Here is a 143086-nt window from a genome sequence, read left to right on the forward strand (position 1 = left end):
ACCCCAAATTACAACCTTCAACGTGAAGAAAGACTGCATCAGCACACGTTAACTGATTTTTTTTTTCTTTCCTCACTGCCTCAAGTCCCTAATTTCCAGATGTCCATTTCTGGTTAACTTCCCTCCATACCTCCTCCTCTTCAGCTATAGGTCACTTGGCAACATCTCACCAAAAGCATCGTGATTTTCATTTTACCCACATGCTTTTGTTGTCTTTGAGTATTGACCTAATGTCATTTCCAAGGTAACTTTTGCTGTCTACTGAGATGGTTTTACAAGAGTTAGGGAGAAAACAGTGAGAGAGTGGGGGGGAAAGGACAAAAATGAGGAAATTTTACATTTGTCAAAGTCAGTGGCTTCTCAACTATTTCACATTAAATTTGTAGAAGAAAGTTGCACACCAAATATGTCTTCCAAACTACAAATGTCGAACCCAACAGCTTCTATGGTTAAGCCCTTCCCAACCCCTTCCACTTGAGAATCACTTGGGTTTCTAAGTTTGAAACAGCAGCCCCACTTCTGCCGCTGTTAAAACATCTATTCCAGAGAACTTTGAGGTTGAAATGCAGTGGACTTTACCTTGGTTTTTTGCTCAATATTGGCTTTGTATTGAAGCAGTAGAGCCACCATCTCCTCATGCCCATTGTACACAGCGTAGTGCAAGGCACTGTTGCCACTGCTGTCGATAACGTTCGGATCAGCACCGTGCTCCAGCAGCAGGGTCGCGCATTTCTGCTTCCAGCACTGGACAGACTGCGGTTTATCACAAGAGACAGATGGTCGGCTGGAGGAATTCAAGATCAACATCCCACATCCCACAAGGCCCGACAGGCGAGCCATATGTAGTGGAGGTAGACTTCTTTCCGTTATAAGCGCTTCAACCACACCTAGCCCATGCCGAAATTCACAGCTGTCACCTACCTTTATGAGAGGTGTGATGTGGTTCTTGTCAAAGGCATCGATCTCACAATTATTGTTCACTAGAACAGTCACTACTGGTAGCCGGCCATAAACACAGGCAAAATGCAAAGCTGTCCTGTGGGGATGAGAGGAACTTTGGTGCCACTGCAGAGCGCTGTCTCAAAACCCACAATTACTTGTGTAAATTTAACATTAAATGCCATGTCATTCTTCTGCCTTCTAAACAAAGCTTCAATGTTCTTCTTGTTAAGGGGGGGACAGATTCACTCTTATTAAAGAAAGGGGATCCTATTGGAATTCCTTTCTCCGTGTGAGCTATGCATAGATAACTAACTTGGTCGCCTTCCAGATAGGGACAAGCTGTGACACTGAGCTGTTCATTTCCATCAGCCCAGAGTGGCTTGTTTGAATAGAAAAAAAGTAGGGCCCAATACAAAAAACCCTCCATGGTATTTCTGTACACTTTCTGTCTCATTGTGCTTTGTTTGCTTCATTTAACCAACGTGTGTGCATGCGTGTATGTGTGTGTGTGTGAGTGAGTGTGTGTGTGTGAGTGAGTGTGTGTGTGTGTGTGTGTGTGTGTGTGTGTGTGTGTGTGTTTTATTGGTCTTTTGCTTCTCCATTCCATTTTGTGTTTTTCTGAGGCTTTTTGTGTGAGTTTCTTAGGGGTTTTTTGGGAGGGTGGTATTGTTTATTTGTTTCTTAACCAGAGAAAGGGTTTGGAGTCAGGTGGGTGGGGATCGGGAGGATCTGAGATGAGTGTCAGGAGGGAAAAGCTTCATCAGAAAATACATGAAATGTTTTCTTTCAACAAAAGAAAGCACCTTCTTTGAATTGAACTTCCCTTAGGTTTCATTCTCCTCCAAGCTAAGTTGCTTAGGACTACCTCTCAGTCTTCCTGTGCCTTGGTTTCCTGGTCCATAAAATTAGAAACAGGATAGATAGATAGATAGATAGATAGATAGATAGATAGATAGATAGATAGATAGATAACTATCTTGAGAAGCCTGCACCCAGTCTTCGGTGGGCCTTCCCCATCTTGGGTATGCAGTGTCCTTTACTAAGTGCCTCCATTAATTCCTGTGTTTTCATCTGTTTACTTTTCTCCCTAAGAAACTCCAACTCTGCTTCAAAAACAGTGTTATGAGAAGCCTGAGGAGGGGAGACGAAAAGGGAAGAAAGAGAAAGAGGGTAAAGGAGGAAGAGGGAAAGGAGGGGAAGAGGACGACACACGGAGAAGAGGGGCACAGAAGTGATGGAGGAGGAGGAGGAGGAGGGAGGGGGAGGGGAGGAGGAGGGGAGGAGGAGGGGAGGGGGAGGGGAGGGGGAGGAGGAGGAGGGGAGGGGGAGGGGAGGAGGAGGGAGGGGGAGGAGGAGGGAGGGGAGGGAGGGGGAGGGGAGGAGGGAGGGGGAGGGGAGGAGGAGGAGGTAAAGGAAAAGAGAGATGGAGGAAAAGGAAAGGGGGAGGAGGAAGAAAAGTGGAACAGGGAAAGAGCAGGAAGAGACAGGGAGGGGGCAAAGAAGTGGGAAGGAGTGGGTCAGAAGCATGCACTTTTTTTCTCAACACCAGTACCGAAGGTCTCCATTTGTATAGTCACTAAAACACAGAGCCAAAGATGAGTGTGAACGCTGTGAATAGAACACGTGCTTCACTTTTCGCCCCCGAAACCCCAATCAATATTAGGTTTCAGTGGAAAGCACAGCTCTCCAGTCACAGGGACCTCAGTACTTTGACAACAACAGACACTTGACAGAGCTAGACTGCCAGCTCTGTTGGGCTAAGCAGGAGACTGGGAAGGAGTTAAAAGTTCCTGTTTGGCGGTTCAGGACCACTCTCGGGTGTGCCGGTCTCAGGTGTGGAGCCTCAGAAGAGCAGGCCGACTCCTGCCCTTGATGGTGGGCGGGAAGACAGCCCTTCTCCCACAGTGGCCTAAAGGGGAAGTAAACAGTTGCCCTCCCTCCTCTATTACCTGTCCTTGCGGTCTCTATCGGACACGCTGCACTGTCCAAGCGTGATGAGAATCTCCATCTGGGCTGCATCACCCTCCGCTGCAACCCGGTGGATATGCCCCAAGGGTCTGTATGTTGTATGATATTTCGGATAGTTTGGATTGTCACCGAAGAAAAACTCAGAGACGGTCATTTGTGGGGCATCGCAGAAACCCAAGGGTGTCTTTTCCTTAGCACCAAAGATCTTCTTCATGGAAAAAGACATTTGGCCTCAAGTCCCTTCCAAACCTTTCATCTTTTCTGGTCCTCGAGCCCAATATTAGGTCTTAGTAAAACCGAGCCCCACTATCCACATTTGCACAGAGGACCTCAGGGCTTAAACGTCTGCCAACCAGGGCCTTACACAGTTGGTAGAGGCGCAGTTGCCAAGCAACGCTTCTAGCACAGTGTGCACGTGCTAGTTTGCACAAGCGTGAAAGGGCGGGCTACTCTTGACACCGGTGGCATCTCTGAGGCTACTGGGTAAAGGTGCTGAGTAGGCATGCGCAAAGCCCTGCCTGGCCAATCTGAGCTGGGAAACCGGCCTGCAATTCAAATATCTATGGGGGGGGGGGGGTGGACAGATATTCACATCATTTCAATCTTGTGACATTGGGAAAAGGTAATCTTTGTACACATTTGGTTGAAAGCAGAGGGCAAAATGAGGCCAAAGATCTGGTCAAAAAAAAAAAAATGGGGGTTGGGGATTTAGCTCAGTGGTAAAACACTTGCCTAGGAAGCGCAAGGCCCTGGGTTCGGTCCCCAGCTCCAAAAAAAAGAACCAAAAAAAAAAAAATGACGATGATCTACATCTCTGTATTCCTCAGTTGAACCCCTTTGCTAATTAACTGGGCCCTGCCAACCTTCACGATCTAACAGCTGCCATTGTCCGAACTTGCATCTCTGTTGCTGTTCTAAAACATTGGCTAAAGCAACATTGGCTAACGGTTTATAGTTCATCGTCAAGGAACCAAGGTTACCCAGAAAGTCTGGGACAAGGGTTAGGGATGGGGTCAATGTTAAAATGTTTGCTACTAAGTGCAAAGCCCTATGTTGCATCCCTAGTGAGGCAAAAAAGAAAGAACACAAAAGTATAGAGTAGTATATGTTCTTGGAGCTAATACATTAGGAAATTGGAGTCTGATGGCTTCACAGAAAAAAAATTGATACAATGTCTTGATTTTCCTTTAATATAGAAACAGTGACACCAATAGGGTTGTTACCCTGGATTGCAAAGTAACATTTGTTAACATGAAACTTTTAAGATAAAAATTATTTTAAGATTTTTATTTCTGTGCATGCAAAATGCATTACCTCAACCTGCCCTTAAAATAACAGAGCAAAATAACTTTGACATAGTTATATAAGATGGGGTGTGTGCTTTTTTTTTTTGAAGTTGGAGGGGATTTTTTGACACAGAAAATGCATGAATGAACATTCTGCAGACTTCCATCCAACTGTCAGTTCGATTTAAACTCAGAACAAGACAACAATCTGTCTATTAAAGATGTACATGAAAAGGGCCTTTAAATATGTATAATTTGTGAGTCCCCTACAGGACAACACAATAAATAATGTATCATATCCTTCTTTAAATCCATACTCCGGTTGAACCTCACCACTTCTCTGTAATAGTTTACCTCAACCATTCTTACCAGTGCATGCAAAAAAAGAAACCAAAAATCAAGTAATGAAAAGGTAATGACTTGGAGTCACGGAAGGAACATTAAGTTGCTAATTTCCAATGATAGAAGGACCTCAAATTGTTCCTGCCTGCACATCTTTTACCCAGTACATCTAAGGAAAGCGGTGAGCCTGTCCCACACAGGGGGTTAAAGCAAAGCGCCATCGCCATGATGAGAATGGTGAGCACTGAGCACTTCCTGTCTGCCGGCCACTAGATCAGTCCTTTTAATTCTCTCTGTTGATCCCCCAGCCATGACTCATAGTGAGGCAAGACTTCATTTTGGAAGTTAGGAAAGAGACAATCCCAGAGGTTAAGGAACTTCCCTAAAGCCCATCAGAGCTGGTAAGAGGCTGAGCTAGAATTCCAGTCTGGATCCACCAGCAACTCAGCACGTGCTTTGAATCCCCTGAAAGGCGTTTAGAGCCATGAAGACTTTATTTTTTTTTTCTGAAAGAGGAAAGGGTTTATTTTAGGTCATAGCTCATAGTCCATCATTAAGGAAAGCCATGGTAGGAGCTCAATGTTCACAAGTTCAGCTACCTTTCTTTCTTTTTTTTTCTCCATCTTTATTAACTTGGGTATTTCTTATTTACATTTCAAATGTTATTCCCTTTCCCAGTTTCCAGGCAAACATGCCCCTAAGCCCCTCTCCCTCCCCTTCTCTATGGGGGTGTTCCCCTCCCCATCCTCCCCCCATTACCGCCCTCCCCCCAACAATCACGTTCACTGGGGTTCAGTCTTGGCAGGACCAAGGGCTTCCTCTTCCATTGGTGCTCTTACTAGGCTATTCATTGCTACCTATGAGGTTGGAGCCCAGGGTCAGTCCATGTATAGTCTTTAGGTAGTGGCTTAGTCCCTGGAAGCTCTGGTTGCTTGGCATTGTTGTTCATATGGGGTCTCGAGCCCCTTCAAGCTCTTCCCCCAGTCCTTTCTCTGATTCCTTCAACGGGGGTCCTGTTCTCAGCTCAGTAGTTTGCTGCTGGCTTTCGCCTATGTATTTGCTGTATTCTGGCTGTGTCTCTCAGGAGAGATCTACATCCGGTTCCTGTCAGCCTGAACTTCTTTGCTTCATCCATCTTATCTAGTTTGGTGGCTGTATATGTATGGGCCACATGTGGGGCAGGCTCTGAATGGGTGTTCCTTCAGCCTCTGTTCTAAACTTTGCCTCCCTATTCCCTCCCAAGGGTATTCTTGTTCCCCTTTTAAAGAAGGAGTGAAGCATCATGAATACTTTATAGACTGAATATGCTTCAGAGTCCTTTCTGAACTGGGTCAATGTCGGCACCACCTCCATTTTCCTTCACCTTGGATCCTCTCCTGTGCTCAGAGCTGTGCAAGGCGGGGCTGGTGAGAAAATGGAGCTGGACTCTATGCTTAATGCCAAGCAAGAAACCTCAGCCAGGGGTGTCTGGTCCCAGACAGGCAGGCTCTGAGCTCTATGAGAACAGTGGGCACAGGCACAGATAAGGCTGTGGTTTTCTCTGTGCACTGCCAGGGATGGAAGCCTAGGGCGCTCTCTCCAGCTGAGCCACACACAGCTTCCAGTGTGTTTGTTAGCACTGCCATGGTCATCCCTCAGCAACTTCCAGTGAAGGACGAACTCAGTGGAAATGAGTCCCGAGACAAGGTTCTGGGAATTCTGGAACTCCCCTCCAGCCTCCTTACTTCTCTCCTTGCAGAGAAAAATTCTGGGGTCTTCAGCCTACAAATAAATATACCTGAATTGTAAGTCTCCTGGTGTAGAAACAATTTTATTACCATTGTACTAGAACCGAGAACTCTGTGAAATAAAATTTAATTCCACCACAGGAGTTCTTGCTTTGTGATTGGAAATGAGAAAGCTTTACCAACTCCTATTTATTTCCTATGGGCCCTATAATAACTTGCCACAAATTTGGTGGACAAATACCACAAAATGCTATTATCCAGAACTCTGAGGCTAATAGCCAAAAATGCAGGTGTTAACAAAGCCAGACTTTACCACAGGCTCTGACAGAAAATCTTCCTTGTCTTTTCCAGCTCTTGATGACTCCAGGGGTGCCTTGGTTTACAGTTTCCTATTTCTGATTTCTGCATCTTTAGCTACAGGGCTTTGTTTGTGCCCCAACACCCATGCCTCTTTCTCCTCTGTCTAGACACTTCCAAGAAAGGTGGAGGTTGAATGTGGAGCACTGTGCTAAGAAATTCTGCTTCTGCAAATCTGGGTTCTGGCTCAGGCTACTGCATCTTTAAAGCTTGGTGGCTGATTCTGATGCCCATGACCAGCTCTGTCTGTCTGGGGAGAATCCTCTTACAGAGAACTAGAAGAAGGCTTACATGTGGCTCAACCACTGTAGGGCTCTGTGATATCATAGACTTGGACATTTCTGGGACATACCTGTCTCTGCCAGTTTGTGTATCCTGAAGCAAAACTGTGAGATAGATGCTGAGATTGTGGTATGTAACATGTGAAACAGTCCACTGAGCACTAAGGTGAATCCTGCAGTGTTCTTGGTTTACTGACAAATGATAACATGTGGTCGCAGAGGGTGCACATTCATTTTTCAAGCCCCCAGTTGAACAGTCATAAAAATTGAGCTTTGGTTATGATTTTTAAAACGTTTTAACAATCTATAAAGACTCAGTATCTCCACTGTCTAGAAACAACCAAATCAAAACTCAGTTCCAGGACCCTGCAAACTTGACCTCCTTAAGATATCAAAGTTCTGTGTTGATCCTCTTCTTCTGAGGGCAGGGAAACAAACCTAATAATGCACAGGCATTCAATGTTCAGGCCTCACTGGAGTGTGCATACAACTGAACATAACGTTAATCCTAGGGTCCTAACTACACCAAGTCTAAGCCAAAGTAGTGATGAATGCAACCTCCTCCCAAACACTCCTTGTCCTACAAGTCTGTCAGTGCCTCAGGCTTCTCTGATGCATTGATAGCATGGTTCCCTTCCCAGTGCCAATGCCACCTTTCAACCTGAGACAACTGAAGAGGACTATGTATGGAGTACAGACACTGATGCAGGTTGAGGACAGAATAAAGAAAATGGTGCAGTGTCTTTAAAGGACAAAGCAGAAAGAGAGTCCACCCACCTAGATTTTTATTCCCAGCAAAACTGCTTTACGAGAAAAGGCAGAGCAATCATTTCCAGTTAGGAGAAAGCAGGATATCCATCATCTCCAGCAAACTTGTGCTATAACCAATGGTGAACAGAGCCATCCAGCCTAGCCAATAGACAAGTAACAGGTAACTAAGACTCTCACTCAAAAATATGGTGAATGAACCTGAAGAAAGACAGATGCTAGAGATTGTTCCCTAGCATTCACATATACCAATGAGCATATGCATATGAATACATGTTACATGCCAGACTGTCAGTCCTGTCTCAGGCACAACTTCTGCAGGAAGCCAGCTTGTCAGCTATGCTGTTCAGATTGACGATGCTCATTCTGCTCCAAGTGTAAGATAGGTTCTGGGCTTTCAGGGAGTTAGATGTCCTTAGGAGATGGTTAACCAGTCTACTCAGACCCGAGGAATGAGACAAATTATTATTCTTAATAATGCTTAATACTTAGGAGATAACACTGTAGACTTCATAGTGTCTATATAAAGAAAGCCACAGTGTGTTATTTCCCATTTGAGGCAGTAAAAGTCATAGACAGCTCTGGAGACAGAAACCTGAAAACATGATTAAAATGCAACATCCACCCCATAAAATAAAAAAAAATAAAAATAAAAATAAAATAACCTTTTGCATTGCTGTTCTGGCAAAGAAGCAAACTCCCGGATGCAAAGGTATAAATTAAATCATGGCAAACACACACATTGAACTAGAAGGTAAGCAGGCAAGGAATATAGCATTGCCATGAAGACACCTGCAGATCCTGACCCCAGTGACATGAGACAAATTGTGAGGATTTGCTCCCTCACAGATAGACAGGACAGAGTGTGGGGTCACTGGGGACCTGTCTGCAGAAAGGACTGTGTCCCTCAGTCTCTCTAGCTTCGGGTCTGACAATGTGATTTCTTACTGACTTGCAGGAGTGCATTCATATGATGCCGTGTCTTTGAGGGTCTTTGCCAGAGCCTAGACAATGTCAGTCATTACCTCTGAGTCCTCCCCGTGATTACCTAAATAAATATCTCATTAATGGGTCACCTTCAGAATTCAAAATTGGGGCTTGGAAATTCCATTCTCCAACCTGATTCAAATAAAAAGAAAACATCTCAGAGGCAGTGGTCATCGTTCTGTAATTCATTTCTCTAGCAATGGTGCCTGTGTTTGAGAGATTAGTCTATTACCCAAACTCAAGGAAACAAGAATGGATTCTATGGCAACGAGGCTGCAAGGGCAAAGAGAAAACAAAGTCTGAAAAAATTTATACAAGAACTAGCCTCCTAGGGGAAGAAATCCACCAAGCCAAACCAGTGTTTACACTGCCTGAACTTGCTGGGCTAGCCTGCCATGACTATTTCTCTGTGTGAAGAGGCATTTTAAAGGCCAGGGAGCTAGAAGATGGGATTAGAGTAGCTTTGAAGCAAAACATTAAGTCAAATCATTTCAAGGCCTTGAAGCTTAAGGTCGTGTTTATATAACAATGGCCAAATTGCAAGGAAGGAAAGGTCAGGCTGATATGTTTACTGGAGCCTGGAGCTACATTCCAAGAATGCTCCGAGAAACCCAGCGGGCGTTCTGCAAGGCACTGAGAGAAATTGTGGTATATTTAATCGAATGATAACTGTGTCTGAAATTAAATTTTTGTGCATAATCATAAGCTTGGATTTAAGACGAGTATTTGGAAAAAGTGAGCTTATCAGACTAAAGCTAAGATAGCATTAGATCCCTAAAATCTCGTCAAGGAAAACATAGACAAGGGCATATTTTCTGCCCCCTCTGAAGGTCAGTTTCAAAAAACATTGTGCTTAAGAAGTCTTGAGATTAGTCATGGCCTTTTTATTCTCTGTTGTAATATGTGAAGAACGATGATTATGCAGTTTCTTCAAAGTTCGATCCTGTCGTTTTTTTTTTTTTGAAGCTTTAAAAACTTGAACTGTAATAATTGTACATACATATATTTAAATATGGTGAGGGTTTTTTTTTTAAACCATATATACAGTATATATCAACCCAACCACAGTAAGTAGCCGTGATGGCATTGTCAACTTGATATGGTCTAAAATCACCTAGAAGGAAAAAATGCCCCAGGGAAACCTGATTTACTGTCCTCTGGGCATAATCGTGATTCTGTTCACTGAGGTGGGAATGCCTACCCTAGAAGAGAACAGTGACCCTTTCGGGGATGCAGCCCTGGCTACATAAAAGGAAGAAGCTAGCTGAGTTATCACATTAATGGTCTCTACTTCCCGTCTGTAGGTGTGAAGTGGCCAGCTACATCATGACCGGTTATACCCTGTGAGCCAAGATAAATCCATGCTGCTCTGGGGAGAACTGTGGAAGGACTTTGGAACTTTGTGCAAGAAAAGCCATTGAGTTTTCAGTGTTTGGTGAATTGTTCTGTAGGAGCTTGGACGATAAGAATGTTGAGAGCAATGCAGAAGATGAAGGCTTGGCTTATGACATTTCAGAGGAACAAACTCTATCAGAGACATTTGTCACTTTGAATTACCAGTCTGTGGTTCTGGTTAGCTGGGGCTGAAGAAGCAGCTGTGATTAAGAAGATACCAGAACTTCTAAAATGAAAGCTTTGGCTTTGCTGGGGAGCTCTATCCTGGTTGGCTGGAGCTGAGAAACGATCCGTAATTAGGACACCAGCATCAGTGAAGTGAGATCTTCTGGGAAGTGTTTCCTAGAAGTCAACACACAGAAACTGTGTCTCAGCTGCAGCAAGGTTGCACCTTGTGCTGGCAGCCAAACTTGGAAGCCTAAGAGTCATTCAGGTGGTACTTGTTTTGAAGGCATTAAGGGTTCACGGAGAGCAGCTGCGATATGGCACTGTGAAAGGCCAGGAGAGGTAGATGGTAAAAATGTAGCCTCAGTGATAGTTGAAGGCCCAGGATTGAAATTTGGGGCTTGCCACAATAAAGAGAGCCCAGGAGAGCCTATTGGTGAAAGTGCAGCCCAGCTTCAGCAGAAGACCAGCAATTGGAGATGCCAGTACCAAGAACTGGAGATAAAGCTAACCAACTCATGTAAGACAGAAGGCAGAGCTGAAGACAAGACCCAAGCCCCTGGGAGGAGCACAGAAGATTATGGGTGAATCCCACGTGATTAGACATTGGTTTATTGACACTGTTGGAATTTGGTTTTTGTTTTGTTCAGATTGTGACCGTGCCCTGGTTCTTTTCTCTTGGAGAAAGAACTTAATTTTTATTTGAGCCCACAGCTGAAAATTTTTGATCTTTTAAAGAGATTTTGGATTTTTAAAGAGATTGAATATTTTAAAGAAACCAAACTTTTATTAACGTGTCTGAATTTGAAAGAACTGCATGACTTTTAAAGACATTTATGTTTTTAAATATGAGATCTTGGGAATGAATGAGAAAGAAAAGGTGTGCCTTTATGGTAATGTGTTTGTCAGACTGACAAGGGATCAGCTGTGCTAGACAGGTTTTGTGTCAACTTGATCCAGGTTAAAGTCATCTGAAAGGAGGGAATCTCAGTTGAGAAAATGCCCCCATAAGGTGGAGCTACAGGCAAACCTGTGGGGTATTTTCTTAATTAGTGACTGATGTGGGGAGGCTCAGGCTATTGTAGGTTGTCCTATCCCTGGGCTGGTGGCCCTGTGGTCCTAAGACAGTAAGCTGAGCAAGACAGGGAGCACACCAGAACTCAGGACTCCTCCGTGGCCTCTGCTTCAGCTCCTGGCTCCTGGCCTCTGGCTCCTGCCCTAACTTTCTTTGATAATGAACTGTGATGCAGAAGTGTAAGCTGAACAAACCCATTTCTCTCCAACTTGCTCTTTGGTCATGGTGTTTCATCACAGAAATAGAAACCCTAACAAAACACGGGTAAAGAAATTCGGTTGAGCGGTGGATGTGGCGGTTTGAATGACAAAGGCCTCCTGTGGGCCTCATATGCTTGAATGTGGAACTATTTTGAGAGGAATATTTTGTTCTGTATATACATTATCAAAACAGTCAATAAAGCTAATTAAAATTTAAAAAAAGAAGGTATGTGGCACTGGGAATAAACTTTGAGGTCTTAAAAGCTTTCCTAAGTCCAGTCTTCTCCCTCCCTCCCTCCCTCTCTCCTTTCTTCCTCCTCCTCTTCCTCCTCCTCTTCCTCTTCCTCCTCCTCTTCCTCCTCCTCCTCTTCTTCCTCCTCCTCTTCCTCTTCCTCCTCTTCCTCCTCCTCTTCCTCTTCCTCCTCTTCCTCCTCCTCCTTCTCTTCCTCCTCCTCTTCCTCTTCCTCCTCTTCCTCCTCCTCCTTCTCTTCCTCCTCCTCTTCCTCTTCCTCCTCCTCCTCTTCCTCCTCCTCTTCCTCTTCCTCCTCTTCCTCCTCCTCCTCTTCCTCCTCCTCCTCTTCTTCCTCCTCCTCTCCTTCCTCCTCCTCTTCCTCCTCCTCTTCCTCTTCCTCCTCCTCTTCCTCCTCCTCTTCCTCCTCCTCCTCTTCCTCCTCCTCCTCCTCCTCCTCTTCTTCCTCTTCCTCCTTCTCCTCCTCCTCTTCTTCCTCCTTCTCCTCTTCCTCCTCCTCCTCTTCCTCCCCCCCTTGCACCTGTGCATCAGGATGTAAAACTCTCGGCTACTTCTTTAGCACCATGCCTGTCTGATTTCTACCATGATGATCATGGACCAACCCTCTACAATTGTAAGCAGGTCCACAAATGCTTTCGTTTATGACTTGCCTTGGATGCTGTCGCTTCACTGCAACAGAACCATAACTAAGATGGGGGAAATCCAGAAGTTAGAGGGAGGAGGTGGTGAATTTGATCAAATCCATGTATAAAATCACCAAAGAGTAAATAAAAGTATTTTTAAGATTGCAACATATGGAAATAAATGTTTGTAGTATTGGTCTTTTTACTACATCTAATTAAATTTAATTGCAAGCAGTAGCCACTAGGTGGCAGGAAAAGCCTGGTTTGAGGCTAAAAAAGAAAAAAGAAAGAAATTCCGTTCCCTAATCCCACGTGATGCCTACATCATCCAAACTTTCTAATCACGCTTCACTTCGTACTGCGTGAGCAACACTATTTTCGTTGCTCGTTCACACTTGGGCTCTAATCTCCAGTATTCACAAGGACACTGCTTTCTTTCTTTCTGCACAGTTTTTAGGAAAACTGACTTTGAGTCTCTTAATGCCACTATCGCAAGAACTTTTCATGACACTAGAATGTGGCTCCACGGTAGATCATAGACCATGCTCACTGTTGTGTGAGCCTCCGGATTTAAGCCCGACAGTGGCACTCCCAAACCCACTCTGAGTTCTCTCTGAAGACTCATCTACCCAGAGTTCATTGCAACATGTTGCCTGTCAGTCTGCTCGCTGGCTGGCGCACAGCAGCCTTCAGCCATACAGTCCCTGTTGCTCCTTCTACTCCCTCCTTCGGTGAACACGGCATTCGCACTTGCCAAGACCTCATTATATACTTGGTTATACAATATGAAGCCATACAGAGTTGCCAGTCAAAAAGTTAAGTCTAAAGTTTACGACTGCATTCCAAGACCAAGGAGTAACTTTGTCAGACAGGTTGAGGCTCGTGGGGTAAACGTGGCCAGCGGGCATATTTTGTGGGGATACAAATACTTGAAATATTGTTTTTAAGTAGTTCAAAATTAAAAATCAAGAGAAATTACATAATGTCAAGGTTCAGGTTCGTGGTGATAGAGGTGTCCCAGCAATATCTGTCCTCATAGTGCAAAGGAACAGGAGAGCCGCTTTCTATGAAAGAGGCTCTCTCTCTCTCTCTCTCTCTCTCTCTCTCTCTCTCTCTCTCTCTCTCTCTCTCTCTCTCTCTCTCTCTCCTCTTTCTCCCACACCTCCTGCTCTACAAACACATTCCCTCTGTGCATGCCAGCTTCATCCTGGGATATCTCTAGTCTCTGACAAGAGTCTCTAAGTAGCCACTCAGTAACTAGCCTTCCCGAGACCCCTGTCATCTCACCTAGACCCCAACCTTGGCATGCAATGGCTTATGTTAAGATCCTACTTATAGCTCTTAAGCTCACATAGCCACATCTCTAAAATGCCTGCCTGGGAAAGCTCGAGATGGTTCAGAGATTTACTGTTTGTCCCAGCCTGTCTGCCTCCCAGTGTCCGCTGTGTGATGGGGTCAGGTAGTAAATCCAGGTGACTCACGAGAGCCAAGTCCCAAAGATACGCTTTCCCAACTCGGCTCACATTCACTGACTTTAATTCCTTCCAATAATTTCTATAAAATCTCTAACCACCTCTGTATACCGTGGCACCATGGACTTTTCCCTATGACAGGCCTGGCAGCCATTAAGTGCTTTCACACCGCTCATTAACATCTGCTCATGCCACCTATACGGAGTCTCGTTGTGTCTGTAGATACGGCCCTTACCTCCTCTAAGGTGGGCTTCCCGTGCAGTGGCTTTTGAAAATAGCCCAGGTTTACGGGTGTAGATATAGGTATTTAAATGTGACAGCTTGACCATTTAGGAAATGAGCAATCTAAGTTCTAATAGCGATCCCGTGACCTTTGCAGCCATGGGCTTTTGACCAGAAACACAAGGCAGCAAATTAAGCAGGCATTAATTTCAATCCGGACGCAGTTGACTACCCCATAGCAGTTATGCCACCATGGGCATATCTTACCTAGCCAATGTTACTATTGTCACATGCTGATAAGGTTTCTCTTCCCCCTACAGTCGACACAGGACCTGTGGAGCTATGAAAACTAGCCAGAAGAAAGGGTTTGAGATTAATATCTCTTATTTCTTATATCCAAAACGTACATCCCTGAGTCCTGACTACCTCACGCTCTATTCCTAGTTCTCCCCCATACTCCACACCTGTAACTGGTGGTACACCCCTCCCTTCTTTCACACTCCATGTATTCTACTAACCCTCCAGTTATGTTGTTTGACTGAGTTGTAGGACAGTAGGCTTACCCTGGGCTTTACGACACCTCCTTTGAGTTAGCCCTCCCCAACCCTCTGGCTTTGCCCACACTCCGGTGCTTTTCACAGCTTAAAACTTTCCACTTTCAGAATTCTACCTCCTCTCTAGTTTGCTCTTACCTACAATCTATTAGCCCCTCTCCTTACCCAAATGCCCTTTCCTGGCTATAAAAGTCCATTCAGCATAAAAGAGTTGAAGGTATGATGCACGAATGAGAGAAAACGTACAGAATTTGTCTTTCTGTCCCTGAGTTACATCACTCAGTACAAGTCTTTCTAGTTCATGCATTTACCTGAAAATTCGTTATTTCATCTTCTCTACAGCTGAGTAAGTCTTTCATTGTGCATGTGTACCACATTTTATCACGTTTCAATTGAAATATAATTTTATATCACTTCTTTCCTTCTTTATTCTCCCTCCAAACCTTCCCATGTCCCCAACTCATGACTTCTCCATTGATAGCCTCTTTATCTTCTATTATCGTTTTTTATATATGCATAAAGACAGAAATACCTGCCGAGACCAGTCAGTGTGGCTTCTGCATAGATCATTTCAGGGATGACCACTTTCTATTAGACGACCAATTAGAAGGCTCATCTCCAGGACGGGGTAGTTTTCCTTCTCTTAGGCTTCACTAGCTGCCCGTAGTTCTTTTTCGAGTTCTTTTGCCTGCAATTTTTTTTCCCGTTCCACAATAGACTATCTACAGGAGTTACAGTTGTTCAGGCCTTGTTTGGGCAGCCATACCGTTGAGGCGCCATGGGCATTAGCTCCTCTGTCATTTCCAGATGACATAGTCTCACAGCAGACATTCTAGTCCTCTAGCTCCTACAATCTTTCTATACATACCCTACCTTCCATGATGCCCCGCCCCCCAAGCCTTAAGTTCAAGAGTCATATCACACTGGGAATGGGCTCCCATAATCCATTGCGCATTCTGATTTTCTGTGATGGTCTCCATTTGCTGTAAAGAGAAGCTTCTTTAATGAGAGGCAAGAGCTACAGTTATGTCGGTGTAAGGATAAGTTTTAGAACGCAGTTAGGGATTATCCCAGCCCAGTAAAGTGATCATAGCGAGTTCTCCTCTAAGATCTATGACCTCATTGCCTTCAGGGAGTCGGCTAGGTTTCTAGTTCCAGGCATAGGTCTCTCCTATTGAGTGACCCTTAAATCCAATTAGACTGCTATTGGTTACTGCCAAGATATGAATACCAGAGGTGCACCTTAGGGACTTTCTTGCCATGGTCGTCATTTTTGTAGTTCATTGGCGTGGTAGCTGGGTGGGGCTATTGATTATCCCACACATACACACATTGGCAGCTTGCATAGTCCTTTCTGAAAGCTAGACTACAAGAAAGGGGCCTCCAGTTCAGATCCATCTTGAATCTTCTGAGTCCTGTCTCCAAAGCTTGTGGTGGCTTCAACAACGCAAACCTTTGAGACGCAGCTAGGGGAAACAGCAGGGACTAGATTGTTTTGGGAGTCACTTGGATCACCCTCTCCAACAACTCAAAAGATCCCCTCATGCCTGCCACCAGGGTTTGTGTTAGATTGATCATGGCTCATGTGAGAAGCATTATTAGCCCAAGTGACATCGCTTCACTTATGTAATGTAATGTAAATGTAATAATTTGTATATGATTTAGATAGATAAAATAATATGATCCCATTAGGCTTTATCGAGCATCTTTAGTGTTATTTGCACTCGTCCAGCCCTCTTTATTTTTTGTGTTCATCTCCCCCCTCCCCCTGCCCTTCCCTTCCCCCATTACAGGCACTCTCATTTTTCCTGTTTTCTCATCATATCATCTGTATCCTTCTATTCAGATCTTTAACCCACCTTTGGTCTTGTGGATTGCTGTCTGTAAGCAGGTGAGGACAGGTAACAGACAAGGCTAGAGCCTGTGATTGGACAGTAGAAAAGGAGTGCGGGCTGAGAGTTTTTGAGAGGCTGAAGAGATAGGAGAGAGAGGAAAAGGAGGAAAGATGGAGGAAAAGAAGAATGGCCCAGATCTGTGTGATTTTAAATAGCCACAGTTAGCTATGAATATCATATAAGGGATGGATTACCACAGGACAATTTGTCCAATCTAAGTGGGCAGCTTATATCAATATCAATTGGCTCTCAGTTTATTTCGTGAAGGTTTTGTGGGGTGAGAATTTACTGATGTAAATCTGACTGACAAAATACAAGCCTCTAGAGTTTTGAGTTTACTGAATTACAGGGATTTGTGGCAGCTAACAGCAAGATGGGTGGTCACTACATGAGGCTAGCCATGGAGGCAGTGAGACCGCTGGGGTCAGAGAGTAGCCAGCGCTAGCGTGGGATGGTGATCCCTTTTTTATTAATTAACATAATAGTCTCTCTTTACTGTCCTGGTTTTGAGGGATAGTCCAGGTTTTACATGTTAAAAGGTGACTATTTGGGGGCTGGGGATTTAGCTCAGTGGTAGAGCGCTTACCTAGGAAGCGCAAGGCCCTGGGTTTGGTCCCCAGCTCTGAAAAAAAGAACCAAAAAAAAAAAAAAGGTGACTATTTGGAGCTAGGAATTACAAATGACAGCGAACATATGGCCCTTGTCTCTTTGAGTCTGGATTTGCCTCACTCAACATAATAATTTCTAGTTCCACTAATTTCCCTGAAATTCCCATCCCTTCCTTTTTCACAGCTGAGTAGTATTCCACCGTGTTCATGTACCTCATTTCCTGCTCACCAGCTGGAGGATGTTGGGTTCTTTCCTCATCTTAGCTATTGTGAACAGAGCATCGGTGAACATGGCTGAGCGGGTATCTGTGGAGTTACTTTTAGCTTTTGGAGGATTTCCCTTACTGTCTTCCAGAGCAGCTGCTCCAGGTCACATTCCCATCAAGAGTGAAGGAGGATCCCCTTTCCCCACATCCTCACCAGCACTGTCATCTGTTGTCTTTCCAATCTTAGCCTTTCTAAGGATAAGATTGTACCCAAGATGGGTGAAGTCTCAAAGGTGTTTTCATATTTATTTCTCTAATTGCCAAGGGTGAACACTATTTGACAGAGTTTTAAACATTTTTATTTCTTCTATGGAGGACCCTATGTATAGATCCATGACCTTTTTTTTTCCCTTTTTTCCTTTTAATTCTTTTTATTTGAAGATACTTTTATATAATCTATTGTGACCCCCTCCATCATCGTCTCCTGGATCCTTCCCGTGTGAGGCATTGGGCCTGCCCTTAAGTGTGGTTAGCATACCCAGTGAGGCTGCATTGGAAAGAATTAACTCTTCATTTGCAAGCAGCTGTCAATTGAAGGTAGCTTCTGGTTTAAGGGTGGGAGCTTGTGTCACTTCCCCTCTCAGCACTAGGACCCGCTCAGGCTTGGACCTGTGGGGTTCTTTTAATATTGTAAATAGTAATCCTGTCAGATGTGTAGCTGGCAAAGATTTTTTTCCCACTCTGGATTTCTTCTTCATCACATTGATTGTTTGCTATACAGATGCATTTAGCTTTAGGTCACAGCATCAAAAAAGTACACACAAGATACACTCCAGATACATTCCAAAGCACAATTTGCTCCTAAAACAAAGAAATACTGAATGTCCTACCTGACGAATTCCCAACGTCTTGGACACTTGTGTTACTGTGGTAAAATACGTGCTAAAAGCAACCCAAAAAAATAAGGATTTACCCACAACCTGCTCAGTCTGTATAAAGTTTCTTGTATGTAAATGTAGTGAGATTCCTTGGGAAAGATGACTTCTGCTCCCAGCATATTTCCATGCCTAAAGTTCTTGTCTACAGGTGAGACCTCCTGAGTTCTCCCTTCCATATTAAAATGTCTGTGGATATCGTCCTTGTTCATATCACAGTTAGGCAGCCATGTTGATGAGACTTCCTCTGAGTCGCTTCTGTCATCCCTACAAGACACAATATTACAACCAAGTTCCTGGTCCTTTGGCTCTTACCATCTCTCTGCCTTCTCTTCCACGGTGATGCCAGAGTCTTGGGTGCAGGAGTTATGCTATAAATGCATGGGCTAGGACTAAGCTCCACAACTCGGCATTTTGATTGGTGGTAGATGGCTGTAATGGTTTCTGTCTGATGCAAAAAGAAGGTTCCTTGATGAAGGGAAGAGACTACACTTACCTGTGGCTAAAGGACACATACTTAGAATGTAGTTAGGAATCATGCTGGTTTATTAAAGTTGCAATTATTGGTTCAGGTCAGATTCAGGTCTGGGCCTCTGGGCGCCGTGTCCAACCTGTATAATGTCTTCAGAAATATGGACTGACTTTTCACCTCTGGGGACAGGGACCAACCGAGGGCAATACAATAACCTTTAAAGTTTTGGGGGTCTCCTGGACAACGTTACCCAACAACTCAAGAGAGCACTGGGAATTTTGTTAGATGGTTTATAGATCTTTATTTAAGCAAGATGTGTCCATTTATAAGCTGACTTTATATGTATTATAGGCATTTTGGTAGAAAGTTAATAATAGGATTCCTCGTGACTTTTCCTAACATCTTTCCTGTTATTTTAGCCCCCATCTTCCATAGTGGTCTCACTCCACCGTCCTATTTTCCCATCATCCTCTTCAGATCATCTTTACCGTGCTATTCCCTCTCTATTGTTCTTCCTGTCACCTCTGCTATGGTCTCTTTTACTTCCCTGGTTTCTGCAGTTGCTCAAGATTATGACTAACATCTGAAAATTTGGCACCAGGAGCTTCCAATGAGAAAGAACGTTCAATGTTTGTCTTTCTGGTTCCAAACCCATAATTCTTGAACAAGACATTTTTGCAGCCAACAAAACTGTAAGAAAATGTGTCCTTCCATATGTTTTCCTTGCTTAGTTTTTAGGGATCTGTTATAACCTTACATATTCTCTATTAACTTTCCTTTCTTCATTTTGCTCTTTCTTCTTCTTGAGCTTCCTTTGGTCTGTGTGTTATATCGTAAGTATTCCAAGCTATTGGGTTAATATCCACTTATCAGTGAGTACATACATTGTGTGTTCTTTTGTGACTGGGTTACCTCACTCAGGATGATATTTTCTAGTTCCATCCATTTGCCTGCGAATTTCATGAAGTCGTTTTTAATAGCAGAGTAGTACTCCATTGCATAAATGTACCAGATTTTCTATATCCATTCCTCTTAGGGACATCTGGGCTCTTTCCAGCTTCTGGCTATTATAAATAAGGCTGCTATGAACATAGTGGAGTATGTGTCCTGGTTATATGTTGGAGCATGTTTTGGGTATATGCCCAGGAGTGGTTTAGCTGAGTCCTTAAATAGTTCTATGTCCAATTTTCTGAGGAACTGCCAGACTAATTTCTAGAGTGGTTATACCAGCTTGCAATCCCACCAGCAATGGAAGAGTATTCCTCTTTCTCTACATCCTCACCAGCATGTGCTGTCACCTTAATTTTTGATCTTAGCCATTCTGACTGGTGTGAGGTAGAATTTCAGGGTTGTTCTGATTTGCATTTCCCTGTTGCTTCAGTCCTACTTAGAAGGGGGACCAAAATAATCATGAGAGGTAGAAGGAGGGAAGGACCTGTGAGAGAGAGAGAGAGAAAGGAGGAGGAGGAAAGGGGAGCAGGATCAGGTGTGGGAGGAGATGAGGGGGGTGAGAGGCACAGAGTGTCAGGAAACTGAAGAGAGGTGTGTAACAGCAGCGGGGGGATAGGGGAACTGGGGGTAACCACTAGAATGTCCCAGATGCCAGGAAAGCAAGAGGTTCCCAGGACCCTGACAGGGATGACATTAGCTGAAATACCCAACAAAGGGGACAGAAAACCTGTAGAGACCATATCCAGAGGTTAGGCATGGCTCTCAGTTGAGGGATGGGGCCACCTACCCATCTCAAAAATATTAACCCAGAATTGCTCCTGTCTAAAGGAAATGCAGGCACAGAGTGGAATAGAGACTGAAGTAAAAGCCATCCAGAGACTGCCTCACCTAGGGATCCATCCCATCTGCTGACACCAAACCCAGTCATTATTGCTGATGCCGGGGAGCACTTGCTGAAAGGAGCCTGGTAGAGCTGTCCTCTGAGAGGCTCTGCCTGAGCCTAACCAATACAGATGCAGATGCTCAAAGACAGCCAACAGACTGAACATGGGAACTCCAATGGAGGAGTTAGGAGAAAGGACTAAAGGAGCTGAAGTGCTTTGCAACCCTATAGGAAGAACAACAATATCAACCAACCAGACCCCTTCACCCAGAGCTCCCAGGGACTAAATCACCCACCAAAAAGTATACATGGAGGGACCCATGGTTCCAGCTACACATGTATGTAGCAGAGAATGGTCGTGTATGGCATCAAAGGGAAGGGAGGCCCATGGTCCTGTGGAGACTTGATACTCCAAAGTGGGGGAATGCTAGGGCAGTAAGGCAGGAGTGGGGGAGAGCACCCACATAGGAGAAGGGGGAAGGGCATAGAATAGGGGGTTTGTGGAGGGCAAACCAGGAAGGGAGATAACATTTGAAATGTAAATTAATAAAATAACCAATTAGAAAAATAAATTTCCTTTCTTCTATACACCTCATACTAAGTTGAAACTTGCAGCCAATTTTAATTTCAGATTCAAATCGTTTGGTTACATTTGCTATAAGCTCTGTCAAGGCCTTGTATAATACAATTGGGGTTTCCAAATGAGTTTTGGGGATGTGGCTGTAAAGCTCCAGTAAATAAAACAGCCTGACCTTTCCCTCTTTGCAATTTGGCCGCTGTTATATAAGCAGGACTTTAAGCCTCAAGGCCTTGAAGTGATTTGATTTAATTCTTAGCTTGAAAGCTACCATAATCCTGTCTTCTAGCTTCCTGGCATTTAAAATGCCTCTTTACACAAAGAAATAGTCAAGATAGGCTAGCCCAGCAAGGTCAGGCAGTGAAAACACTGTCTTGGCTTGATGGATTTCCTCCTCAGGAAGCCAGGTCTTGTCTAAGTTGTTCAGACATTGTTCACTCTTTGCTTTTCCAGCCTGTCTGAGAACGCAGTTATCCCCTTAACTTGTTCCTCGACAAAAATCCATCTCAAACGCCTGCCCCAATGCTAGAACATCAATTACAAAAGAGTGGCCACAGAGTTTAAGCTGAACTCTTTTTATTTGAGCCAAGTTGGGCAATGGAATTTCCAAGCCCTGGTTTGGAATTGTAAAGATCACATGACGTCTTTGTGCTCCTAGATAAACACGAAGGGGACCTAAGATATTTAGCACACGGGGTTCCTCCTTGAAAGGAGGAATATATAACTACTTTCCACCCAGAAGGCTGAGAGTGGTCTTATTTACGAGTCTGGTTACCTTTGTTCTATCTGTGTGACCAGAGACTTTCCAGAATCAGGCCCTCCCCAAGAAACTTACTGTGAATTTACTTTTCTCAGTCAATCTATAGAACCTGTCTTGATGGGTTTCCATGTAGTTGCCTATCCTCTGTAATTAGTCTATTTGATCCTCAAAGGGAATTATCTATGCTTTGAGTCAGTTATACCAGAACAAGTTTCCACCACAATGTGCTATGCTTAAATATGCCGAAAATAAACTGATCGGGGTCAGACTGCCAGAGTTTGAACCAACACCAGCTAATAAGTTGTGATGAACTGAACAGATCTACTTGAATTTGGGTAATAGACTAATCTCTCGAACACGTGTACCGTTCCTAGAGAAATAAATTACAGAATGATGACCTCTGACTCTAAGATGTTTTCTTTCTGTTTGTGTTAGATTGGGAAATGGAATTTCAAACCCCTAATTTCGAATTCTAAAGGCGACCTCCTTAGTTAGGTGGGATCGGTATCAATGACATTATCTGATGCATCCTTTCTATATAAAAAAGCAGAACTCAGAGGTAATGACTGACATTGTCTAAGCTCTGACAAAGGCCCTCAAAGGCATGACATCACACATCTGTACTCAGGCATGTCAGTAAGAAAGCACATTGTCAGACAGGAAAATAGAGAGACTGAGGGACACAGTCCCTTCTGCAGACAGGTCCTGTTGACATGATGCACTGTCTTGTCTATATGTGAGAGATCAAATCGTCACGATTTGTCTCATCTCACTGGGGTCAGGGATCCGCAGGTGCCTTCAAGGCAATGCTATATGCCTTGCCTCCTTACCTTCTAGTTCAGTGTGTGTGCTTGCCATGTTTAAACCATAAGTTTTACACCTGGGAGTTTGCATCCTTACCAGAACAGTAATGAAAAAAGATACAGATAGATAGATAGATAGATAGATAGATAGATAGATAGATAGATAATAGATAGATAGATAGATAGATAGATAGATAGATAGATAGATAGATAGATAGATATAATTTTATGGAGAGAAGGTTGTATTTTAATAATGTTCTGAGACTTCTGTCTTTAGGGCTGTCCATGACTTCTACTGTTTCAAATAATAAATAGCATACCATTGCTTTCTTTATATAGATATTGTAAACTTGTAATCACACTATAAAGTCTACAGTGTTATCTCCTAAGTCAGCATTATTAAGAATTATAACTTATCTCATTCCTTAGGTCTGAGTAGACCCATTAACCATCTCCCAAGGACATCTAACTCCCTGAAAACCCAGAACCTATCCTACACTTGCAGCAGAATGAGTATCGTCAATCTGAATGGCACAGTTGACAAGCTGACTTCCTGCAGAAGTTGTGCCTGAGTCAGGACTGGCAGTCTGGGAGGAAACAGGGTGTTTGCTATGCCCAGGATGGAGCTCTGTGCCTTGAAGGTGGAGGCAGTACTTTGGACTCTGGAACATCTTCAAAAGATCATGTGGTAAGGTCACTAAAATTTCACAGTGGAAAAACTCTCCTGACACATAATGGAGACCCAGAACAGGGCAAAGACACAGAAAAGACCAAAAGCAAAAAGGACAAATGTGAATTCACCTGATCATTTCATCGTACAGCATACAGTCCATCATCCAGGGAAGTCAGGGCAGGAACTCAAAGCAGGAAGTAGAGCAGATGGCATGGAGGAGTACTGCTTACTGGCTGGCTACCCATGGTTTTCTCATACTACTTCCTTATAGAACTCAGGAACAGCCACAAAGTGGGCTGGGCTATTCTTACCATATCAACCATCAAGTAAGCAAATGTTCAAAATTATTTTCAGTTATATGCACATTTGTTCAGGCGTTTTCTCAACCAGGATTCCTCTTCCTACATAACTCTAATTTCTGTCAAGTTGACAAAGAATCAACCATGACAATAAGGACAGGACACAACATCCTCCGTGGAATATTCTTGTAGGCATTTCTGAGTCATTGCCTACAAGGAAATAAGATCTGTCTCCAAACACAGATTTCAAATTAGGCAATCAGGAAGAGAGAGAGAGAGAGAGAGAGAGAGAGAGAGAGAGAGAGAGAGAGAGAGAGAGAGAAACAGACTGTGGTGTGTGTGCATGTGTGCACACTCACGCATGTGTGTATGCATATTATATGCACATTAGTACATGTGAACACCAGAGGACATCTCTCATATCTGTCATTCTTCAGGTTCTATACACCATGTTTTTGAATGAGGGTCTCACTGGCCTTGCTTGTCTATTGGCTAGACTGGATGACTCTGTTCAACACTGGTTGTAGCACAAGTTTGCTGGAGATTATGGATCTGAATTGGGGGGAATGCTTTCCCCCCAATTGGAAATGATTACTCTGCCTTTTCTTATAAAGCAGTTTTGCTGGGAATAAAAATCTAGGTCGGTGGACTCTCTTTCTGCTTTGTCCTTTAAAGACACTGCACCATTTTCTTCATTCTGTCCCCCAACCTGCATCAATGTCTGTACCCCATACCTAGTCCTCTTCAGTTGTCTCGGGTTAAAGGGTGGCATTAGCACTGGGAAGGGAACCATGCTACCAATGCAGCAGAGAAGCCTGAGGCACTGACAGACTTGTAGGAACAAGGAGTGTTTGGGAGGAGGTTGCATTCATCACTACTTTGGCTTAGACTTGGTGCAATTAGGACCCTAGGATTAACATTATCTTCAGTTGTATGCACACTCCAGTGAGGCCTGAACTTTGACTGTCTGTGCATTATTAGGTTTGTTTCCCTGCTCTCAGAAGAAGAGGACCAACACAGAACTTTGATATCTGCAAGGAAGTCAAGTTTGGAGAGTTCAGAATTGAATCTTGATTTGGGTTTTTTTGTTTTGTTTTGTTTTGTTTTATTTTGTGGGTTTTTTTTTTTTTGGTTTTTTGTTTCATTTTGTTTTTCTTTTTTTTTTTTTTTTCCGGAGCTGGGGACCGAACCCAGGGCCTTGCGCTTCCTAGGTAAGCGCTCTACCACTGAGCTAAATCCCCAGCCCCCCCATTTTGTTTTTCTTGACAGTGGATCAGATACAGAGTTCTTATTGCTGGTTGAAACTTCTTAATCATAAAAAAAAGCTCGATTTTTGTGAATGTTCGATGGGAGCTTAAAAATGAACATGCATGCTCTGTGATGACATTTCATCATTTGTCAGTATACCAAGAACACTGCAGGATTCACCCCAGAGCTCACTGGGCTGTTTCACATGTAACATACCACCCACATAAAAACTTCAGCATCTCTCTCACAGTTTGTTTTAAGATACACAAATTGACAGAGACAGGTATGTCCCAGAAATGTCAAAAGCTATAAAATCACAGAGCTCTGCCGTGAATGAGCCACATGTGAACCTTCTTCAGTTCTGTGTAAAAGGTTTCTCCCCAGATGAACAGAGCTGGTTATGGGCACCGGGATCAGCCACCAAGCTTTAAAGATGAAGTAGCCTGAGTCAGACCCCAGATCTGCAGAAGCAGAATTTCTGAGTCCCAGGCTCTAAATCCAACCTCCGCCTTCCTTGGAAGGAACAGAGGAAGATGAGGTAGACACAGACAAAGCCCTGTAGCTCCAGATGCAGAGATCTGAATTGGGGACCTGTAAGCCAAGGCACCCCTGGAGTCATCGAGAGCTGGAAAAGGCATTGCCAGTACCTGCATTTTGAACTTTCAGCTGTGAAATAATATTTTGTGTATTTGCCCATCAGATTTGTGGTGATTTATTATAGGGTCCCTAGGAAATCAACAGGGTTGGTTTGGTATGGTTTTCTCATTTCCAATCACACAGCTCGGGCTCCTAGAGTGAAATTAAATTTTATTTCACAGAGTTCTCAGTTCTAGTTCAATGGTAATAAAATTGTTTCTACACCAGGAGATTTACAGTTCAGGTGTATTTATTTGTATGCTGAAGACCCCAGAATTTTTCTCTGCAAGGGGAGAAGTAAGGAGGCTGGAGGGGAGTTCCAGAATTCCCAGAACCTTGTCTCAGGACTCATTTCCACTGAGTGGGTCCTTCACTGGAAGTTGCTGAGTGGTGACCATGGCAGTGCTAACAAACACACTGGAAGCTGTGTGTGGCTCAGCTGGAGAGAGCGCCCTAGGCTTCCATCCCTAGCAGTGCACAGAGAAAACCACAGCCTTATCTGTGCCTGTGCCCACTGTTCTCACAGAGTTCAGAGCCTGCCTGTCTGGGACCAGACACCCCTGGCTGAGGTTTCTTGCCTGGCAGTAAGCACAGAGTCCAGCTCCATTTTCTCACCAGCCCCGCCTTGCACAGCTCTGAGCACAGGGGAGGACCCAGGGGGAAAGAAAATGGAGGTGGTGCCAACATTGACCCAGTTCAGAAAGGACTCTGAAGCACATTCAATCTATAAAGTCTTCATGGCTCTAAAAGCCTTTCAGGGGATTCAAAGCATGTGCTGAGTTGCAGGTGGATCCAGACTGGAATTCTAGCTCAGCCTCTTACCAGCTCTGATGGGCTTTAGGGAAGTTCCTTAACCTCTGGGATTGTCCCTTTCCTAACTTCCAAAATGAAGTCTTGCCTCACTATGAGTCATGGCTGGGGGATCAACAGAGAGAAGTAAAAGGACTGATCTAGTGGCCGGCAGACAGGAAGTGCTCAGTGCTCACCATTCTCACCGCTTTAACTCACTCCTGTGCCCCAGGTGCTCCCTTTGTCTTAAGATATAGTGGATACAAGATGGGCCTGATAGAGACCGTTTGACCTCCTTCTATGATTGCCAATTAGCAATTTAAAGTTTCTTCTGTTCCCCCACATCAATTATGTTTGAATATTCAAACTGTTCGTGCTTGTTTTTCCTGCATGTGGCAGAAATGCTCAGTATGGCGGAGGGGAATCACTACTGAAGACACTGAACACATGAAGTTCGAACACGGGCAGATCATTATGTTATTAAAACAGCACCAGAGATCATTATGTTATTGATGACGTATCGGTATGGGGTGGATCATATCTAATATGTGCATATCGGGCTTTTCTGAGTTCGTCTTTACAGATAGCTATTGTTCTTATTTTGGGTTTAAAGAGAACTGACGGTTGAACAAATGTTCTCTGAATGTTCACTCATGAAGTTTAAATCTGTGTTTAAAAAAGGAAGCCAATCTTTTTTATAACATGCCAAAATCTTTTATTTTTAGGGGGGAACCAGGCTGTGCATTTTACAAGCAGGAAAAGCCCTTTTTAAATTTTTATTGGTTGTTTTGTTTATTTACGTTTCAAATGTTGACCCCCCCTTCCTGGTTTCCTCTCTGAGAATTCCCCATCCCACCCCCTGCCTCCACAAGAGTGCTCCCCCATCCACACTCCCACTCCTGCCCCACTGCCCTAGCATTCCTCTAAGCTGGGACATTGAGCCTTCACAGGACCAAGGGCTTCCCCTCCCCTTAATGCCAGACAAGGCCATCCTCTGCTACATATGCAACTGAAGCCATGGTTCCCTCCATGTGTACTCTTTGGTTGGTGGTTTAGTCCCTAGGAGGTCTGGTGTATCTGGTTGGTTGATATTGTTGTTCTTCCTATGAGGTTGCCAACCCCTTCAGCTCCTTTGGTCCTTTCTCAACTCCTCCATTGGGGACCCCCTGCTTAGACCGATGGTTGGCTACAAGCATCCATATCTGTATCCATAAGGTTCTGGCAGAGCCTCTCAGGAGACATCCATATCAGGCTACTGTCAGCAAGAACTTCTTGGCATCAGCAATAGTGTCTGGGTTTGGTATCTGAATATAGGATGGTTCCCCACGTGGGGTAGTCTCTTTCCTTCAGTCTCTGCTCCACTCTTTGTCCCTGTTTTTCCTTTAGACAGTGCGCAGGATCAAGTGTAGGAGACGAGGGAGAGGGTCAGGAAATTGAACAGAGGTGTATAGCAATGGGGGATGGGGAACTAGGGGTAGCCACTAGAATGTCCCAGATGCCAGGAAAGCAAGAGGCTCCCAGGACCCAATGGGGTGACGTTAGCTGAAATACTCAACAAAGGGGAGAGAGAACCTGTAGAGACCATATCCAGAGGTTAGGCACAGAACCTGGTTGAAGGATGGGGTCACCCACTCTTCTCAAAATTTTAACCCAGAATTGTTCCTGTCTAAAGGAAAAGTCTTAAAACACTTATAACAATATTTTCCTGCTAACAGATGTTACTTTCCAACCCAGGAAATGCTTTCAAATAAACTTAGCTTTTATGATAAGAACAAGAATCTCACAAAACAATTATTCTCTGGAGAACTTACTTTCTAATTTTGTAATGCATTAGCTCTGGAGACAGCATTCTATTCTCTCTCTGTCTCTCTCTGTCTCTCTCTGTCTCTCTCTCTCTCTCTTTCTCTCTCTGTCTCTCTTTCTCTCTCTCTCTCTCTCTCCTCACTGGGGATGGAACCCAAGTTCTTCCACTCACAAGCATTTTACCTCTGACTATATCCCCAGCCCTCATTCCAGATTCTCTGAGTAGCCCTTGCTAGCTTCAAATACAAGACCTTCCCTCCCTCTGCCTCCTGACCGCATCACAAATTCCCAGGTAAGAATGTTTCACTTGTTTATTTTATTTGCTTTTTGTTTAGTGAGGCACAGCTTCGTTTACACTCATCCAAGGCTGGACTGAAGTTCATTGTGTAGCTAAGGATGACCTTGAATTTCTGACACTCCTGCTTCCACTACAAGATTTCTACAATTACAGATAAATTCCACCCAGCTTGGTTTATACAGTGCTACAGATTGGGTCCAGGACCTGTTGCATGCTGGGTACCTATCTCTCAACTCCACAACATCCTTGGCCTTCAGATTACTTTTATTTTTTTAATAGGGATGATTTGAAGTGCCTAAGGATGATGAATGAAACCATTTGTGACTACCCTGCTCTAAGGTTTGCCATTTCGTGTTTCCGTGACTCCCAGGAAATTATGCACCAATCCTGTTCTCTTTTCACCTGAGTATGAAGAAGAGCCTTAACCACAAACCCAAGTTCCTTGCTCCCCACTTGAAAGATTAGTGACCCAGGAACAAGTTGCTGGAGTGAAGAGAAGCATTCAGTAAGACAGGAAACCACACATTGTTTTGAAAGCATTTTGAAGCCGTTCTCTTGAGACTACAATGTGTACCCATTAGAAACAAAGCAGCTAAAATGTGCACTTTGGGAAAGAGCCCACATGATTCACGGTATGAAAGCCCCCATAGCAAAATGTCCTCACAACTTATTTCGCATTACCTCAGGTTCTCTGGAAACTCTATGGCATGTCAGGAAGAGACAAAAGACTACCTACTAAAGATGAACTGGAGTAGTATGTAAGGTGACAGACTAGAAGGAGTCAGCCTGTTGCCCTGTCCTACGTTGATGCTAAACACATATGAGTTCCTCTTCTATTGCTGAGAGCCTGAGAGGGTGTCCTGGGCAGGGTTTCTATTCCTGCACAAAACATCATGTCCAAGGAGCAAGTTGGGGAGGAAAGGGTTTGTTCAGCTCACACTGCCACATTGCTGTTCATCACCAAAGGAAGTCAGGACTGGAACTCAAGCAGGAATTGATGCAGAGGTCATGAAGGGATGCTGCTTACTGGCTTGCTTCCCTGGCTTGCTCAGCCTGCTTTCTTATAGAACCCAGGACCACCAGCCCAGGGATGGCACAACCCACAATGGGCTGGGCCCTCCCCTATTGATCATTAATTGAGAAAATGCCTTACAGCTGGGTCTCATGGAGGCATTTCCTCAAGGGAGGCTCCTTTCTCTATATAACTCCAGCTTGTGTCAAGTTGACACACAAAACCAACCAGTACAGAGGGCTTGGAGGGAGATTGGTCCTCTGACCCTGTCAGTGTGCAAACTGTATGGCATTTGAAGTGAAGTCCTAAACTCTTGGACTGAGAATACCTTCAGATAATCCATTTTACTATCTGCCTCCTCTTTAAGCAATGCTGAAATCTAGCCCAAATACCCAGTTAACCAGAACCCTACTAATACCACAGCTTCAAAGAAAAGAGGGGGAATGGCAGGAACCCAGCCAACCCCAGATAATCAAACAGGAAACTATCCAGCGATGGCTGTCGCCCTCAGTTCCTTGACATTTGACCTCTCTCCTGATCAGGATCCCAGCACTCGGGAGAGAGAGGTACTTGTCGAGCTGGCATTAGAAAACTAAAGCAGACTCGAGTGTCCTGTAAACAATCCCAGTGAAGATAGGAACTAGGAGTATTTCATATTCCCTAACTGCTAAGCCTCAGAGAGACAGCAAACTAGGGGAATATCCTTTATGGATGAGTGTGAATTTTTCCCGTAGTGGGAGTCAAGTAAACATGACGTGCATAGCCCGCTAAAGCAGCAGTTCTCAACCTCCAGGTATTGACCCCTTGAGGTCAAACAATCCTTTCACATAGGTCACTAAGACCATCCGAAAACACAGATATTTACATTATGATTCACAACAGTAGAAAAATTACAGTTGCAAAGTAGCAACGAACTAATTTTATGGTAGGGGGGCGTCACCACGACATTCAGAACTGTATTAAGGGGCCGCAGCGTTAGGAAGGTTTAGAACCACTGCCCTAAAGACTAGTGGGCAAGGCTGCAGGTCTCTAAGGGGCCTGTCTGCCTAATGCCTCAGCCTGCCTTTCTTCATCTTCCCTGCACAGAGGTCTAGGGTGACAGGACATGTGACAGCCAGCCGAGGCAGCCGTGTTGGCTTTCCTTGCCCTTCACATCTGCTTCAGCCCAGGACGCAGGGAGCAACCGTGTGGTAGCCCGTGTTTTCACTTCACAGAAGATCCGTGTGGACTTCAGGAGCTTCCCGAGGCTTTCGTGGTCTGATTCTTGCAGCTGACTGACAGCTTCGGTTTCCACAGCCCTCTGTGTCGGGATCAGAATTCATGTGCTTTTATCATGCTGAACTGCTGGGGTCGGGGAGACCTTCGCTCCGGTTTGTGTCTGTGGATATGTGGATTCTTGGCTTTCTTTAAAGGTGAGTTATTGCAGCTTGTCCTAGAATGTAATTAGTTATATGTGTTTCCTCTCCTTTCTCATCTTGTCTGTATCCGAATAATCAGAGGACGTTCGTTAGTTAGGTTTAACCTAACAGATAAGATTTGGAGAGTAAAGTTGGGAAAACATTGAAATATACTATAAAGCCATGTTCATCTTTCTAACTAAAATATGCCATCCCAATTAGCTTACGAAATCATCTGCTTTCGTAGCCATGGAAGCTATCAAAATGCTCCGTTTGCTTATTGGTGGTAAAATGTAATATATTTTTCAAACAGTAATTTGTTAGCCGGTACTTAATCCTCAGCCTGTGAGCCCTGCCAATGGAAGTAATTGTCTTCATTCGGGAAACCTGTCTCATTGTCTATACAAGCAAGAGTGAGCTTGCTTCTTTTAAAAGTTGACTCAGACTGGCTACTGCACTGAGCAAATCACACACAGGCACGCACACACACACACACACACACACACACACACACACACACACACACACACGCCCCGCTATGAGGTTTCGGGGAGCTGGGGGTGAGCTCAGCCAGAGCCTTAGAGGGAGGAGGAATTAGTAACAGCAGCCAGGAGAGTTTCTTCTGAAGCAATGTTTCATCCTAGTTAATTACACTGGAGAGAGTGACAGGTGACATGGCAAGGTTTTCTTCCTTGCTGGTATCCCAGCACTCAGCCATTCCAAATGGATGCAATGAAGCAGCTTCACTGGGGAACACAGCAAATACTCTTCTGTCCTCTCTCTCTCTCTCTCTCTCTCTCTCTCTCTCTCTCTCTCTCTCTCTCTCTCCCTCTCCCTCTCCCTCTCCCTCTCCCTCTCCCTCTCCCTCCCTCTCTCCCTCCCCCTCCCCCTCCCCCCCTCTCTCCAGAGAATATGATTTATGGAGTCAAATCTGAATTGTACAAAACAAACTTTAGTAACGTATTTTAGTAGATGTGTTGAGAAGTGAATTGCACAAATTGTAGACAAGGAATCAGTGCTTTTCCTTAAGAATTGGAGACACAGGGCTGGGGATTTAGCTCAGTGGTAGAGTGCTTGCCTAGCAAGAGCAAGGCCCTGGGTTCGGTCCCCAGTTCCAAAAAATAGAAAAGTAAAAAAAAAAAAAAAAAAAAGAATTGGAGACACAGGCAGCACAGGCAGCACAGGCAGCACTGCTCTCCAGAATTTAACGACTAAAGGGGGAAGGAAGCCATTTCCAATTGCTTTCAAAAGAGAAGAGAATTTACTTTAAGAACTTTGCCTTCTCACAAATCTAAAAGTGCATGATTCCAAAGCATGTTTCTCTAAAGGGCATAGCTTTTGAAGATCAAGGCAATGAGTAGATGCTGTGTTTGCTTGGTGAGGGTTCCTGTAGAGCGCCTTGCCAGTTATAGACCTCCAAAATCCCAGCTGGATTTGTATTTAGTAACATAAAAAAGTATCCTTCCTCGTGGCTTTCTATCCCAGGACGTTTACGGCGCCCTTGACTTCAACAGGCAATCCCCTCGGGATCACTTTGTGGATGTGACACTAGTTCTGAGACACCTGCGTAGTTATTTTACCTCGGTGGTGACACAGAGCAAGCAAGGCTAAAAATGGGTGGGGTCGAGCTGCCCTAGTACAGGTAGGAGTAGGCCTGGCTGGTACAGTGATGCCCTCACTAAGACACTAGGGTTGGGACCAGGAGAGGAGTCAGCTCAGACCCTCCCACAACACTTCCCTAATGCTTTCCTGTGTCTGGCTACGCAGGCAGTAGAGGCTGTGTGTCTGAGGAACAGCTCTTCCACACACTCTTCGCCCACTACAACCGCTTCATCCGGCCAGTGGAAAACGTTTCTGATCCCGTCACGGTGCACTTTGAGTTGGCCATCACGCAGCTGGCCAATGTGGTGAGTGCCTCAGACCCCTGACGTGTTCCCAGACGGCTTGGGTTCCCAACATCCTTGCACTTTGGGCACCCAAACTCTATCACACAACTTAAACATGAAGGCAAGATTACGTGCAAAGAGTCCTTCATGGCCCTGAGTCATGCCATCCTTGCTCAGGCCTTGCATGATTAGACATCCTTTCAGAGTCAGATTATGAAGCAAAGAACATTTGTACCAAAGATGGTGACAGGGAATGCCTGAGTACCACCTGCCCTGGTTCTCTTTATGTCACTTCAGGGGCTGTACTACAGTAGTACCTCCTCAGAGAAGCCTTCTTTGACTCATATATCAAACATACATGTGTGCACACATGAACCACCCTACCTCTCTTGTTATATCATGATGTGTTTTATGTGTGCATGTGCGTTTATTATTGTCTCTGTGTCTTCCCAACCACAACCGCTAAGACCACATGAAGGCAGGAGCTTTCTCTAACTGAGCGTAACTAGGTAAAAAGGAGTATCCTTTGTGACTGAAGGACCCTTGGGTTGGGAAAGGGAGTACAGAAGGAGTGGATAGCTGGTTTCAACTGGCAAACTTGCATGTGAGCTAAACTGCTGTTTCCGTTTGGATACCAAAGCAAATGCACGCAGGACATCCCAGGCCTTTGAGGAAAGGCCATGGGGCATATATAAAAACAGTGAATACCTGTCACCACCTACAGGACTCACCCCTCCGTTGTTCCTGAACCTCTGCTCTCCTCCCTGTTACCTGTATCCAGGAGGCTTTATGGGCCAAGGTGATGAGGAAAGATTCATAGAGGAGGTGAAATCCAAATGATCTTTGAGCAGTATTTTTAGGCCATATGTCATTTTTAGGTCAACAGAACAGGGACACGGGCAAACATCCTGTATTTCTGCTACTGTGAAATAGCTTTCATACAGTCCTCTCAACATCATGGCTGCCTTCATTAGCACGGATGACTTAGATTTGTCTACTTTTTAGCCATAATTCTCAAGTGAAGACTTGGATTAGCGAGCACACGGAAGACTGAAAAATATTATTTCTCCCTTCCAGGATGAAGTCAACCAGATTATGGAGACCAATCTGTGGCTGCGTCACGTAGGTCCCCCTTTGATGGAGGCAGAATGGGTCCACTCATTACCTTTTTCCCTCCCTGACCTATGATAGATATAGGATACCCTTTGCCTTGCCATCTCCAAATCCTTGGGCTCAGCTCTGGTTGCCGCTAGCTTAATGTGAGCAGCACATGGGCAGAGTCTGACCTCTGACCTGCAGCCCTCTGGCCTTTCTGCTTTATGCTCTCGGTTCTCTTTGTGCCACTTACTGGAGTCTTTCCTCTTTGATAGCTCCAGGAGGACAGTGGGTTGAGGTCTGAAGAATGTATATTAGATAATCACCAACTGGTTTTTACAAGTTATACCGGCTCTGCTCTTAAAAGTCAGTATGGTGTACACAGTGTTTGTGATAGTCTCCTCCTCATGCATACAAATTATGACTTTATCAGTAAAAATGAGTCACTACTCCAATTTGAACATAGCCCATGAAACACAGTGTGAAACCTTAGCCAGTTAGCATGTCATAGATACACCAAAATCAGCTCAGCTATTTAGCATCCTGTACCCATAGATATAATTCCCTACTTTTAATAGAAATGGATGCATTCGTCAGAAATAACTGACTTTTTAATCAAGAAAATTGTGGAACCAACATAAACGTTTGGAGAAAGTTATGAATTCCTTTTCCAAAGGGATTCTTATCCATTTCTAAAAGTAGAATGATTTTGTAGGGATTGAAGAGATCAGAAGAAGGGGTTCAGATGGGGTTCAGAGAGGGCAGAAGGACACTCAACAGGACACCCAATTTATATGTATAAAATTGTTAAAGAACAAATTTAACCAATGTTAAAATAAAGTAAAACCACCACCACCAACAACAACAACAACAAAACGAAAACAAAACAACAACCAAAGTGGGGGCGGGGGGACCCCTCTATTTCTTTTAGGTCTGGAAGGACTACAGATTGTGTTGGGATCCAACGGAGTACGATGGCATCGAGACGCTTCGTGTTCCAGCAGATAACATCTGGAAGCCTGACATCGTTCTGTATAATAAGTATGTGTGTCTAGACAGATCCATAGTCACTTTTCACAATCTCCGACCCTGGTAACCCACAGCAAATGGACACACAGTTCTGCTAACAGCGTGTGGTCTGTTTTGCTTCCAGTGCCGTCGGCGACTTCCAGGTCGAAGGCAAGACCAAAGCTCTTCTTAAGTACGATGGGGTGATAACCTGGACCCCGCCAGCCATCTTTAAGAGTTCCTGTCCAATGGACATCACCTTCTTCCCATTTGATCATCAAAACTGCTCCCTGAAATTTGGGTCCTGGACTTACGACAAGGCTGAAATCGACCTTCTCATCATTGGCTCTAAAGTGGACATGAACGACTTTTGGGAAAACAGTGAGTGGGAAATTGTCGATGCCTCTGGCTACAAGCATGACATCAAGTACAACTGCTGTGAAGAGATTTACACAGATATCACCTACTCGTTCTACATCAGGAGACTGCCCATGTTTTATACCATCAATCTCATCATCCCCTGCCTCTTCATTTCCTTTCTCACCGTGCTGGTCTTTTACCTTCCTTCCGACTGTGGCGAGAAAGTGACTCTTTGCATCTCGGTTCTGCTTTCTCTAACTGTCTTTTTGCTGGTGATTACAGAGACCATCCCATCCACGTCTCTCGTGATCCCACTAGTGGGTGAGTATCTACTGTTCACCATGATCTTTGTCACGCTGTCCATTGTGGTGACCGTGTTTGTGTTGAACATACACTACAGGACCCCAGCAACGCATACCATGCCCAAGTGGGTGAAGACCATGTTCCTTCAGGTCTTCCCCTCGATTCTGATGATGAGGAGACCTCTGGACAAGACAAAGGAAGCAGATGGTGTTAAGGACCCCAAAACCCACACCAAGAGGCCGGCCAAGGTCAAGTTTACTCATCGAAAAGAACCCAAGCTTCTAAAGGAATGCCGCCACTGCCATAAGTCAAGTGAGATAGCGCCTGGCAAGAGGTTAAGCCAGCAGCCTGCACAGTGGGTGGCAGAGAATTCAGAGCACCCACCTGATGTTGAAGACGTGATCGATAGTGTTCAATTCATAACAGAAAACATGAAAAGCCACAATGAAACAAAGGAGGTAAAAGTGGACCCCTTTTCTCCAGCCAGCTGCACCCCTACTAGGCCTCAAGGCTCTTAGAGCGTCAGTGGGAGTTACATCTGTGGTACAGTCAGGCAACATCACCTAAGGCCAGCTCTATTACCATGCAGCCTTTCAGGACCTGGGTGTTAGTTTAGGGAGCTATGGTGAGATGGTCTATGTCGCCCTACAACAAATCTTCAGCCTGCATTTACTTACGGTGAGATCTAGCTACAGTACAAATGCAGGACAAGCTTGCCTCATGGAACAAGCCTCCAACAAAATGAACAGTGACAGAGTGAGGATGGGAAGAGAGACTGTAGAAATCGTTATTAATAAAAATCCCTGTGGCAGGTTTGTTACCGGCCCCAATGGTTTATGTTCCCGAATGAAACACACACACACACACACACACACACACACACACACACACACACTGAGAATGCCTGTCATAACACAGGTCACAGGACAGCAATGGCCAGTGAGCCTGCCTCCTGGTTGGCATCTTTTAAAACATTGAAATACATTTACTGTTGACTTACCGGGCCAGGCAGGTCCCCTAATACACAACCCACAGAGACCATAGCAGAAGGTTAGAAGTTTGGAACTGGAAAGATTCCAGATGTGCAATAAGCTCTCCCTGTTAGCATCCCTCGGAGGCCTAGAGGCTACTTATTCCTGTACAGGGGATCCTGGCTGTATCCTACACCCTCTGGCCTGTCCTCTCACTGCTTCACTCAGATTCCCCAAAGAGCCAGGCTCTCCTGGTGCACTCGCGACAAGAGCTTGACTCTCAAGCAGATACTGTGTGGGAAGTGTCCCTGGAGCCAGGAAAGGACCTTTATCACAGGAAAGGGGTCACAAAAGTCTTTGGCACAGTTCATAGCCATCTCTGTGAGGCACCAATGGTGTATATGACTGCCATGGTGTATATGACTATTTACCCTCCTTAGGCCATAGACCCCACATAGGATACACAGGCAAACATACTAGCAATTACTGATTTTTTTTAAAAGGATTAGAGAAAATCACTTTGAAAAAAGGACGTATTCATAAAACATAGCCTGTTTTCCTATGGTCTTGACTTTTAATGCTAGCCTTGATCCTTTGTTTGCTTTGCAGGTAGAAGATGACTGGAAATACATGGCCATGGTGGTGGACAGAGTCTTCCTCTGGGTGTTTATAATCGTCTGTGTGTTTGGAACTGTGGGGCTCTTTCTACAGCCACTGCTTGGGAACACAGGAGCGTCTTAATCGGGATTTTCCTTTTGCCTTCTAAATCTTTTAAATGTTTTTTCCTCCACTACTTACCACAAGAAAAAGTCAAGTTTGCAGTCTCCTAAACCAAGACAAGAAGGGGGTGGGCATTGCTGCAACCTTAGGAGCCTGAATTTGTGTCTTCACTACACTGCACTGGGTGTTTTACAACCTTGGAGCCCAGAGCTGGCGCAGGTCCTAGGCTCGAAGGACTGAGTCAGCTTCTCTGGGCTCTGCATGCTTTGTTTCAAGAAACACAAATGGCTCTCACAGAGCTAGGCCCCATAGTCAGTGTCAGTCCACACTGAAAGGTGATTTGCTTGTATCTGAGGCTCCTGCTGGTTACTGCCATGGTGCATATGACTATGAAGAAACTCAGGAACACTGCTGGTACTTGCACCACACCTGTCTGCTACTGGACCCTACTTTCTTGTGCATGTCTCTGTGATGTAGCTCACACTATTATCTGACATGTGCAATGGTCAAAGAAGAAAACAGAGAGCATCTCTCTGAGTTCAGTTTGTGGTACTATGGGCTTTCTGTCAGTGTGAAAATCACTGAAATGACAGACGTAAAAGGATGATGTTTATATGAGCTCACGATTTTAGAGGACTTAGGCCCTGGTCACTAGACGCCATTGCCTCTGGACCTTTGATGAGGCAAAGCATTATGCCTACTAGAGGATGGCCGTCCACGTAAGGATAGCTACAAAGAAAAAGAGAGGAATACTCTGCAGTGCCAATATCCTTTCACAGGCACACCCCGGTGACTTAACATCTTCCTACAAGGCCTCCCATCCTAGAAGCTGCACTACCTCCCAATAGTGTGGAAGAATCAATCAGTGTTTAACATATGTTCTTGGGGGGATCTAAACCACAGAAGTATTGTCCTGGCAGGACATTTGGCTGGCACCCGTACTGTGCTAGGTGCTACAAGGGGAAACATAAATGGAGTCTTTCCCTTGTAAAGTTACAGCCTTTTAGGAAAGCCATAGATGCAAAGATCTACAGGATCAGGTGGTGGAGAATATAGCTAGAGCAGCGCAAACGGGAGAAACTAATTGGGCAAACCACTCTTGCGTTTCAAGTAGTTATCCGTATAGTCTTTTCCCATGAGCCCTTCCCTAGCTCACTGCATGGAGATGAAATAAAATCGATATGAAATTTTAACCTTGTGCCGTTTGGAGCCATTTCTTTCCTGAGTGGGAGAACAGTGGGAACCGTGTGGTGTTCCACTCCGATTATTCATGTGTGTGGCTGCGACGACCTGCAGAGGGATCTCAGACAGCTGCTCATGGCTTAAAAACAAGGAGCTGATTTCAGGGCCAGTTTCTCTCTCCTAGCAAGTGCATGGTTAATTTTATGGTTCAGTTTTACCTTCTAATTCTGTTGTTTCAATACAATGTCAGCAACATTCGCCAAGGCCTAGATGTCATCCTTGAGAGATCCTGGTCCCCTTTCAGGATGAGGCTGAAGAGCAGCAATACCTCTCACTGGACAGCTTTAGGATGGGTGGGTGCTCTGGCTCATACTGGACAATATAAAAAAGGATCTCTGAGTTCCTCAGGGACGCTAAGTACACAGGACTTCCCACAAATCCTCTGCAGGTTGGGAGCCATCTTGGCCTGTGCTATAATAGTGATCCAGCTACACCAGGTAGATGCCTTGGGTGGTACCCCCATCCTCTTGTAGAACCTGATGGCCTACCATGTGGCCTGTGGGGTTATTGGGGTTTTTTTTAATTAGGACATTTATGTTGTTGGGCTATAGAAGTTCCTTATATGCTGTGTAAACAGATTTTATGAATTGCACTGTAAGAAAGAAAGTTAAGATTGACCTTAAGCAGGGGCCAAAGGAACCTCAGTTGAAAGTCTCGTGCTTGAGTGTGCTCTAATACTTGATCACACTTCGTACTTTCCGACTCAGCTTCATAGGAATGACCTAGCAATTATCAAAAGATTCTGTATCAAGCAAGCTAGCAATACCCCTTTAAAAGGAAGTACACCATGTTTGCGGGCGGGAAGGAAGTCACAACATTTATTCAGAATAATGGGAGAAAGTATGGACTGAAAAACCTATAAAGGATCGTGAAAATGAATTGTGAAATATTTCAGGCTTTTAATTTTTAGAATATTCCTTGGTCACTATCCATCTTGTTCGTTGAGGCAGGCCTCTCAGTCAAACCAAAGTTTGCTGACATGGCTGGCTAGTCTATTCCCAGCTTGTTCCGAGGGTGACCTGTATCTGCCTTCTAAAGCTGGAGTCACAGGCAAGTTGCCATGGGCAGCTGACATTTACCTGTGTTCCAGGCATTCAAACTCCAGTCTTCTTCCTCATGTATATAATAATGCTTTAACCGCTGAATCACCTCCCTAGATAGTCAATTTCTGTTATACCATTCTGAGCAAGTTAATCATCCGATCAGCCTTCCCCAGAGAAAACACCTCTCTCTCTCTCTCTCTCTCTCTCTCTCTCTCTCTCTCTCTCTCTCTCACACACACACACACACACACACACACACACACACACACACACACATGCGTGCACACCACATACCCATACTTAAATAAAAACAATAAATATAAATCTTTAGAATATGTAGCAGAGGATGGCATTGTCCAGCATCCACAGGAGGAGAGGCCCTTGGCCCTGGGAAGGCTCATTTCCCCAATGTAGGGAAATGCCAGGGCAGTGAGGTGGGAGTTGGGAGATGGGAGGGATAACATTTGAAATGTAAATACATAAAATATCCAATAAAAATTAAAAAGAAAAAGAAAAACGAAACAGGGAAAAAAAAGAATAAAGAGATGGGGAGGGGTTGGGAATTTGGCTCAGTGGTAGAGCACTTGCCTAGTAAGCGCAAGGCCCTGGGTTCGGTCCCCAGCTCCGAAAAAAAAAAAAAAAGTTAAAAAAAAAAAAGAGAGATGGGGAAATTGGGAGTTAAAAAAAAAAGAAAGAAATACCTAAAAGGCCACTATACCTGTCCCAATGAGTGGGGATGACATTATCCCTGAAGACCTGGGAACCAAAGACACTAAGCTCCTGTACTCTCTGAAACAAGCTGATGCAGAACTTTCCCTGTCACAAGGACCATATGATTCTTATGACAAACCAAGACTCTTGAGGGTCTTTATTTGAGACCCTAGTGTTGGAGGGATGAACAGACCCTTACACAGTGCCTTTCAGCAGGAGCATTAGTCCTATTGGGGTAAAGTAGGAGAGCCTTACCTAAGGCTTTGTGACCCCAAAGGTGATTTTATTATGTATTTATTTATTTTTATTTTTAAGTACATTGGTGTTTTGCATACCTTTATGTCTGGAGAGGATGTGTTAGATCCCCTGGAACTGGATCTACAGATAGTTGTAGCTGCCATGTGGGTACTGGGAATTGAACCTGGATCCTCTGGAAGAGCAGCCAGTGCCCTTAACCTCTGAGCCACCTCTCCAACCCCTCTGAAGGTGATTTTAAAGTTGAAGAGTATTATTGTCTCTTTTTTTTTCATTTTTCTTTTTTATAATTTCTTTAAATTAATCATTCCATTCATTTCAATCTCAAATAGTATCCCCCTTCCCATTACCCCTCCACCAACCCCCATCCCACATCCACCCTCCCCTTTGCCTGTATGAGGGTGCTCCCCCACCCACCCTCTCCTGCCCCACTACTCCAGTATCCCCCTACGCTGGGGCATCAAACCTCCCTGGGATGAAGGGACTCCCCCTCCCTTTGCTGTCAGGCAAGGCCATCCTCTGCTACATATGTATCTGGAGCCATGGATCCCTCCAGGTACACTCCTTGGTTGGTGGTCTAGACTCTGAGAGAACTGGGTGGCCAGCCTATGTTGTTCTTCCAATGAGATTGCAGTCCCCCTCGCCTCCTCCAGTCCTTCTGTCAGCTCCCCAGCAGGTTTCCTGAGCTCACTCTGATGGTTGGCGCCAAGCATCCACATCTGCATTGGTCCGTTGCTGGCCAGACCTCTCAAGGAACCACCACACCAAGTTCCTATCAGCAAGCGCCTCTTAACCAAGGCAACAGTGTCAGGTTTGGCTGACTACAACCTGTATTAGTTACTTCCTTGACTACCACAGTAGTATGTTAGACAAGCATATGAATTAATGAAGGAAAGATTTGTTTTGCTTTAAACTGGCTGTAGCCCATCATGGCGGGGGAAGGCATAGCAGCAGGAGCCTGGGGCAGTGAGCCACATTGCCTCCATGATCAGGAAGCAGAGAGACCATGATCCAGGAAATGTGGCTGAATAAGAAACCTCAAGCCCCACCCTTAGAAAACCATTTCTTCTAGCTAGGCCAAATCAGCTGGAAACCAGGTGTTCAGATGCATAACCTAGAGGTTCTTTTCATATTCGAATGACGATAAAAGACTTCAGGGGCCGTTTCTAGGTTACATAAGGTGATCATCATACTGTGGCACATTGTTCTGGATACCTTCAGATACAATAATCTTCAGGTTTGTCTGACTCCCCCTTGCTGCCCAGGGCAGAGGCCATCTTCATGTGCTCCAGTGCAGTGGACTGAACTGATTTCCTGCAGAGCCTTGAGGATCCACATTAGCTGATCTCTGAACATTGTTCGAAGACCATAGCCATGAGCCAAAGATAGAATTCCATTTTTGTTTTCACTGTTATTTTATTGGTATACTGAACAGAACGTATGGTGAAGAAGGAAATACTTGTCAGGTTACAGAGAAATAAGCGTCATCATCATTAAGTGAACTCATTCTAATGCACAATACCACTTACTTCAGAGATAGAACTTTGTACTGGCTGGTTTTGTGTGTCACCTTGACACAAGCTGGAGTTATCACAGAGAAAGGAGCCTCAGTTGTGGAAATGCCTCCATGAGATCCAGCTGTAAGGCATTTTCTCAACGAGTGATCAAGGGTGAGAGGACCCATTGTGGGTGGTGCCCTCCCTGGTCTGGTGGTCTTGGGTTCTACAAGAAAGCAGGCTGAGCAAGCCAGGGGAAGCAAGCCAGTAAGTAACATCCCTCCGTGGCCTCTGCATCAGCTCCTGCTTCCTGACCTGCTTGAGTTCCAGTCCTGACTTCCTTTGGTGATGAACAGCAATGTGGAAGTGTAAGCTGAATAAACCCTTTCCTCCCCAGCTTGCTTCTTGGTCCTGATGTTTGTGCAGGAACAGAAACCCTGACTACGGCAAACTTTGAGACAATCAAAGCACTGTTCTCAACATGGTTCTTTGGAAATTTCAGTGCTCCATGTGTCTAATTAGATACCATCCTTACAGGGTCCAAGACCGTAGATATTATATGTTGGCTGTGTACGTTGGCCACAGGCTGTGCTACCCAGCTTACTACTAGACATGGTGATGGCATCAAACTGTCACCATCTGAATTCACTGATTAATCATAACAATAATGACATGGCAGCCAGAGAGTATGAGTGCTTGTAGGCTGCAAACCAGACTTCCCATTACCTGCTGTGATGTGTTCCAGCCAATGATAAGAAAGCAGTCAGGATCGCTGTTGTCACACTAGACTACGGGAAATTCAAGGGACAAAGGAACAAGTCAGATGACATCTGAAGTAAGAAGACTCAGAAATGAAAAGGTGAGACATTCTCGGTGATAGCAGAGTTAGTCCTCCCATGAAAACCATTGCCAAGGAAGAGACTGAAAAGGATTTCCAAGGCATAGCAAATATGACCCTGCTCCAGGTCCTGTTCTAACACAGTTAACTGCAAAGCCAAGTACGTCTGAGGCAGAATAATCTCGATGAATTGCCTTGTTAAACATGACCATATCACTCTCAAAATGTTCTCATGTAAGAATTATTTCAAGGTGCACATTGAAAGTGATGCCCAGAGCTAGAAATGTTGGGACAGGCCACACAAGAGGAAGCCACATGGATAGCCCAACAAAACACTTCTAGTATCCAGAAGTGCGCATGGGAGTTTCCAAAGAGGGAGGCAACCAAAAGTCCTCCCCAGCTAGGACACCTTTGAACCACATCAATGATGAGCAAGACATGATGACCCTAACGGTGCAGTAGTGGCATGCATACTTTGTTGGTAACCAACAACTCTCTAGTTGGACTTAAGACCCACTCAACAAGAGAAAACAATGCCTAGTGCTGAAAACCTAACTAACAACAGTGCTAGTGAAGTCATGGTTACTGGAGGAGAATCCTAAGACTAATTTTCCAAGCCATCGTCATCTCTAAAACAATCTGCAAACATCTGTCCTTCCACCCACAGAGAAGCGTAGGCCTCACCCTTCATCAAGGAGTCTTCTCTTTACAACAGGCGACGACAGAAAACCACAGCTGATCAAGATGCAGTTGTGAGGCCCAGTCCTGATGGACACATCTACAAAACATTCTCAAGCTGAAAACTCACGGTCTTCGCCAACGAGGGAGGGAGGGTTGTAGATGCCAGAGTGTTGGGGAATTGGGGGGTTTGCTGTGAGACTGTGTCTTCTAGAGCATCAGAAGCCGCATCCATAGTCTCACCAACTCATGCTCAACAAGTGGAGCATGTCTGACTGGATGGGGCGTGGGAGGGATGAGCCTCAACCACACACAAAAACCATAGGTAGCTGAGGAAAGCTGGGGATAGGAGAGGTATTCTTCCCAAGAGAAGAGTAGACCAATAGGTCAGGCAGCGCCAAAGGCTCAGGTCTGAAATCATACATGCAGGTAGTATTATATAGAGTGAACAGGTTATATATAGGAATATAAATGTATATAAAAGACATATATTTATGCAATAACAATGAAAAAAGAGGTCATAAGTTTGAAAGAGTGAGGAGGAATATAAAAAAGGGTTTGGAGGGAAGGTAGAAATATGAATATTATATATATGTATATATATAATTTTTTTACTCTTTAATTTTTTTTTACATTCCAGTCATTGTCCCCCTCCCAGTCCACCCTCTCACAGTTCCTTATTCCATTCCTCTTCATCCAAGAGGATGTTCACCCTACCCCTCACCAGGCCTCCCCTACTCCCTGGGACCTCAAGTCTATTGAGGGTTGGGTGTGTCTTCTCCCACTGAGACCAGACCAGGCAGTCTGCTCCTGTATATGTGTTGGGGGACCTCAAACCAGCTCGTGTATGCTGCCTGGTTGGTGACTCAGTGTCTGAGAGATCTCAGGGGTTCAGGTTAGAGGCTGTTGGTCTTCCTTTGGGGCCACCCTCCTCCTCAGCTTCTTCTAGGCTTTCCCTAATTCAACCACAGGGGTCCCTGACTTCAGTCCAATGGTTGGGTTTATCTGGGTCTGTCTCAGTCAACTGCTTGTTAAATTAAAAAAAACCTTCTAGTTTCTGGTTTAATGAAAATACATTAAATAGGTCTTGTCTACACACTCAGCCCAATTAGACATGTTGGAGGTGTGATGGAGATGTCAAAGACACAGGGAAAGAACTAACCCTCACTAAAACAGAACAATCATGCTCGAAACCATGTAGGGCAAAGAGAAACACCAGAGACAGGGAGGTCTGTAGGGTGGTGTTCTGTGAAGACCGCCTCAGGAGGTGGAAGGTGAGAACGGAGAGCCAAATGATGATGTCAACTCAAGAATGTACATATCTTCCAACACCCACTGATTGGGATCAACTAGACAATTTTGCCCACAGATTTTTCTCCCCATACATATGAAGTTAAAATTTCTATACTTTCCTTTATTTTTTTATTCATGTGTGTGCGTGTGTGTGTGTGTGTGTGTGTGTGTGTGTGTGAGAGAGAGAGAGAGAGAGAGAGAGAGAGAGAGAGAGAGACTGACTCTGTGTGTGCATACACATATACTAGGGCGTTTAGGGAGGTGGTGTTGAAGGATACCTAAATGGAAGTCAGTTCTCTCCTTCCACCAGGCAGGTTATGGGTATTAAACTCAGACCCTCAGGTTTGGGTGACACTGCCTTTACATGCTTGCCCTCTCTCCGCCCTTAAGATTTCCTTGCTTCAACATTATTCTTGGGAATACTCTCCCAGGATCACTGCAATAGGTAAATCCTTACCCTTTTTCTATATTTGGATTTATTAATGTCATCTTCACTTCAGCTGGTAGTAATCATAAGCCAGATGCACACACTGAGGCTTAATCTTTTCTGTATTTGATTCTGTCAGAAAATATTTGTTGTGGGAAATGGATTGTGCTGGTATTTTCCAAACGTAAAGCTAAGTTCAGATCCAAACACTTTTCCTAACATTAATACTGCACTTTTCCTAGCATAATTACATGTCAAATGTGATGTGGAAAGCCAACCTGAAGGAGGGGGAATAATACTACTTGTCCTTTTATCCCCAGGAAGTCATAATTAAGCCTTGATTTTTATCACAATCTGTTTCTGCAAAGTCTACCCTGAGGTAGCCACAGAGCAGACTATAGCGCGCCCCGCCCCCCACTTCTCCACCATGTCCTGCAAGGAATGAAGCTACAGATAGGAACCATGTGGTTAAACACTGAGGAAGTCCCATAGCAAACCTCCAAAAGATAGAGTGTGGGACTGAGGAGAACTTCAAATGTCATCAATCCTTACCTTACTCTACTGATCCACAAGCTAAAAAGTCCTCTAGGAGACAGCTAGTTTAAAGACCACCGCTCACAACATTGGTTAGCCACAAAGCTAGGACCAGAAATCCACATGACCTAGCTCTTATTCCACTGTATTTATTCATTTCTCTAAAAATCCATCTTCCATGCTGGATCGGACAAGAGCTGGGCATACAGTTAGCAGTGAGGTGAGGGAGCTGTGTAGTCTGTGCAAGGAGAGCCTGAGGCAGAGATTCTCCTTCAACTGGCCCACCTCGGTGGGAACTCCAAACCAGGGTTCACACCATTCCCCCCACACAGCTGGGTAAATGCCATTTGAAGAGTCCAAGAAAGATTAGCTAGGGAAGTGTGACCAAGGGTTGAATCCACCATGGGCAGTGAGAGGTTGGTGCAGGATATGGTTGCCAGGGGAGGAAGTATGATCCCCGCAGTCTCAGTGTAGAGACCCCCACTGTGCTATTAGCAAAGGCTCCCACCCTCCCTTAATCACACAGCCTTGTACAGCCAGAAAGGAGCCAGCTACAGAGATGTGGCGTAAGACTGGGACCACACCAAAGTATGCATGCAGCACATTTATTAATAATTAATTAATTAATTAATTAGGACCAGATGTTGGGGGATAGGGTGAGGGAATAGGTCTAGAAGAAGTTACAGGGGACGCATTCGGGATAAATAGGATCAAAATATGTTGTTCATAATTGTCAAAGAATTAAGAAAATATCATTAAAGAATTTAAAAGTATGAAAGAAGAGGAGTCAACCAATTAGTTAATAAACATGGAGAATGGGCCCAGCAATGACAAGAAGTTTTAACAGAAACTTTAAGAGGCAAAGAGAGAAAATGGAGAACAGAAATGGTAAAAGAAATAGGAGAGCTCTGCAGAGTTTGAAGACATTAGTCATCAAGTGCAGAGAGAGGAGATGGAAAGAAAGGAGAGGGGAAGGGGAGGGTGGAGAGATAACAGAAATAAAGATGGATGGATGTCATTCTCTTAGACACGGTATGACATTTCTAAGACTGAAGATGATAAAAGCTTAAGCGGTTTTGGAAGAAAAAAATTACTTACTGTATGTATGCAGTGATAATAATCTAAAAATAAAACCTTAGACTAGGGTTTTTAAAATCTCAGGGATAAACTGCTTAGAAGAACCATGTCTGAAATAAAACAGAGTGCAGGGCTTCACCAATGTGAAGGAACAAACTCCTTTAACAAAACCCAGGAAAGACTCAATAGCAGCAGCAGCAAAGTCAATCTGATAGACACTCCCTGACAGTCCTGGAGGAGCATGAGGTGAGATGTGGAAAGGAGGGAGACACAGGGAGAGGAAGGCGAAGGCAGATGACTCTGTGAAAACCAGTTCTATCTGAAATGGCTCGAATAGGGATGGCCCCCCTAGGTTCCTGTATCCTAGTACTTAGTCATCAGGGCTTGGCACTACTTGAGAAGGACCTAGAGGTGGAGTTTTGCTGGATGAAGTGTGTCACTGGGGATGTGCTTTGGGATTTCAAAAACCCAGGCCAGTCTCTCTCTTCCTGCTGCCTGCAGATCCAGATGTACATGTCTAGCACCGTATCTGCCGAGCGGCACCATGCTTCCCACTGTAATGAAAGTGGACTAAACCTCTGATCTTTTTGCCATGGTCATGGTATCTCTTCACAGTAATAGAACACTGGCTAAGAGGCCTTCCAAAACCACAATCAAAGAATATTCAACACTTTTAATTCCCTAAGAGAAAAAAAAGAGATGTGTGTGAATAAATACAGTTCTACTAGCGAATGGCTGTTTTTCTGGGGTAAGTTATTTTGATGGAACCTTACAGCAAGCTAGAAATCACCCGAGTTCCTACCTGCATTCGAAAAGTTCGCAGGTCAGTGAGCAAACTTCCAGTAACACCTGCCTTAGAGAACTGTCATAGCCATTCAAGGTCATCTTCAATGACCCTATTTGTGGGACACTCGTTGACAAGTGGCAAATTTGACCTGTGTGTGGAGAGTTGTACCTGCGTAATTCCTGAAACTATTGTCAAAATGCGTTCACGCACACTGCTAGAGAAATACCACATAGCCCCAGTGCGTTCAGGGATGAGCAGAGGGAGTAGTTCAGGAACTCCCACATAACAATATAACATGGAGACGTCTCCAAATTGCCCAACTACACCTCTAATGGCAGCCACCATCTCACTAACTCAAACCCACATTCTCTCAGTGCCCTGCAATCACAGAAAGCTCCCAGGACAAGACAAGGGCACCACTACGATTGCATGGCTCTGCTTCCTGTCAGCATGCCAGCCGCTGTCAGTCCTAAGGTGGGATTGTCTCTATGTATGTCTTCTAAATGGGTCCAGAGAGTGGCTCCTAGTGGAAACGATGTATCCACATCTTCAAGGCTGGAATAAAAATCAGAATGGAACCCAACACAGAAGCTATCAGAAAGAGCCACAGGAAGATGCGGTCCAGAACTTGAGCCACAAATTTCCAGTCTTGCACTACCTGCAAAAGAGAAAAAGTCGTTCATTCAAGAGGCTGAGCAGCCTTTCTGAACTCAGTAAGGTTGCTAATAGAGCAATATTTGATTTAGGACACTTCAGTTTCAAAATGTATCTACACATCACTGATGGCGGGAGCTTGGAGTCTATCCGGTGAGGTTATCCATCGCACCGCAAGAAATAGCTTGCAAGGTGCATGTTTAGGAACATTTCTCAACAGTGAAGATGTAAAACAGAAACTCCAGAATTATTTGGATATCTGGAGATATGCTGGTCAAACACAAATAAAAAAAACCTGATTCTATTTTTATACAATGCTTCCTTGTACACCTATAAAACCAATCACAAACTGATGTCTTTTTTTTTCTTACTTTTATTTTTTTACAGTCCAGCATTATTGCCCGCCTCTCAACAAACTGATGTCTTTAAAGCATTTGTAATTAAGTGTCATAGGATTTCCCTCCTACTCCTCAAGTGGGTGTGGCTCCTAGAGATCCGGAAGACAGCACTGAGAAGGAATGACAGGGGTCTGTGGATTCTTTAGTTAGGCAGAAACACTGCAGGAGAATGGGTACCAGCCTGCAGCAGCAGGTCCAGGAAGTAACGAGCTGGGGAAATCTGCAAAAGAACGGAAGCTCACTTTTCAAGGGACAGAGTCGGGTTTCTGCACCAGAGTCTGAAGCTTACAGCAGTTTCACAGAAAGTTTCAATGTATAACCATAAGAAAGGAAACACACTCAATGGGAACCACTCCAGATCTTGAAAGACAGGGAAGGAGTGGGATGCTGATGGAGGGAGGAGAGTACCTTCTGTAATCTAGGGACACACAGTACCATCTTCCTGGGAATCCCGCAGCCTTACTGAGTAGCAGATCCCCCTGAGCCTCATGATAGCTTGCCAGGGGAAACCAAAACACTGTATAGGGAACTGCTAAACAGTCAGGTACTTTGATCAGTATTTTCAACTGCAGTGCCTGTAAATAAGGATTTAGTAAAGATGGGACAGAACAGAACGAGATGACTGCCTACTCACAGGAGGGAGGGGCATGCTGTTCTAAGGTTTCCAAGTCTACAAACAAAACTGTGGCATAACTCACATAAGCAAGATAGAGTAATTTGTTAAAATTAGCATTTTATTGTAGCAATTAGTAATCCCTCAGGTAACGGGGTTCTTAATGGCTGTGATCCTCATGTCTTTGAGTTTTCCAAGTTTTGTGTCCTGGTCATATTAAAAAAAAACCCACTTAAGTGTTTATATTGGTATTTATAAAAGATGTAAAGAAATAAAACAAATTCCTTCCCTGATAGCTGATTTATCCCTGTATGAGCTGATTTTTTTAGTCTCTTTTCAATCAAAATCTGCAATTTTATGAAAAATATGATAAACAGTTACAAGAGAAAGATAAACCAGGCCTAACCTCCGCGGAAGACACAGTAAAATGTAAAGTGTGCTTCCAGAAACGCTTTCATAAGCCTGAAATCCCTTAGACTAATTTCCAAGAAGTTTTCCAGTAAAATGACTTAGCCCTGTCTGCAGGCGGTGTGAAGAGAAAGGCTGCTCTGTCAGGGATTCCTCGTCTCTGTTCTTCAAGGTAAACTCCAGAAAAACAAACTTCTGGCAAGGCAGCATGTTGCATGAAATAGCATGGGTTTGCCCTCAGAACTGCGGTGCCTCTAAATCTTAGGCATTTCCGGTTTTGAGACAAGCTCTCGATCTGTGAACCATGTTGATCTCAAATTGCTGACATTCCCAGCTTCCTGAGTAGCCAGGATCCCAGGATGCACTGGCCCAGCTTCTCCTTGTTTTCTACAATGTGTACACTATGTAACCGGATCCTTTTCCCTCAGTGGCGTATCTGTTACGACTAAATTTATATTACTTTTCAAAGTTTGATTCTTTCTAGTCACTAAACACATTTCTAAACACCGGGTTTAAAAACATCATGACGTGAAGAAGTGAAATTATCACAGACCAGGGTAACCTATTTAAAGGTGTAATTGAGTTCTTGAAAAAGGAATTGAGGCGTTATGATGAGCAGTGCTGAGCCTGCACCGGCTTGTGTTTAGTCACTGTACTTTTGTGAAACTTTTTCTTTAAAAGTTTAACGCTGGAGGGTTGGGGATTTGGCTCAGTGGTAGAGCGCTTGCCTAGCAACCACAAGGCCCTGGGTTCGGTCCCCAGCTCCAGAAAAAAAAAAAAAAAAAAGTTTAACGCTGGGCTGGAGAGATGGCTCAGTGGTTAAGAGCACTGGCTGCTCTTCCAAAGGTCCTGAGTTCAAATCCCAGCAACCACATGGTGGTTTACAACCATCAGCAATGAGATCTGATGCCCTCTTCTGGTGTGTCTGAAGACAGAGACCGTGTACTCATATAAATAAAATAAATAAATCTTTTTTTAAAAAAAAAAAGTTTAACGCTAAAATTCCTCTGATTTGCCAGGCTTGTTCTATGTGGTTTGTTTGCAGAGAATAGCTGGCAGTGCGGTTGTTCACAAGGACCACATTCTGTGGTAACGCACACCACCATGGCTTTCCTGTGCACGCCTCGGTTACACAGCCCTATCACCTCCCGGCACACTCACCTGGCTGATGAAGTGTTCCTTTTTCACATGCCTCGAAATGTATCTGATGGACTCGGAGGCCTTCTCGAGGAAAGCGACCAGAACTCTTTCTCCATCGCTGGCGGGAGTCTGTTTCCTTTTGCCTGAGACTTTCCCCCTCACGGCTGTATCACTCTCCTTTCCATCCGGGAAAGAGAAGCGGTCCATGGGGTCCTTCATGCAAAGCCATCTCGGGAGTCTTTGTAGAAACAGCCTCTTCACCCAGGGGGCCATGGGATGGTACGTTGAGGAAGATCTGTGGTGGACATTAATTACAAAAACCGTGACGATAATAGACAGCGTGACAAAAATCATAATGAAGAGGAGGTACTCGCCAATGAGGGGGATGACCTTCGAAGAGGACGGGATTATTTCTTCAATCACTAAAAGAAACACCGTCAAAGAGACCAAAACGGAGGTGGATAATGAGAGTTTTTCCCCTTCGTCCGAGGGTAGGTAGAACACCAGGACCGTGAGAAAAGACAACCCCAGGCAGGGGATTATCAAAAAGAGCGTGTAAAACAAGGGCAGGCGTCTCAGGACAAAAGAGTAGGTAACAAACGGATAGGAGTAAAAGCCTTCTCTTCTGTTGCCCTTCATCCCCTTTGCGTTGAGTATCTCCCACTCTCCGTTATCAAAAAAGTCTTTCCGGTCAACGTTTTCATTGATTAGAATGAGGTCAACCATGGTACCGTCGTAAGTCCAGGATCCAAACTTCATCGAGCAGTTCTGCCTGTCGAACGGGAAAAATGTGACATCCATGGTGCAGGAACTCTTGTAGCTGGCGGGAGGAGTCCAGCTGACGGTTCCACTGGACTTCACAATGGCCTTGGTCATGAGGGAGCCCTCAAAACGTCCGTCAGCACTGCCATGAAAGTAGTCACTGGTTAGTGGATGGTTGGACACTCACAGGAGGCAATCTACGTGGCTTTCCTTTCCTACCCCAATGTCAAGTCATGCTTTACAAAGAAACCATGTTATGAAGAAACATAGTCAATTGTTCTGCCCAAAGCAGACTTTCTGCATCTGACCAATGCAGTATTAAAGATACTTACTTTTCAAAGAGAACTATGTCCGGCAGCCAGAGCGATTCTGATGGAACCTTTATCGAATTAATTCCACCATATTCTTCCGGATTCCAGCGTAATTTTTGGTCTGTCCATTCCTGCATGAAACAGGTATACAGCAACTTTATTCTGAAAATTCAGTACTGTGGAAGTGAGGCTCTCCCAATTCCTTCAATTTAATTTACCAGCCCATCATTGTGTTACAAAAGGGATTTTCACCCAGATTAGAACTATCTAGGATTCCCTGCAGCTTCTGAATACAGTGTAAGCCAGCCTGAACTTCCACGGGCCCATGTATGAGCCTAATCACAGAGGGCATTGATTCATGCTTGTTTTTTTCCTCTTTTCTCTTAAGAAACAAACAAGAAAGCCCACAGTTATGTGGGAAGGTGCATGTCTCTAGTCCCAGAACTTGGGAAGGTAAGCCTAAGAGGACCTTAAACTCAAACCTGCTTTATACAATGAGACCCTTTCTAAAAAGGAATGGCCATCTCGTTCAGGTCATTCCAGGAGGGCTGTCTATTGAGATTTCTGTCCCCTGACAATAGGAACATATGATCTCGATCTGTTACTGTGAAATGTTCAGTTCTGCTGACCGTCCCCCATGGCACTGTCACTTTTATACAGAGCAAATGGACAGAGACTTAACTTTTATAATTTATCTAAATTGACCTTGTAAACTCCTAATTAGCATTTTAAATTATGTCCCTAATATTCTGGGCCTCCATATGTTCCAGTTTTTTTCTTCAAGCACTAGAAGGGTCCACCCAGTGTGAGGCTTCCTGGAGAACAATGATGCCATCTAGGTCATTAAAAAATCAGGAATTGGCAGATGGGTGGCTTAATTGAATGGTAAAATACTGAAATATGTATGATGCCTTAAAACGTGCAAATCCCTTTCTAAATATTTATTTTATACCCATATCTTTGTGAGGTCTCAACTGTGGTCAATTCGTGGACCCATAACTGTTCAAAGTGTTCAGAACTAGGACTGATCGGTAATAAATTATCTATATCAATCTCCCCAAACCCTGCCACCCCACCTATGGGTCAGGGACCATCACAGAAGAGGGGACAGGAAAAATGTAAGAGCCTGAGGTCAATGTCAACAGTGTCTTCTGGACATGACCGGCGATGCTTTCCTGGACTCATTGTAGCTGTGGTTGTCTGCACAAAATGTGCACAAGAGGAAGCCAGGCACTGTTCCAGTAGAGAAGGAGAAGGGACAGCCAAGCTCCCACCCCACCTGACCCACCTGAGTAGCTATTAACAGTGATGACTGCTAAGGGACAGAGAATCTGTTTTCTTTAGGAGTACAGTTCCTTGCTCCAGTGGATGTCCCACACCCATGCCTCTAATATAGGTATATAGGTACTGCTAACCAAACTCAGGGTTATAGAAAACAGGAGGGATATATATATTATATATAATGAGTGGAGCCTGGAAAGGGTGGGGAAGTGGGAAATGAATATAAATAACACTGTCCACAAGTATGAACTTCTCGGAGAACAAATCTATATTTCACTTTGGATTTAATGTAGGCAGAGAGATGAGGACTCAGTTTGATGTAGAAAAACTGTCCCTCAAGCTGCCTTTTGTATTAGTTCCTGTTATTTTTGGCAAAGCGGCTTACATGGATTTGTTTGGGGCACAAGGGACACATGTCTAGTTAGAGCTGGCATTGTGTTGCTTAAATAAATACTGATTTGTTACTCTTCTAGAATGGGTGGGGGAGGAGCTACTGAGGCACCACTCCTGGCTGGGGGGTCTTTTCTCTGCAGTATGTGGCCATGGTGTATTGCTTATGCCTGATTACCAGTGCACATATGGGCAGCAGTAATTGGATTCAGTGGGAATATATATTATTTATTATGTATTATTATATATTAATATATTATATTATATATTATATTAAATTAAATTATAGTATACATAATATATATACATATATATATATTAAAGAAGACATGTAGTGTGTTGGGGAGGCCAGACAGAGTTGAAGTAGGACGTGAATAGTAGATATGACCAAGACATAAGGCTCCTCCTATATGAAGTCTTCAAAGAATAAAAATAAAATTTTTAAAAAATAAAATAAACTTGATAAATAGTAGGATCTCAGCAAATGTGACATCTCTTTACCTCAAACAAGGAGACACAGCATTTGGGAATTTATAATCTAAAACAGTTAAAAATACTGTATAACTGTGAGAAAGTTCCTTAGAAGACTAGCTACTTAAAAGCCAGACAGACAGCATGTGTGAGATTTTTCTCAGTGCTCTCAGGCTTCTCCCTGATTCCTTACCCCCATTTGTAAGAGCGCACACACTCCCTCCTTGCCTGGCGTCCTTCTGAGAGACTCTTGGAATCATCAGAGGGTCCAACTCTCAGAAGTGTTCACACACAGTAGCATGTTTTGTTTGCTTTCCTTTACTTTCCCCTCATTTGCCATTGAGAAGTCTGTCCCCAATAAAATTCCCCGCCCTGCCCAGCTCTGCCTGCAGAAGGTCACTTAGTCAATGTGGTACCACCTGCTAAGACTTCCCTGTCCCTCCTGTGCCTCTACGACTTACGAAATTTTTTTGGTTTTTTTTATTTTTTTTTATTTTTTTTTAACTTTAGATGCCTGAAGATCTTTATTTCCTCAGAAAAATGTTTCCTTTTCCCCCCCATCTTTATTAAATTGAGTATTTCTTTTAAAACAGTTATTTAAGGTCTCTTTAAAAGCCCGGCTTCACTCACATGCAGGCATCTAAGAGTTAAATCTAGAACTAGGGATGGGGGTGGGGGCTCTGTTTTCTAAAGCCCAAGGTTGCTGCTGCGTGATTAAGACTCACTCGATGATGCTCTTAATGTTTAGCCATGTGAACAGGTGACCTTAATCTGTTACATCCCATCAGAAAATAATTCAGATTTAACTCTTTTGCAAGGTATTTGGGACTGCTCGCGAATGCACTTTCATAAGGTGCCAGCAGGAAGAGCAGGAATTGAGGATTGCTTTACCAGACTTTTACAGATTGCTTTTACAGACTTTTGACCCAATGACAAGGAACAGACCAGACCAAACCACAAGATGGATGGTCTCCATGAGGAGTGGTTTTCTTCCCACCTGAAATTCTGCTGAAAGTGCTCAACCCTATAGGCAGAAAAGGAATTCGGCAGCAAAAGAATTTTAGCTGTGTTTTATGTGTTCCATCATAAAGCTATGAAGTATTTTATCTAAAAAAAAATAAGATAGTTTTTGTATAGGTTTAAATAATGTTGAAAGGGATTTGAATGCAAATGTATCTGAAAGATTTTCTGTGGTCAAATTTTTAATACACCGATATTATTGGAAACCAGCTCCTGCCTAAAGCAACATGACTTTCTTTTTTTAAAAAGATTTTTATGTTTACTTGTGTGTGTGTGTGTGTGTGTGTGTGTGTGTGTGGTGTGTGTGTGTGTGTGTGTGTGTGTGGTGTGTGTGTGTGTGTGTGTGTGTGTGTGTGTGGTGGTGGTGGTAGCGGTGGTGGTGGTGGTGGTGGTGGTGGTGGTGGTGGTGGTGGTGGTGGTGGTGGTGTGTGTGGTGAATGCTACACATATGCAGGTGCCCGCAGAGGCCAGAAGAGATCTGGCTAACTCGTGAGAGTAGCAAGCACCATCTCTTCAGCCCAGTGAATGAGGCTTTCTTTTTTTTAAAAAAAGAGAAAAAAAGGAAAAAAAAAAAAGCCTTTGTTAGCCCAGCTGGTGGTGGTGCAAGCACTCAGGAGACAGAGGCAAGCAGATCTCTGTGAGTTGAAGCCAACCTGGTCTACAGAGCGAGTTCCAGGACAACCAGGGCTGCCCAAAGAAACACCGTCTTGAAAAACAAACCAAAGTAACAGCAACAGCAGCAATAACAAATGCTGCCCCCCTCTGCTCTTAGTGACACTCACCAAACTTGCATTTTCCTGCTGAACTGGCAATGCCTCTGACAACTTCAGAAACCAAAGTCTTTCAAAGCAACGATATTTTAGACCACTAAGAGAGGCGTGGGTGTCTCTACAATGGAAAACAGCTGTGCTTACAACTTAAGGTGAAGGAAGGGAAAGAACGTATCATGTGAAAAATTCTACAAACAAAACTTTATGGAGAGGCTGGCAGAATTAAAGTCTAGTTTTAAAGCATGCCAAGCGACCCTCTTTTTATATACCATGAGTTATATGTCAAACTTTAACATAAACTAGCTGGTAAAATTTGAGAATTCGACTGCTGCTAAGCAGTACGATTCGGGTGGAGCTCAGCCATTTCAGCAGTCTGTTGATTTAAGTGTGTTCTACCTTTGTTTGCCGCGACTCAATAAACATTTTTATCATATACAAAATGCACTTGTTCTTCAGAAGAGGGTTTTATTGACACTTATCACCTCTCTCCCTGTCTCTGTCTGTCTCTGTCTGTCTCTCTGTCTCTCTATCTCTGTCTCTCTCTCTCTCTCACACACACACACACACACACACACAGAGAGAGAGAAAGAGAGAGACAGAGATAGAGAGACAGAGAGAGCGCCATGGGGACAGACTTTTGACCCAATGACAAGGAACAGACCAGACCAAACCACAAGATGGATGGTAAACAATATCTTCAGAGAAAATTGTTTAGAGACAAAGGGGGAAAACTATCAGACTCAAAATGAAATAAATCATACTGGGCTGGTGCTCCAAGCCTGTAATCCCAACATGTGGGGAACAGAAGGGTCATAAGCTGGAGACCACTGAGCTGCCTTGCCTCAAAGCCAAGAGCAACGCCTGATGGTGTTGCTTGTGTCCTGAGGGAGCTGTACGTAAAACCTCGCCACTGACCTCTTCAGGTCCTGAATCCCAACAGATGCTTGCTAGTGTGGGTTTGTCTAAGAACCCCCTAAATCTTCTTGAACAAAAAGGAGTAAAGGATGAAACGATTTCAGAAACGCTGTGCAAAGAGAACTGAGGCAAGCCCCGGGGGGAGTATTTCCAAGTCAGAGTAATTGCTCTTACTTTCTGCCCTCCAGCAGCAAGATCAATAACGGGGACAGAGATGTAAAAAGAAGCAGCTGCGGGGACTTAGCTTGGGGATGTCATCGTGTCACAGAATGTGCCACGTTAAAGGGTACTGAGCGCAGTGGTGGTCCCCAGCACTATGAACTCCCCGCCAGAGACTAACTCACGCAAGCTGCAGACGGCGCTAGGAAAGAGATGGTATAGGCATCCCGAGGAGAAGATGCTTGCAGCTGAAAAGGGACGGATGGGGAGTCAGGGCGTGGCTGGCGGGGCAGGTTAGGGAGACCGTGGTGGAGTAGTGTGCGGGAAGGTGCTGGGAAACAGTGAAGTCAGGCGAATGGATGGAAATGCGTTTGGACCTTGAATATGATGGTGCAGAATCTGAGGGGTCATGACAGTGTCCTTCCTCGTGTGGTTTCAGCAAGTCTGTTGATAAGATATTTATGGTTCCCGGGGATTTGATTACTCGCTGAAAGTTCAAAGAAGAAAGACACACGAGTCTGCAAAATAAAATCAATAGGATAAAAATAGGTCCAGCTAGAGGGAGCCCTGTACGTGGGACAGCTAGACTTTGAAAAGGTCAATGGCTGGGAGGAGACCTAGACTGGGAGGCTAGTATGGGAAGCAAAGGATGCTTGGACAGAGTTTCTACTGGTTAGCTTAGGTGTGAGAGCTTTGTGAAGTCTTGGGAATTGTTGGGAAGACCGCCCATGTGATTCAAAAAACCTACTCCTACCTGGTCTGTGGGGCTTGCGTTTGACCTTGACACCCATGTTAGATATCTGCTCTTCTTTTGAGCATCCCCTGACTTTCCTCCCCATCTCCATGCTACTGTCATGTAATCACGGGCTTTATACAAACCTATTAATGATGCTCATCACTTTACAGCAACTAACCCTCTGCTGTCTCCTTAAAGACAGGGCTGCCCCTCCTCATTCTACCAATATCTTGCACAATACCTGTCACTTAGCAGACTCTCATAGTGTCGAAACTTTATCAGTCATCACCTGCAGTGTCACCCCCTGCCCCATGCTGTCCCATCCCTGAGAAACAGTACCACAGGAAGATGCGTGCCCACACAGTAACAGGGCTACTCTCCGTGCTCACCGCTGAAGTTAAGCCCTTGCATTCCTAAATCTTCCCCTAAGGATTCCGCATGTTTTCTGGAGTACTTCCAGATGGCAGTGTGTGTAAATAAAGAGTACTGTCAGTGTCTGGACTGGCTAGCAGACACAGCCTGGGACAGGTCCTTACCTGCTTCAGCCACACATTTGTCGTCATCAGCTGATTCTTTTCATCCTAAGAAAGAGACAGTTAAAAAAGGCCCAACATTAAACAGAGTCTCCTGGAGGCACCAGGGTAGCTGCACAAATTCTCTAAAAGCAGTTGCAAAGGTGTGCATAGAACCTGTGTGAGCCCAAAGCACACCAAACCCCAGTGTCGAGGTGGACACGGGCAGGAAATTCCACTCCTAGCTGTGGAACTATTGCACATTGTTAGCTTGTGGGAGATGAGGGGGACGCTTTTCTCCGAAAGGGTACCTCTGGTTAAACCACCCATGACGCACATGTCCAAGAATATTTAGGCATCAGAAACTGGTGTTGGGGCATTCATTTTTGAGGGTTTAGCGTTGGGTGCACAGGGAGGGAGGTGAATCTGAGGATGGATGAGAGGAGTATCAAAGTAACTTGTTTGAAGCTCTCAAAAAATTAATAAAAACATTTTAATAGTTGGCAGTTTAAAAAGGGAGAAAGTGGGGATTCCCAACCTTGCTGATCCCGGCCCACAGCTCAGTGCTCCCGAACCCTGTGGGAGAGAAAGCTCACTGCCTGGACAGGTGAGCACTCCTGAGACTGCAGAACAGAAGAAACCACCAACACTGCCCACCCCTGCCCACATCCCTGGCCCAAGAGGAAACTGTATAAGGCCTCTGGAATCCCGTAGATAAGGACACTGGAGCAGCAGGTCCCCTACGTCTGAGACACCGCCGGAACCTGAAGGTACCTACCAGATAAACAGTTCTCTGCACCCAAATCCCGAGGGAGGGAGAGCTAAACCTTATGAGAGGCAGACACGCCTGGGAAACCAGAAGAGACTACACTCTGCCCACATTTCTGACTCCAGAGGAAAACAACAAACGCCATCTGGGACCCTGGTGCACGGGGGCTCCTGGAAAGCTCGTCCCAGGTCCTCCTGGTTGCTGCCCTCATGGAGAGTTCATAAGCAACACTCCACGAGCAAACTTGAGCCTCAGGACCACAGGTAAGACCAACTTTTCTGCTCCAAGCGACCTGCCTGGTGAATTAGGACACAGGCCCACAGGAACACCTGAAGACCTGTAGATAGGAAAAACTACATGCCCGAAAGCAGAACACTCTGTTCCCATAACTGGCTGAAAGAAAAGAGGAAATCAGGTCTACAGCACTTCTGACACACAGGCTTATAGGACAGTCTAGCCACTATCAGAAATAGCAAAACAAAGCAACACTAGAGATAATCTGATGGTGAGAGGCAAGCGCAGGAACCCAAGCAACAGAAACCAAGACTACATGGCATCATCGGAGCCCAATTATCCCACCAAAGCAAACACGGAATATCCAAACACACCAGAAAAACAAGATCTAGTTTCAAAATCATATTTGATCATGATGCTGGAGGACTTCAAGAAAGACGTGAAGAACTCCCTTAGAGAAACCCAGGAAAACATAAATAAACAAGGAGAAGCCTACAGAGAGGAATCACAAAAATCCCTGAAAGAATTCCAGGAAAACAAAATCAAACAGTTGAAGGAATTAAAAATGGAAATAGAAGCAGTCAAGAAAGAACACATGGAAACAACCTTGGATATAGAAAACCAAAGGAAGAGACAAGGAGCCATAGATACAAGCATCACCAACAGAATACAAGAGATAGAAGAGAGAATCTCAGGAGCAGAAGATTCCATAGATATCATCGACTCAACTGTCAAAGATAATGTAAAGTGGAAAAAGCTACTGGTCCAAAACATACAGGAAATCCAGTATTCAATGAGAAGATCAAACCTAAAGATAATAGGTATAGAAGAGAGTGAAGACTCCCAGCTCAAAGGACCAGTAAATAACTTCAACAAAATCATAGAAGAAAACTTGCCTAACCTAAAGAAAGAGATGCCCATAAGCATACAAGAAGCCTACAGAACTCCAAATAGATTGGACCAGAAAAGAAACTCCTCCTGTCACATTATAGTCAAAACACCAAATGCACAAAATAAAGAAAGAATATTAAAAGCAGTAAGGGAAAAAGGTCAAGTAACATATAAAGGCAGACCTATCAGAATCAGACCAGTCTTCTCGCCAGAGACTATGAAAGCCAGAAGATCCTGGACAGATGTCATACAGACCCTAAGAGAACACAAATGCCAGCCCAGGTTACTGTCTCCTGCAAAACTCTCAATTAACATAGATGGAGAAATCAAGATATTCCATGACAAAACCAAATTTACACAATATCTTTATACAAATCCAGCGCTACAAAGGATAATAAATGGTAAAGCCCAACATAAGGAGGCAAGCTACACCCTAGAAAAAGCAAGAAACTAATCGTCTTGGCAACAAAACAAAGAGAAGAAAAGCACACAAACATAACCTCACATCCAAATATGAATATACCAGGAAGCAATAATCACTTCCTTACTATCTCTCAACATCAGTGGTCTCAACTCCCCAATAAAAAGACATAGATTAACAAACTGGATACGCAATGAGGACCCTGCATTCTGCTGCCTACAGGAAACACACCTCAGAGACAAAGACAGACACTACCTCATAGTGAAAGGCTGGAAAACAACTTTCAAAGCAAATGGTCTGAAGAAGCAAGCTAGAGTAGCCATTCTAATATCAAATAAATTCAATTTTCAACTAAAAGTCATCAAAAAAGATAAGGAAGGACACTTCATATTCATCAAAGGAAAAATCCACCGAGATGAACTCTCAATCCTAAATATCTATGCCCCAAATACAAGAGCACCTACATACATAAAAGAAACCTTACTAAAGCTCAAAACACACATTGCACCTCACACAATAGTAGTAGGAGATTTCAACACCCCACTCTCATCAATGGACAGATCATGGAAACAGGAATTAAACAGAGACATAGAAAAACTAAGAAAAGTCATGAACCACATGGACTTAACAGATATTTTTAGAACATTCTATCCTAAAGCAAAAAGATATACCTTCTTCTCACCACCTCATGGTACTTTCTCCAAAATTGACCATATAATTGGTCAAAAAACGGGCCTCAACTGGTACAGAAAGATAGAAATAATCCCATGCGTGCTATCAGACCACCACGGCCTAAAACTGGTCTTCAATAACAATAAGGGAAGAATGCCCACATATATGTGGAAGTTGAACAATGCTCTACTCAACGATAACCTGGTCAAGGAAGAAATAAAGAAAAAAATGAAAGACTTCTTAGAATTTAACGAAAATGAAGGCACAACATACCCAAACTTATGGGACACAATGAAAGCTGTGCTAAGAGGAAAACTCATAGCTCTGAGTGCCTGCAGAAAGAAACAGGAGAGAGCATATGTCACCAGCTTGACAGCACACCTAAAAGCTCTAGAACAAAAAGAAGCAAATACACCCAGGAGGAGTAGAAGGCAGGAAATAATCAAACTCAGAGCTGAAACCAACCAAGTAGAAAAAAAAAGGACGATAGAAAGAATCAACAGAACCAAAAGTTGGTCCTTTGAGAAAATCAACAAGATAGATAAACCCTTAGCCAGACTAATGGGAGGACACAGAGACTGTGTCCAAATTAACAAAATCAGAAATGAAAAGGGAGACATAACTACAGGTTCAGAGGAAATTCAAAAAATCATCAGATCTTACTACAAAAGCCTATATTCAACAAAACTTGAAAATCTGCAGGAAATGGACAATTTCCTAGACAGATACCAGGTACCGAAGTTATATCAGGAACAGATAAAACAGTTAAACAACCCCATAACTCCTAACGAAATAAAAGCAGTCATTAAAGGTCTCCCAACCAAAAAGAGCTCAGGTCCAGACAGATTAAGTGCAGAATTCTATCAGACCTTCATAGAAGACCTCATACCAATATTATCCAAACTATTCCACAAAATTGAAACAGATGGATCACTACCGAATTCCTTCTATGAAGCCACAATTACTCTTATACCTAAACCACACAAAGACCCAACAAAGAAAGAGAACTTCAGACCAATTTCCCTTATGAATACCGATGTAAAAATACTCAATAAAATTCTGGCAAACCGAATCCAAGAGCACATCAAAACAATCATCCACCATGATCAACTAGGCTTCATCCCAGGCATGCAGGGATGGTTTAATATAGGGAAAACCATCAACGTGATCCATTATATAAACAAACTGAAAGAACAAAACCACATGATCATTTCATTAGATGCTGAGAAAACATTTGACAAAATTCAACACCCCTTCATGATAAAAGTCCTGGAAAGAATAGGAATTCAAGGCCCATACCTAAACATAGTAAAAGCCATATACAGCAAACCAGTTGCTAACATTAAACTAAATGGAGAGAAACTTGAAGCAATCCCACTAAAATCAGGGACTAGACAAGGCTGCCCACTCTCTCCCTACTTATTCAATATAGTTCTTGAAGTTCTAGCCAGAGCAATCAGACAACAAAAGGAGATCAGGGGGATACAGATTGGAAAAGAAGAAGTCAAAATATCACTATTTGCAGATGATATGATAGTATATTTAAGTGATCCCAAAAGTTCCACCAGCGAACTACTAAAGCTGATAAACAACTTTAGCAAGTGGCTGGGTATAAAATTAACTCAAACAAATCAGTAGCCTTCCTCTACACAAAAGAGAAACAAGCCGAGAAAGAAATTAGGGAAATGACACCCTTCATAATAGACCCAAATAATATAGAGTACCTCGGAGTGACTTTAACCAAGCAAGTAAAAGATCTGTACAATAAGAACTTCAAGACACTGAAGAAGGAAATTGAAGAAGACCTCAGAAGATGGAAAGATCTCCCATGCTCATGGATTGGCAGGACTAATATAGTAAAAATGGCCATTTTACTAAAAGCGATCTACAGATTCAATGCAATCCCCATCAAAATACCAATCCAATTCTTCATAGGGTTAGACAGAACAATTTGCAAATTCATCTGGAATAACAAAAAACCCAGGATAGCTAAAGCTATCCTCAACAATAAAAGGACTTCAGGGGGAATCACTATCCCTGAACTCAAGCAGTATTACAGAGCAATAGTGATAAAAACTGCATGGTATTGGTACAGAGACAGACAGATAGACCAATGGAACAGAATTGAAGACCCAGAAATGAACCCACACACCTATGGTCACTTGATTTTTGACAAAGGAGCCAAAACCATCCAATGGAAAAAATATAGCATTTTCAGCAAATGGTGCTGGTTCAACTGGAGGCCAACATTTAGAAGAATGCAGATCGATCCATGTTTATCACCCTGTACAAAGCTTAAGTCAAAGTGGATCAAGGACCTCCACATCAAACCAGATACACTCAAACTAATAGAAGAAAAAGTGGGGAAGCATCTCGAACACATGGGGACTGGAAAAAATTTCCTGAACAAAACACCAATGGCTTATGCTCTAAGATCAAGAATCGACAAATGGGATCTCATAAAACTTCAAAGCTTCTGTAAGGCAAAGGACACTGTGGTTAGGACAAAATGGCAAGTAACAGATTGGGAAAAGATCTTTACCAATCCTACAACAGATAGAGGCCTTATATCCAAAATATACAAAGAACTCAAGAAGTTAGACCGAAGGGAGACAAATAACCCTATTAAAAAATGGGTTTCAACCCATAAAGAAGGGGAGGGGGGAGGGGGATGTTTGCCCGGAAACCAGGAAAGGGAATAACACTCGAAATGTATATAAGAAATACTCAAGTTAATAAAAAAAATGGGGTTCAGAACTAAACAAAGAATTCACAGCTGAGGAATGCCGAATGGCGGAGAAACACCTAAAGAAATGTTCAACATCTTTAGTCATAAGGGAAATGCAAATCAAAACAACCCTGAGATTTCACCTCACACCAGTGAGAATGGCTAAGATCAAAAACTCAGGTGACAGCAGATGCTGGCAAGTATGTGGAGAAAGAGGAACACTCCTCCATTGTTGGTGGGATTGCAGACTAGTACAACCATTCTGGAAATCAGTCTGGAGGTTCCTCAGAAAATTGGACATTGAACTACCTGAGGACCCAGCTATACCTCTCTTGGGCATATACCCAAAAGATGCCCCAACATATAACAAAGACACATGCTCCACTATGTTCATTGCAGCCTTATTTATAATAGACAGAAGCTGGAAAGAACCCAGATGCCCTTCAACAGAGGAATGGATACAGAAAATGTGGTACATCTACACAATGGACTATTACTCAGCTATCAAAAACAACGACTTTATGAAATTCGTAGGCAAATGGTTAGAACTGGAAAATATCATCCTGAGTGAGGTAACCCAATCACAGAAAAACACACATGGTATGCACTCATTGATAAGTGGCTATTAGCCCAAATGCTTGAATTACCCTAGATGCCTAGAACACATGAAACTCAAGACGGATGATCAAAATGTGAATGCTTCACTCCTTCTTTAAAAGGGGAACAAGAATACCTTGGCAGGGAATAGAGAGGCAAAGATTAAAATAGAGATAGAGGGAACACCATTCAGAGCCTGCCCCACATGTGGCCCATACATATACAGCCATCCAATTAGACAAGATGGATGAAGCAAAGAAGTGCAGGCCGACAGGAGCCAGATGTAGATCTCTCCTGAGAGACACAGCCAGAATACAGCAAATACAGAGGCGAATGCCAGCAGCAAACCACTGAACTGAGAACGGGACCCCCGTTGAAGGAATCAGAGAAAGGACTGGAAGAGCTCGAAGGGGCTCGAGACCCCATATGAACAACAATGCCAACCAACCAGAGCTTCCAGGGACTAAGCCACTACCTAAAGACTATACATGGACTGACCCTGGGCTCCAACCTCATAGGTAGCAATGAATAGCCTAGTAAGAGCACCAGTGGAAGGGGAAGACCTTGGTCCCTCCAAGATTGAACCCACAGTGAACATGATTGTTGGGGGGAGGGTGGTAATGGGGGGAGGATGGGGAGGGGAACACCCATAGAGAAGGGGAGGGGGTGGGGTTAGGGGGATGTTGGCCTGGAAACCGGGAAAGGGAACAACATTCGAAATGTAAATAAGAAATACTCCGGGTTGGGGACTTAGCTCAGTGGTAGAGCGCTTGCCTAGGAAGCGCAAGGCCCTGCGTTCGGTCCCCAGCTCCGAAGAAAAGAGAACCAAAAAAAAAAAAAAAAAAGAAATACTCAAGTTAATTTAAAAAAATAATAAAACGACACCCTTCATAATAGACCCAAATAATATAAAGTACCTCGGTGTGACTTTAACAAAGCAAGTAAAAGATCTGTACAATAAGAACTTCAAGACACTGAAGAAGGAAATTGAAGAAGACCTCAGAAGATGGAAAGATCTCCCATGCTCATGGATTGGCAGGATTAATATAGTAAAAATGGCCATTTTACTAAAAGCGATCTACAGATTCAATGCAATCCCCATCAAAATACCAATCCAATTCTTCAAAGAGTTAGACAGAACAATTTGCAAATTCATCTGGAATAACAAAAAACCCAGGATAGCTAAAGCTATCCTCAACAATAAAAGGACTTCAGGGGGAATCACTATCCCTGAACTCAAGCAGTATTACAGAGCAATAGTGATAAAAACTGCATGGTATTGGTACAGAGACAGACAGATAGACAAATGGAACAGAATTGAAGACCCAGAAATGAACCCACACACCTATGGTCACTTGATTTTTGACAAAGGAGCCAAAACCATCCAATGGAAAAAAGATAGCATTTTCAGCAAATGGTGCTGGTTCAACTGGAGGTCAACATGTAGAAGAATGCAGATCGATCCATGCTTATCACCCTGTACAAAGCTTAAGTCCAAGTGGATCAAGGACCTCCACATCAAACCAGACACACTCAAACTAATAGAAGAAAAACTAGGGAAGCATCTGGAACACATGGGCACTGGAAAAAATTTCCTGAACAAAACACCAATGGCTTACGCTCTAAGATCAAGAATCGACAAATGGGATCTCATAAAACTGCAAAGCTTCTGTAAGGCAAAGGACACTGTGGTTAGGACAAAACGGCAACCAACAGATTGGGAAAAGATCTTTACCAATCCTACAACAGATAGAGGCCTTATATCCAAAATATACAAAGAACTCAAGAAGTTAGACCGCAGGGAAACAAATAACCCTATTAAAAAATGGGGCTCAGAGCTAAACAAAGAATTCACAGCTGAGGAATGCCGAATGGCGGAGAAACACCTAAAGAAATGTTCAACATCTTTAGTCATAAGGGAAATGCAAATCAAAACAACCCTGAGATTTCACCTCACACCAGTGAGAATGGCTAAGATCAAAAACTCAGGGGACAACAGATGCTGGCGAGGATGTGGAGAAAGAGGAACACTCTTTCATTGTTGGTGGGATTGCAGACTGGTACAACCATTCTGGAAATCAGTCTGGAGGATCCTCAGAAAATGGGACATTGAACTGCCTGAGGATCCAGCTATACCTCTCTTGGGCATATACCCAAAAGATGCCCCAACATATAACAAAGACACGTGCTCCACTATGTTCATTGCAGCCTTATTTATAATAGACAGAAGCTGGAAAGAACCCAGATGCCCTTCAACAGAGGAATGGATACAGAAAATGTGGTACATCTACACAATGGAATATTACTCAGCTATCAAAAACAACGACTTTATGAAATTCGTAGGCAAATGGTGGGAACTGGAAAATATCATCCTGAGTGAGCTAACCCAAACACAGAAAGACATACATGGTATGCACTCACTGATAAGTGGCTATTAGCCCAAATGCTTGAATTACCCTAGATGCCTAGAACAAATGAAACTCAAGACAGATGATCAAAATGTGAATGCTTCACTCCTTCTTTAAAAGGGGAACAAGAATACCCTTGGCAGGGAATAGAGAGGCAAAGATTAAAACAGACACAGAAGGAACACCATTCAGAGCCTGCCCCACATGTGGCCCATACATATACAGCCATCCAATTAGACAAGATGAATGCAGCAAAGAAGTGCAGGCCGACAGGAGCCGGATGTATATCGCTCCTGAGAGACACAGCCAGAATACAGCAAATACAGGGGCGAATGCCAGCAGCAAACCACTGAACTGAGAACGGGACCCCTGTTGAAGGAATCAGAGAAAGAACTCGAAGAGCTTGAAGGAGCTCGATACCCCTTATGAACAACAATGCCAATCAACCAGAGCTTCCAGGGACTAAGCCACTACCTAAAGACTATACATGGACTGACCCTGGACTCTGACCTCATAGGTAGCAATGAATATTCTAGTAAGATCACCAGTGGAAGGGGAAGCCCTTGGTCCTGCTAAGACTGAACCCCCAGTGAATGTGATTGTTGGGGGGAGGGCAGTAATGGGGGGAGGGTGGGGAGGGGAACACCCATAAAGAAGGGGAGGGGGAGGGATTAGGGGGATGTTTGCCTGGAAACCGGGAAAGGGAATAACACTCGAAATGTAAATAAGAAACACTCAAGTTAATAAAAAAAGAAAAAAGAAAAAAAGAAAAAATAAAAAATAAAAAATAATAAATAATAAATAAATAAATAAAAATAATAAAAAGGGTGAAAGTGAAGGGTTTCCATTTTATTGATTGATTGATTGGATTTTTATTAGGAAGAATCCCGAGTCTTATTTTTGGTGGCATTCAAAACCCAAAAGATTCAAAGATTCCGAACTTAAGAACAAGTCAATAGTATGTGACCTTAAAGCACTCTGCATATCAAATCAAGCGATAACTCATTATGAGGAAACTTTCAGCAACTGACCAACTCAGAAGACTTTCGATTGGTACAAAACAGGAAGCTGAAGCTGGATTTAAGACAAACCATGTATAATTTTCCAGAAAGAATCCTGGGTTATTTAGACAGCCTCGAGAGCAAAGAGGCGGGACAGAGGCTTGAGTCACGTGGGAGAAGTATTCTATGGCTTCGGGACCACAGTAGAATGAATTCCTACATTTGAGCAATTTAAGCCTATAGGTTCCTCCAAACAGAAACACAGCAGACATTGGAGCCTAAGGGGTAAGTGAGCAGAGAGACAAACGTGTAGGTGAGTTCAGAAAAAGTCCGGAGACCCCTAGCGAGCACGTGACCCTAACGGGGCACTGCCATCACCTCCGCTTCTGCTAGGTCTGGTGGTTCTCAACCTGTGGGTCGCGACCCCTTTAGGGGACAAAGCCCTGTTTCATAGGGGCCAGATAAGGCCGGCAGGAAACACAGATGTTTGCATTACTATTCCTAACAGTAGCAAAATTACAGTTATGAAGGAGCAATGAAAATAATTTTATTGTTAGGGATCACTACCACATGAGGAACTCTATTATAAAGGGTTGCAGCATTGGGAACCACTGGCCTAGAGGTACAGAAACCCTGACAGCCCAGCGCATAGGCAGCAAGGAGCTGGGATCTCACCTGTCACCCTGCACCTCCCTTCTCCCCTGCGTTCTACCAGGGTCCAGTCTGTTCTAACTCCCCTCTCCACCCCCTGCCCAAGAGTCCTAAGATGACAGCATAGAATGACATCCTGTTCCTTCCTCCGAACATGTCCCTGGCTCCTTGGGGCAGATTTCCATTCAACACAGTCTATTTATAAAATGTCATTGTCAGTGTCAGGGAGAGACAAACGTCTGGAGTCACATCCGTTGACACTTGTGCGTTCTTTGGAATGCAGGGCTGAGGACTACTCACCACATCCACAAGCTGGGATATTTTTAATCCAAAATACACTTTTATGATGTCACTGGAATTCAACACAGGGCGGACCCATTTCTGGTAACCTTGGAACAAATGTCTGAGGAGTGCGTCTTCGTGTTCAGCCACTGAGCTGAGTCCTGCAGTGGCCGTAAGAGTCACCCAGGAACCTGAATTAAAAGAGCAGCAGAAGGGTCAGTTCAGCATCCTGCACCCGAAGCCTTCCTCAGTTTCCCATGGGCCGACTCAGCAGAGGCTCTGAGGCAAGGTGCTCTGAACCCCACTCTTTACCTGCACCCTCCTTTCCTGTACCACACTGGCAAAACCAGCATCTATGATTTTCCAGAGACTTTTCGTCACTGTGAGCACACATAGGTCTCTGAAGTGTCACCTGTAGCCTCCCACCTTATCCCCCACTTCAGGTCTCACCACAAGTGCCACCTTCTTATAGAAATGTGCATTGCCCACACACTAGCGCCCTCATGGCTCCGTGGATTTGTCCTTTACCTTCTCACTTGAGTGTATGTGTGTATGTATGTATAAGCTTTCATTGTATGTATATTGTATATGCATGTTGTCCTGGTATATATGTTATATAAATGCACATATGTATGTGCAATCATCTTAATGTGTGTATATTATTGTATGTACGTATCTATCACCTTCATATGTGGTGTGTTGTACATGCATAGTTTTATAATATGTCTATTGTATGAATATTTACATGTTCTTATTACTTCCCCTCAGACTTCAAGTTGACACACACAGTCAGCATCCATTAGAGTAACAATGATCCACATTCACAACAGGGCCTGACCCCACACCAGACACTCATTTCTCACACATGGGATAAAGGAACCAGGGAAAGGGTCATATCATTACTGGGCACCCACTATATTTCTCCGTCTGTTTTCTTGACTTCTTCCCAATGATGACTTCTATTAGAAGTCCTTCCCTGGTCAGTTCTTAGGAAGAGTTCTTATGAGCTCCTCGGTATGTAAGCCCCTGAAATGATCCTGACTTAAAACTGGAGCCTCCGTTGGAGTACCAACGTAAAAATGTGCTCTAATATAAAGAAGGCTTCTTTACTCAAGCCTGTGCTGGCAAGTCTAAAGCAATGAGATCATTAATTACCATGTTGAGCTTCTCTGTGAATGTCCAATATCCTGTGATAGCCTATAAGATCTAAATCTGTAGGATTTTCTTTACCCAAGAAGACCTCTGATGCCACAGAGGTACACACAATGACCAACGATCACAGGCAAAATGCTCACTCCAAGTTGACTAACCAAATCTAGAGGCTGTCAGTTGGAAGTAGAGAAGAGGATGCCATCCCTTTGGATACATGAGGTCTCCATAGGCAGTTCCCTAACAGAAGTAATTCACAGTGTACACATAACTGCTCTCAGGGCAGGCTGAGGCTCGGAAAGATGGGTTGACTTCAGGATAGACGGGTTGACCGTGCAAATCAGGACAGAAGTTTCTCAAAAGACTAAAAATAGGATGACTATATGCTCCCCCTCCATGCACTCTGGACATTCACCCGAAGAGCTCTGTCCTACTAAAGAGGTACCCTGTTCATTGCTGCTTTATTCACCATAGCAAGAAAATGCAATCTGCCTAGATGTCCATTGATTGATGAGTGGGTGGTGAAAATGTGGTCCATACTGGAATGTTTCTTGGCTGTAAAAAAAATTAAATTATGAAATGCAAAACAAAAATGGATGAAACTGGAAAAATATGAGGTAAACCATGTCAAGAAAGGCAAACACAACATGTTCTCTCCCTCATAGATGGATTCTAACTTCAAATGTTTAAGTCGGAGGATTGACTTTGGACTTCCTACAAAGATGAGCAAAGTAGAAAGGCCCAATGAGACAAGGGAGAAGGTATCTTCAGGCAGAGGGGGTGGAAATCTTAAGTAGGGATGAGGCAGGGGGATGGGAAAGAGGAGAGGGTAAGGGACAAAGTATGAAAGGCCTTGTGGCTTTGTTCTCTTTTAAAGGAGTTTGAATAAAGTTTCCTTACATGGATAATGCTTCTCTCAAAAGCCACGAGTTATGACATAAAAATCTTACTGCCAGGAGTGTGATATCCCCCTATGAGTCATTGGTCAAGCCTGTGGATGGTTAGTTTTTTGTCAACTTGATATAAAACCAATTGTCGTCTGAGAAGAGGAAACTTCAACTGAGAAAATGCCTCTAACAGAAGGGCCTAGAGGCAATGTTGCCAGGGCATGTTTTTATATTAATGATTGATAAAGGGAGGTTCAGCCCCCTGTGGGTGATGCCACCTCTGGGCAGGTGGTCCTGGCTTATATACAAAGCAGGATGAGCAAGCCGTGGAAAACAAGCCAGTAAGCAGTATTTCCGCAGTGGCGTGTGCCTGCCTCCAGGTTCCTGCCTTGCATTCCAGTCCTGACTTCCCTCCGTGTTGGATGATGACCCTGTAAAATGAAATAAACCCTTTCCTCCGCATGTAACTTCCGCTCGTGTTATAGAATAAACAAACTTGGACAGCCTCAAAACAGCGCAGGCTATTGCCATTGGGATTCGTTGCCGACCACAATTACACGGTTATGGTGTTTGATTGAGATGTTCCCTATCTGTTCCGGGTGTTTGAAACTATACTTGGCTCCCAGTCGGTGGCCTAGTTTGGGAAGATTAGGAGATCAGGTCTATGGAGGAACTTTGTGGTCACTGCGGGGAGACTTTGAGAGTTCAAATACCTCTGCCATTTCCTGTTTGTTCTCCGCTTCCTGGTTGAGGTGGAGGGGAGGGTGGGAGGAGGGTGGGGAGGGTGGGAGAGGGAGAGGGGTGGGAGGTGTGGGGGAAATGTACGCTCTCTGCTGCTGCTCTCACCACACCTGTCACCAGACTTCCCTACTGTGACGATGGTGGACTCTTACCCCTCTGAAACCGTAAGCCCAACAAAACTCTCTCTTCTCTAAGTTGCCTTGGTCTCCGCAGTGTTTTATCACAGCATTAGGAAAGCAACTAATAGAGAAGCTCATAACAGAAAGTAGGCTATTGCTGTTGTGGTTGTGGTTGGGTGGGTGGGTGACTTTTTTGTGTGTTGTTTTGTTTTGTTTTTGAGGAATGAGGTAGACTTTGGAACTTTGGACCAGAAAGGCAGTTAAAAGATGTAAGCAGAGTTTAATTAGCTCTCCACGGGTCTTAGCCCAGAACCTACAACTGAGTTTTGCTAAATAGACATGTTAGCAGACCGCCTTCTGTTGTATAATTTAATCCCAACCCCAGGTTTGTACCCTGCCTTTGACCATTTAGTTCCCAGATAAAAGATACACACAACCTTATATTTACAATAAGCTTTAAACAAGAGCTGGGCAGATACCTACCGTCTATGCTATTAGAATCTACTTTCCTATCGATAACCCAAGTTATTACTTAGTGTTTCATCTGGGCCTGTCTTAGCTCCAATTGGTCATCTCTCAGGACCATGTTTTCATGACTTGCCTAACCCATGGTGGCTTCTCTCAAACCTTCTCTCAAGCCTGGGAATCCTAAACCCCACCCTTGGATATACGTGCAGACTCCAGGTCTTGGAGGCTTCCACTTAGCACTACGGTAAGACCAAACCTCTACAGCCTTCTATGTAATTATGTTTACGTTCATGTTTTACTGCTACTCCTTGTCTTCATCAGAGACATTTTTGTGCAGTGATCAGAAGATGTCAATGCAGAGAATCATGACAGTACAAAGTACTGAGAATAACTGGTGAGTGCTTGGCCCTGAATGGGACATCTGTATTGTCCCTCATCAATCCACCTTCGTGTGTGTGTGTGTGTGTGTGTATGAGTGTGTGTATGAGTGTGTGTGTATAAGTGAGTGTGTGTATGAGTGTGTGTATGAGTGTGTGTGTATGAGTGTGTGTGTATGAGTGTGTGTGTATGAGTGTGTGTGTATGAGTGTGTGTGTATGAATGTGTGTGTGTGTGTGGTGTGTGTGTGTGTAACAACATGGCAGTCATAGGAGGAAGAAGGAGAATGATGTCATCATGTTTTAAATACATTTTAAATTTTTAAAAAGGCTGAAGAAAAGGAAGACCTTGCGATTTTCTCTTGGGAAAAGATTTACAGTTTCAAACCTTTAAAGTGTTCTTAGATGTCTTAATTAATAGTTTATAAGTGTTAATATTAATGGGTAAAATACAAGGACTGTGCTTTCTATCAATATATATACCAAGAAGACACTCTGTGGCTATAATTTGATACTTTTTTCAAAATCTGTCATACAAGGAGAGAAAGAGAAAATATGATATTAAATGTTATTCATCCTTTTAAAATGCCTTCCAATATGCGTGGGGAAGAGCCTCACCAGACCCTGTCCCTCGTTGAGTTAATGCCAGCTAGGGAGTGGGAGAGACGTTTTTCTTCAAGAGTGTAGCCACTGAGAAGTTGTCCATGATCCAACACCATGTGATGTAATAACCCAACATCCGTGCAATGCAAGCAACCCTAATTAAACTCAGAGGATTAGTAGGAAAAAAAGACATGAAGGTGGGTGTGGGTCCTGCTGGCAAGACAGAGCTGCAAGAGGGAGTGGGAGGGGAACAAAGGACGTCATGTGTGGGAGTATAAGACCAAAATACTTTATATAATGTATGAATCTGTCAACAATAAATAAAAATTACCTTTCTTTTTAGATTCAAGCTGTTAGTTAAGGTATTCACTCTGTTCCCTGATATTTCTCAATATTCTTTATTCTTCAACTCAATCATTCTTCAGATTAAGGATCAGAGAGACACTGAACCTAGTCTTTTATTCACTAAAGCTACATCATCAAGGCTTTCATAATTGTTAATAATTATGAAATTTTATTAAATTTACATAAATTCTGAGTCGCCGATCAATAATCTCAATCCCCATTTCCTTAGAGCAGAACTAAACCCAGAATATAAGCACATTTCCTTAAAGGTGAACCCAACCTATTCTTCACAGGTAGTGGGGCACAGTTCTTGTGTTTCTGGGTATGGCATTTAGCAGTCGTCAGTAACTATTTTAATGTAAAAGCAGAAAGATAACAGATTACTATAATTAAAATAATTTCTTACTAAGTTTTGAATTTATGTAAGTAAAACAGCTCTCTATTATTTCCAGGCATTATGATTTCCAACTCTTCAAACAGCTAGAAAAACAGATTATTAACATTTTAGATGCTTCTACATCATCTTTTAATTCTCTAATTTTCATTTCTTCATCCTAGCAATTCCATAACATCATGTAATCTCCTTCTAATATTATTTATTTATGAATTATATATAATTTTCTACTTTTCCATCCATACCGTTTCTTCCTGGGGCCACTTTAACTCTCTATACTTGATGTCCACAAGTTCACACTGCCTAATTAACGCAGCAGTCATAGGGCCAGAGGGCACATATATCACCTTATGATTCCACATTCAAGGCCAAGTAGGGCAATAAACTAGTTCTACAAAGGACCATGTAGGTATTTATGGCCTTATGGTTATGCTGTCGAGAACCTTAAAAAGATGGTGTATTAGTCAGGGTTAGACAATAGCAGAAGATGGACTGTAGCTGAAGCTGTTCCTCACCCTTTCTCTCCCACTCAAGAATGCATCCGTAGGAATACAAAATACATTAAAGTGAAAGCATTGATGTGAGAAACAGCCAGAAGTATGGCCTTACAGTTGCATTTATTCATTTAAAGCTCACCCTCCTGGAACTTTAGTGCTTTGGCTGTTATTAATAAGCAGAGAGAGCAGGGAAGCAGGGCAGCAGTAGGTTAAGGAACCTAAAAGCTTCCTGGAAATGTCAGTGGAGGGAAGATGGAGACTCCCTGGAGCCTCTTGTTGGAAAAGGTATTTGCTCACCTCCTCCTCCTCTCACCCCAAGTTCAAAACAGACCTCACCCTGATGGCTTCCCAGCATCTCCTCAACCCACTCCAACCCCTTGCCACCACGGCACAGACTCTGGATCCTTGAGTCCTGCTGTTGCTCTGTCTCTCTAGACTGTTGCCTGCCTACTACCCTGAAGTAAGCATTGAAAACCAGATAAGGAACAGATCTTCCCCTCTCCCTTCTCCCCCCAGATCCAATCCCCCAGACCCAACCAGCTCTGTAGTAGACACATACTGTACCTTTCCATTCTCCCCTGCCCCATCTCAAGCAGACCACACATCTTCTTCTCCTCCAGCCTTCCCCCTGACTCATTCCATTGTCCCAGCACCCAACTCCAACAGGCATTCCCTGAACTCCAAGGTCATGCCAACCAGAGAAGCAAGTAAGCCAAGGAAGCAAGTGTCAGATCTTCCTTCTCCCTACCTTCCTCCATAGCCCATTCCTCAGACTCATCCCCACCTCTGTAGCAGATATCCTGTTGTGGCTTCTCATTCTCTATCCCTATCCCCAGGGACTAAGCTGACACTCATAGAATACCCTGCTTTCTACCTTCTTGTGGACTCCCTCAGTACCCCTCTTCTAGCCCATCCCCTTTCTAAGTACAGCTCTGAATGCCTAGAAACACAGTCTACCTGTAACCCCCAGTGGCTATACCTAGCAGGATCCCAGAAGAATTTCCTACCAAGCAACATACAGCCACCACACCCTCCTAAGAATGAGAGAGGGCAACAGAAAGCAAGGAACAAGAAAACCACCCAACGGACATAAGACCTAGAATTATAATCGTCCTAACCCCAGATGTATAGATATCAACATAAAAACCCAATCTGTTATAGCCAGGATAGTATGTCTCCACTAGAGATCAGCCACCCTACCATAGCAGGCCGTGAGAATACACCATAGCTGAAGCTCGAGACAATGACCTTCAAATAACCTTCATCTATATGATAGAGGTCCTTAAAGGGGAAATTAATAAATGCCTTAAAGAAATCTATGAAAATACAAACACAAGCAGTGGAGGGAAATGAATAAAACTATTCAAATCCTGAGAGTATAAATAAAATCAATTTTTTTTAAATAAGGAAATCTGGAATTGAAACACTTAGGAACTACAACAAGAAGCTTAGCAACAGAATGCAAGAGAAGGAACAGAGAAGCTCATGCACTAAAGACAAGACAGAAGAAACAGATACCTCGGTCAAAAACAAAGCTAAGTGGAATAAAAAGACAAAAATATCCAGGGAATCTGAAACACTATGAAAAGAACAAATTTAGGAATAATAGGAATATTTTCTAGCTCCATCCATTTGCCTAAGAATTTCATAAGCTGAAGGGATTTGAAATCCCATGGGAAGAACAGTATCAACCAACCAGACCCCCAAGAGCTCCCAGGGACTAAACCACCAACCAAAGAGTACACATGGAGGGACCCATGGCTCCAGCTGCATAAGTAACAGAGGATGGCACTGTCTGGCACCAATAGGAGAGAAGTCCATGGTCCTGTGACTCGTTTCCCCAGTGTAGGGGAATGCCAGGGTGTTGAGGTGGGAGTAGGTGGATGGGAGGGAGGGAGAGCATCCTCATAGAAGAAGAGGGAGGGAGCATGGGAGAGGGAGGAACCAGAAAAGGGGATAACATTTGAAATGTAAATAAATAAATATCCAATAAAAACCATTAATAATAAAATAAAAAAAAAGAATGACAGGAATAAAGGAAGGAGAAGAAACCCAGGTCCAAGGCACAAAAAATATTTTCAACAAAAAAATCATGCGAGAAAATTTCTCTCACCTAAAGAAGATGCCTAGGTACACAAAGCACACAGGATAACAAGTAGACTGGACCCGAAAAGAAAGTCCCCTTGGCACACAAAAAAAACAACACTAAGACATGCGGGACAAAGAAAGAATATTAAACGCTGCAAGAGGAAAAGGCCGACTAGCATATACAGGCAGAACTATTAGAATTACATGTGACCTCTCAGCAGACTCCGATGGTCATAAGGGGCTGGATAGATGTGCTACAGATTCTAAGAGGCCATAGACGCCAGGCCGGGCTACTATAACCAGCAAAACTTGCGATCGCAACAAATGGAGAAAATAAACATTCCAAGATAAAAACCAAAATTAAGCAATATGTATATGCAAATCCAGCCCCACAGAAGGTGCTAGAAGGAAAACTCCAACCTCAAGAATGTAATCAGACCCAAGGAAACACAAGGAATGACAAATCTCAGACAAGCAAACAAAAAGAGGATGACACACACACACAGCCACACAGCCACAGACACATAAAGTGTGGGCGCTTTAATACCTGATAAAATAGACTTTGAATCAAAACTAAACAGAGGAGACAGTGAAGAACGCTACACTCTCATCGATCTGAACATTCCACAAAGACGGCATTGCTTGGTACCGGAAAGTACTCAGCAGGGTACCAAAGGAGAAACAGCAATACCAACCCAGCTTACAAATCCTCCATCAGCCATGGTGACCTGTTTGCAAGACAAGCTAGTGCAATGGTAGCCCAAACCAATATCAGATTCGAATTAAGGCTCTCTTCATAGGATGGAATCCATACCCAGCACTGCCTGCATGAGCAAGAACATGAGAGCCCGGTGGCCTAGAGTAAAACCAAATACTATTATTCTGCTAATGTAGCAATAAAATGCCTCCTGGTGACATTCTGCTATACTCATAGATCAGCGCCTTGCTCAACCATCATCAGAGAGGCTTCCTCCTGCAGTAGATGGGCAACTAATAAAAGACCTAAACTCAACCCTAAATAGGATGTCTCCATCAAATCCTTCCCCTCTGGGCTCAGGAAACCCTGTGGAAGAAAGAAAAAGTGTTAAGAGCCAATGTGGCAAGGGTGGGGCAGAAGACACCCAGAGGCCCAGTCGACACTATGTGGTAGAGAAATGGGAGAAAGAGCAGCAGAATGGTTTGGGCACTGTGAAGAGAGGCAGAACTGGAAATGCAGGAGTGGTGAAAGACCCCCGTGTGTGTGGCCTGTGCTGCCACCCAAGACTATGGTGATGCCCTAGCCTTTGTTGCTGCTGAAGGTCATGTCTGGGTCCTGCAGCATGAGAGTCTGCATTGACGTCCTTGGCCCGTGTTACCATCAAAGGCTATGTGGTCTAGGCTGCCACCCGGGGTCATACTGACGTCTGAGGGCTGCACAGACCTGGCCCAAGCAGTGCAAGAGAGCTGGCCTTGCCCCTTGCTAACTACAGCACTCCTGGCCCTCACTGGCTTCAAGAGTGAACCACATCTTACTTAGGCAACACAGTCGAGCTGGCCCTAGTGGCGAAGGTGCAGGGCCGCCAGCCCTAGGGACAGGAGCATGGAAGAGTTGGCCCCACCCCTTGCATCTGCCCTCAGAGATAATACCAACATGGCTAACATTTGACTGACAGCGCCTTGGTTCGAGATATCTGGGGCAGCAAGGGGAACTCCCACTGCTACCAATTAAAGAGACAAATTGCCCCGTCTTCTAGCATCTTTTTTAGTTTTTACTTTTTCAGATTTATCTTTTCTCCTATGTGTACGTGCGTGCGTGCGTGCATGCGTTTCCAGCGCATGCGTATATGCAGTACTTGAAAGCCTGGTGCCCACGGAATTCAGAAGACAACTTCTGATCCCCTAGAACTGCAGTTACAGATGCTTGTGAGCCACTATGTGGGTGCTGGGGATTCAACTGGGGTCCTCTGCAGAGGAGTAAGTACTCTTAGCCACTGGACCATCTCTCAGTCCAGTCCTTCATCATCTTTGCTTCTTTACAAGAGTGACATCAGAAGTATTGCTTACTGTAGTCAGATGAAAAGCATATAATCAATACTGTTAGCGTTAGTGTTAAACAGTCCTGTAACTATGAAAAACACCTGCCCGGTGCGCCAGGGAGAGGTCGGTCTCCCTCTCTGTCTCACTGGCACCACCTGACTAAGCTACTGGGTCACAGGCTGAACTGCCTAGAGCCTCTCTATTCTAGTTTAACCCAGTTAGCACCAATGTTGTCTCAAATGGTCAATTGAGACACTCGAGTGATGTCAATAACTACAGAGTAACGTCCTGTATCTGTCTGTGCATGTGCATGTGTACACACACCTCTCTCTCTCTCTCTCTCTCTCTCTCTCTCTCTCTCTCTCTCTCTCTCTCTCTCTCTCTCTCTCTTCATAGGTTTCTTAGCTCAAACAGCCCTGGGCCCAGAGAATATTTATGTGAGAATATTTATGACGTAGGTCTTGCTAAGGACAAACAACGCCCTTGTCGTTGAATTTTCAGGCCCATCCAGAAAACTGTACAAATACTTTGTACAGTTCTTTTGAAGGGAAATAAGGGAGCTTGTGCTTGTGTCTAAGCTTATCCGGGTCTTGCTTTTCACCCGGTTCCAAGAGTAATATGTGATTCTGCTCCCCCGTGAAAGAAAACACATTTCAAACTGTCTGACCAATCCAAAAGGTGGGGCTCCCGTAGCACATAAACCCATACTGCTTAGAGCAGACTAAATGTTTGTGTGGCCCAAATTTATATGTAGACGCCCCCAAGCCCTAGGTGAGTATGTTTGAAGACTCAGCCCCTAAGGAGAGGGACCAGAGGAAGGGGCTGTGTGAGGATCCAGGAGAAATACCTGCCATCCAAGAAGGGAGCTCTCACCAGGAATGCTGGACCCTGAGCATGAACTTCAGGCCTCAGGACTTGGAGGAATGGTTGCCTATTGCTTAAATCACCAACTTGTGGTGTTTACTGCATTGTGGCAAGCTGGAACTGACAGGGACAAGTCTGCTTTGACCAAAGCAAAATTCACTGAAGCAAACAAGCTTTAAATAAATAAAATAAAATAAAATAAATTCATGCCTTAGAAACTATGGCATGATCAGGAGATGAGCCCAGACGAGTTAACGATCTGTCCTTTTAAAATAAAATATTAATGACAGTGGGCATATTCTTTCAAACTATATCCTTGATAAATATTTGATGACGGGTGATGAGTGAACAAATGAATTAGCAGTGGTCACGATCTATGACAGACGAGGCAGAGGCCCTGGCTCCCTGAGGTACAGAAAACTACAGGTAATCAAGAGTTCAGGAATGAATTGGTTCTGTCTTGCGAGCTGATTCATCCTTTACATTGATCGTATAAAACCAACACTCTAAGAGGCACTCCATTGCCCGCTGGCATGGCCAGAAGATGCTCTGAGATGTTAGGAGAGGCAGGTTTGGAATCTCTAGGAAGCCTGCATTCCCCATCTTCAGTGTCAGTGAAGAACAGTGGTAAGGGGGAAATTATAGAGAAGGCAGAACGCGCTGAAAAGGCTCTCCATGCTAATCCTCCCTGTGTTGTCAGCTGAAGAGGCTGTGATACCGAGAGAGGAGCGATTTGCCTAGCTCTAGGCTGGAAATAAACAGTAGCTGGTGATCTTCAGACTGCAAAGTCGGACCATCCTGCATGCCCATGATTATGTGAGGGTTGAAAGGTGGTGGGTGATTTGTCTTCACTGTTATCCCCTAATATAGATATAGATTAGATATGGGTATAGATTAGATATAGGTATATGAAGTGTGTGTGTGTGTGTGTGTGTGTGTGTGTGTGTGTGTGTGTGGTAAAAGTGGTCTCAACGGCCTGATTCTAGGAACATGTGTTCATTAGTATCGATGTCTTTGATGATGTTTGGTGACACCATGCAGTTTCCAGAGTGCTTTACTGTTTGCTGTGGTCTGGATCTTCAGTGGTCCCAAGACCCATGTGCTGGGTGGTGGCTCTTGAGATGTACCCCAACCTTTAAGAAGTAGAATGGGGAAGATCTTTACAGTCCTGAAGGGTACATTTGAGGGGATTATAAGATACTGGAATCCTCTTCTTTTCGTACTCGGGCTCATGAGATAAGCAGCCCCCCCCCCACAAGTCTCCCCTCCTGCCACGATGGGCTGGCTCAGTCCCTAAAGAAGATCAGTTGATCATAGACTAGAAAATCCAACTGCAAGATAAAATAAACATTTTACACTCACAAATTGCCCACTGCATGTACTTCGCCACATGCTCGACAAGCCTGGTGTCTAGTGCGGCCCAGCACTTGGAAGAGTCTGAGATTCTAAAACTAAGGCACAAATGATATCAGTGTGATCCCAGGAGAGCACTCCACCCTGGTGCTCCACAATCTGCTCAGGAGTTCCCTTTCTGTAGCTGATGTCTGGCCTTCGGGCTTCATCACTTTGCCCAGAGATTCTCTAGTGGAGGTTATCAGTCTGCAATCATTCTCCTTGGAGGTAGACAAAGAATATTTTACAGGAAGGAAATGTTCCTTCTTTAAATGAAATCCTTATTCTCCCCCCCTTATCTCGTGGCTTTGAAACGATCTCTCGAGCATCTATTAAATGTGTGCCTTGCAGCAGCCACCTGACAGGGCTTTCTCAGTCTCTCTACTTACACTCTGGGTTTTCCTGGAAAAAAAATAAATACTTTCTCTACAGCCAGACAGGTAAATTCTCAAGTAGAGGACCAGAAAAAAAAAGGACAAACAGAGCCAGAGAACACATGGTTAAAGTCAGAGGCTTCTTTCTATGCCTCCTGCTGCTTTTTTCCACACAAGGAATTTGGGGCCTGGAATGTCCTTCTCTTGGCTCAGAATGCCAAGACCCTCGCCAAGTTCCTCCCTCATTAAAACAAGAATCTGGCAGATCTATGCTGAATAACAGTGCGTACCAGGCCCAGAGTTAGAGGCTTGATATCTGGTCCTGATTCAATCTCCATCTTAAGCAAAGCCTGTGCCAGGTAAGGGTGAGGCAGGTGACTGTCTGGGTCCTCCTGTGCTTACAGGAGACTTGGCATCCTGCAGTAGCCCCAAAGTATGGCACACTAGTTGAGACCTTTTGGGTTTAGTTTAGGAACTATAAAAGAGAACGCTTAATGTGTCACTCCTTGGGCACAGCCCTCCACTGGTGCCCAGTGCCAGCTCCAGGCAGAATTCTTCCTCTGGAACCAAGGCTCTCCCTTCTAGGTTCTTTATTCCTGACGAATTTTCCTGGTCTCAGACCACCACAGCCCCTTCCTCTCTTCCCGTTTCCATACCAGTCTTCCTTTTCTCAGAGTCTGACAAACTCACTCATTTGGAGGAATAACTGACAAGAAAACCAATGAAACTTCCCAAGGTTTGTTACAGATATTGCTAAAGATAGCATCTTTGGTGACCCTAGACTATGAGAGAAAAGAAATGATTGAAAAAGTTTTAATAGTTGAATAGTTTCAACAACAGTGGTGGAGAGACGCAATGCTTTTGACTTTTTTTTTTTTTGCTGTATTTTGGTTTCTCTTTCTATTATTAATGCCACAGGAATGGCAGTCGCTTCTGCTAGCGTGTGCATCTGGTACTCGGAGTGAAAACAAACAGTAAATATTTGATGGATTCTTCCAAGCTTGGGAGTTTATTAGAATGACTTTTCTCTATTCTCCCATGCTGCTGCACACCCTGGGAGTATTCCCAGGGTATAGAGGATGCCTAATAAATATTCATTAAGTGAATAAACAGACATCGTCCCATAGGAAGGGGGCCGGGAAGGCAAATCAGCCAGGGTTCCTTTTCTTTGGGAACATACACAAGCACGCAGATGTGAAAAATGAACACAAGAGCTGTCTCACAGCAATACGCAATGTTCTTAGCTACCAAACCCAAAAGTACAAAAAGGAACGAAAGGGTATCCAGTTTTGTCTGAAAAATAAACCTGTGTAATTAAATATTGTTACATTGAATAGTAAGATGCAGAAACATAAGGAAGGAGAGGTCCATCCAAAATTCGCACCAGCTCCCAAGGTTTCAGAGCGAGGTTGGTCCCAGGTTATTAGATTATCATCATGCTCTCTGAGAAACATACACACAGAGAATACAGGTCCACACCGTTGCAGCCTCCACACTGGAGAAAAAGTCCCAGGTTCTCTTGCACTTTCAATTTTCCGATGGACTATTTATTTACTGTGCACAGAGGACACAGCAGCCGTGAACCTAGAGTTAATGCTAATTATCTTTGCTAACCACTGAGGGAGGGGCTATCCTTGGGAAGTGCTTTGTAAGAACCAATTCTTTCAGAGTAAAAGGAATGTCTTCATAAATTAAGGCAAAAGAAGTCAGATGGATGAACACTCATCATATGCCAAACAGCCAAAAGTTGACTATCATTATGACTGCGAGGCTATACTTAAGACTTTTCGGAGAACAGAGCTGGTGCTGTTTGGAACGAGCTTGGTGTCCCCTGTACTCAGATGTTACTCTTCCTGCTTTGGAGCATGGACATGGTAGAAGGCGACTTCTGAAGGTATGTAAGGCAGTGTTCATGCAGATCTCACAGCCTATGACGTTTAAGTGTAGGATTTGGTTCTACAAGTTCAGCTCTCAGTCTAAAAGTTGTAACAATCAAATGTTTTGGAAAAAAAGAATACCACTGAGAAATAAAGACAAATTACTAATGGAACAACACTTCTCAAGATCTTGCTCTTAGCTTCCTGACAAAACCTCTTTGTTTCTAAGTTTTGTAACAAATTATTCCAAATCCCAGAAAACTGGTGTGTAAGTGACCACTGTCCACTAAACCTTCAGGAGTGCCATCCTCGTTGCCTGACCCCTCCCTTTGTGTTTTTATCATCTATTAATTCTCTTTTCTCATCAACAATCCCTTTTTCCATTGGTCACATAGCAAACAGACATTTGGTATTATATTTGCTAACCACTGAGGTTATCCTTGGGAAGTGCACTGTAGGAACCAATTCTTTCACAATAAAAGAAACATAGTAATAAATTAAGGCAAAGAAAAAAGTCAGATGTATTCTAAACATCCAAACGTGGATAATCATTTTTATGACTTGCAAGACATTGCACAGACATTTTATTATGATATTGAAATAAACAAAACTTCCTAGTTTACAAAAATGTATTACATTATTAACAGGTCCACGGGATACATTGTAGAAAATTAAATATCTACCCAGAGACCCGGCAATTGTTGGTTGACGTGATATGAAATATCCACGTAGTAAATTTCTGCTGAGCACTTTAATAATCCTGGGAGCAACCTGCAATGCACACAGTAACATTTCCAAACTCTTTTATGTCCATCCAGTTCATGATGCACAGTGACTCCAAAGAGCAGCATGAGGAAATGAGCAAGCCTTAAACCGTACTCAAAAGCGCTGGCTTCTTTAGCAATCCGTTTATAGAGATCTCGTGGAGTTCTCCATCTGAGGTACATGTTAAACGTTACCTTGAAGGGATCAACGTCTGGCTTTGACACTAGTACCGTGACCCACAGGTTTGTTTTCTCTCCTTTGAGGAACCTGACACCCGCAGTTTAGTTTAAGGTGATCTTACCTGAGAGAGTGGCACTGAGAACCAAGAAGACCCTTAGGAAGCCTGTCATGACGTCTGCTTCAGAGAGACATTTTCCTTTCAAGCGCAGAGTGTTTCCACTGGAAAGGATCAGGGTTTAAAAAAACAAAATGTGAGTGGTTCAAAGCCTGATGAAACCCAAGGGGACCGTGACCAGCTGCCTGATGAAAATAGTCACAAGTCACCTCCCGTTGTCGGTGTGGGTTTCTTAAAGTGCACTTTCCTGATGCTCAGTGAGCTGTCAGGTCTTGTGAGGCTAAAAGCATCTCTCTGGGTCCTAACTCCTGACTTAGCTTATTAATTCACCGTCTTACAGAGAGAGATAGGACGGGAGAGAAGGGTGAGGCTCTGTGATTTTTGAAACACCACTGTGGTGTTTTCTTGTGTCTGTAGATCTGTGGAATGAGGAGACCTGTGTTTCACAGCGTCTGCCGTGGAGACAAGTGGAACCCTGCCTGCTAGTCCTTTCTCGGTTTGGACCAGGAATGTACAAGCGAGGATGGGGTCCAGCCACCACCACCTGTGTCTGATAGCATTCGTGCATGTGGACATGAGACTATCTCTCTGTTCCTTTGAACCTGCTGGTCCCCCTCGTCCTGGCTGCAGCAGACATGGTGGGAGGGATATCTCTCAAGAGGCTGAAACATTATTTTCCCTGTTTTACCTTCTTCATGGTCCATGGACTGTCTTCCTTTTCTTCTGTATACACATGGGGCAGGAGGGTGGGGGCAGCATGAAGAGGCTTTGGCCGGCACAGATCTAATCAGTGAGCAAGTGTAAAGTTGGAGCCAGTAAAGTTGGTGTGACAGATTATGGGGTAGCATCCAGGCACCAGATGAATTTGATTTTACAGGGATGGATTTTGTGCAGTTTTAGGGTTCCTTGATGATATCTCCTTAATCTTCTACTAACATGTGTCAGTCAGCTTCCTGTCACCGGGACAGAGATTTGAGATCAATAGCTAATAACAAAAGATGGATTGGGGCTCACACAGATCTCAGTCCTGTGATCAATGGCTTGAGTCTAAGCCGTGCACAGGCTAGGACATGCTGGTGAGGATGTCCTACTAGCAACTTCCAGATGCCCAGATGGTGTTCTGGGGCGAAATGTAACAAGACAGAATAAACCCTGCCCTACGAGGCAGGACACCCAAGCTCTGGCCTCCTGTCTGTCCAACTTAGGCTCCTGTCCTTCCAACTCAGGCACCATTTATACCTCTATCCCACCTGCCTGTCTCTGATATACACCCCAAGCTCCTGCGGGAGGCCGGCTGGGTCTCCTTGGCCTGTCACACATGAATATTTAAGATTAGCCCTGGAGAAATGCAAATCAAAACAACCCTGAGATTTCACCTCACAACAGTGAGAATGGCTAAGATCAAAAACTCAGGTGACAGCAGATGCTGGCGAGGATGTGGAGAAAGAGGAACACTCCTCCATTGTTGGTGGGATTGCAGACTGGTACAACCATTCTGGAAATCAGTCTGGAGAATCCTCAGAAAATTGGACATTGAACTGCCTGAGGATCCAGCCATACCTCTCTTGGGCATATACCCAAAAGATGCCTCAACATATAAAAGAGACACGTGCTCCACTATGTTCATCGCAGCCTTATTTATAATAGCCAGAAGCTGGAAAGAACCCAGATGCCCTTCAACAGAGGAATGGATACAGAAAATGTGGTACATCTACACAATGGAATATTACTCAGCTATCAAAAACAATGACTTTATGAAATTCGTAGGCAAATGGTTGGAACTGGAAAATAATCATCCTGAGTGAGCTAACCCAATCACAGAAAAACACACATGGTATGCACTCATTGATAAGTGGCTATTAGCCCAAATGCTTGAATTACCCTAGATGCCTAGAACAAATGAAACTCAAGACAGATGATCAAAATGCGAATGCTTCACTCCTTCTTTAAAAGGGGAACAAGAATACCCTTGGCAGGGAATAGAGAGGCAAAGATTAAAACAGACACAGAAGGAACACCCATTCAGAGCCTGCCCCACATGTGGCCCATACATATACAGCCATCCAATTAGACAAGATGGATGAAGCAAAGAAGTGCAGGCCAACAGGAGCCGGATGTAGATCTCTCCCGAGAGACACAGCCAGAATACAGCAAATACAGAGGCGAATGCCAGCAGCAAACCACTGAACTGAGAATAGGACCCCCGTTGAAGGAATCAGAGAAAGAACTGGAAGAGCTTGAAGGAGCTCGAGACCCCTTATGAACAACAATGCCAACCAACCAGAGCTTCCAGGGACTAAGCCACTTCCCAAAGACTATTCATGGACTGACCCTGGACTCTGACCTCATAGGTAGCAATGAATAGCCTAGTAAGAGCACCAGTGGAAGGGGAAGCCCTGGGTCCTGCTAAGACTGAACCCCCAGTGAATGTGATTGTTGGGGGGAGGGCGGCAATGGGGGGAGGATGGGGAGGGGAACACCCAAAGAGAAGGGAAGGGGGAGGGATTAGGGGGATGTTTGCCCGGAAACCGGGAAAGGGAATAACACTCGAAATGTAAATAAGAAATACTCAAGTTAATTAAAAAAAAAAAAAAAAAGATTACCCCTGGAGGAAGAAGCCATGCTGTCTCAAGGAACAGATCGGCCATCACTCATCCTGATGTACAGCAAGAGTCCCTTTTCTTCCGGGAAATCACATGTAAGAATACTTGTTATCCCCGTGCGGGGCAGGAAATTCAATCTGAGCATTAAAAGATTCCCGTCTTCTTCTCTAGGAAAGCAAAAGAGTCTGGCAGGTTTACAAGCCCCTGTAGCCTCCAGTCCATCTTGACCTCAGTGAATAGGTCAGTGGACATCAACTGGTCTCTCGGAATTAGCAGCACCAGCCCCTGGTGCCATGTCTGATGCCCAGGACTATATAAAAAGCAGAAAGCTCAAGAATAGGATCCTGCCTCACTGAGGGCTACACGCATGCACGCACACGTGTACACACCAGAGGCTAGACCACACTGGAAGTGGTCCTACTTGCTAGAAGGAACAGCTGGCCTCTGCTCTTGAGTCTTAAGAAGCCCTCTTCTGCCTTCTGTTTTAGAGAGGCTCTCTCTCCGTCCACCGTAACACCTCAGCAGTCTTCCCAGAGAGCATAGGCTTTAGAGAGAAGAAGGCATCCGGTGCTGGAAGGTTAGTCATCTATGTGCTGCTTCTGCTTTGAGGTCTCTGCAAACACAACTGCCTGCCTCCCTTACTGAAGAATGGATGGGGATAAAGACCACATCATGAACAAAGCCCAGCTTAGCTCTCGAAGTGCCCTTCTGAGCCAGGTATGAATGCTCTCCCTGAGCTCTACAGCAGTAAAGCACTCAGCCAGGGGAAATGCTAGGTGTGGCCACATGAGCAAAAATAACCAGGCGTTCTCCACTGTCATTGGAGAGCAAGCTGTATTCTAGGGCAAAACCGTGGACTGATCCAATGTTGTCTGCTAATAGAAGAGGCTCCTGCCTGGCTCATGGGGCAGAGGCTTTCCCGGACTGTCTCCATAAAAGGTGGACCCCCAACAGGGATGAAAGGAAAATGAAGTGTGACAAAGCAGGCAAAGTTCCCATTAGGAAATGTAAGTCATGGAGAGTAGGTTTTAAACCGCGAGTGAGCATAGGTTTGTCCTGATGCTAATGAGAATGCTTATCAGGGCTGGACAGATGGCTCAGTGGTTAAGAGCACTGACTAGAGGACCCAGGTTCAAATCCCAGCACCCACGTGGCAGCTCACAACAGTCTGTAACTCCAAGATCCAACACTCACACACAGACATACGTGCACGCAAAACACTAACACACATAAAATAAAACTATAAAAAAAAATCACAAAGCACAAAAACAATAACCACAACAAAAAGAACTCTTAATCAACTTTCCTGATCCAATCACCAATCAAGATTCTGGTTCCTCCCTTCTAATGCTCGTGAACAAGATTCAATGCTTGTACACATAAAGAATTAGCTAGCTTATGTTCTGATGCTATTTAATCTGATGCTATTTAAAAAGAACAAAAAAGGAAGGTGTGAGGGGGAAGGGGGATCATGGGTGGTTCCAAAGCATAAGTGAGTAGTTCCAGAGCTAAATGAGTGGGTGCGACCAAGGCAATGATTGGCTAAAGCATCTCAACCCGGGGGAAGGTCTCTGGTGATCCGACACATAGTTCTGTCACATTTGACACCTTAGAGCAGTGGTCTTCACCTGGTGGGTCGTGACCCCCAAAAGATCATCAGAAAACACAGGTGTTCACGATTCATAACAGCAGCAAAATGGCAGTTATGAAGTAGCAGTGAGAATGATTTTATGGTGGGGGGGAGCAGGGTGCGGTCACCACTACATAAGGAACTGTAATCAAGGGCCGCAGGATCAGGAAGGTTGAGAACCACTGCGTGTCTCAGAAAACTATATAAACATAAGTACCGACTGATAGCTGAACCAAATCCAACCACACAACTTTATTATCCACCTCAGACAGCAGCCTCAGAAGGCTGGGACGCGTGGCCCATACTAACTAGAGGCATTAGCTTAATCAGCGACCAAACTTGTGTGACTTAAGATCCTAAATATGGTTTTCTGCTGTATGGCTTTCTTTAAACCACTCACTAAAATTACTCCTAGTATCGCTGGCACCTGTGAGATACAGCACACGCAGAGAGGTTAAGGACAACTCGTAGGAGCCAGTTGTCCCCAGCCACCACAGGATCCAGGGTACTGAACTCGGGTCTCAGGTCTAGCAGCAAGTGCCTTCACCCACTGGGCCAGCTCGATGGCCCCCTTTCATCAACTTTGGCAAAGCTGTACAAACTAAGCCTCCCTTGAGCACTCCATTGGATGTATGTCTTTGATTGCAGAGAGTGACTGCGTGATACTGAGAAGCCCTCAGACTGGCCTGGGGCAGCTTGGCCTCACTAGAGTCATCTGACACATCCACGGTTTTTGTTGTTGTTTTGTTGTTGTTGTTGTTGTTTTGTTTGTTTGTTTGTTTGTTTGTTTGTGGTGAAATGTGGTATAAGAAAACATTTACCCAGGGAAGTCAAGAGACTGAGAGTCTAGAAAGGGAAGTATTAGGAACTATCGAGAGCCAAGAGCTGAAGTAGGGAAACAGAATCTGAAGGAGCTGTGTCTTTCCTACATAAAGCTTGCGTGAGACAGCTAAGCCCCTCACCACCATCATTCTACAAGCAACAAAACCAAAGCCCAGGACGGCAGGATGGTAGAGTCATTATAGAGAATCGCAGGGCAAGCTGATTCTCCTTGTGATGGTTTGCATACGCTTGGCCCAGGGAGCGGCACTATGAGGAGGAGTGGCCTTGTTAGAGTAGGTGTGTCACTGTGGGCAGGGGTTTTAAGGCTTCTCCTAGCTGCCTCAAAGCCAGTCTTCTGCGAGCTGCCTTCAGATGGAGATGCAGAATTCTCAGCTCCTCCTGTACCCTGTCTACCCAGATGCTGCCATGCTCCCACCTTGATGATAATGGACTGAACCTCTGAACCTGTAAGCCAGCCCCACTTAAATGTTGTCCTTATAAGAGTTGCCCTGGTCATGGTGTCTGTCCACAGCAGTAAAGCCCTAAGACACTCCTTTAAGTCCAGCACTTCATATCTTTGTACTGTTTCCAGAGCCCTGAGCCATAAGGACCAGCTCTGGACCTAAGAAATCACCTAGCAATGGGGAATACAGAGGCTGCACTGGCCATCTCCCGTAGCCAGGCAAGACTTTCTGGCAAAGACAAAACCTTTGACCTACAAATTGTCCTGCTCAGATAGTGTGGGGGTGGCCAACCAATGACTGGTCCAACTTTAGACCTATTTCATGAGAAGGAGCCCACCCCTGACATTGCCAGGAGAACCAGGAACTAGGGTCTGAATAGCCCAGACCTAGGTTAGAACCAAACACAAATGGCAAAAGGAAAAAAAACAAAACAGTCAATGAAATGATTCCTGATATTCTCCTGTACTCACAGATAGATGTCTCACCCAATTAACATCAGAGGCTTCACCCAGCAACTGTTGAGATGCAGAGACCCACAGCCAAACATTGGGTGGAGCTCGGGGAATCCTGTGAAAGATAGTTAGGAAGAAGCCAGAGGCGACAATGACATCACAAGGAAACCCACAGCATCAATTAACCTGGGCCCATAGGGGCTCTCAGAGACTGAACCGCAAACCAGGAAGCCTTCAGGGGACTAACTAGGCCATCTGCACATTCCGTTGTGTACCTTGGTCTGCTTGTGGGACTCCTAACAGCGGGAGCAGGGGCTGTCTCCGACTGTGTTGCCTACCTTTAGAGAGCCTTTTCCCCTACTTGGCTGCCTTGTCCAGCCTCCATAGAAGAGGGTGTGCCTAGTTCTACTGCAACTTGATATGCCAGGACTGGTTGATATCCATGGAAGGTCTGCTATTTTCTGAAGAGAAATGGAGGCCTACAGAGTTAAGAACAATCAAGGTTGGGTGCGAGACTTGGGCGCCCTCTAGTGGATAATAGGTTACACTGCAGGTCTGTGAGACAATGATTCTTGTAAAGGGGCGTGAACTTTAGATATGAATTTTCCTTACATTTAAATTAAAATAGTAAATTCAGCATATATTCCAAACTCTTCACCAGCGGGAGGTGGTTATCATTCAGCAGCTTTGCCCTTCTACAGACAGCTCCCAAGCAGGAGGTCTAGAGCGACTCTCCAGGTGAATTTGTCGATGCTCCCTGCAGAGCTGGCATCCATCCGGGACTTACGTGGATGCCGCTCACATTAATCACATGCGGCAGTGTTTCCCTGACCTACCCCTAACCTCCCAGTCAGCTCAAAGTTTGTGACTTTCCTCTGGAGACTGAAGCAGTGCAACTGACCCTGGACCATGGGCTTCTGAAGAGAGGAGCAGGCCACCGTCCGCTGACTGACATCTGCTTCCGAGTTAAACTACCCTAGGGGCCAGGCACAAACAGCTAACGACAGTGAAACCAAACCACAGTGACATAGGGTCACGATGATAGAGGGTCCGGGAGAGGCCTTGTGCTGTGTGGGCTGCAAAGGCCCTGAAATGAAGGTCGTTGGAAAAGAAAATGAGTGTAACCTTGCAAGAGGTTCAAGAATGTGGATGCCTGGATGTGTAGATGTGTCTCCTGCTCTCACCCTTCACCCGCACTCCATGCCCCGCCCCCTTTACTCTTCGCTCCTCCCTAAGGCATAGGTTCTCAACCTGTGGGTTGAGACCCCTTTGGTAGTCAAACACCCTTTTCATGGGGATCGTACATTAGACATCCTGCCTATCCGATGTTTGCATTACGATTCATAACATCAGAAATACAGTTATGAAGTAGTAACCAAACTAAATTGTGATTGGGATCACCACAATGTAAGGAGCTGTATTAAGGGGTCACAGCATTAGGGACTGAAGACCACTGCCCTGAGGTTTCGTTCCTCTTGTGTGAAAGCGCATATTCCTCCACTCCTGTACCATTCTGTCATTCCACTACTAGTCGGGCAGCTTAGTAAGATCTGAAGTTTGAGTTCTTAACAAAGTTAAGGAAGCCTTGTCTGTGACCAACAGACTAGATACCTTCTGCTAAGACCCCTAGTAGGCAGAGGCAGTTATAGGCGATGGCGTAATTATAACTGGCACCAGAGGTTACAGGTAATACTTTACATGGTGGGTTGACCTGCAGTTATGACTGACAGGGGTGGTTAAAATAAAGGGCACTGGACCAAGAGTCAGGAAACTTGACTTTGGTCCCATAATAACTATGGAATTTTGTACAAATAACTGTTGTGGCTTCAGATTTCCTCCTCGTCAAGATGGATTAGATGAAGTGTCAATCCCAGCTGCTTGGGAGGGTCCTTCAAGAGCTTTAAACAATACAGACCATAACTATCCAGAACTCCAGTTCCAGCAGACCCAGTGTCCTCCCCAAGCACCATGCGACACACATACGTGCAGTTCAGTTCCCAGCAAGAACGCGCAAGTTCATAAGCTGCTCAAACACCAGTTCCTGGGTATCTGGTGCCCTCTTCTGGGCTCTACAGGTACTGCATGCATGTGGTACACAACAGACACTGGGTGGGGGTATGGAAGGGAGATGGTGCAAATATTCATGCATAAAAATAAAAAAAATAAATCTTAAGTAAAAACCATAATGTATCATTTGCTTTTTAGCTTAAGTGGCATCACGATAACACTTCTAGAAATGTCAGAATAATGGAGCTTAAAATTGTTTAATATTGCTCAATTAACTTCATAATGAAACATTCAACAGGTGAATGGATTTCCTATAAATTATTTATCATTCATCAAAATGTCATTCTGATTAATTATATTGTGCAGTACACATCCCAGGTGTTAATAAGAGTTGCTTTTCTTATCTAAAGATCATGAGAACTAGCTATAAGTGGTCATTGGTAAATTGTTAATAAATTTTCGTGACTTCCTATTTCATATACTTCTCGACTACAGTTAATGTCAGACTGTTTTACCATATATATTAAATTTTTTAAAAAGTTATATGTATTGGAAGAATTGGAGATTGTAAGGGTAGACTGATATTTTAATCTATTGGACAAATGTATTCTGGTTTTCTAAATATTAATGTAAGATTCAAACTTACGGACAAAGGCTGCCTTAGGCAAGCACCAGCTGGAATTTAGGATAAATTTTTCCTGTTCCAGGAAAAAGAGCTAACCTCCCTTAGGAGGTGCCAAAGATATTTCCCCACCAGGGGCCTCCAATGAATTCAACAGGTGATAAGCCCCACCAATGAGAAATAACCAACTCATGCTGTAACCTAAAGCCTAATTCTGAAGAAGTGTCGGCCTTTGTTCTTTGGGGTCGCCTCTGTCCCAGTGTACTGGATTATTAAACCTCTTGCTTATTGCATCAATCTCTGTCTCTGTGTCTCTGTGGGTGGGACAACCCAAACGTGGGGCTCCGAGGGTTTTTCTCCAGTCTTACATTAACTAAGATCATTCATAGACACTCACCTAATTTGCATGTGACGTCGTCATACGGGTCCATCGAATCATTGCCTGTTGTTGTTCGATGTTTCTAAATGCTTTGTAGCCTTTGGAAATTCTGCCACGTAAGAAATTAATATTTGTCTGACATACGTTTTGAACTTCTTAGAAATGTACATCCGTGTCACTATTGAACTTATACTGCACGGATATAAAAACATTACCGCTTTAAAGTAAATCAAATGTGCAGAGCATTGGGGTCTTGCTCCAAGACATTCATTGACTTAATTGGCTCCGTGTGAGGCTGGGAGATTGTAGGTTTAAAAGGTTTGTGGTCCTGGTCAAGCTAATCTGCAGCCCTGCCACAATGGGCGGCTCAGTGAGCTCTAAGCTCCCTCTGGGGGTGTGAATTCTCTGCATCTTTGTTAAGACTAGGTGACTCGCTTCCCTGCTGTGCCCAGGACTGCCCTCTCTCCAGGAATTGCTCATTCTCAGGCACGGGGTACATCAGTTCCACCGACATTAGTACGGAAAGACGGAAAAGGCATGCGCAGACTCCAAAATGTAAACTCACTGAGGGTTTTGAGTGAGATCCCACGAGGCGGACGTCAGACGTCTCCAACGCTGACCTCCGAGGTTTGCCCGCCCTTTACATACATGACTCATACCTCCCTCACACTGGATTCTCAAAGACTATATAGACCATCACCATCTTTTCTGTTCTTCAATCTGACGCCCTGAAAATGTGCAACTGCTGACTCGTGGATTGAGTGACGTGTGTGTGATGCACACATTTTTTAACATTTTTTAATTATCTTTAATCATTTTTTATGATCCAGTGGTTATCCCCTTCCCGCTCTGCCTTCCCACAATTTCTCATCCCATTCTGCCTCCCTCTGCCCCATCTCCAAGAGGATGTCCCCACCCCACACACACACCCAACCCCACCCTCCCAGGCCTCCCCTGGAGCCTCAAGTCTCTCGAGGGTTAGGTGAATCTTCTCTCACTGAAGCCAGACCAGACAGTCCTCTGCTATATATGTTATTGGGGGCCTCGGATCAGCTCGTGTATGCTACCTGGTTGGTGGCTCAGCGTCTGAAAGATCTTGAAGGTCCAGGTTAGTTGAGATGATTTTTCCTATAGGGTGGTCCTCCTCCTCGACTTCTTCCAGGTGCACACAGTTTTAAACTCAGGTGTCTGCGTGATCTCTACCTATCAATTCTTGAAAGAGTGTGCCACGACCACTTGGGACCAAGTCACATTCTCTCCATATTCAGCATATACCCTGAAATTTAAAATGCAGCCCTGTGGGGGCTGGGGATTTAGCTCAGTAGTAGAGCGCTTACCTAGGAAGCGCAAGGCCCTGGGTTCGGTCCCCAGCTCCGAAAAAAAAGAACCAAAAAAAAAAAAAATGCAGCCCTGTGAACCACCCCTTATTACCTACAGTCATGAGTGTCAGACTTTAGAGCCCTGGTTCTCAACCTTCCTAACACCTCGACCCCTTTAACACAGCTCCTCGTGTTGGGAAGACACCAGCCATGAAATTATTTTCATTGCTACTTTATGACTATAATTTTGCCAGTTATGAATTGTAATGTAGATATTTTTTGGAGATAGAGGTTTGCTAAAGGGGTTGCGGCCCACGGGCTGAGAACTGCTATTGTAGAGCTTTCAAGATTGCCTTCTGGGTTGTATGTCAGTCAGCTGCCTGCTGTGGTGACAAAAGCCTAACTCTTCTCAGGTGGTCAGTGGGTCAGTGGGTCAGCGGGTCAGTGGGTTGGTGGTCAGTGGGTCATTGGGTTAATGGGTCGGTGGTTGGATGGGTTCACTGAGTTATGATAAAAGCAATCTGTATGTCTTAAATCACCACAGCAGGAATTTGACGAGCGATGATGGCAGATGCACTTATGTAAAGAAGTCGTCTAAGACATTGGTAAGACTCTTCTACCTCATGCGACTCCATTCTACATGTGTCTTTTCTGCTGTTCTGTGTCTATCAGCCCTGTGCTTTCGTCACTTGCCCATAGTCACTGCCCCTCTGCTAAAGTACTCACCTTACCCACACGATAATCTTCCCATCCTAGGCAAGGCGAGCTAAGTATTCAGGATCAACTTAAATATGGCATTAGATCTTAAGCCATGGCCGTTCAAAGTGATGACCATAACCATCTTTGTTCTGAAGGTTAAAGCAGATACACTTTGATCCCAGGAGCCATCAAGCTCAGTAATAGAATTCCAAGTAGAATTCCAGCTCTTCCTCACAGCTGGGAAAGGATTCCCTGAATACTTTTTCTTTCCTGAGTAGTCATGCTTGAATGTACTTCTGGTCAACTTTTTCCTTCGTTCTTGAGTTTGTTTGCTCCTAGCAGAGACCCTCCAGTGTGCCTGTTATTTCTTAAATTAACAGAGACTCTGAGAACATCGTAAACTAAGCTTTGGAGAGTGCAGAGCCCAGCCCATCCTTAGCATGGTCCTTTAAACAATAGAACTTTAAAATCTGTTCCTGTAGGAGTCTGCCCTCCAATTCACTCTGCTTGAAGCCCTGGTCTAAGCTCATCATGTGGCAATGTTCTGGGTCTCTGCTGTAATTCACTCTGTCCTCATCCACAGACTTCCAGTGGTCACAGAACACTGTTGGAATTCCTCTTTGGGTATGTCTATCAAACACAAAGGAAGAGTTTACTGTGTTTCTGTATGAGTCTGAAGGCAGATCTGTGCTCAGCACGACTCCACTTACCAGTCCATCCATCTTTTTAAGTGCCTAAGGATGCATATATCTTTTCTTTTTTAAATAAGTGTTCCCCAACACACCAAGAGCAGCTTATTCTCCACCTAAGGGTTAAGTAGAAACTAAACTGAGTCAGGCATGGTCACAGGTGTCTGCAATCCCAGGACTTAGACTGTTGAGGTAAGAGCCTCACAGGCTCTGGGCCAGCTGAGTAATACAGAAAGAACCACCCTTTAAAATAGGCAAAGAAAGGAGAGAGTATGAAGGGAGGAGAAAGGGGAGAGAAAAGAGTGGGGGAAAAGAAAAATAAAGTAACTGTCCAGTGGTTTCCTGTTAGCTGGTGTTATAACATTACATGGTCCTGAGTCCATCCCAAGGCCTAAGCACCTTATACCAAAATTCACGGTCAAATCGTTTGAAACATGCAATGGTGGGCTTTTTCTGACATTTATCCTTTTTTTTTTTTTGATTCTTTTTTTTCCGGAGCTGGGGACCGAACCCAGGGCCTTGCGCTTCCTAGGTAAGCGCTCTACCACTGAGCTAAATCCCCAGCCCCCATTTATCCTTTTAGTAGTAAATTTTCAATGTTTTCCCAATGTAGCTTTGCCCATTCCTGCTCTGAGAAACATTGAAGTGAAGAAAGTTAGAGCCAGGAGCCACTGCTGCTGTCCCTTCTCCCTCACATTCCCAGCACCCTTAAGCCACTTTACATTGTGTAACACAGCCACTGGGTGTGACTAACCTGTTTGAGGTGATTTCACCCAGGAGACTTGAGAGAAAGCCCTAGAGGATTGCTGAAGACTCGAATCTGTAATGACCACTGAGAATAAAACTGGTACTAACCTTTCTGTCACTAATAGAGAACAGAAGAGCAGAATTGCCCTGGAGTACTACTGAGCAGGCTTTCCACTGACAGAGAAACCAGATTCAGAGACCCTGATCCCTTTCCATGCCCGTGGAGGTACAGCGAGCTTCCAAATAACTGATATGTGATTAGTCTCGGCCAGCATTCTACTGAAGCCATGTGCATCTGAACTCTTCATTAAACACTAGTATAAAAGTTGAGTCTCTGGGTTGGGGATTTAGCTCAGTGGTAGAGCGCTTACCCAGCAAGCGCAAGCCCCTGGGTTCAGTCCCCAGCTCTGAAAAAAAGAAAAAAAAAGTTGAGTCTCACTAGCCAGCTAATGCAGGCTCTACCAAGTTACCCCAGACAAACGTAGAATAGAACAGATCTTCCGCTCTTCAAGGTCATCTTTGGCCGTAACCAACAAGATGGGAGGAAAGTCACCGTGTCCCAGAGAAATCAGCCAAGCTGCCATTGAGATGCACGCGTACAAATTGGTCATCCTTCAGTGTGGTGCTTGTCTGTGTCAATAAAGACCCTCGTGGGAAAAATGGAGGCATGCAATTTGGGGTAAATCATAAAATAAAATTCTAGACTCTAACAATGTGAGGAAAGTGGTTAAAGAAATCTTTAGACTTCGTTCGGTCCCCAACTCCAAAAAAAAAAAAAAAAAAGACTCAGTTAACACGAAATTCAAGAGTAGCTTTGAGGTTACCTATGACAAAATGGATGGATACACAAAAGAAAGAAAAAAAAAACAGGTGTGTGGCTGTGATAACATTCATAGGTCACCATAGCCAGCACTTTCTTCGCTACAATTTACTTAAATTGCCAAGAATAAGCATCTGGGGAAGCGTCCTAGGCGGCTGCTGGAGATGGCGGAGGGGCAGGTTCTAGTATTGGATGGCCGGGGCCATCTTCTGGGCCGCCTGGCAGCCATTGTGGCCAAGCAGGTGCGGCTGGGCCGGAAGGTAGTGGTTGTACGCTGTGAGGGCATCAACATTTCTGGAAATTTCTACAGAAACAAGTTAAAGTATCTGGCCTTTCTCCGAAAGCGTATGAACACCAACCCGTCTCGAGACCCCTACCGCTTCCGAGCCCCAAGCCTCATTGTTTGGAGCACTGTGCGAGGCATGCTGCCGCACGAGACCGAGAGAGGCCAGGCTGCCCTAGAACGCCTCAAGGTATTGGACGGGATCCCTCCGCCCCATGACAAGGAAAAGCAGATGGTGGTCCCCGCTACCCTCAAGGTTGTGCGGCTGAAGCCTACCAGAAAGTTTGCTTACCTGGGGCGTCTGGCTCATGAGGTCGGGTAGAAGTACCAGGCAGTGACAGCTACTCTGGAGGAGAAACGGAAGGAAAAGGCAAAGATCCACTACCGGAAGAGGAAGCAGCCCTTGAGGCTAAGGAAACAGGCAGAAAAGAATGTGGAGAAGAAAATCTGCAAGTTCACAGAGGTCCTCAAGACCAATGGACTCTTGGTGTGAACCCAATAAAGGCTGTTTGTGACAAAAAAAAAAAAAAAAAAAAAAAAGAATCTGGGGAAGCACTTAATTGGAGAGGACAAGGGGTCTTGGAGTTCAGTGAAGAGCTAAGTACTCCGGGACGCTAGACGACCATCACTAAACACCCAAGCCACTAGCACTATCTCTTCCCAGATGTGGCTGTAGTTTTCCCGCAGACAGCATGTCATCTTGCAGCCCAGCCTCACCCACGACTTCCAATAGATCCCTGGATCAGAGACGAAAGAATGTTGCGACTTGAAAACTGTGAAAAAGGAATCCTGGCTACTTTTCACTGGAGCTTTATTGTTAAAAGGAACCCACCCTGAGACCCAAGTCCATCTCTAAGGAACTGTCATGATTTGAATCATGGTCCAGGGAGTGGCACTGTCAGGATGAGTAGCCTTGTTGGAGTAGGTGTGTCACTGTGGGTGTGGGCTTTAACACCCTAGTCCTAGCTGCCTGAAAGTGAGTCTTCAACTGGCAGCTTTCAGATGAAGAATTAAAATTCTTCTTGCACCTGCCTGGATGCCGCCATGCTCCCACCTTGATAATAGACTAAACCTCTGAACCTGTAAGCCAGCCCCAATTAAATGTTGTCTCTTATAAGACTTGCCTTGGTCATGGTGTCTGTTTATACCAGTAAAACCCTAACTAAGACAGGAACTAAGCAGGGTATTTTATTAACTGACAGGTTATTACATTTTCAGTCATTCTAGTCTACAGTGACTGACATAGGTCTAAGATGTTCAATGTTCCTGGCTGCAAGGAAGAAAAACTTTCTGGAGACAGCTGCTTCCTGTGAACTTTCTCTGCCTGTCTACCCATGTCCGTGTTTACAGTGACCTGTTAGGCTAAGATGTTATTTGGTTTGATAGGTATCTACTGTGTGGGTTATTTTGGTGCTCATTTGAGATTCATCTTTTTGTGTACTGAAAAGGCATTTACATTAGCTTATGAAAATAGTGTTAAGCCCCTGAAAAAGCCTAGCATGGCATCTATAAGACAGGAAAGTAAAGGGTTGGGGATTTAGCTCAGTGGTAGAGTGCTTGCCTAGCAAACGCAAGGCCCTGGGTTCAGTCCCCAGCTCCGAAAAAAAAGAAAAAAAAAAAAAAAACAAAAAACAAGACAGGAAAGTAAAAGATAATCAAACGAGAATGTTTATAGACTTAACACATGAGGCATACAGGTCTGAGTGCATTGATGATAAACTCACCGGTAGTGTATCCGTGTCTCACTAAGGAAAGAAATTAAATGTTCTACCCATGTAATCTAACCATGAGTGAGCCAGGCGAGTAATTCTCTCCCCCTGTGTCTCCTGTCACTTTCTGTCTGTCTGCTGTATGAGTTTGAATCTAGGCTTGCCTGGTCTCTTATTAACCTGTCCCTGTCTCTCTCTCTCTCTCTCTCTCTCTCTCTCTCTCTCTCTCTCTCTCTCTCTCTCCCTCTCTCCCTCTCTCCCTCTCTCCCTCTCTCCCTCTCTCCCTCTCTCCATCTCGTGTGTGTGTCTGTGTGTGTGTCTGTGTGTCTGTGTGTCTGTGTGTCTGTGCCCCTAACTGAGGGCTTTGCTCTCTCTTTTATTGAACAGCACAGAAAGCATCCCATGGGGGAAGGAATGAGAGGTACTACACTGAAATCATCAACAGTTTTACAAAAGATTACGTCACTGACCCCACTAACCCAGATAACAGTACTGCAAACATTATTTATAAGCAAAATCCATAAATTGTCTTCAACACTTATGATGAATATTCAACTTATAAGACTTCTTTCAACCTATATTTGAAAGCATAGTATATATATATATATATATACATGCATTACTCCAGATCAAGGGCATGACTGAGTACGTGACTTAAGATTACATCTATACATTAGCTTGGGTTGTAAAAGCTGATCACATGGGAAACCTGAATCAAGTAAAGTAGATTGCTACATTGTTCTTGTGTCTATTTGTGTTGTGTTGTGTTGAGGAAGAGTTTCTCTGTGTAGCTTTGGCTGTCCTGAAACTCACCCTCTAGACCAGGTTGGCCTCAAACTCAAACTCACAGAGATCTGCCTGCCTTTGACTCTAGAGTGCTGGGATTAAAGTCATGTACCACACCACCCAAGCGTTACCTTGTTCTCTTAAAGGCAAATTAAACAAAGTCGGAGTACACAGTAGGAGGTTTAAGTATAAAGGGGGACCTCAAAGTTCATTATTAACTCATGTCTATAAGGTCCAGCAAAAGTTCCAGTCTCTTCAAATGTAAAGGAGATTTTCATAATATTGTATCAGCAGAGGAATGCACTTAAAATAGCCACATTTTTGGTGCAGAATTTAAACAATTTTATTTAAGACATTACATTTTCTATTCATGATTCAATGCTTACAGAACACAGCCTTATTTCTTTTCCCTATACATGTGGTCAGTATTCGAGTACCAGGAGTGCCCAGGAAATTACTGTAGTAGTTCAACTGCCCAGAACTTGCTGAACCGAGGTCCACCAAATGTCTTCCTCTGAAAGAATGCTATAAACACCCTGTTCCACAGTGCGCACTAAAGCACCACCGTAGGAGAGCTCCCCCAATAGGGAAGGAAGCCCAGGGCCTCAGCCATTCTGCCTGGTATGTCACCAACACTCGAGCATGGCCTGGCGGGTTGTTGCCCCCAAGTTGCTGCTGCTGCTAGTCATGTTTCCTCTCCTCTGCAGTCAGATTTCCATCCAATCAACTGGTGATCCCCACACACTCGGCAAGAGGAACCTCCTGTTGTCCTCAGCAGCGATGTTTGCCCTCAAGTTTTCTTGTCTCCAACTCTTACTATCACACGGAATACCTGGGATCCCAGCCAACTCTTGGAACCTTGTCTGATTCTCATCCGGAGCCCTGTATGCCTCAGTTCCCTGGCCCATTGAGCTCACTGTCATCTGCACCAAAGAGGACTCTGTCATTGGTGAAAGCGTTCTGGTCCCCGTTCCCTTATTGAGCTCTGCAACAGAAGCATCGAGGGTACCACATCAGTGTCAGAGAGACACACTGGGTCTCAGACCTACCTGTAGGTTCGATTGTTCCCAGCGGGTTCCTACCCTTGGCCACGCCTCTTTCCCCTTCACGTTCCTCTTTCCCGAACGTGCACGTGCAGCTGGTTGTCGGAGACGGCGATGGAGGTCTGTGTCTGCTGGAAATGGCAGGGTTGTGCTTCATGAAGACAGGCCTCACTCCACCACAAGGTTCGACACCAAATGAAAGAGCCATGGCTTCCAAGACCAAGAAATAGTAAACATTTTCTGGCTCGTCTGAAATTAATTAACAAAAAAAAAAAAACAAAAACAAAAAAATCAGTAAGATCAGAGCACCGCAGATGCCAATGAAATCCAGAAGATTGCAAGTACCTACTTCAGCAACCTCCATTCCACCAAATTAGAAAAACTAAAAGAACCGCATAATTCCTAAATACACATAACCTCCTAAGGTTAAACCAAGACGACATTTAAAAATTTTTTAAACAGATAAGCAATGAGATTACAGCAGCAATCTTAAAATCTCCTAACCAAAAAAATAATAATTATTATTATTAATTAATTAATTAATTAAAAGGCCCAGGTCCCAAGGGACTCATAAAATTTTATCAGACTTTAATAAAAGAGCTACAACCAATGTTTCTTGAACTACTCTATAAAGTATTCGCAAAGCCAGCATTACACACACAAAACCACAAAGGAAATTATAGATAAATCTCCCTGGTGAATACAGATACAAAAATTCAATAAAACACTTGTAAACTTCAAGGACACACCAAAAAGACCATTCGACTATAGTCTAAAATCAAGTCAGTTTCAGGACAGAGATGCAGGAGTTGTTTAACATGTACACATTAATAATTATAAAGGTACCTAAAGGCAGAAAGCACACTGATTTAAAGAGTTGCAAAACCACTTTCTTTAAAAATCCAACCTTCCCTTCTCATGATAAAAGCCTTAGAAAGTCTAAGGATATAGCGAACATACATTAGCATACTAAAGTGATGTATGCCAAGCCTATGGCCAACACCATGCCAAATTGGGGGCGGGGGGAACTATGATGCAGTTCTACTAAAGTCAGGAGCAAAATAAAAATATCCAACTCTCTCTACTCCTATATTTTTGGTTGTGAGCCTAGCCTTTAACGGCTGAGCCATCTCTCCAGCCCTCTCTACTCCTTTTCAATATTTTTGCTTACCTAAATACAAGAGAAAAAAAGTCACACATAGAAAAATAAATTCGAGTACGCTTATTTGCAAATGATATGATTCTATACTATACATTAAAGACCCTGACTCCACCAGAGAACTCATCCAGTTGAAAAAACATTTTCAACATAGCAACAAGGCGCATTATTAACAGAGCAATCAGCAACCTTCCTGTAGACCAAGGGCAAGCATTCTGAAAGTGAAATGACAGAAACGACCCCATTTTCAGTCGCTTAAAAGAAAAACATGGGGGCTGGGGATTTAGCTCAGTGGTAGAGCGCTTGCCTAGGAAGCGCAAGGCCCTGGGTTCGGTCCCCAGCTCCGAAAAAAAGAACCAAAAAAAAAAAAAAGAAAGAAAAAGAAAAACATAACATGGAATAAACCCAACAAAGGTAATAAAAGATCTGTGTGTACAATGAAAACCTCAAAACACTGAAGAAATGGAGAAAAATAATAGAACATAGAAAGACCTCCCATGTTCGTGGATGGACAAAATGCTGTGAATAATGGCTGTCCTACCAAATAAAATACACAGATTCAGTGCAATCTCAAAACTGCAATGCCGGTCTTCACGGAAGCAGAAAAATCTAAAAATTCATGTGTAGACACAAAATATCGCACATACCAAATAAATCCTGGGCCAAAGGAATAGTGAGTGCTGGAGTTATCATCATAACTGTGGCATACTACAGAGCCACAGTGACCAAAACGGCGTGGCACTGGCACAGAGACAGGCAGCAGCTCACTAGAACAGAACAGAGGACTCAGCCATAAACCCATAAACTAAAATCATATTTTAAAAATGAAAAGAGGATTCGGATATAAGCCCATGCTCCTATAGCCATGGATTTTCACCACCTGCCAACAATGCATGTTAAAGAGACAGCATCCTCAACACAGGATGTCTGAATTGGATTGCTACACCCAGAAGGATGGACCTTGGTCTTTACCTCTCAGCGTACATGAAGCTCAACTCGAGTAGATCAAGAACCTGAATGTAAAACCCGATACCCTGAATCTGATAAAGGAGAAAGCAGGAAAAACCCTTGAACTCACTGGCACAGTAAAGGGCTTTCTGAACAGAATCCTGACTGCATTCCCAAAGACCAACAATAAATTAATGAAACTAAAAGGCTTCCATGCAGCAAAGGATACCATCATTCAAGTGCAGAGGCAGCTCACAGAATAGAAAAAAATTCTTTACCAGCTATGCACATAACAGAGATCCAATATCTATCATATATAAGGAACTCCAAACTCCAGATATCAAGCACCAACCAAAAACATGGGGCATGGTCTTAAACGTTAAGTTCTCAAAAGGTGAAAGACAAATGGCTAAGAAACATTTTTATTTTATTGTTAAATATCCTTAGCCATCCCATGAAATGCAAATTAAAACTTCTCTAAGCGTTCATCTTATCCCAGTCAGGATAGCTAAGAACAAAAGAAAACAATGAACAGGGCTGGCACGGGTGTTGGGGAATGTTAAAATTTCTCTGCCCCTGGTGGGAGAGAAAATCGGTGCAGCCACTGGGTAAACCAGTGTAGAGGCTCCTCAGAAGAAAGGAAGGAAGTGGGGCTGGAGAGATGGCTCAACGGTTAAGAGTACTAACTGCTCTTCCAGAGGTCCTGAGTTCAAATCCCAGCAACCACATGGTGGCTGTCACAACCATCTGTAGTGGGATCTGATGCCCTCTTCGCGTGTGTCTGAAGACAGTGACACTGTACTTATATATGTAAAAATAAACAAATCTTTAAAAAAGAAGGGAAGAAAGGAGGGAGAGAGGGAAGGGAAGGGAAGGGAGGAAGAGCAAGCAATATTAGTCAAGACCAGCTTAATGGTGGTTAAAAGGATTTAGATTTGCCTATTGATGGTGGTACATGCTTTTAACCCCAGCACTCAGGAGGCAGAGGCAGGTGGATCTCTGTGAGTTCAAGGCCAGCCTGGTCTACAGAGCAAGTTCTAGGACAGCCAGGACTTCACAGAGAAAGAGAAACTGCCTCACACCACACACACACACACACACACACACACACACACACACACACACACACACACACACAGAGTTGATTTTACTAGTATGTGTTGGGATATAGGACAGTCATCATTGATCTCACCTCTAAATAAGACTGCTGGTCACCCTCTATTTTCCCCCCATGTGCTACATAGACACTCACCCTCCCTCCCAGGTCCTTCAGTTAGGACTTTACATGGACCTGTATTTCTGGCTCCCCTCTCTTTTGGTTACTTCCCTTCAGATAACCATCTAACACGTGATGACCTGCAGACGAGCGCTGCATCTATTTTTCTTCCTTGGTTTATGTGTCTGATGTGATGCTTTTGGCCACAAGGACGTACAAACCCAAAACGAGGGCAGCATCGAACAATCAGCCCATACATGGCTCCCTGGGCCAAGTTGTGAGGAAACTCGCTTAGCCACAATAAACTGGTGTTGACGTGGGAGAAAAATAAAAACTGCAACAGCTTCCTGCAAGACATTGAATACGCAGTGTAGCGTAGAGCATTAGCAAAACCTCTTAGAAGCTGCTAAAATAAGGGAGCAGAACAAAATTGCCACCCAGGAGACCACTGACAATGGCCGACCCATCTCCCAGTCAGATGACCTCACTTGCAGACAGTCCTTGTGGGCCTACTATGAAGATTTGGCAGGACCCAGCAGTGAACACACCCAGCTCTCAAGCATATGTGTCTTCCCACAGAAAGCCATAGAAAGCTCCCCGGGTTCTTAAGTGGGAAGAGCACATGAAACGCCCCTCCTGGGTCACCTATTAAAAGTGAGACCCAGCTAGGCATAGGATAATCCCATAATCTTTTAAGTTCCCTTCGCAGCTTTTGTGCCTGACTGAAATCTCCACTAAGGCTGACACGCTTTTCAATATGGTGTAATGAGGGATCAATGTGGGACATTTTTGGTCACCCTTGTAACATGGATCAGGTCTCCTTCACTGCGAAGGGCAAACCGACATTAGAATTAAAAATAAAATAAGAGTCTACTTCAGTATGCCTCTAACGCTCAGCTTGAACATTTTTTTATGAAATAAATACTTTTTCTTAAACATGTCCGTTGTTATTGGAAGCTATAACGAAGAAGAGCAGGCTGCCTATGTGTTAGAAAACCGAAGGGGCTTGCGTGGGAGGACATGTAACAGACGTGGGATGCAAGAGCCGGGGGAAGAAAATCACAAACGACAAACAAGCTTCTTCAAGAAGCTGAAACACTAATGTGTGTTTTGAAGAAGCTTTGAGAGGGAAGGAAATATGTTATGGGGCCTGAGCAAGGGTGGGGACGAAAGCTGACTCGGGACTCGCTGCATGGGTACAAGATGCGGAAATGAAACCACGTTAGTAGTACTTCCGGGTCACAGATACGTGGAAAACAAGGAAAGTAAGAAACATTCATCTGCCTCAGTTTTCACTCCGTCTTGGTAGGAGTGGTGCGATGGAGCAGAGATACTCACGGAGCAAAGATGCTCGCAGAGCAGGATGCAGAGAAAGTGACTGCTGTCTCTCGGGTCCTCCTTTGTCCACGATGTATCGCTCGTCTCCGGAATGAAATATTTCAGTCCAGACTCTCAGCCCCATTGGTTCTCAGCCTACAGAGAGCCTTTAGAGAAAAGCAAAGCCTTTACAAACTGGCGGGGGGTGGGGGGTAGGGTTGGGGCTGTGCACCATTCCTTCCCAGAAGCTGGATGGTCCCTATGATGCCATCACACTTAGAAGAAATGAGTACCTTCAAGTCAGGGATGCTTGTAGCATCCTAAAGCTTGGTGTCCATGGGCAGGCTGTATCCTTCTGAGATGTCCGGCAAGCAGCTGCTGTGCCTGCTATCCTCCCAAGCTCAACTTGCTGTCAAGGGCTGGCCTGGCCTTTAGCCCCGCCTTCTCATCTCATAAGCATTCACATCTACCCACACATAAGACATCATAGGTTGATAGCACTTATGAGTAGGTAATACTTGATTTGCTAATGGATAAGCTCAGCCTGGACTTCGGAGCACTCTGGTCTTTTGATCCCTGTGAGAGATTAAGTACAGTACCGAACTGCAAAAACAACGGGGATTCCCTGGACCATGTGGTCCCAGCCTTCCTCCCTTGGCAACCACTTAGGCCTCGCGATGTTCCTTTCCAAAGCGCCTTGTTGGATGTCCTGAGAAAACCGTTTTACTTCCTTTCTGCTGTTTTCTAGGCAGAGTCCTCTATGGTGATGGGGTTTGGTCAACATCTCCATGGCTTGCATCTTCTTCCTCTTTAGGAGCCAGGGCTTGGCTTTGGCCAGCAGATCTTGGCCCAAACCCTTTGCTTTTCCCTGCAGGGAAGTATTTTCCAAGAATGGAGTCTGGGCTTTCCTTCCTCTGGAGACTTTCATGGCTTCCAGCTCGTCTTGGCCTGAAGGAACTGGCTTCCGCTCCTCTCCAGACCCTTGCTCTCCAATAAGGGGCACACTATCCAGACTGACTCTCTAGAATAGGGCTTGATCTTCTTGCACTGCAAAAAGGTGTTTCCTCGTGGAGGAGCAAGACATCCGTAGTACCTGAAAGGCCCTTGTGACTGTCTGAGCCCTGTGTTGTCTCCTCCTCCCAGACGGCCACTCTTCAGACCCTCCAGGCTCTCTTGTTGCTGTTGCTGATGTTTCTTGCTTGGGCGTTCGGTGTTCATAACCACCTCTTGCTTCTGGAACTGCCTGGTGTCTACTTGGTTTGAGGCTTTTTCCGTCTGCTTTCTAGCCTTGCTAAGCAACGCCTTTATCCTCTTTTTCCCCTGGGCCTCCCCTGCTGTTGCTTCGGGGCTGTTCTGCAAGCCAGCGTGTCCAACAAATGTCCGCCTGTGCTCTGGGCCTTTGACAGAATCACACTGAAAGACCCTTTTGGAGACTACAGACAAGCTAAACGTAGGGTCAGGGGCATGGTTCTTGCTAGCATAGCTCGTAAGGTATGGAAGACGATCTGGTTGCTTCTTGCCATGAGAAGTGCTAGGCAGGCTGTGGGGCTGATCACCCAGACCCTGTCTACTTCCTGGGGCAGCCCTGAGGTCTTTAAACCCCTGGGTTACCGAATTAGACCTAATGGCCAACCTAGAGGCTTGTCCCAGGGATCTTTCATTGCTCTCCACATATTCAATTAGTCTCCTACTCTTCAGGAAGTGGAAGTCCAGCACTGGCACACAGATTGTCCTGTTTCCCCAAGGGTTCGAGGACGGACGTGCCCTCCGTGTATCACGGTTCAGAATGTTGGAGTGGATCCCTCTAGCTACCTGTCCCTTTATGATGCAGTGGGCATGTCTAGAGGGGACGTGGCTGTAACTCAGGTTGGGCCCTGAGTATTCTATTCTGTGGCTTCTGTCAATCCAGATGTTAAGAATGGCAGCATCTAGGAAAAACATCTGCAGATGGAAGGACCCAGACATATTAGGAATGGGTGAGATGTGGTCTGTGAAAGACAGTCAGGGACTAGGAGGAGAGGTCTCTAGAGGGTTAGAGGGCCCATGGACTGACTTCCTGGGACTTGCTATCCAGCAACCGCCCCTTATCATCCAACTTCAGAGCTCCATATTAAGGAATAAAACAACACTCACATCAGAGAATCAAAATCCCTGGCTTGGGGCTAGAGAGATGGCTCAGTGGTTAAGAGCACTGATTGCTCTTCCAGAGGTCCTGAGTTCAAATCCCAGCAACCACTTGGTGGTTCACAACCATCTGTAATGAGATCCGATGCCCTCTTCTGGTGTGCCTGAAGACAGCTACAGTGTACTTATATATAAAATAAGTAAACAAATAAATCTTTAAAAAAAAAAAAAGCCCTGGCTTATTCTAGAATCAAGTACAAAGGATCATGGTCCCGAAACATCAATTTTGGTTTCCCCAAGCATCATACTACAATGGAGTAGCCTTTTCGTGATGTTTTTATGGAAACAGAACAAAACTGACCAGAAGTCAAGACGCCCTTCAAACACATTGATGGGAAAAGCAGGCTGGCAGACTACAGCAAAGCAGAGGAGAATAACTGCCCTAGGCCTCCAGATGCTGTCTGTTGACATTAGTTTCAGGGTTCGAGACCAGTTACCTGCTAAGTTAATCGCTAGGAACATTCACTTGATAGTCACAAGAATGTTCAGACACATAGCTGGGCAAAGAATGGTTAAAGATAGCACCCAAAATAAGCTGTAATTAGGCTCTGTATCTGCTGTAGGAATGGTTCGGATACTAAGGTCCTGTTCCCCAATTGGGTCTTGATCTACCAGTAAAAATGCTACAGGCTAATTACTAGGCAGAAGGCAGAGGCAGGACTTCCAGATCCCCACAGGGGAGCTAGCAGACATAGGGAGAGAGGAAAGGAGGTTTTCACCTTGCTCAGAGGTGGAAAAGGAACCAGCCACATGAGATCTCAGAGGGAGGGGCTACAGGGCACTTCCCCGGGAGGGAGGTTGGGATGTGGAGCTGGGACTAAAGGTAACTGAAGCTAGGGTAGGTTGAGAAGTGATGAGCTTAGAGTATTGGGAAAGGCATTGGAGGTGCCTAGCAATTGAGTCAATGAGCCAGGTTGAAACCGACCAATGTGTGTACGTTTCTTTCATCGCAGATCCAATGTTCTCTGAGCAGGGGCTGGTAGCGTGGCCTCGTTCTCAGAGCATGAAAGCGGGGTAGCAAAGGCTATACACTACACCCTGCAACACTCTCCAACCTCCCCACTGCTAAAGAATTAATCAACCTTTGTAGAAGGTTCTGTGTGAGCTAGCTTTCTTCCAGAGCTTTCGGTCACACTGCAGTCCCTACACTGAGTTCAGTGAAGACTGTACTGTGTGCACTGCCTCAGGACACACCCAGTTTACCTGACCATACTAGGCTAAAACTGTCTTGATGATGGAATTCCCGGCTTCTTGAAGGATTGGGTCGCTGTGAAGCTCGATACAGTGCAAACACAAGAAGGAGGTGATGAGTCACCCAGGCGTTACCATGCTAAGTACAGCAGAAATGCATTCGGTCATGCCAACTTTCATGGAGGTGTTGTATTAGTGGAGGAAAAAGGAGAAAGACTCAGATACATATATGTAAACTCAGTAAACAAGCCCTCGAGTAGATGGTTTCTTCCATCACCATCAAGTAAGCTGGTGAGAAAGAACATGACATATACCAGGGGAGGCATATTCTTGGGGACCAGTATTTAAGAGCTGCCAGTCCACTGTAGCAGACCTAGGTGGGGAGAGGAAGAAGAAGATCACACCATTGGTGGCGGGTTGGGGGGGAGGCTAATCCCTCTTCCCCAGGCAACACATTCAAACATGTATTCATCAGGATTCTCCAGAGGAACAGAACAGATAGATTGATTTATGTTACAAAGGGTACTTCTTAGCTTGGCTTAGAGCAGATAGTCCAACAACGGCTGTCTGAACATTGGAGAAGCTAAGAACCTAGTAGTTGCTCAGTTCATGGAGTGGGGTTCCTTGGGAGTTTCAATCTGGTACTTTAGGGCTAGAGAATCCCTGGAAAGTCACTGGTCTTCAGTCCACATTGAAAGACCAGGAGTCTTGGGCCCAAGCTCAGCAGAAAACAGTGGCACCAACAGAGTAGACTCGCTCTCCAACAAGAGGTGGAGTCAGTCGGGACAAGGTAAAAGTTTTCCCCTCCAGCTTCCTTATAACCAGGTACCTCCACACAGCGCCTCTGTGAGAGGTCTTCCCTGTTCACTCAACTCCTCCAGAAACTACCTAAAGCATCCTTGCTCCACAGGCCTCTCTCCTGCTTGATTCCAGATCCAATCCACTTGGCAACCAAGACACCTCATCTCTTCATCTTTTACACTGAAGTTTAAGTTGACTTGGGAAGCCAAGGCTGACTGAGGACCACTCCTGCTCGTGACAGTTGGCGACCTCATGAATGATGCATCTCGGGACACAGCTTTGACCTTTCCTTTGGTTGCCTTTTGCTCAAAACCAGCCATAGGTTATGATGCTAAACGGGCTGGCCCTTCCTTCTTAGTAAATGGTCCTCGGATCAGACAAGCCAGGAGTTTACGGGATGATGTGCTCCCTGCAACAGATTCAAGAAAACTTCTCAAGCGATTCATACACATTGAAACCAGAAGCTCACGAATGTAGGACTTCAACGTTCGTGGTCATTGGGGCCATCTCACTTCTATCCCAGCCCTTCTTGTATTTTCATCGGCAAGGTGCCTTGCTGTTTTATCATTCACGTGATAAGCTTTAGGAAATGTCTATGTCCTGCCACCGGGACAGACTCCCTGCCCAGGGCTCATCTTTTCATCGCCACGGTTATAAGCCAAGAGCCGGACCTAGTAAATTGGAAGTGATCTCTAAATCTGTCACAGGGCTAATCCCCACAGTTTCCTCTTCCATCGACATGCACACAGATTCCCACCTCTTTTGCTTCCGGTTACATGAGCACCTCCTTTTCCGAGCCCTTTCCTCTAGTTCTGTTTTAATCCTTTCTGATGAATTAATTGCACAGGTGTAATGAGAGATATCCCATAAGACTCCCGATCAGCATGACCCGCAGCACCGGCAGCAGGGTAAGTACCTTGAAGAAAGGTGATACAGATGCTTCGCTATATAGAAAGGAGGATGTTCCTTGCCTTTCCCTGGGTGTCTTCCTGGCTACTTAGTGTGTAGTTAGGTTTTTGTCATCTCTACGTTGGAGTTCCAGAGATTAGCAGCAGTGGGATCGTGTACACCATAAGGGACTGCTGCCCCCAGAGAAAAGAACTGGCTCGTTCACAGAAAGCACAGATGCAGCCTACATAGCACACAGCTACAGCTCTGTTTAGCCTCTCCCCAGGAGGCTGGAGAGCTGCAGAGATGAGCAGAGCACCCGCTCAAGATGGTTCTTGAGGTCCACCAAGATGCTGTCTGGGAGTGATAACCCCTGAGGGACAGACCACTACAAACAGCTATCTCTGGGTGTGATTGACACTGAAAGATAGTGGCTCCCCTTCCCACCAGGTGAGACCAGGAGGCAAGAAAGTGAGCAACATAATTCGTTTCCCAGCTAAGGGTTCCTGCTGCCTGTCATGTGTGGCCACTCTAATGTCCCAGAACGGATGGTTTAAAAGTTAATACGGTTAATACAGTGTTGAGGTTCCCATCCTTAAAGTATGTGGCATTCGAACACTGCTCCATGGTCTGTCCTGAGCTAACTAAATAACTAAAAAGCAGCAAACACTAGAAACGGACACTGTTAATGTCCTGCTGTGTGGCTTACTGTTTCTAATTTTCCATCCTCTTTCCTAGGGCATGTGTCAGAAAACTGGTGGCCATGATGACAGTGAGTGACATGCACACATCAAAATGTCATGAAGAAACCATTATTTTGATAGACAGACAGACAGACAGATAGATTATAGTTTTTTTGTTTTTTTTTTTTTTGTTTTTTTTTTTTGTTTTGTTTTGTTTGATACAGGTTTCCTCTGTGTAGCCCTGTCTGTCCTGGAATTTGCTCTGTAGACCAGGCTGGCCTCAAACTCATGGAGACCCATCTGCCTCTGCATCCCAAGTGCTGGGATTAAAGGCAAGTGCCACCATGCCCAACTCAACTAATATATTTTAATACAAAGAAATCTTCTGTATTCCTCAAATGTTGTCATGTTTGTTAAATACATAAGTCTACCGTCTGTTAAGCCAACTGCCTATCGATCTGTTTTTGTCAGGTCTATAAAGTTGAATACTTGCTTGTCATTTAAACTATAAATGTCATCCATGTGGAGACCTCCCCTTAGTACATCAGCTACAGGACCAAGACTATGAACCCAGGAATGCTGTATTGCTGAAACTTATCAAAGAAATTCCCATATCCTCCTTTGAGCGCTGGGTCAAGATTTTACCTTTTAGTTTAGTTTTCTGAATAATGTGTTAGACAAGAAAGGCAAGGGATTTCCTCTGTTGTTCTAGGGTCCCGGGATGCTGCCTTCTGCAGTAATTTCAGAATCACATCAATAGATCTGTATCGCTCTTTCAGTTGAGATCCATCTAGAACCAGCATGAAGTCTTCATCAGAATATCACATGATGTCAGCATCTTTTCCCTTTAGAAGAAAAGCTACTGTGTTTCATCTCGATGACATTACTGAAATTGAAATTCTTGTATCATTCTTATATTGAAAGCATTTTGTTTGTTGGATTGGTTAGGGAGGATGGGCATGGGTGGCAGAGTGTTGAAAATATTTATCCTAGGCTGGCCTTGAGGCAGAAATCTTCCTTCCCTCAGGCTGCTGAGGGCCAAACCCTTTTTGCTTCTTACTCTTTTGTAATCTTTATCGTCATCTGTCTTCAATCCTTCCACTTTCAAAAAAGATTGGGCCAGCTTATTATAAAAAGGGACAAGTAGAATTAACTTTTTTTTAATTTTATTTAATCTTTTTTTTTACAGTCCAGATTTTTATCCCCCTCCTAGTCCACCCCCTGACCGTTCCACATCCCATACCTCCTCCTCCCCACACCCAACCCCCATCTCCAGAGGACGTCCTCACCCTCCCGAGAATTAACTCTTCAAACCATTGAAAGGAGAATAAAAGGTAAAAACTGAGTATTGAGAGAGGCAGAGTAGGGAAATGGCTCCATCAGAAAGAAATGCCGCCATGGTAAGTGTTCTTCCGATGGTCAAGACAGGAAGTTTTGATGACTCCTTTTTTCTCGGATTCTAACTCACCTTGCAGACAGTGTAGGTTATGTCCTGTCTATGGCTACAACCTTAGCAACTGCACTAAAGAAACCTAGGAGAAATTATTATCGAAGTAACATATCCCCTCTCTAAAATACCTTTAGCATATTGATTCTCGGTGTTTGTCCCAAGTAAGCATTTTACCAGTCGTGGTATGATTCGCCTTCTGCTTTTTTCCTGTAATGGATAACGACTCTTCAGCTTTCACCAATGCCTGTGTGTTGCTCAGAGCAAAAACAAGGTAAAAAAAAAATAAAAAAAACTACCCATTCATATTATCATGTTTTTTTTTCCTTAACCATTTCTGTTGGGCTGATTTTGTATCTTATATTTTTTTAATCATTATTATTTTTTAGGATTTCACATGTAAGGATTGTATTTACCTCATCCCCCTTCTCCCCTAATTCTTCCCACTCTTCAAATTCACCGCATCTTTCTCTTCAATTATAATTGTTACATGTGCATATATGGCTGACCTCTTGGGATTGGCTAACCTGTCGGCGGTGCTGTTCATGGTGGAAAAAATACTTTTCCTTCTTTCAGCAGCCATGAATTGCCTGTAGCTCTTCTTCCAAGGGTAAAGCCCTGTGAGATTACACACACACACACACACACACACACACACACACACACACACACACACTTTGGGACATCCAGTGATGTCTTATTTGGGCAACCACATTGCTGAGATTTCCTGGGTCTGCGTCCCCGACGTACGTATAAGACACTATTTCAAAGCAGACCCTCTGTGCTGCCCAGATCCTTGGATTTCACAGTCTTCCAGCCCCCTCTTTCTACAATGTTTCTCTGGGCCTTGGGTGTAGGCGTGGTGTTGTAAATGTATAGACTGGAGCTGGGCACCTCCCAGCCCATTGCCCTCTGCATTTTGACCAGTTGTGGTTTTCTGTAATGACCTCTGTTGCAAGAGAAGCTTCTTAGACGGTGGTGTGTTGTTGTGGTTGTGGTGGTGGTGGTTGTTGTTTCTTGTATCTTCTTCTTGGGATATATGGTGCACACCATGGCACATGTGTTGTCTGAGAATAGCTTGTGTGGAGGCCATCAGCCTTGGCAGCTAAACCAACTCCCCAACCATTCTTTGCCTTTGTAAAGTCCTGAAATTAACTTTCTGTTAGAGGAACAGTTAGAAGCTTTTTTTTTTCTCTCCTATTCTGCTCAGGCTACTTTTCTGTGCAGAAGTTTCTCAATTTGTTATGGCCTAATTTGTCTTTTTTTTTTAACCCAACAGGGGTATATATGTATATGCATCTGTGTATGTATATGTGTATGTGTGTATGTGTATTTATATATGTGTGTGTGTGTATTTGTGTGTACTTGTATATATGTGTGTATGTGTGTGTACATGTGTATATGTGTATGTATGTGTGTATGTGTATGTACATGTGTATGTATGTGTGTATTTGTATGTACATGTGTGTATGTGTATATGTGTATATATACCATGAACATGAGCATGAACAGCCACAAATCCTGTGACACTCCTGTCTGTCCTTGACTATGTGAGCTGGCCTAGTAAACAGTAGAACACAAGCAAGCAAAGGTCTGGGTGTGGGACCCAATCCCAGGGTCTGACATGCTGTACTACTGAACCACACCCTTTCCCCACTGAAAGTGACATTTGTTAATTGCTGTATTTTTTGATAATTTTTATAACTTGTATGCAATATATTCTAAATATGCCCCCCAATTATTCTCTCTTATCCCCTACTCCTCATGGTGTGTCTGTCTGTCTGTTTGTCTGTGAATGTGTATGTCTGTGTCTCTGAGTTTGTGTCTGTGAGTGTGTATGTGTGTGTAAGTGTATGTATATCTGTGTGTGCATGTGATAAGCATTATATGAAAAGGCATTTGTCTATTTCATTCAGTGTGTTATTCCAGACTTCTAGAACAGTGCTTGGCTGTAAATATTTTCTGAGTAAATGATACTGCATTTCTCAAGTTGGATACAGCGGCCAACACCTTTAATCTCAGCGTTCAGGAGGCATGGAGGGGTAGAAGGTTTGCACAAGTAGCAGGCCAACTTGGTCTACATAGTGAGTTTCAGGTTGGCAAGTGCTGATTACTGTCGTGAGTTCCTATCTCAAAAAGCTAAAAACCGAACCTGAAGAACCCTATTTGCCTGTGAATTAGGCTTGTACCACACAAAGGCCAAGGATGCAAACTGCCCTGCTAAAGAAAGTCGTCCAGAAGGAGCCCTTTGCTGAGGCACAGGTAACAACTTACTTTGGTTTACTCAAACACAGAAAGGCACTGGGGGCTGGTCCTGGAGAAAGGCTTGTAGGATCTCTATCCTGGAAGAGCTGGCCTCCTGAAGTTATGTGCTTTTAGCAGTTCTCTGAGTCCCCACCCTGAACCACTGAATCAGAAACCTCTGGTGTTTATTCTAGCAATGCTCATTAACAAGTTTCCCAACTCATCCTGATGCACGCCAGAGCTTACGTAAGACCCACTTATGCAATAGGAGAGGGGACTGTGAAGTGAGCAAGATAGAAGGTAAGTGGACACCTCACAGTCCATGGTGAGGGCCAGTGGGGTCTGAAGAGCAAGAAGGTGCCTCCTATTCCCTACCCGTTCTTTAGGAAGCTCGTGAAGACTGGAGTGCATGGGTTAAGCCACACGAGATCCACTAGAGGCTCTGAAGAACATTAGACCCCAGAAGGGAGTGAGCCTAACTCCCTGTGATCCCTGGTTTCTGACTGGATGTTGCCGGTGGTTCTGTGAAAACTGCAGAGGATGAGGTAGGGTGAATGCCACTGTTTGGATCTGGAATCCTCCATCCTCCCAGGGCCCATGTGCTATAGACTTGGTCACCTCCACATGGCCATGTTAGAAGGTTGTGGAAACTGTACGTGATGCTTCCTCATAGGGCATATGTCTTTCCCCGCCTTCTTCCTCTTCCTCTCTTGGTCCTCTTTATTACTTTTATTGTGACAACATTCCTGACCAAGTTAGTGTCAGCTGTCAACTTGACACAGCCTAGTTATCTGAAGAAGTCTCAATTGGGGATTGCCTCGACTAGATTGGTCTATGGGCGTGTCTATAATCATTTTTCTTAATTGTTCATTGGTGTAGACGAGCCCCGCCCATGTGGGCTATGCCATCCCTGTGTTAGCGGACCTGAGCTGTATTAGAAACCTGGCTGAGGAAGCCAGACAGCCTCCTTTCTCCATGGCACCTGCTTCTGCTCCTGATTGAGCTCCTGCCCTGACTTTTCCTCAACGATGAGCTCTGTCAGGAAGAATAAGCAGAATAAACCTGTTTCTCCTAATCACTGTTTATTGTAGCAACAGAGAGCAAACTAGAACAGTTCATCGGGATAGGGGAGGTTTATGGGAGAAGTGTGCTGTGGTGGTCCCACTGCGCGTGCTCAGAAAACAAGGGTGAACAATGGTGCTCAACTGGCTTCCTTCTTCTTTTTCTATGCAGTCCAGGACCCCAGCCCATGGGGGCAGCGTGGTGCTGCACCCTAGCATGGTGCTGCCCACATGCAGGGTGGATCTTTGCCTCTTCAGTGAAAGCTCTCTAGAAACTCCTCAAAGACACACCCAGAGCTGTCACCTCGATGACTCTCAATCCAGTCAAGCTTATAATGAAAACTTACTATCCTAACTTCTCATGCACGAAGTAAGAGATTTTGCTTAGTCATGTGCTGCCACCATGTTTCGCCAGAGGATCGAAATAGCATGGCCTCTAAAACCGACAGCCAAGTTAAACCTTTACTCTTGGTAAGTTAACTTACCCGGGTATCTGTTATAGTAATGCTTTAACAGCTATGAAACACGATGATGTGGCTTACACTTTACTGGAGCCCTGTAGTACTAGAAGCAAACGAAAACCCTGGAGCAAGCCACACGAGTTAGCAGAGACTGAAAGTAAGGAAATGTCCAAGCACTTGCTTCACTGAGGCGCTGAGGGACTGTTTAGAAAACACACGATCTCTCCTTCCAAACAAAGGTTCCAGTTACAGCATAAACTGTATTAGTTACGAGCCACAACTTAAGCTTTTTGTGATTTAGGCCCAAGACCAAGAACCCTCTCAGTTGCCCCCACAGTGGATCCAGAAATCTGGGTAGACTGCAGAAGTGAGCAGTTACTTACAAGCCAACCTGAGGACAGCTAGTAGCCAGCTGACAAGCCAAGATCACCACCCCTCTGGCCGGCTGATAGCATCTTGCTCAAGCTGGCTCACCCTCAGCCCCAGAGGAGCATGGAGGAAGCTGCCACATCCAAGGTGAGTAGCAGGGAGAGAAGCAGGATCCCCAAGAGCAAAAAGACAGCAAATGAAGGATTTGGTTCCAAGTTGTGCTGGTTAGATGGTTTGTTTTGTTTTGTTTGTTCTTAGGTTTTGGGTTGTTTTGTTTTGTTTTGTTTTGTTTGTCAACAAGATGAAGTCATCTGAGAAGGGAGACTCTCAACTGAGAAAATGCCTTCATGAGATTGGCTTGTGGGCAAGCCTGTGGAACATTTTCTCGAATGATAACTGATTTGGAAGGCCCAGCCTTCTGTAGGCAGTGCCAGCCTGGGCGGGTGGTCCTAAGCTGTATAAGACAGTGCCGCGCCCACCTCATCCGGCAAGGAAGACGCAACACCGTCAGATCCTTGTCAACAGCCTTTATTGCAGGACACCTTCATTGCTGATACGGGGACCTCGAGCGGCAAAAGCGCTCGCCTTATATACACAACAGTATGCTAATAATCCTTCAGGGATTGGCGGGGCACGGGTCACCCCACTATCACCCCACTGTCATTCCACTATCACCCCACTACTTGTCCTCCAGGGATTGGCGGAGAATGAATCACCTCACTAGCATGGTACCGCCCCTCATTAGCATACTACCGGCCAATGACGCCAGGTGCAAAAACTGTGCATGCGCAGTACCGTTGTTCACCACTGGAGGGCGCCCTACAAGACAGCAGGCTGAACAAGCCATGGGAAGCAAGGAGGGGAGCAACATTCCTCTGTGGTTGCGTTTTCAGTTCCTGCTTCCAAGTTCCTTCCTTGAGTTCCCGCTCTGACTTCCCTTAAAAAGGGACTGTGATCTGGACACCTACACTGACATAAACCCTTTCCACCCAAGTTTCTTTTGGTCACAGTGTTTTATCACAACCATAGAAACCTTAATAACTAAGAGGTAAGAGGTACCAGGGCCATCCTGTGAACAAATGGATCCATTTATGACCAAATGGAAATTCTAAATATTTCCATTTCTTCTAGAGAAGAGAAAGGTTAACACCGTCTTGTTCTTTGGGCTTTAAAATCTTCCTAACTAAACTTCCTAACTTCCTGACTAAATCAGTCTGGAGGCACCTGACAGCAGGATTGCTGAAGGCGAATGTGATTTAGTCCTATCTATTGAAGGATAAAGTCATATAACTGCTAAGCCAGACAGACTAGTACCACTCACACGATGTAGTATAAACTAAGAATGAGCCAGAGTTCATCAAACTTAAAGAATATTTGAATGCTGAGGCTGGGCTCCAACTTGGTGACTGGGGAGTTCCCTATAAGCACAAGGTCCTGGATTCTCCAGCACTGAAAAGCAAAGGCATTTATTGTATATCTCAGCTGAGAATAAACTTCATTGTGTCCTGCCTCGCCACTGGGGTTTCCAGAGCACCGCCTGGACGCTGCTCAGGGGAGACCAAATGAAGTCCATTACAGTGGTCCAGTCTGTTTTTGTTCACCAGACCAGAATGAGAAACATTGAAACCTGGGACAAATGTCGTAGTTTCTGTGCTCCTGTGTCCTCAGGGGCCAGTGTCAGCATACAGCTGGGAGTTGGGAACGAGGGTCTCAGTTCACACTTCCCCTCACAGAGTCCACGTGCTGGGGTAGGAAGGGAAGGGAGAACCCAGGAAGGGAAAGGCTGAACCAGTCTGATTCCCAAAGTACAGAGGGACTGGTGGAGAAGGCCTTCCCCAGGAGATTTAACCATTTTAGATCACCCAGTGGCGATCCTTAATTCCTTAATAAAGAGAGGATCCTTGCTTATTCATATCGTAGGTTTATTTGATGATGGATGTACATGCATAAGCTCTATTCAGGGTGACCCAGGGATTGAATACCTTTTGTAGGAAGGGATGCCCAGGAAGGGAAGCTCATTGGTTGAATGCTTGGGCTCTATCTAGATACCTCACTAGCTCAGAGAGCTCCAGGTGTTTATGCTCTGTGATTGATTTACCATGGTCCTCTCAGTGGGATATCACGGTTATGTGTTCCGGAGCAGGAAGAGACAGGTGGGGAATGGCTCCACTCCTGCCACTCTCAGCTCTGAGATTCCAGGGTTCTGAGCTCATTGAACCTTACCATTCTTATGCCGGTCTCACAACAAGGTCCCACATTCCCTAACACCTCATATGTTCTCATGACAAAAGAATAATTTTAATTGTTGCACCTTGTACATGTAACTCAAAGCATCATATCACACTGTACCTGTGCTGTCTAGCGTTTATATCAACTCCACAAGCTAAAGTCATTTTGCCGGAGGGAACCTCGACTGAGGAAATGCTGGCATCAGGTTGGACTGTGGGACAAGCCTGTGATGTATTTTCTTGATTGATGATTGGTGAGGGCAGAGAAGGGAGGGAAGGTGCTAGCTCACTGTGGCCATTGCAATCCTGAACTGATGGTCCTAGATTCCACAAAAAAAAAAAAAAAGCAGGCTGAGCAAGCTATGGGGACCAAGCCAGTAAGTGGCACCCCTCCCCGGCCTCTGCTCTAGTTCCTGCCCTGATGATGAACTTAAAAGTTGTAAGATGAGGGGTTGGGGATTTAGCTCAGTGGTAGAGCGCTTGCCTAGGAAGCGCAAGGCCCTGGGTTCGGTCCCCAGCTCCGAAAAAAAGAACCAAAAAAAAAAAATTATAAGATGAAATAAACTCTTTCTTCCTCAAATCACTTTTGGTCATGTTGTTTTATCACAGCAATAGAAACCCTAAGACAGTGGCCCACAAATGCATACAATATGTTGGCTTAAAACCTTTTTAAATGTTTGGGTATTGATGTTGGTAGAACACCTGAGCTTTCTGGTATGCTGGAAATGTCACGGGGAATCAAAGGGTTCAGCTGGAAAGACAGAAAAAAAGACCTGAATGGGGATCCGGGTTTGTTCTTTAGAGGCTCAGAAAGTGAAACTGGGCTAGACAATCCCAGCAACTGGGAAATGGAGACAGCAAAATCAGGAGTTCAAGGATACCCTGAACTATATGGGACCCTATTGAAAGAAAGGAGAGAGAGAGAGAGAGAGAGAGAGACAGAGACAGAGACAGAGACAGAGACAGAGACAGAGACAGAGACAGAGACAGAGACAGAGACAGAGACAAAGAAAGATAGATTATATTCACAATTCCAGTGCAAACCTGAACCATCCTATAAAGCAAAGTGTTTTTTACCATTGGGATCCTGATTCACTCCAGAACGCAGTCTTTCTTCTCTAGTTTGAGCATGAAATGCCTAGGAAAATGTTAAATACTCCCGTTGGGAAGGGCCACAGGTAAACCTTGTTCTAGTTGCCATGGAAGGAATCAGTTGGCTACTGAAGGCCTGAGTGGTGGGCCAATCAGAAGGCACTCTGGCCACAGGCCAGTCCAGTTTAGTCCAATGAGTGAACAAGATCTTGTCAAGTTTGTCCCAAGCCAAGGTGGGGATTAGGGGGTAGCAAGGCCACATTCTGAAGCCCCTCCCCTTCTCGCGGGAAGTGAGGGTCCAGTGGCATATTAACAGAGAGGCTACAGAATCCTTAGATCTTCAATACATAAAGCACCTCCACTTTGTCCTGAATGGACTATAAATGAAACAGCCTTATCTGAAATTCAACCCATGTATTCCTTATTTTGATAACCTCCTTCAGCAGGGGGCAGCACTTACCTAAGTACCGAGAGGACATCAAAATCTGCTCTGGAGTTTGAGGAAGAGAGAGTATCTAGAACAGAGATCTCTACTGCCTTCACGAGGTGCTAGCTCTTCCTAGGTTTAACTGTCCTATAATAAAAGAGTGTGTGTCCTTAGGGAATATTGGCCTCCATATAAGAAATCACACAGTAAACCCCTAATGGTACTCTGAACCAAAGTGCTCTGTATCCAATAGACACGTGATACTCAGCAACCTTCAGTCCCTGCTATCCCCAGTTCAAACCCAAACCCAAGAGACCACTAAACACCTGGATAACTCTAGGTCCCTCCACACCAGTCTCAACCTTGTTGTGATAACGCTAACCAACAGTTATATGCTACGAGTTCAGAGCCTGAACGGCTCAGTCTTCATTTCCGGTCAGCGTGGCACCTATGTGGGCCTGAGCTTTGAGGCTGAGCCAACAGGAACTGGAATCCTAATTCCGATACTCGTTAGCCACGGTCATAGATAAAACAATAAATTTGCTACCTGCCAGGTGCTCGAAGTTTCAGGTATATACAAATCATTGTTCTATCTCTTCTGCTGTTCCAGCAATTGAATTCCATTGTCGTCTAGATTTGCACAATACCCAACACACCACCTAGCACACTTTAAGTCCATAGGCACACTAGCTTCCTCCCGGGTATACCTTCTTCGCTGATTATGTTGGTTTGGATGTGAATGGCCCCCATAGACTCATATATTTGAATGCTTAGTCGTCAGGGAATGGCACTACTTGAGAAGGATTGGGAGGTGTGGCCTCATAGGGTGGGCGTGGCTTTGTTGGTGGGAGTGTGTCACTGAGGGTGGACTTTGAGATTTCAAAAGCCTATGATGGGCCTAAGTGTGTGATCCCGCATCCTCCCTCCCTTCTCCCCTGACAGCCTCTTCCTGCAGATCAGGACATAGCTCTTCACGGCTGAAGCACCATGCCTCCCATGCTGGCTGCCTTAATAGACCAAGCTTCTGAAACTGTAAGCAAACTCCGACTAAATGCTCTCCTATATAGAGTTGCCATGCTCACAGTGCCCCCTCACAGCAATAGCACAGTGACTAAGACATGAGAACACTCTTCTCCAGCCTCCACATCCTTCCACCTGCCCCTCCTCCATTTACCTTGTCCTGTTTCTGTGTATACACTTAGTCAGGTTTCCTTGGATTGACTTTTCCTCAGGTGTTTGTTCAGGTTCTCAAGGATGAAGATATTGGATGTAGGGAAGACTTGGCACACATTTCTTAAAAGAGGCTGGAATCTTCTGCAGTCCACTTACTGAATCTCACCCTGCCTGGGACTCTGTGTGAGTGGCAAAACAGACTTGTTTGTTGGTCTTGTCTCTGGCCTTTCCTCCAGTTACCTAAACGTCACACTAAAAGATACCAGAAGGGAGGAGGTACCAGCTGGGGTGTCTAGCAACTTGGGAGACAAAGGAGCCAATAACTCCCTAGTAGTTGGACAGTTACTAGTTCCGGTCCCTACACTGCACTCATACTAACTAGGCACATTCCCCAAGATTACTTTTGCCCTCCTTGCTGTGCAGTTTCTGACAGTGTGCCTGTAAGATGATGTATTATGCAGGTGAAGGCAGGTACAAGACAGAACAAGGCCTGTCATTGGACGAGAAGGAAGGATAGGTGCCGGAAAACCTTGAGAGACTGGTGCAAGGGAGGAGGCAGCCGAGAGAATATGGAAGTAGATGTTAAGATTCCTCTCGGGGTTGGGGATTTAGCTCAGTGGTAGAGCGCTTGCCTAGGAAGCATAAGGCCCTGGGTTCGGTCCCCAGCTCCGAAAAAAAGAACCAAAAAAAAAAAAAAAAGGTTCCTCTCTGCACATTTACAGGTTGTTATGAATGTCCTTAAGGGATGGATGTGTACAGGGCTTTGTATGTTTAGGTGGGCAATTGTATCTTATCAATTGGATCAGAGGTTATTGTGTGTTCTTTCATGTGGCAGTTTAAGTGTGTTCAAAAGACTATGTGGTGGCTGGAGACACTGGGCCTCCACAGAATTGGGATGTATATGTCTGGCATGGTGGCAACCTGCCTTGAGAACTAGATGGATAGATTGTTGCCAGGCTCACAGAGAAGCCATCGGCAGTGTGGTATGGGATGGAGCAAAGCGGGTGAGACACTTTGCTGACTGAGGTGAGGATATCTACCAGATATCTTGGGGTACTACAGTGCCGGATCTTGTGTGGGATAAAAGACAGCATTTTATTTAATTTTACCACAGCATGTACCCTCCTATGCATTCACATGGGCACATCTGTGTATGAGTATGTGACACATGGCAGTCAAAAATAGATGTCTGGATGTCTTGTATCACTCCTATGCAATCACTCTCCACTTTTTCTTCTTTTTTTTTAAAGATAGAATAATTCATTGATCCTGGAACCTGGAGCATGCCAACTGAGGTGGACTGTACAGAGAGAACCATTCACTGAATGGAGCATGCCAACTGAGGTAAGCAGTCAGCAGGCTCTTCTCTGTCACCCAGGTGCTGAGATCAGTGCGCCATGAACCTGTGCCTCATGCTCGAATAGCCAAAGCTATCACCCCAGCCTCAAAACCTCCACAACATTCTGCCTCTGGCATTTACATCAACACAGCCCATTCTCCACCCACCACCAGGTTGGGCCCCTTCACTGAAGCGAGGAAAGCTTGTCACCTCCAATATTTACTCCAGCCAACTTCTTCTCGGGGACCTTAAAGCACGGGCCACTCGTGATCCAGGAAGGACCTGGAATCAAATCCACTGCAAGGACCAGCTACTAAGATTCTTAGGCCCAGGAGCTGGAGAGATGGCTCAGCAGTTAAGAGCACCGACTGCTCTTCCAGAGGTCCTGAGTTCAATTCCCAGCAACCACATGGTGGCTCACAACCATCTGTAATGGGATCTGATTCCCTCTTCTGGTGTGTCTGAAGACAGCTACAGTGTACTTATAATATAATAAATGAATAAATCTTAAAAAAAAAAAGATTCTTAGGCCTGTTCCCATTCATTCAGAGAGCAGGTACAGCCTCCAAGCAGTGGGTAATCACAAATGTTTGTTGACACTTCTCCGTTAGGCCTCATAACTTGGGAACACACAGTGTACCTTAAAGTTTGTGTTTCTGGTTCTTGGCACCCATCTACGGTGGCCCAGCTAGCTCTTCAAATGCAAACAGTGGTTTTGGTCACGGCAGAGCAGGAATGCCAAACCGGTGCGGTTTGGGTCACAGCAGAGCAAGCATGCCAAACGGAAGGGTTTAAGGGAGAGCACCTCTGCAAACCATTTGGATTCCAGCACACGGGGATGTCAAGACAAACAAAACAGGCTCAACTTTTCTTCCTGGAGAACAAGGGCTGGGTTGCAGAGCCTTGTTACCACACAGCAACCAGCAAAAATTACTGCTGTAGAGACTGGGCCTTCCTCTGAAGGATACGTCTCCGTGAGGAAAGATGCTAACTTCTTCACTGTTTGATGGCTCCCGGTCTACCAGGGGGATGCATGCTGACCCTGAGAAAATGGGAACTGCCCTAAGATTACATACCTTGGTGACCAAGACCTCTAGTGAGATGACAGGGCAATGAGAGACACTTTCATTGAGAGGCTGACAGATAGGAAATGCTGACCTAATCTCTCATTTGACCTAGACGAAATCTCCTTGTGGTGGCAGCCCTCAACAGCCTCCTAAGCCCACACTCGGAGGAGCCTATGCTGTCCCTGTGCAGTCAACACAGCAAAGCGCTGTGTCCTTTCTTATATGACCACGTGGATTCCAGCTTCCTTTGGAAGGGGCTGTAAATCGGCTGTAGAGAAGGCAAGCGAAAGATCCGGCCTCTGAGGTCTGCGGCTCCCCGACGGCAAGTTAATGAAACACCATGACCCGGAACCTACAAAGAGCACGTCCTACTGATCAGCCACTGTCTCTGGATCCCGGGGACCCGACCCTCACCAGGTCCTGTCCTGAGACACCTGCCACACCAGTCTCAGTCTAGCAGTCAAGACTCAGAAAAATGGCTCTTTCTTTACCAACTGGTAAAGTCACGTTCATACACAGAAGTACCTGCTGTGCCCATAAAGGAGCCCGTGACATCCCACCCTTCCTCATCCCGGCTCCCCAAGACCATCTGATGTTTGTAACACTGGGTGTCTGCCTCCTCTCATTCCCAGCTACACCACGTCCTCCAAGCTCCACCCCCCCAACCCCCCACCCCCAACTCATCTGACATGGACCACTGATAACCAGTCCTATACAATCTACCTCATGCTACCTTTTTTAATGGGTACATGATACACCCCAGTAAAATCCTTACTCCTCTGCACCCACCATGGCAGCACACAGAGAGATGACGACAAAGACCGCATGCGCGCACGTGGACCAAAGGCTCTACACTGGCGCAGGCTCAGGGAAAAGGTGACCACCTCGCTGGACAAAGGTAATACTTGCAACTAAAAAAAGTAACAGAGCAGCAGACCTCAGCCGTAAAAATGACAGTAAGGCGTGCTCTGCTGACCCAGAGGGCTGGTATAACAATTGCATAAGACAATGTAAAGGAAAAATACACCATAACACTGAACACAGAGTAAACGGTGTCATCATATCAACTTGGAAACAGTTCAGACAGGGCCCGGCTGTGGGCCTAGGGTAAATGTGGCTTTTATTTCCTCTCAGGGAAAGAAGTAAAGGGTGGCTTTCCCAGGTACCCCAACCTAAGGTAAGGTGGGTGTGCTCCAGAGGTTGGGGCTAGAATTGCCAGATCATTCCGACAGACTCCTCTGTGTCCACTCGCTGGCGCTTGATGCAGGGAGGGTGTAGGTGAGAGTCATTACCCTGGAGTAGCAGCTCAGTATCAACAGAGGCACAAGGAGGTATGTGCTGGTATTCACAAAATGGAAGGCAGAGCAGGTGCCCTGAGTGAGGAGCAGGACTGGGTGGCCGATCCACACCCAGTGTCTGCCGGGTACAAGGCCTGACTGCTGTGGCTCTCCTCCCAAGGGCCCCAGGGGCCCAGAAGCATCACTGCGTCCTATGGCTGGTCCCTTAAATGTCCATCTCAAACTGTGACTCTTCACCTGCAGAGAGAGGAGACAGACAGCCAATAAACAAGTAGCAAACGGAAGCACTCCAGGCTTAGAGGCCAGAGAGAAGACGTCGTCTTTGTTAGTCTCATAGGTCAGGTGGAAGCGAGAGCTGCTGCCAAAGAGAAACAAGAGAAGTTGACTAGGCTAGGAGAGGAGCTTCCTCATAAGCGCGGCGGTGACAGTGCTGAATTTTCTATAAATCCGATTTTTAGTACGTGGCCTAAGGGGTGGAGCTTTGTGTCCTGTGTCCAGTTAAGGAAATTTAAAAGTACACCTACATCACCACCACTACCACCACCTAACTCTATAGAGGGCAACCAAGCCATTGTTCAGGGTTGAGAGGTAATATACCATCAGAAACTAGGAGTGGCAGGTGCAAGAGTAAATGGCAGTCTTCAGTTAACGGTGACAATTTCAGGTGTCGCCTAACTTCATCCTCTGTCATCTTTGGCTTGGGGTGAGAAGGTAAAGGTGAGAGGTTCTGTGCAATGACTGGGGAAATCACTCCACCCTTGAACATGTGGCAGGGACCCACACGTGTAGCCTGGTAACCACTTGTCATGCTGCTCTCCGCAGGCAGTCAAATCCACCTTCCTACTGCTATCTACTTCCCTCCACCCCCACCCCGCCCCAGTCCATCTCAGTCTAAATGTTGTCTGTCTTGGGCTGCTGGGCTGCCAGGGTAAATAGGAATCCTATCCTACAGAGCCATGGGGTGTCAGCAACTCCCTGTCTGAGCCTGCTGCTCTGCCTTTAGGGTAGGGAGTCAGAAGTGGTCCCGTGACTGCAGGGATGTGGACAAGCTTGCGAAACACGGTCCCACACCAGAGAGTTCACACTGACTGCCAGGGTGGCCGCTTTGATTGTTTTCGGGAGGAGGGGGGCACCAGGAAGGACCTAGATATAAATGTCAGCGCTTCTGTGACAATAGGAGGCATTGTCTGCCTGTCCTCATCAATAATCCACTTAATGACCAGTAACCCTGCCAGGAGGTACCTGGATTTACTTTTTATCTTGTAGACGTGTAATTTCCTAGAGGGGAAGTACGCCGTGTCTTTGATAAGCTGTCTCCTTGCATCAAGAGTATCACTGCTGTGTTCCACTAATATAGAGAGGCGGGATGATGAAAGGCGCTGGGTAAAGCCTACGTCACTTAAATCAGCTCCTTAATGACCTGACGCATAAGATCCTTGAGGGCTTTGGAGCTTTGTAGGGGGCAAGCTGGCACCAATAAGAGTTCCAGTTCCCATTCATCCCCCACCCTCTGGTCTCATCACAGCTGCCCCTCAAAGGGTGGATGGTCACCATCACCCTCACCCCGAAACGTGGAATTCCTAAGAACAGACAATCCCCCTCCCAGTTCAGGGCCTGGACAGGACTCACCACCTGCCCGCTTATCTTCCGGGCTGCTGTGCAGATGGCTCTGGCTGGCCTGCATGGGAGGCTCATCGCTGGTAGGGCTAGTGACCCCTGGAATGGTTGGCAGGTCCTTTGGGGGTGTTTTGGCCACAGGCGAGTTCCGACACTCCATCAGGAATTTCCGGTCATAGATGATTCTGGTTCCTGGTGAGAAAGGTGTGATAAGGGAGTTGGTAAGGACTCCTGGAACCCCTTTGCCTGTTGCTTTTCCCGCTTCCTGTGAAGAAGCAGTCACAGCAGAGGCGGCAGTTTCCTTCATACAATCTGGACCAAAAGGGGAGTCAGGCTGACCAAGGGTCCTGCCAACCTGACCACATCTCTGCTCCACTGCCTACCCTCCAACACCATTTGGGGAGCCTCTCCCCAGTAGAGTGCTTGCTGGCCACCAAGATGCATCTTTGTTTTCTCAGAGAACACCCTATGCTATATAGTCTCTCGACCTCCCACCCCTCAATCCTCCCTGTCAGTTACACATGACAAGCACAGCACACAGAAAAGGTGGTCACCCCTGTCAAGGCACCATTCCATCCCACAGGACTCCAGCAGGTCGATCATTTACAACAGAAAGACAATGGGTCCCTCCCTGCAGAGACTTTTCCCTGCCAGGTCTTTGCAGAAAGAGGAAACGCTCTATCCAATCCAGAAAGGACTTAGGCTGAGCCTTTCTCCAAACCTCAGTACATCGACCTGCCTGCATCACTCTTGAAGGGCAGGCAGGGACGCCAGTCCCATTCTACCCGACCTCCTATCACAAGTTAGTCTCATTCCCCGGGGTAGGGGTCAGTCTCAGTGCGCTGTTCTCTAGCGGTAAACCACACTCAGGATCCTCCGCCCAGGCAGCCGCCTGAACACCACCATATAAAGGAACGTTTCCCAAGGTGAGGGAGCACGATCACTGTGGGAGACCCGTGAGGTGTCGGTGAGTGGATGAACTTATCCACAGTCTCCCGGGGCCTCTAACACAGCAGCACTGGTGGTCTATTTTTAACCCTTCGACTTCCTGATCACTTTCTTCCCAGCACATCTCCAGCAGACAATGGTATCCAGCTGGAATTTAAAAACTGTCTTTGCCTTACTATTTATAGTTAGTTTACCCTCGGCCGATGACAAGTCTGCTTCCTCGTACGCAATGGCGGTAGCCAGCTTCCTTCTGGGACTACACACCATTAGTTACATATTATATAATGTTATATACCAGGCGTAAAGAAAATAAATTAAGGGCTGGCTAGGTGGCTCAGCTGGCAAAGGCACCTACCTGTCACCAAACCTGGTGTCCTGAGCCCAAAACCAGAAACCTGCACGCAGAAGAGAATCAATTCTCACAAGATGTCTTCTGACCTCCATATGCATGGTGTGGTGGTACGCAGGCACCCACGCCTATACCCATTCTTATTCATATTCTCTTCCTCTCTCTCTTCCTCTCTCTCTTCCTCTCTTCCTCTCTCTCTCTCTCTCTCTCACACACACACACACACACACACACACACACACACCTCCTTTCGTTCCCCCTCTCCCTCCGTCTCAATAAATACATAAATAAATTGTTTTAAAAACAAATCAATGAGTCTTGACCTGGGATTGGGACAGAATCTCTGACAGCTTCTGAAATGCCCTTACACACACCCTACCATCTTCTCCAGTTTGTTTAAATGAATGGCTTTCCTGGCATTGATGACAGGTTTTATACTACCTGGAGAACGGTCTACGAAAATTTCTGGGTTTAAATGAGTAAGTGCACAGTAAACCGAGTTAAAAGAACGGATAGCTAGTGAGAGATGGGTAGACAGACAAGACAGACAGACAGTATTGAATCAGTCAAACATCCAGGAGAAGTCTAAGTTCCCAGTAGAGTCGCAAGCCAAAGCAGATGGTCCGTCCCCTCAAGGCAAGGCTTTAACAGGTGAGCCTAACAGACAGCGGACAGAGGAGACGCCATCAAACTGTGTGTTCCCAACACCCAGCAGAAGCTGAGTAGGGAAGCTGAGGTAGGCAGCTGGAGCCTCCAATTGAGCCTTCTCTCCACAGATGAGCTTCCAAACCATGAGACGGTGCTACCCACATTGAGCAAGGGTCTATCCTCAGTTAATCCATCCTGCAAATGTCCTCAGGCACCCCCACAGCTGCACCTCCTCAGGGTCCTACATATTATTTGGAGACAGGGTCTTTCTATACAGCCCTGGTTGTCACAGAGCTTGCTATGTAGAGCAAGTTTCCCAAGCTTCTTACTGCAGACCCTTTTATAGCGTGGTGCAAACAACAGTGACCCTGGTTGTCAGTGGGTCCCCCTCTAGTTGTTCTCAAGGGCATTTTTCACCCTCCGGCTGGGATGCCCGCTCTCTTCCCTCTGATCTCACGGGGACCAGACACTGAGATAAACACACTTGGGTCTCAAATGGAGGTGGTAACCCTGCATGTACAGCCGGCTTATCAGTCATCCCAAAGCAGCACAGAACAATTTACCAATATAATGCACAGCTCAGATTATTATAAAAGCAAAACACCGACCAACTGAAAAACCGAACACGCTGTGTCCTACAGCGTGAGACATTCAGCCAGGATATCATTCTTCATAAACGAGATCATCTCGGTATGCAAAATTGTCTTTAACAGACGGTCAAATTATATGTACGCCCCCCAAAATTGTCTTTAAACAAATTTATGATTTTATCAATGAAAGTTTGATAATGTATACCTATTTCATATACTACATACCTTGGATTATATAAAAACTCATGCTAGATAGAAGAGGTCAAGCAAAGAAGGTTTAAGAGATCCTGATTGCCAGGTGTGGTGCCACTCCCAGCACTCAGGAGGCTGAGGCAGGAAGATCTCTGAGTTCGAGGCCAGCCTGGTCTACATGGCAATTTCTAGGATAGACAGGGCTAAATAGAGAGACCCTATTTCCAAAAACTATGCAGGACCCTGTGGAGGTGCAGCTGTGGGAGTGCCTGAGGACATTTGCAGGGAGGATTAGCTGAGGATAGAAGCCAGCAAGGCACCAAGATCTCCCTTCTCTCTGTTTCCTGCCCACCCTAAAGTAAAGACCCGCCTCTACCACAAACTCCTGCAGCCATCATGTTCTGCCCAAGGGCAAGGAGTCAACTGACTGTGGACTGAACTGAGAAGTCAGGAGCCAAAATAAATATCCGGCTTTAAGTTTTCCTGTCAGGGATCTGGTCACAGTGAAGAGAAAAGTAAGAAGGTGCAAAATAAGTAAGTATATATAAATAATGTTGAGGTAGGCAGAGCACACACACAGCGAGCCACAGGTCAGTTGTAGAGCTGGAATCCAGAGCCTACTGGGTGCTGGGGTGAAAGTTCAAAGTTCGCCTTTGAACTTCCTGTGGACTAACATTCTTTCTTGCTGAGTCTTGACATACAACTGTCCCATTTGCTAGCAAGCTCTACTCTGTGGACAAGATACCACTTTCTCTACCTGTGCTTCAATGGTCTCTCCAAGACCTCAAAATGGGCCAGGCGGTCATCACGGCAACTTCATCAAACGGTGTGCATTAGAACAGTGGCCTTCCCATGAGACCCCTGCACAAACGCTAACAATTATTCTGTCCAGTAAAGGTTTAAGTTGACAAGCTGCCAACAGTTGATCTGTCCCACCCACAGCAGGGCCCAGTTCCAAGGCCAAAGTGGGGATGCTTCAGAAGGAAGGTAAGCAACCCAGAGAGAGACTTGGGGGTAGTGTGAGGGCAAGAACGGGCATCCTCCATCTCTCTCAGACACACAGAATATGGGAACCATCATGAACTTAGGTATGTCTGGTAGCCTTCGGGACTTTTAATTCCTGAAATGCGTGAAGTATAGATTAAGTGTTTACTCCCAAGGCATAGTTCAACACTGATGCCACTTTTCCTGGGCGCACGAGTGGGGACACATTCCCAGGGATCTGATTTTCTCACCTGTCAACCAGGGGTGTTATCCTGGGCTTGCTGAGTTTATTTAAAGCACTAGCCATCACCATCTATTTTTAGGATCCCTTAATGCGCAAACCGCATGGAACTTGGAGGCACAAGCCCTGGACTCAAAACGAGAAATCACCTACCTAAACAACCTCAATTTCCGGGTCCCAGTTCTTTCTGGGCCACACGAAGAAGATAAGAAAAACACTCACACCCCAAAGGAGTTATCATCAAGACTGAATAAGACATATCAATATCCTGAGAGCTACAGTTACCATCCCATGAGAACATCTGCCTTACAAGCACAAGGCCTTGGGGGAAATCAAAAAATAAATAAAAATAAGACAGCCATGCACGGTGGTATATCCTCTCCAATACAAGCACTCAGGAGACAGAGGCAATTGGATCTCTGGAAGTTCGAGGCCAGTCTACAGAATTCCAAGACAGCCAGGACAATGTAAAGACCATGTCATAAGTAGGCAGACATACATAGAGATGATGGATGGATGGATGGATGGATGGATGGATGGATGGATGGATGGATGGCCAGTCTCAAGCAAGCAGAGTAAACTTATGAGAAAGAAAACTTTTATGAAGGAACAGGAACTGAGGTGAGGCACAGTGCTGCACACCTACACTACCAGCACTTGAGAGGCGGAGGCAGGAGGATCAACAAGGTAACGTCGTTCTTCCCTACACAGTGAGTTTTTATGGCCAGCTTGGGCTAAAAAAAAAAAAAAAAAGGTAAAATAAATCGAACCAAATAATATTATCTCGGGGACGGGGGGCCTTATGAAGCTACCAGATACCAAATGTGGCCAATCCATGAGGAGCAACAAGTCACCTTTCCTCCTCAGAGGCTCTGACAAGAACAAGGCTTTTAACAGAGACTTTTAGAACAAAATGGCTGAAATTATTCTAAGGCTGGTCAAGCACCTTCCCCTTTGCTGACCTTTCCCCACATGACTCAAAACGCACCAGTGCAGAGTGTGGGTGCCACAAGCCCTTACCAAGAAGGGTGCCCTGCTCTCCAGGCGTCTCCCGAAACACAGCAAGTGCTGCTTCACTGGGAGTGGGTGGGAGCTGTTATGAACTGTACTGTGTTCCTCCAAACTCATGTGTTGAAGCCTAAACCCCAGCGCCTCAGAATATGGCATTTGGAGAGGTCTTTATAGGGAAGGCAATGTGAACCCTTTAGAGTGGATCCTGATCTGGTGTCACCAAGTATCCTCAGAAGAGGAAATGAATGTATGCCCAGACCCACAGACAGAAGACTGACAGGAGAGAAGGCAGCCATCTGCAAGCTGGGAGGAGAGGCCTCAGAAGGAACCAACCTCACCCTGGTCTTAGACCTCCAGTTACCAACCGTAAGAAAAGTTTCGCAGTTTAAGCTATCTCAGTGGTAGTATTTTCATATAGCAGCAGTAGCGAGATGTGATCGACTGGCTGGGATTTCCCTTTTCTGGTGCTTGGGATTAAACCCAGGTCCCATACACGCTTGTTCTTCCACTGAGCTACAACTCCAGTCCAAACACACGTTCTCTTCAAGACGACTGCTCTAATCATTTCTCTGAGTGTTTTGTGACAGGGTCTCGTGTAGCCTGGACCACCCTCGGACACAATATGCAGCTGAGGTTATCTCAGTTACTTCTCTATTGCTATAATAAGACGCCACCACTAAGACAACTTACAAAATAAAGCATTTAATATGGGGCTTAGAGTCCATGACCATCATGGCAGGAAGCATGGTAGCAGGCAGGCAGCCAGGCAGGCATGGTGCTGGATGGAGCTAAGAGCTAAGAGCTTCCAGTGACACACCTTCCAACAAGGCCACACCTCCTAATCCTTCCCAAATAGTTCCACCCGCTAGGGAACAGCATTCAGATATATACATCTCTAAGAGCCATTCTCATTCAGAACACCCACACTGGCCCTGAACATCTGGTCCTCCTGTCTTTCCTCTCCAGAGTACTGGTCTCAAACGTGCCGTTGCAGCCAGCTGAGAAACCTGCTTTGTAACCTTCACACTGTATGCTGCCAACCAACGCTCTAAACGGACTGCACCTCCTCTACTCAAGCAATTGCTAGTGCCCAGAAAACCCAGGCCTTTCCAGGTAAAATGAGAGTGGTGGGTTGGACATAAGCCCTGCACTGCAATGGCCCTGAAGCCTGGCATTCAGAAGGGGCAGGAAAAAAGCAAACGAAACAAAAAAATACAACAAAAAAACAGCAAAAACAAGTAGTTCATACGCTTGAGAAGTATCAGTAGAACGATGAGGATTTTAAGGTCATCCTCAAATGTGAGGCCATCCTGACTGGACTACAGAAGATCCTGTCTCAAAAAAAAAAAAAAAAAAAAAAAAAGACAGCCATCCCATCTTCCTCCCACCCCCACTTGAAGCTGGAGTGACCCCAAGAACAAAATGCTTTTAAAGTGATGTGGCAAGGAGCCCATGCCTCTGCCCTGGGTTATCTGGTGCTTGTTCATAAGTTCAAGCTCCTTTGAGCCCCAAGGAGGCACTCCCAGTCTCCCACCAGAGGCCAGCAAGCAATGGACTCACACGTGGATAAGGCCACTTTGGACCTTGCAGCCCAGGGCAATCCAGCTGCAGCTTTAGTCAACTCTGCCAAAACCAGCAAAGGACAGACATGAGCAATAAACCGTTGTTTACGTTACCGAGTTTGGGGTTGGTTTGTTAAAAGATTAGTGACAACCTAGTATAGCCATCTCGACCCCGGAGTTCCCAGCGGAGACCCAGGCATCAGGAAAGAACCTAGACATCCTCAGGGAATGATTCATTCTGGGGTCCATTTAGCCCCCCACATCTTCATCTTTCCCCTAAAGATCAGCCCAGGGCATCACACATGCTAGGAGGGGCACTGTGCCACGAAGCCACACCCGGCACAACTCGTCACCTTCTGAACACCGGACCTGGCATTAGGTCCCGGGGACACGACGACTGCTTTGGAAGAACATCCTGTCTAACCCGAGAAACTAGCATGTCAACAGACTCATGGCCATGATTCACCACGGAGAAAGACGGCTGACGTAAGAATCAGGCCAGAAAGTAACGGATGCTTTTGTTTGTTTGCCTGAGTATATGGGGATTCATATGCACAAATGAATGCTAAGGGGGGAAAAAAGGTCACTTTAAGCAATCTTCATTTTCAATATTGCTATTCCCATCTAACTCATTTTCCTGAGCATCAAATGAAGGCTCAATTTGGGAAAAAAAATGATTTGAGCCATTCTATCTGCCTCTCTCCGCCTAAGTCGGTAATGACTTTCACTGTTATGGTTGGGGAGAATCAAACTCACCTTGAACTAATGAATACCTGTTGCTTTGGGAGGATTTTGAAAAGAAAAAGGCGACCTCTGAAGGTCACTAAAACCTAGAGGCTCGCCTCCTTAGACCACCATGTAGCACGGAGACAAGCTCTGTTGGATTATCAGACATCTTCTGCGGCCCTGGGGTCTATGTACAAAAACACAAAGCAAAATCACTGTGAGTGGGGCTGGAGAGATGGCTCAGATGTTAAGAGCACTGGCTGCGGGGTTGGGGATTTAGCTCAGTAGTAGAGCGCTTGCCTAGGAAGCGCAAGACCCTGGGTTCGGTCCCCAGGTCCCCAGCTCCGAAAAAAAGAACCAAAAAAAAAAAAAAAAAAAAAAAGCACTGGCTGCTCACCCAGAGGTCCTGAGTTCAATTCCCAGCATCCACATGGTGGCTCACAACTGTCTGTAATGGGATCCAATGCTCTCTTCGAGTGTGTCTGAAGACAGCTTCAGTGTACACATACACATAAAATAAATAAATCTTTTTTTTTTTGTTCCTGTGGAAGCAAGAAGAGGCAACCCCTCCAGCTAGAATCATAGTGGGCAGAGGTCCAGGGGCATCCTGTAGGTGCTAAAGGACAGACCTTCCCGAGAGCAGCACGCACTTTTTGACCCGAGCCATCTCTTCCGGCCCATGCTTGTACCAAATCTCAGCTGTATCTTCACCTGAATCCCAACCCTCCATGTCAGACTACCTTCCTAGTCAGGATGCAGGGCATGCCTTAAAAACCAAGAGGCCTCAAAGGGAGTTTAGAGTGCTCTACCCAACTCCTTCCAATTCAGTACTTATGTTCCAGAACCTAATGTATATTGTTTTGAACACTTTAAAAGGAAGCTTGGGTGTGTGAGAGAGAGATGGGGACCATTCTATCTCCTTGCTGGTTCGATATCCAAGCTCTCTCATTTGGCCCATAATAATATCCTCAGCCGTAACTTCTCCCCTCTATGTGACTAAGACCTCAGGGAGAGAAGGACATCAAGGACATCAAGTCACCAGCAGCAGCACCCAGCCCGCTCCCCTCTTCACAGCACTGCCAGAGCTAAACACTTGGCAGCCACCTCAAGGTTGGCTTCCTAGACAGAGACTTTTTTTCTCTGATAGGGTCTGGCTATGAAGGTCTGGCTGACCTGGAACTTACTATGCACACTGTAAACCAGGCTAGCTTCAACCTCACAAAGATCTTCCTGTCTTTGCCCCACGACATTCACCTTCACCACTAAACAAAGCAACGTCATTAACACCTCCCACCCTACCTGCTTGTCTGATGAACCTCACCCAGGTACTATTAGGTACGGCCACCCAAACAACTTCTGTAGGTTTCGGGGTCAAACATCCATCCTGGGCGCTCACTAGAAGATCCTGTTTATGACGTTGCTGGCAATCTTAGAGACTCCGAGCTTCAAATAGTCTTGTCTTCAAACACTCCCTCCAGAAATGTCTTAGGTTACCGAAGGGTTAATGACCACCGACCAGAGTCTCAGGAATGGGTCCCAGGAATGGATATTCAGGCCACCTGCTGTGTCCTTGCCACCAGAGGCAGCTGCTTCAAAGCCATCCTCAGCTGCAGTGGCTTCCTGCAGTATTTCTTCATGAGGTGCTTACAGCCCCTACAGGTCAAGCCACACGCCAAGGTGTGTAGAAAGCCTAAGTTCAAGAAACGTCAGCCTGACTTTATGCCTGGATGGAATCTACTTTGCCAGACTCATAAAGATCTGAAAGAGGGGGGAATCATATATATGTATATACACATGCATACACACACGCACACATACATACATACAAACATACACACATATACACACATGCACACACATACATACATATATACATACATTCATGGGTTTTGTTGCTGCTGGTCCCTTTCACCTGGAATTCCTGAGTTCTCAAAATGGAATGTGGCCGCTCAAACATATAATGGTTAGACAAATGACTCAGCCCAGCTTCAAGCTCACGGGCTTTATACACCTATAGATCCCGGAGGACATAGTAAATGTGTCCCAGTCGGCCCCTGATATATGTACGAAAATTCAAAAGCTAGATGGATTTTCAGGGAAGAATAGGGGAGAGCAAACAGAAATAGTCCAAAAGGTATTCAACAGCCAAGACAATAAAGAAAACCCGAATGGCTAGATGTGGCGGTGCACACGGTAACTCCCAGCACTCAGGGGGCTAAGGCCGCTGGATCTCTGTGTAGCCCTGGCTGTCCTGTAACAGGTCTCTGTAGACCTCTGCCCTCCGATTCTGTATTTAATCGGGGCCCTAAGTGATGAGAAACACTCCGGAGCAAATGGGTCAAGCTTCTGCAGGTTGGCAGAGGTGACCTGGAATGAATGGCCTTTGGGACAAGATCCCACTCCTAAACTAAAGAATAGGCTTGCTGACTTCGGCAGAAACAAGCAAGACTTTCCTCAGTTGTGGACCGTGCAACACAAACACACACACAATAACAACCACAAACAAACAAACAGAACTGACAAGGGCCAGCTGCTTTGGGGACCTGATAGCTTTCTCTCAGTTAAGAAGCAAATGCTTCTTCCTCTTCAAAGACAATAGGAACTGCCCGGTTGGCCAATGAGAACACTTCCCAGACCGCAGTGAGAAGTGGCTCAGAGTTCATTACAAACAGTACTGGCTGTTGCTACTCAGCTAACCTGTCCATCCAGAAAGAGAGAAAAAAGTTTCCCATCTCCGTGCCTTATTTAAAACAAAACAAAACAACCCCACCCAGATTCACACCTCACCTAAAAGGACTATACTGTCTGTGGAACTTTGTGCCCCACACAAAGTTCTGTGAAAAGACAAAAGGTGCAACAGCTTGGACTAAAAAGAGGCCAGGAGGAATGTAGGAGGCCAGAAGCCTGCAGAGAACTTTTCCTTGGCCATTTCTAATGAGAGGGAGAACGCTCTCTCCCCCTACCTGCTTGCTACTTCTTGCTGTGTCTAGGGAACGGCAATGCGTACAGACACGTGCTCAAGCAGCGAGGCCTTGGGACTGTGTTCTGAAGATCACAGCACTCACTGGACACTGATCTCCAAGATCCCTTCATCAGTAGCTTGGTTCTGGGATCTGGCTGTGCTCCCTGGTGTAGGGACAGCTGCCCGAGAAAATAGGCATGTGGCCTGGCTGCGCCGGCAGTGGCCCAAGGTTCACCACCGCGCCAGGGTTTCTCTTGTTTTTGAGTTGTAAGAGGAGTAGTTGGGGGAGGAGACCGGGGGAGGGGAGAAGCGCAAAAGTGGGTGGGAGCAGCGCGAGGATTGGGAGGGAAGTAGGGAGCCACGAGGATTTCATCACGCAAACGGGCGGGTAGGTTTCATCAGCGCCTATACTGGGGCTGGGAATGCCTGGTTCCCGGAGGCCAGCCCCCACCCGCGCCAACTCAGCTTCCTCTTCCTCATCCTCCGCCACTTGGGCGAATTCAGCGCTGCGCCCTGCCCCCAGGCCGGAGGAACGTGTTGTTCTGCACTACACCAGATGCGGCCCCTGCAGGGACCTCTCTCTCTCTCTCTCTCCTAACAGGCTCGATGCCACAGGTGGCCAAGACGTTCTTCTGAGGCAGGGAGCACCTCCAGCACCCAGCCTCCATTAATGAGCGAGTGTCCAACGCAAAAATGTGGGTTGCTCCCCGAAAAGGTTAAAAAGTGTGCAGGCGTCATTTATGCCAAGAGAGATCAACTAAACTTAATCTCCAGGCCACCCACTTTCCCTGATCTTGTCCTACCCTAGAACTACCCTGACACCCACAGAGGCAGCCCTTAAGCACATGGTGGTCCTGGCAGAGTGCCTATCTGTATGCTCAGGGCACTCTGCGGTGTCTCCCAGGAAAATTCTAAGGTAGGCAGTTTGCAGCCTGGTCTCCTGACCACGCTCCACCACACCCAGAAGGCGGGCAACCGAGACGGCGACCCTTCTGCTTTCCCGACGCCCCTTGTCCTTTCTGTCCAGCTACCGAACCCCCGTATGGCGCCCTCCCCGTCGCAAGTGAGACTCCGGATCCCGGCGTAGCCTCCAGCCCCCGAGGTTGCCCGGGACCCCGGCCCGCGCCTACCTCCCGGGGTGGTGCTGAAGAGCGTGCCGCCGGGGGTGGTGCTGTAGTCCCCGGGCGGGAGCTGCACGCCGTCGCCGAGGGCTACGCGGCGAGTGGGGATAGCCCGGCTGGGAGTCTGGCTGCAACTGCTGCCCGCCGACATGTCTCCTGCACGCCGCCCACGACCCTCCAGCAACCCCGCGGCACCTCGGCCCAGCCCTTCTCGTGCCCGTCCCGCCCCTTCCGCCTGGGCTCCACGCCCCCAGAGACTTGCGGTCCGCCCGGCCCCACCCAGCTCCAGCCCGCTGCCTGCAAGTGGTTCCCAGCTGCTGACCTAGGCAGGAACCCCAAAGCTGGCCCCTTGTGTTCCCCGGTTCCTCCCCAAGACTCTGGGAAGAACTATGTAGAGGCGACGGTGGCGGAGTTCTCCGATTTAGTGGCAGCGTCTCAGCGTACCAGACCGCCTGTTTTCTATATTAGGATGTGACCTCTCGATCCCGGGCCGTTCCAAAGAGAAGAAAGGGTGGGCTGATCCTTCGCCCTTCTTAACGTTTCTTCAGCTTTCCCCGGTACAGTAGGAGTCAGAGCAGTAGCTGCACAACGCACATTCCTGGACTTGAAAGGAGTGGTGGAAGAGTAAGAGGAAACTAGCCAGCCAGCTGGGAACCGAATATAAAACTGATAAGGAATGGGTAGGGACGGTGGGCTGGGAAGGATTAGAGTTGGTCAAAGAACCCAATAGTACCTGGATTGGGTTCTACTCCAGCACTTTGTCTGGTAGTCGCTAGGGAAGGAAAGGAAAATACATGTCCAATCGATTTCGGAGAGTCTGTGGCAGCCTCCAAGTGGTAGGATATGCCTATAATCCCCGCAGTGTGGAAGCTGAAGCCCTAGGAGGATCCCGAGTTGACAGCCAGACTACTTAATGAGACTCCATCTCAACAAAACATAGCATGTAAACAATAACAACCACGAATAGCAGAAAACCCAAGTTCAGAAACGGGCGGGGTTTTGCACAAGCTTTCACAGCTGTTGAATACACATCTGAGGCCAAGGTAGGGCCAGAACCCTGTTGTCATTGTTGTTCAGGCTAGCCTGAGAGAACACAGTAGGCCACCTTCCTCCCTTTGGGAGAAGCGTTTTGAAAGGAGTTTTGCCTTTTGCTTTGTTTGGTTGTTCTAGAGGCCCCAGATTTCCTGGAACTAAGATTTCAGGGAAGGGCCTGCTTACGAAGGCCAACATTCAAGCTCAAAATTCAAGTGCTACACACTTGTCCCAGCAATTACAAGACGGAAGCAGGAGAAGTCTAGCCTGTGCTACATAGCCAAACCCTGACTCTGACAAAAGAGAAAGCTGGAACTGGGCAAGCCAGCTCACATAGTCCTCGTACTGGAGAAACTGAAACAGGATTACCACAAAGTTGAGGCCAGAGTTATGGTGAGTTTGAGTCACAGCCTGAGCCAGACATGTAAGACCTTGTCTTAAACCGTGAAAGAGAGAGAAAAACGGGGCCAGGGGAAGCTTGGAATGCAGCATACTTGGTAGACAGTTTACCTAGTACACACTAAATTCGTGGTTAAATCCCAAACACCAACATAAAAACTGAATGTGGTGGCACTTTGTAAACTTGTAATCCCAGAACTCAGGAAGTAAAGGTTGGGGGATCAGAAGTTCAAGGCCATCCTCAGCTATATATCTATAGGCAACCTGTCTCAATTTTTAAAAGTAGTGGTGTGAAGGGAGTCTTAATAGCTATGAAGGCACTAAAAGACTGGAGATATCTAAGCTTGGAATCTCTTGGTTCAGAAACCCCATAGTCCCTTGTACAAAGATAGAGCTAGTGTGGTGGTTTGAATAAGAATGGCCCCCATACATTTGTATTTTTGGTCATCAGAGAGTGGCACTACTTGAGAAGGATTAGGAGGTGTGGCCTTTATTAGCATTCTGCCTAAGCTCCACCCCACAGTTGCCTGGCAACACCCAGGTATGCCTGACTCACAAAAAAGGAGTCTGCTTGCCCCCTCTTGCTCTCTTGCTCCTCTCTTCCTCTTGCCTTCCTGCCCCACTCTCTTCCCATTCCCCATCCTCCTCTCTCCACATGCTCACGGCCATCCTCTATGTCTCTCTCTCCTCTCTCTCTCTCTCTCTCTCTCTCTCTCTCTCTCTCTCTCTCTCTCTGCCCCTACTACCCTCTTAACTCCCCTCCCCATGCCCTGAATAAACTCTATTCTATACTATACTAGCATGCGGCTAGTCTCTCAGGGAGAAGGGATGCCTTCCCCCTTCTCACAGAGGCACCCCCTTCCCCCACACCTCACCACACATCCACAGAACATATCCCCCCTCTCTTCATCTTTTTATAAACACACCAGCCTTGTTAAAGGAAATGTGTCAATGAGGGTGGGCTTTGAGGTTTCAAAAGTCCAAGCCAGGCCCGATGGCTCTCTCTCTCTCTCTCTTACTGCTGCCTACAGATCCAAATAGGAAAGTCTCATCTACCTCTCCAGCACCATGTCTGCCTGGGTGCCACCATGCTCCCCACCATGGTGATAAAAGATTATCCCCCTAAAACTGTAAGAAGCCTCCATTAAATGTGTTCTTTTATAAGAGTTGCAGTGGTCACGGTGGCTCTTCACAGCAAGAGAACACTGACTAAGACAGCTACCCCTAAGGCACTCAGGTAGACTCGGGTGATTGCCAACAAGCCTACCACCACAGCTAGGAGGGACCTGAGCCTAAGGGTAAGCGCCATTTCCCAGCCTTCCACTAAGTAGCTCTCCTTTAATAAACTACAAGGACCCTGAGCATGGCCATTTTAAGAATTTTCTTACAAATTCTCTGCTCAATTCTGTCTCTCGCACAACCATTTTGCCCAGGGTGATTCCTGCCTCTTTCCGGGCAGGAATTCATTCATATCAAGTCTTCCAATTGAATATAAAAGGATATAGGGGGTTGAGATGGCCAAGCAGATAAAGGTACTTCATGCCAACTCTAACCTGAGTTTCATCCCTGTGAGAGAGCGAGAACAGATTCCCACAAAATGACCTCTTCCCTCTACATGAGCACCATAACGTATTTTTACATGCACCCTATGCACTTGCACAAAACAAATAAGTGTAAAAATTTTAATGGATATAAGAAGCTAGGCCGACATTGGTCCTCCCAGTACTTGGGAGATGGATTCAGGAAGATCAAGAGTTTAAGGCCATCCTGGGCTATGAAACACACTTCAAGTGCAGTCTGAAGCACACGACCCTGTCTGAAAGGGAAGTGGAGGAGAAAAGAGCCCCTCACAGGCAAGATTACACGTACTTCTCACCTCAGATGTGGAAGTGGAGATTCGTCACAGGAGCTAAGTAATCCTTCTGCAAGGGCTCTACAGGACCAGGTCTGACACTGCTACAGTCAGCATCAGACCTACCAAATTGGGATTGTAGTCACAGAATGGTTCAGATTCCAGTTACAAGTAGAGACTGTGCCCGGTGTGTATTGAAATGCTTGTTGCCATTTGAATTCTCACAACACTGCTTCTCCCGGCTTGAATAATCTGCCATAGCAGTTCCTCGGAACTCAGGGGAGAGCCTTCATCACAATCCCTAGTTTATTATAAAGAACGTTACACAGTCTGCAATGAACAGCTGGACTGGAAGATACACAGGGCCAAGCATGGAAGAAATCTCTCTACCTTTCTGGTGTTGTATAACACTCTACTTCCAGTTAAAGCATTCCCTGCGTGAGGGAGAAAGGAGGCAGGGAAAACTCAGAAAATAAGCTTACCTGACTCCGGAAGTTCAGGGAAGTTTCAAACACTAAGTTAAGAAAGTTACAAGACAAAGGTGGCCCCTCCCCTCCAAATCCTCCCATGTCATCACGACCACCTTCCCTGCAAATCTCTGTATTCTTTTTTTTTTTTTTTTTGGTTCTTTTTTTCGGAGCTGGGGACCGAACCCAGGGCCTTGCGCTTCCTAGGCAAGCGCTCTACCACTGAGCTAAATCCCCAACCCAAATCTCTGTATTCTTTTTTAAACCCACAGAGTACTGTCGGCATGCGCATAGGCTACCCACTGGAAGATGTGTAGCCCATCAGCAGTCACATCCCTGGAGAAAATTGCCATACTCCTTCCCTGAATCCGTCCATTGCTGGTAGTTCCTCAGCTGCGGGTAGATTTTCTAACCCCCTTGTCCATGCTGGGCCTCTGGCTGTCTTGATCTTGTGAACATGTTGTGACTGCAGACTGTGTACTCCTGTGAGCTGTGGCCATGCTGTGCCCAGAAAATGCTGTTTGAACAGTAGTTGTCCCCTACTTTTTCTGTCTTTCCACTCTCTCCAAGATGATCCTGAGCCTGAGGGAGGCAGATGTAATAGCAATTCCCATTTAGGGCTGAACACTCTGTCACCTCTATGATCTGTCTGTCTAACCTGTTGTTGTTGTTGTTGTTGTTGTTGTTGTTG

At 45.1% G+C, this 143086-nt stretch overlaps 6 protein-coding genes across 31 annotated transcripts in view; 2 read left to right on the top strand and 4 right to left on the bottom strand.

Annotated features, from left to right (window-relative positions):
- Positions 1–3331, bottom strand: part of Poteg (POTE ankyrin domain family, member G) — a 181820-nt gene extending 178489 nt beyond the window's left edge. For 22 of the 24 annotated variants that reach the window (XM_063275612.1, XM_063275599.1, XM_063275616.1 and 19 more), the window contains exons 1-3: positions 2892–3331; positions 922–1036; positions 580–753 (exon numbers count right to left, since the gene is read on the bottom strand). In XM_063275612.1, the coding sequence (XP_063131682.1) occupies positions 580–753; positions 922–1036; positions 2892–3136 (534 nt within the window). In that variant the 5' untranslated portion in view covers positions 3137–3331. The remainder of the gene's footprint in view (positions 1–579; positions 754–921; positions 1037–2891) is intronic. The other 2 variants (NM_001401510.1, NM_001014238.3) reach the window with 1 other exon arrangement.
- Positions 3332–30617: 27286 nt separating this feature from the next.
- On the top strand, positions 30618–37318 carry Chrna6 (cholinergic receptor nicotinic alpha 6 subunit). Its single transcript, NM_057184.2, has 6 exons — positions 30618–30874; positions 32627–32766; positions 33823–33867; positions 34772–34881; positions 34994–35969; positions 37092–37318. Exons 1-6 carry the CDS (start codon positions 30796–30798, stop codon positions 37221–37223), a joined length of 1482 nt encoding a protein of 493 aa, NP_476532.2. The 5' UTR covers positions 30618–30795; the 3' UTR covers positions 37224–37318.
- A 4531-nt stretch (positions 37319–41849) lies between these two features.
- On the bottom strand, positions 41850–84228 carry Chrnb3 (cholinergic receptor nicotinic beta 3 subunit). 3 transcript variants are annotated; one of them, XM_039094179.2, is made up of 6 exons: positions 71527–71651; positions 68796–68968; positions 58148–58192; positions 51891–52000; positions 50818–51700; positions 41850–48241 (listed from the first exon to the last, which is right to left on the bottom strand). In XM_039094179.2, the coding sequence occupies exons 3-6, from the start codon at positions 58172–58174 to the stop codon at positions 48107–48109; spliced, it is 1155 nt and encodes a 384-aa protein (XP_038950107.1). In that variant the 5' UTR covers positions 58175–58192; positions 68796–68968; positions 71527–71651; the 3' UTR covers positions 41850–48106. The 3 variants fall into 3 exon arrangements, with proteins under 3 accessions (XP_038950107.1, XP_038950106.1, NP_598281.1); XM_039094178.2 differs by lacking the exon at positions 71527–71651 and adding an exon at positions 55814–55919 and having other exon boundaries at positions 68796–68856; NM_133597.2 differs by lacking the exon at positions 71527–71651 and adding an exon at positions 84034–84228 and having other exon boundaries at positions 47042–48241.
- Positions 84229–97443: 13215 nt separating this feature from the next.
- On the top strand, positions 97444–98106 carry Rpl13a-ps8 (ribosomal protein L13A, pseudogene 8). Its single transcript, XM_063275882.1, has one exon. The coding sequence runs from the start codon at positions 97445–97447 to the stop codon at positions 97883–97885; it is 441 nt and encodes a 146-aa protein (XP_063131952.1). The 5' UTR covers position 97444; the 3' UTR covers positions 97886–98106.
- Positions 98107–100376: 2270 nt separating this feature from the next.
- On the bottom strand, positions 100377–108243 carry Tex24l (testis expressed gene 24 like). The gene is made up of 3 exons (XM_008771337.4): positions 106035–108243; positions 105763–105908; positions 100377–101350 (listed from the first exon to the last, which is right to left on the bottom strand). Exon 1 carries the CDS (start codon positions 107704–107706, stop codon positions 106666–106668), a length of 1041 nt encoding a protein of 346 aa, XP_008769559.1. The 5' UTR covers positions 107707–108243; the 3' UTR covers positions 100377–101350; positions 105763–105908; positions 106035–106665.
- Positions 108244–125459: 17216 nt separating this feature from the next.
- Positions 125460–138848, bottom strand: Eif4ebp1 (eukaryotic translation initiation factor 4E binding protein 1). Its single transcript, NM_053857.2, has 3 exons — positions 138655–138848; positions 127324–127503; positions 125460–125931 (listed from the first exon to the last, which is right to left on the bottom strand). The coding sequence occupies exons 1-3, from the start codon at positions 138794–138796 to the stop codon at positions 125900–125902; spliced, it is 354 nt and encodes a 117-aa protein (NP_446309.1). The 5' UTR covers positions 138797–138848; the 3' UTR covers positions 125460–125899.
- Between the last annotated feature and the right edge of the window lie 4238 nt (positions 138849–143086).

The sequence above is a fragment of the Rattus norvegicus genome, chromosome 16 (genome assembly GCF_036323735.1).
Source record: "Rattus norvegicus strain BN/NHsdMcwi chromosome 16, GRCr8, whole genome shotgun sequence".
NCBI lineage: Eukaryota > Metazoa > Chordata > Mammalia > Rodentia > Muridae > Rattus > Rattus norvegicus.

What these genes read in the sequence shown, in the direction of transcription:
- Rpl13a-ps8 (XM_063275882.1), top strand. Translation starts at nt 97,445, where the DNA reads ATGGCGGAGGGGCAGGTTCTAGTATTGGATGGCCGGGGCCATCTTCTG.
- Chrnb3 (NM_133597.2), bottom strand. Translation starts at nt 84,082, where the DNA reads ATGACAGGCTTCCTAAGGGTCTTCTTGGTTCTCAGTGCCACTCTCTCA. An exon ending in TCTCAGTGCCACTCTCTCAG is followed by an intron (nt 68,969 to 84,033) that starts GTAAGATCACCT and finishes CTTTTAATTCAG; the next exon opens with GTTCCTGGGTGACTCTTACG. An exon ending in AGGAACACTTCATCAGCCAG is followed by an intron (nt 48,242 to 50,817) that starts GTGAGTGTGCCG and finishes TCTCTTTTGCAG; the next exon opens with GTAGTGCAAGACTGGAAATT.
- Tex24l (XM_008771337.4), bottom strand. Translation starts at nt 107,706, where the DNA reads ATGTCTGGGTCCTTCCATCTGCAGATGTTTTTCCTAGATGCTGCCATT.
- Chrna6 (NM_057184.2), top strand. Translation starts at nt 30,796, where the DNA reads ATGCTGAACTGCTGGGGTCGGGGAGACCTTCGCTCCGGTTTGTGTCTG. An exon ending in TCACGCAGCTGGCCAATGTG is followed by an intron (nt 32,767 to 33,822) that starts GTGAGTGCCTCA and finishes TCTCCCTTCCAG; the next exon opens with GATGAAGTCAACCAGATTAT. An exon ending in CCAATCTGTGGCTGCGTCAC is followed by an intron (nt 33,868 to 34,771) that starts GTAGGTCCCCCT and finishes TATTTCTTTTAG; the next exon opens with GTCTGGAAGGACTACAGATT.
- Eif4ebp1 (NM_053857.2), bottom strand. Translation starts at nt 138,796, where the DNA reads ATGTCGGCGGGCAGCAGTTGCAGCCAGACTCCCAGCCGGGCTATCCCC. An exon ending in CTTCAGCACCACCCCGGGAG is followed by an intron (nt 127,504 to 138,654) that starts GTAGGCGCGGGC and finishes CTTTCTCACCAG; the next exon opens with GAACCAGAATCATCTATGAC. An exon ending in GGAAGATAAGCGGGCAGGTG is followed by an intron (nt 125,932 to 127,323) that starts GTGAGTCCTGTC and finishes CTCTCTCTGCAG; the next exon opens with GTGAAGAGTCACAGTTTGAG.